General features: G+C 45.3%; 2 protein-coding genes across 3 annotated transcripts; one reads left to right on the top strand and one right to left on the bottom strand.

Annotated features, from left to right (window-relative positions):
- The first annotated feature begins 35244 nt into the window (after nucleotides 1-35244).
- TIPE3 (TNF alpha induced protein 8 like 3) lies at nucleotides 35245-81223 on the top strand. Its single transcript, XM_035132144.3, has 2 exons — nucleotides 35245-35758; nucleotides 80019-81223. Exons 1-2 carry the CDS (start codon nucleotides 35707-35709, stop codon nucleotides 80579-80581), a joined length of 615 nt encoding a protein of 204 aa, XP_034988035.1. The 5' UTR covers nucleotides 35245-35706; the 3' UTR covers nucleotides 80582-81223.
- Nucleotides 81224-87912: 6689 nt separating this feature from the next.
- Nucleotides 87913-115646, bottom strand: AP4E1 (adaptor related protein complex 4 subunit epsilon 1). Of its 2 annotated transcripts, none has more exons than XM_035131428.3 (21): nucleotides 114022-115646; nucleotides 112255-112326; nucleotides 111200-111323; nucleotides 109731-109804; nucleotides 107770-107891; nucleotides 107471-107630; nucleotides 105656-105822; nucleotides 105286-105359; nucleotides 104622-104744; nucleotides 104424-104533; nucleotides 103267-103406; nucleotides 101804-101916; nucleotides 101554-101672; nucleotides 99668-99967; nucleotides 99171-99285; nucleotides 98090-98225; nucleotides 96912-97170; nucleotides 94507-95082; nucleotides 94144-94328; nucleotides 93389-93546; nucleotides 87913-93009 (listed from the first exon to the last, which is right to left on the bottom strand). In XM_035131428.3, exons 1-21 carry the CDS (start codon nucleotides 114181-114183, stop codon nucleotides 92849-92851), a joined length of 3450 nt encoding a protein of 1149 aa, XP_034987319.3. In that variant the 5' UTR covers nucleotides 114184-115646; the 3' UTR covers nucleotides 87913-92848. The 2 variants fall into 2 exon arrangements, with proteins under 2 accessions (XP_034987319.3, XP_088512913.1); XM_088656787.1 differs by lacking the exon at nucleotides 114022-115646 and adding an exon at nucleotides 113749-113916.
- Nucleotides 115647-122170: the final 6524 nt, after the last annotated feature.

Below are 122170 nucleotides of genomic sequence, written 5' to 3'. Positions count from 1 at the left end.
TACAAGTAGATTCAGAGCTGATGAAGCGGCTGGGCCAAAGCCGAAAGGACGCTCAGTTGCGGATATGCCTGGAAGCGAAAGGAAAGTCCGATGCTGTAAAGAAAAATATTGCATAGGAACCTGGAATGTAAGAACCATGAATGGCGGTAAGCTGGATGTGGTCAAAAATGAGATGACAAGAATAAATATCGACATCCTGGGCATCAGTGAACTAAAATGGAAGGGAATGGGCGAATTCAGTTCGGATGACTATCATATCTACTACTGTGGGCAAGAATCCTGTAGCAGAAATGGAGTGGCCCTCATAGTCAACAAAAGAGTGGCAAAAGCTGTAATGGGATGCAATCTCAAAAATGACAGAATGATCTCGATATGAATCCAAGGCAGACCTTTTAACATCACAGTAATCCAAGTTTATGCACCAACTACCGGTGCTGAAGAAAATGAAATTGACCAATTCTATGAAGACCTACAACACCTTCTAGAAATGACACCAAAGAAGGATGTTCTTCTCATTACAGGGGACTGGAATGCTAAAGTAGGGAATCAAGAGATAAAAGGAACAACTGGCAAGTTTGGCCTTGGAGTTCAAAATGAAGCAGGGCAAAGGCTAATAGAGTTCTGTCAAGAGAACAAGCTGGTCATCACAAACACTCTATTCCAACAACACAAGAGACGACTCTACACATGGATATCACCAAATGGACAGCATCGAAATCAGATTGATTATATTCTCTGCAGCCAAAGATGGAGAAGCTCTATACAGTCAGCAAAAACAAGACCTGGAGCTGACTGTAACTCAGATCATCAGCTTCTTATAGCAAAATTCCAGCTTAAACTGAAGAAAGTAGGAAAAACCACTGGGCCAGTAAGATACAATCTGAATCAAATCCCTTATGAATACACAGTGGAAGTGAGGAACAGGTTTAAGGATTTAGATTTGGTGGACAGAGTGCCTGAAGAACTATGGATGGAGGCTCGTAACATTATACAGGAGGCAGCAATGAAAACCATCCCAAGGAAAAGGAAATGCAAGAAAGCAAAATGGCTGTCCAACGAGGCCTTACAAATAGCGGAGGAGAGGAGGCAAGCAAAATGCAAGGGAGATAGGGAAAGATACAGGAAACTGAATGCAGATTTCCAAAAAACAGCAAGGAGAGACAAGAGGGTCTTCTTAAATGAGCAATGCAAAGAAATAGAGGAAAACAATAGAATGGGGAAAACCAGAGATCTGTTCAAGAAAATTGGAGATATGAAAGGAACATTTCGTACAAAGATTACCATAATCAAGGACAAAAGTGGTAAGGACCTAACAGAAGCAGAAGACATCAAGAAGAGGTGGCAAGAATACACAGAGGAATTATACCAGAAAGATATGGAGGTCTCGTACACCTCAGGTAGTGTGGTTGCTGGCCTTGAGCCAGACATCTTGGAGAGTGAAGTCAAATGGGCCTTAGAAAGCATTGCTAATAACAAGGCCAGTGGAAGTGATGATATTCCAGCTGAACTGTTTAAAAATTTAAAAGATGATGCTGTTAAGGTGCTACACCCAATATGCCAGCAAGTTTGGAAAACTCAGCAATGGCCAGAGGATTGGAGAAGATCAGTCTACATCCCGATTCCAAAGAAGGGCAGTGCCAAAGAATGCTCCAACTACCGCACAATTGCGCTCATTTCACACGCTAGCAAGGTTATGCTTAAAATTCTACAAGGCAGGCTTAGGCAGTATGTGGACCGAGAACTCCCAGAAGTGCAAGCTGGATTTCGAAGGGGCAGAGGAACCAGAGACCAAATAGCAAACATGCGCTGGATTATGGAGAAAGCTAGAGAGTTCCAGAAAAACGTCTACTTCTGCTTCATTGACTATGCAAAAGCCTTTGACTGTGTCGACCACAGCAAACTATGGCAAGTTCTTAAAGAAATGGGAGTGCCTGATCACCTCATCTGTCTCCTGAGAAATCTCTATGTGGGACAAGAAGCTACAGTTAGAACTGGATATGGAACAACTGATTGGTTCAAAATTGGGAAAGGAGTACGACAAGGTTGTATATTGTCTCCCTGCTTATTTAACTTATATGCAGAATTCATCATGCGAAAGGCTGGACTAGATGAATCCCAAGCCGGAATTAAGATTGCTGGAAGAAATATCAACAACCTCAGATATGCAGATGACACAACCTTGATGGCAGAAAGCGAGGAGGAATTAAAGAACCTTTTAATGAGGGTGAAAGAGGAGAGCGCAAAATATGGTCTGAAGCTCAACATCAAAAAAACCAAGATCATGGCCACTGGTCCCATCACCTCCTGGCAAATAGAAGGGGAAGAAATGGAGGCAGTGAGAGATTTTACTTTCTTGGGCTCCTTGATCACTGCAGATGGTGACAGCAGTCACGAAATTAAAAGACGCCTGCTTCTTGGGAGAAAAGCAATGACAAACCTAGACAGCATCTTAAAAAGCAGAGACATCACCTTGCCGACAAAGGTCCGTATAGTTAAAGCTATGGTTTTCCCAGTAGTGATGTATGGAAGTGAGAGTTGGACCATAAAGAAGGCTGATCGCCGAAGAATTGATGCTTTTGAATTATGGTGCTGGAGGAGACTCTTGAGAGTCCCATGGACTGCAAGAAGATCAAACCTATCCATTCTTAAGGAAATCAGCCCTGAGTGCTCCCTGGAAGGACAGATCGTGAAGCTGAGGCTCCAATACTTTGGCCACCTCATGAGAAGAGAAGAATCCTTGGAAAAGACCCTGATGTTGGGAAAGATTGAGGGCACTAGGAGAAGGGGACGACAGAGGACAAGATGGTTGGACAGTGTTCTCGAAGCTACGAACATGAGTTTGACCAAACTGCGGGAGGCAGTGCGAGACAGGAGTGCCTGGCGTGCTATGGTCCATGGGGTCACGAAGAGTCGGACACGAATAAATGACTAAACAACAACAAAGGACTTTTCCTTGTTTTATCTGTTCCTGGCAACCTGCCATGGGGGTTAGTTCCTCTGCTGCCTGACATTGAGGCTAGTAGGAAGGGCAAAAGAAAAATGCCTCCATATTAGAAGATGAGGGTCTGTTGTTGGCGCAATGAGCCATCTGTAGCCCTGAGATCAAAGCAATATTGCTGCCCTCAAAATAGGCTGTTCATTCTGTAGGTGTTTCTGTAAGTCATCCAGAATCATAGAGGCTCTCTTATTACTCTTATACTGCACATCAATCCTCTCCATTGTGACCCAATGACATCTCTAAAGGCAAATCCCAGGCGTGAGCCTTCAAATCAACTTGATATCCCATTTGAGTTTTCTGTTTGTTTTGGTTTAGGATTCTTGTCAAAGATCTCTAATGTGTCCAGTTTAGACACACTTTGACTTTTGATTTATTAAAGGCTTCCAGCTACACTGCGTCTCATTTATACCGAGTCACCGTTTTTCAAAGAATACGAAAGTTTCTTCCGTCCCTTTTAGGCTTTGGGTTAAGGACACAGACACACACAACGCCTTATCAAACAGGACGTTCTCCCAGATGCGTCGTTCAAAGACAGGCCTCTGGGCGACTGTTGCTCCTGTTTTGGACAGGGAGCAATGACGAAATCAAAGATAGAAAACCACTTTTTGTGATAAAAATGATTGTGTTGAATATAAAATTGTAAAACTTAATAAAAAATTTTTTTAAAAAAAAAGACAGAAAACCAAAAAGGGGGAAAGATACATACGTGTGTGTGCGTGTTTGTGTGGGTCTGTGTGTAAAGTTGTCAGTTATAATGAAATAAAGTGATACAAAGAAAAAGAAAAGAGAAATAAAAAGGCACAAAAATGTGTAGAGGAAATAAACCAATCTATGAATATATACAAAAAATACCTTCACCCATACATTCGTTTATAAATTTGATATTATTATCCTAATACAGGTGTAAATATTAATAGCCTGCTACATTTTGTATAAACTCATTCGAAATGTTGTCATATTTATCCAAGCAAAGTCATGGTAAGCAGTCCATTCATAAGCTGCAAGTGTTATTATATTGTCGATCCATTTATTAAAGAGGACCGTATCTTTATTCAAGAGGAAAGTAATGTAAAGGAAAGCAATGCACCAAGATCATATACAGTAATGTGTTTCAAAGGGAGAAGATGTGGTACTCTCTGCGTATTGTTGGACTTCCATCAACTCCCATCAGTCCCAGCCAGTGATCAAGAATGTAATGTCTACATTTTCAGCGTCTGAGCATGCGCAGATGCAATTTCCAGCCCCGCGGAAACAAGTCCCCGCAGGTCACAGCAGATCCTGGGCCACTTTTTTTCTTGAGAAGGCGCCATTTTGGGGTTTTCGTTGGGCTTCCACCACCAGGAATCCCACCAGTGGCCCTTCTGCCTCCCCAGTCAGCTGGCAGAAGTGGGACTTTTGCTCTAGCAGAATGAAGCTGGCGTTACTTCTTGGGTGAAGGTGGGTAGGATTGGGGCACCCAGATGAAGGAAGTTTGGATTGCATCCTAAACAAAACCAATTAGAATACCTTTATAAACCCCCAAAGTGACTTTTCTTCACCCATCTAACAGAAAGATGGGTCAGCAACCCAGTATAATTATTTCTGGTCAGGCTGTTTACATATGTGAGAGATGCAACTGGTGTCTAAATCCAGCAACCCTTCTGTTTTTATCTCCCCCCTCAGAGAGAGAGGGGGGGGAAGAGTTCCACAAGGGAATCATTTCTGATTTCTGCTCTTCCTTTAATATTAGTAAAGGTAAAGGGACCCCTGACCATTAGGTCCAGTCGTGACCGACTCTGGGGTTGCGGCGCTCATCTCGCATTATTGGCCGAGGGAGCCGGCGTATAGCTTCCAGGTCATGTGGCCAGCATGACAAAGCCGTTTCTGGCAAACCAGAGCAGCACATGAAAACGCCGTTTATCTTCCTGCTATAGCGGTTCCTATTTATCTACTTGCATTTTGATGTGCTTTCGAACTGCTAGGTTGGCAGGAGCTGGGACCAAGCAATGGGAGCTCACCCCATCACAGGGATTCGAACCGCCGACCTTCTGATCAGCAAGCCCTAGGCTCAGTGGTTTAGCCCACAGCGCCACCTGGGTCCCTTCTTTAATATTAAGCAGGCTTCAAATGCAAGGTAACTCTAGGAGCTGCAACTTGTTTTTATGGGTGAGGCATTTTTATACACACACACACACACACACACACACACACACACACACACAATTCCGTTTGGGACAATAACAGAAGTACAGTAATAAAAAGGAGATAGATTTATAGAAAGGTCTTACCTAGCTTTTATTTCCCCAGTAGAATTAGATCTAATGGGATTCTTAAGAGCTATCTGATACAGTGGCTTTTCGTCATCTGAGAGGCCCTGTGATTCATTGCAATAGGGAGACTGGTTACTCATGAGGATTTCAGCGCAATAATCTGCACCCTATGCTCTGTTTTTGGAACAACGAAAATCTTCCAAGCAGCTAAAAGGGCAATTTCATTTCTCACTTGTGTTATAAGAAAAAAAAACCTGCTCCTTTTCCCTTATGTGGTATCCAAGAGCCTGTATAGAGTACTTAAGTGGATTCCCTATTGGTAGGAGAAAATAACAGAGGCCAACCAGAGAATATTGAGAAGGAAAGCAGCTAGTAAGCCAGATCTTTATTAAACTGTTGCAACAGGGTCCCCCATTCACCCCACGCATGGAGAGAGGAGAGGCACCTAGAACAATGGTGTGCAAGCCCTTATATAGATTTTGAAATTGCCCATCCTGTAGCCCAAGGCCACCCCCCTAAAACATCATACAGACATCACAGAAAGAGGTGGTCTACAGCAGAAATCCTGTCTGCCAGGATACCTGATAATGGTCATTGATTGCATTACCACTCTTTGGGACAAACCCAGATGCCAACTTTGCTGCCACATACACCCGGACAACACCATTACTGGCCCCAACAACGTCCAACATACCATCTCAGGACTATTTAATTGCTCATCTTCTAACACTGTGTATGCTATCAAATGCCAAGAGTGCCCTTCAGCTCTCTATATTGGACAAACAGGCCAAACCCTACGCCAAAGGATAAATGGACATAAATCTGACATCAGGAATCACAAAACAGAGAAACCGGTAGGAGAACACTTCAATCTCCCAGGACATTCTATACAAGATCTCAAAGTAGCTGTCTTATTACAGAAAAATTTCAGAAACAGACTGGTAACAGAAGTTGCTGAATTGCAACTCATTACCAAGCTTAAAACCATGGAACCACCTGGAATGAACAGAGACATAGGATTCTTATCTCATTATACATGATCAAGCTTTCCTTAGCACCTCAGCCCTTGCTTCCCCCCCTCAAGACCAATTGCAGTCATTAACAGTCGTTAACAGTCATCTACAGGTTTACCACTCCTATCAGCCCATCACCCATTCCCATCACCCCCACCCTCTGAATATACATAAGGGTTTGGTGACTTCTGTTTCAGTGTATCTGATGAAGTGTGCATGCACACGAAAGCTCATACCAAAATAAAAACTTAGTTGGTCTTTAAGGTGCTACTGAAGGAAATTTTTTATTTTGTTTCGACTCAGACCAACATGGCTACCGACCTGTAACTATTACCACTCTTGTCATTCTTTTGTGATGGTTAATACTTTAGTTCCTGAATCCAGGTCACAGGCTCACCCTATTCATACACAAATATGCTCTTAAGACAGGATTTGTAAGCGAAAAGACAATGGGAAGGCTTTCTCATTTCCTTCCTCTTTGCAGAGAAATATTTGAGGTCAATTTGGGAGAGTCAAAATGGCTTCAGGATTGCTCTCCTGTACTATTTCAGACACCTGGTTTATATACTTATGTATGTGTTTGCCTTGTACATTTACGGACATTTAATTTGAGACCTTAGAATTCTTATAATACTTGGGAGGATGTCATTGCATTAAGGGTGTGTATTCTATATAATGAAGGTTTCATGGTAGATAAGGAATGTCTCTTGAACTCTAACAAGAGGTGGTGATGGTCCCCAACTAGGAAACGGGACAGACGCCTCCGGTTTCATCCCTAGGGCATTAACAGAAACATTGCTCAAAGATGTCTCCATTATATTATCCTTCTGAAAATGGAGTGGGTGGGCATTGTTGGAAACCACAGAGCCACAAATGGAAATCCCTTATTACCGTATGACAATGGTGGAGAACCTGTGGCCGTACCATGTTGCTGGACTACAGCTCCCATCATCCTTGGCTGGGGTTGATGGGAGTTGGAGTTCAACAACATCAGGAGGGCCACAGATTCTCCATGCCTGTTTTACGCTACCGAGACTGCTCTGCTCCGACAGGTTGAGAGCAAACGCTTCAAAACTTGAGGCCCCTTGAAGAAAAGGCCTCCGGAAGAAAAGTCTGCATAGCGTCTTGCTAAGTTCTTTGGCTCAGTTTGAGTTCTGTGAATATTTATCATTCAGCATCACTTGCGGTCGTTTTTTAGATCCGCAGCTGGCCAAGTCTTTGTAATGCGATTATCTTTTCTTTCTTTCTTTACCCATTGTGGTGGAGACGGACAGATTGCAGTCTTGCTCCTTGGCATTTGCTCATGGCCATGCAGCTGGGTGCCTTTAAGGTTGCTGGGTGGTGAGACGTGGCTGAGCTGGGGTCAGGTTGAAGGCATTTCATGCATATAAACCCATTGCATTCTCACAATGACAGAGAAAGACCTGTACTATGCTTTGGTTTGAGTACTTTCAGTTTAAGTACTCCGCGGACCGTCTGAAATGGATTACTCCACTTTCCATTACTTTCAATGGGAAAGTTCGCTTCAGGTTAAGTACAGGCTTCCGGAACCAATTGTGTACTTAAACCGAGGTGCCACTGTCATAGCTGCCAAGTCTCCTGTTTTCCCCGGGAAAACCCCTTTTTTACTTACCTTTTCCCGGTGGTCCCCCGTATCACTTCATCTCCCGTTTTTCTCCATTATTTTCTCCTGCCGGCGGCCATTTTTTTCTTTCCGATTTGCCCTTCTATGGGCACAAAAAATGGCCGCCGCCAGCTTCAAAAGTCGCATCTACACATGTCCGGAAGTGCATAGACGTGACTTCCAGTGTTGGCAGCGGCCATTTTTGGTGCCCATAGATGGGCAGAGTGACACCGGAAGTTGCGTCGGTGGACTTCCTGACATGCGTACAAGCAACTTTTGAAGCTGGCGGCGGCCATTTTGGGTGCCCATAGAAGGGCAAAGCGACACCGGAAGTTACGTCAACGCAATTTCCTGTGTCACACGGCTGCTGGTCCCGGATTCTGCAGTCCGGGACTTGGAAGGTAAGTGCCACTGTACATTGTGGCTCTCACTTATATGGTGCTTGGGACTCTCTGCAGGCCATACCTCTCCCCAGCGCATGTCTCACCCCACACTTTTTTTTTAGACAAGGATTGTAGCTAAGTGGAAGAGCATCCATTTTTCAGGCAGAATGTCCCAGGTTCAATCCCTGGCATCTCTAGGTAGGGCTTGTAGAGAAGCCTATCTGAAGCTCCGGAAAGCTGCTGTCAATCAGTGTAGACCAGAGGTAGGCAACCTAAGGCCCATGGGCCACAAGCGGCACACGAGGGTCATTTAACCGGCCCACGAGCCGCCCCTGAACTGAGCTGCCTGCTCGGCAAGGCCCTGTATCGGTTTATTCTTCATCAGCTCTAGTTTCATAGTTTCAAGGTCAAATAAACCATTCATGTTTTTCAGGGCCTTGTCCTGGATTTATAAAAACTGGATTGCTACTGGAATTTGTCTCATTATTCTCAACTTAAAACTTTCTAAAAATTATTCCATTACCTGGCCAGAGCTCTTGGATTCATTTCATCTGGTGGTTATGAATGGCAGGGCTTCAGATGTCCCCAGGTGGGGTGGAGTTGATAGGCTGGTTGGGGTGTACCCTGAATTACGAGGCAAATGGGGATCTTTCAGGGAAGATTCTCACAGTTCTAAGTTGGACTACACCATTAACAACAAGGCACCTCAAGGCAAGTCAGGGATGCCCCAGATTTCCAATTTTGGATGTCAAAAAACCATGTGGTCATCTCCAGGGTTAGGGGAGAATTTGAATTCAGGAACTAATTCACACTTTCCAAAACAATATGCAACTCAGACCATAGTGATCCTTTCAAAGGTGCGCTTCTCCAAATTTTGCAATGCTGTCTTCCAGCCACAAAAAAATAAAATAAAAACGCACATGCAAGGGTGAAGTGTGCATAAAAAGGATTAGTGGGAAATGGCATATACAGTGGAACCTCGGTTTATGAACACCTCGGTTTATGAATTTTCGGTTTATGAACGCTGCAGACCCATCTGGAACGGATTAATTCATTTTCCATTGCTTTCAATGGGAAAGTTCGCTTCAGTTTATGAACGCTTCAGTTTATGAACAGACTTCCGGAACCAATTACACCCATGCTTCAGTTTATGAACATTTCAGTTTAAGTACTCCGCGGACCCATCTGGAACGGATTAATCCACTTTCCATTACTTTCAATGGGAAAGTTTGCTTCAGTTTATGAACGCTTCAGTTTAAGTACTCCACGGACCGTCTGGAACGGATTAATCCACTTTCCATTACTTTCAATGGGAAAGTTCGCTTCAGTTTATGAACGCTTCAGTTTATGAACAGACTTCCGGAACCAATTGTGTTCATAAACCGAGGTACCACTGTAGAAGGATTACATAAAGGACGATTGCTCTGCAAAAATGTGTATATTGGGCAGAATTGCAAGCAAATAGGTGCAAACTGCACTAAAATACTGATGAATTTTCATGAGGACTTTTTTCTTTAAAAAAAATTAATCACAAACTGATGTGGAAATATAGAAAAGTGAACTTAAGAGGGGGAAAATGAGAAAGCAAAACTGATAGATTCATCCATACCTACCGTACTCAAAAGTGACTTTGCTCTGACTTGATCAATGTTCTTGTCAGATCTACTTGCTAAGTACCACCCCCACAACAAACAAATCCAAGCTGTGAGGGTGCAGAGGTGAGGAGATATTTCATTTCGACAGACAGGTCTAGTTTTGCATCACAGTGCTTTATTTTCCCAGGGTACCCCAATCACAGCAATTTAGAGGACGAGTTAAAAACTGTGTTTGCTTTTCCTGTTCATCTGTGGCTGGTGGTGGGAAGAAGTTCATTCTCCAGTGACTCTTCCTTGCTGGAAGAGTAACATTTGCCCTGCCACAGTCATTCCTGGGAATCCATGGTCTCTTCCCCCCCCTCCACCCCTGCAAACCCCCTGTTCCTCTATGAATCCTATTATACCCTATTGAAATAGGAACATCTGCCTTTGCTACAGAAACAGCACAATTGTCAGGCTGAGATGAGGCAGGTTTCATCGCCTCAGAAGGGGCTGATCCTACACCTGCAAATGGCATCTAATTCTGCCAGAAATTGGAAAAATTGTAGGCTTTTCCTTTGTTGAAAAAATGAAAAACTCTGGATGCATTGGCCTACGATTTGGCAGGCTGAATTCCCTCAGGAGGCGCTCCTTTGCCTGCAAACTTCATTCAATTTGTCCAAAAGGAGGGAAATCTATAGTCATTTTTTTAGACTCCCCATTAGAGTAAACAGGGAAGTCACAGAGCTTCATTTTGTACAGAGCGGCTCAATACCCTAATTACAATTTGAAGCAAAGGGACCATAGAGGAGCTCAGGAACAGATTGGATTTTTAAAATGGGCACTCATACTTTACATCCCGTTTGCGGGATCGCACATGGTGCTACAGTTCCCAGGGAGCTTACTGGCAAATAGGGGCTGGCTTGCCTCTCAGTGTTTATTTTGGGGGTTCACACCCAGCCTCAGTAATCAAGTTTCTTGCTGGGAGGTGGGACCAGCCCCATTTATAAATAGGGGGTGGAGCCGACAATAGCCAGGCAGTCGGCTCTGGAGATTCACCCTCCCTTTGTATAATGTTTCTTGTTTGCAGGTTAACTTTTTCTTTCTGTTTAGCGGGCACTTCTACAGACTTTGACTGGTTGCTGTTGAAGGATCGGGAAGAAATTTCCTGCAGTGGCAAGTTTTGTCTTCCCTGTAGCAATTCGTCACAACTTTGGCAGTTATGGCCTTGGGTGGAATCCTTTAGTCTTTTCTTCCCTATATGGGGGCATGGGGGTGAAGTGGTGACTCACCCCCTTGCAGCGGCGATTCCTGGGTCCCCCTCTTAAAGGGATTATATATATGGGTGTCACTGGCCATACACTGAAAGGTCGTCAGTGAACTACCCTGCGTGCAGGGATATGGGCTGGGCTGCCTGCTACACGTACGTCTCACAGAGCACCCCCCCCATATCCCATTTACCCTGATGAGCCCCAGTTCCCCCCCGGCTGGGGGGCTGGGAGGGATACACGCCCAAGGCCTAAGCTAAGGTCTTCCTACATTCGGAAGTTTAATAAAGTTGTGGCCTAATTTTAATTCCATATAACAATGTCAGCATCTTTATTCCTTCCTTATGATCCCTGGGGGCTGAGGCTGTTGCAGCCTGGCCACACGAATGTATTGAGACAAGGTGATTCTAAGGGAGTCATGCTTACCCCTATTAGTTAATATATTTATATACCGTAGCAACTTTTCCTTCAATGGGTTGCATATGATAAATGAAAGAAAGAAAGAAAAGTTCGATCGAAATTTAACGTTGAGGAGGAACCTATTCTATAGTGTCTGTTACAGTTTTTCATTGAAGGAAGTAGATAGCCTTCGGCTATAGATAAGATAATCACATACCTACCCCCGCAAGAACAGCTCCCAAACAGGTTGAGCAGCGGGCAAAGCATAGTCATGCTTGCAGGGACAACATTCCTTACAAAGTAAAGTGCGCGTGTGTGTTAAGTTTGTCTTAAGCAAGAACTGAATCTCATTTCTCCCCACTTCATGTAGTTCAAATTCAGGCAAAATATTTTCTCATATTAAAGAAAGGAGTTGGGTTGGAGGAGACCATGGGGGGGCATCTAATTAAACCTGCCAAGCAGGAAACACCATCAGAGCATTCTTGACGTGGCTGTTAAGCCTCTGCTTGGAGACCTTTACTTGCTGGCAAATTCTACTGCCAAACAGCTCTCATTGTAATGCTCTCACCTGATGCAGCTCTCATTGTAATGCTCTCACCTGATGCTCGGGTGGAATATTCTTTTAGTTTGAATCCATTAATTTGTGTCTCCTTCTTTGGAGTAGCAGAAAGCAACCCTTCACCCTCCTCTATATGGCATCCCCTCAACATACCCAGCCCCCTGAGCTGTTCCTCAAAAGGCATTCCTTAAAGATAGGAAATGAATGCTTGTCAGGCTACATTTCTGGGGGCCCGAAAGCCACGTCTCTTACATGGACAATATATGAGCTTGTAAAATAATATAAGAAGGAAATACTTTGCCCCATCATCTTGCTTAATGGGAACTTGCAAGACCCCTGCTGTGGGGCTAGGAGGGACCTCGCTTGCCCAACGCAGCCAAGGCTGGAATGTTTCAACGTGGCAGTCCAAGGCTGGAATATTTCAACGTGGCACTCCAAAATGGAGGGGTTGGACTGCCCCACCCCACAGGAACAAGGGTATATAATGTAGCTACAAATTCTGCACAGTGTGCTGCTGTGAATGATCACGCAGCACCTTTTTGCTCTGCTTGCATTGCAAAAATAAAAAGCTCTTTTCTCTGAAAAAAACCTGGTGTCATTTGACTCCTTTCCTCCTCTACGGTGGCCATGCTGAACTAGACTCTGGCTGGCAGCCTACATCATAACTGGATGTAAACAGGATGTTTTGCCCAATTTCAATTCGCATGATGACTGACCCCATTCTGCAACTTTTTCCTTAGCTGAATGGCAGCATTGGTGGGGCGGGTGCAATTTCCATAAGATTCATGGGAGGAAAGGTTTAACATTCCTCTTCCTGCAAACCTCCCTCCTTGTGGTGCTCCTCTCATGCAGTGTGTTTAAAAGGAAAAGGTAAAGGTAAAGGACCCCTGGGCAATATGCACATTCTCCGGTCAGTATGCATTTTGGCATCTGTCGTGAGAGATAATGGAGTGCACTTCTGGGGGGTAAAGTCAAACCTCTGTGGGGTTGCTCCAGTGTCAGTGAAGTTATTCAAAGAAACCCAGTTGTGCTCTTTCTATTTTCATGATGTTTTATACATCCCCTTGAGATATATACACGATCATCATCATCAAAATACTTTAACTGTCAGAGGCCAGGGATAAAGATGTGCATCTTCAGCATATAGTGGTACCTCGGTTTATGAACACAATTGGTTCTGGAAGTCTGTTCATAAACTGAAGCGTTCATAAACTGAAGCGAACTTTCCCATTGAAAGTAATGGAAAGTGAATTAATCCGTTCCAGACGGGTCCGTGTCGTTCGTAAACCGAAAATTCGTAAACCGAGGTGTTCATAAACCGAGGTTCCACTGTACAGTGAAAGTTGTACAGTGAAGATACTAGACACCACCACCGCTTAGCTACTGTTAACAGATTGATGATAATCTCATCAACAGTTCCATCCTTCCAAGTCCCTTAAGCATACTAACTAGCTCATTTGGGATGCTATATCATGCAATCATGTGATTCTTGGCTCAGGAAGGTCCCTTCTGCCATCTTTGGTAAGTTGTGACCCACCACAATCTGTGCTGTTGGAACAGTTTCTAAGGCTCAGTGAATCATCACCATGATGCATGTCAAAGGCTTTGCGAGGCAAGTTCAATTGTGCCACATGGAGAAGGAGGAGAGAGAAAAAGCATTGCGTATGCAGATCTCCGTCTTCTGTGTAACACCCTAACCCCTTCCTCCTTTCTGCTCCTAGAAGGGATCCAAGAATAACTTTTTGCAAAGGCGTGTCCAGGAAGGAAGCAACGGTTCTCGTGTGCGATGGTGATTCTCTGAGCACATCGCTGCCTGGTCAGTGATGCATCGCTAGAAAAAGAGGACAAAAGGCGAAGGCAATTTGCATAAAATGAGGGAGGAGGTTAAACAATTTGCATACGTTGCAAATTCAGAAATGATGTCTATAGAAAAACTATAGACGTGATTTTTCTTTAAACTGGACTCTCAATGCAGACCCTCCAAGTGTCCGTTTTAGAAGACATGGGAAGGCAGCCCTGTTTAGGGAAGCTTTTAATGTTTGACAGACTATCGTATTTTAATATTTTGTTGGAAGCCGTCCAGAGTGGCTTGGGAAACCCAGCCAGATGGGCGGGGTATAAATAATAAATATATTATTATTATTATTATTATTATTATTATTATTATTATTATTATTATTTCCAGAGAAAGTCCAAGATTTACAGAAGCCCTCCTGGTTTATTTTTCTCTTTTTTTAAAAAAAATGTATTTTTAATTAAAGATTTCTTGGTTTACAAAATTATGTGCAATGTCTCTTTTTTCAAATTACATTTTCTACCAGTCAGTTTCATTTGTTGAGGCATTAGTGTTACATTAGGAAGAAAAGGGGGGAAGAGGTGGAGGGGGACATGGTGGGTGGGGGTGGGGTCTGGTGGCAATGTTTCTATTTTACTTAATGTATGCCCCTCCTGGTTTCTGATTTGATCCCATAAGGTCCCGCTTTTCCTTTGGCTGTCCCTATTTTTATCAGAGAAATGTTGGAGGGTATGGTAGGACGTCCCTATTTTCATTGGGGAGATGTTGGAGGGTCTGGAGTTATCCGACCCCTGAAGGCAACCTTTTATAGGGAAGTTTTTTTAATGTTTAACATTTAATTATGCTTTTATATATGTTAGAAACTGCCCAGAGTGCCTGGGGCGACCCAGTCAGATGGGTGGGGTATATATATATATATATATATATATATATATATATATATATATATATATATATATATTATTATGGAATAGGATGGCCCTATTTTTATCCAAGAAAGATTAGAAGGTATGGGAATAAAAGTACCGGTAGCTCACTCTTCATTTTAGGGTTGTGGGTTTGAGTCCCTCGTTGGGCAAAAGATTCCTGGCTGGACTAAATGACTCTTCCAACTCTACAATTCTGCGATTCGGTGATTTTATGGGCAGCCTTTCAAACAGAGGACCACCTTCAAATAGAGGACCATCCTTCATCAAGGAGGGCCCAGGGCCGCCGCTTTTCACCCTCTGCAGTCCTGGTCAAAACCTCCACCCCCTGCAAATCAAGAGTGTTCCTTCCATGCTAGCTCCCAAACAATCTGGGTAAAAGCTGGATCTCCAGAAGAATTCATTTGAGCTTTCAAAGGCACATAGAGCTGAAAGAGGAAGTGGGGAAGAGTGCCTCTCTTTCCACTTCCTCTTTCAGCTCTATGTGCTTTTCAAGGGAGAAAACAGCAACCACCCTCTCCACCTCGTGACCGAGGAGACAGGTGCCTTGTTGGAGATGTGTGTGCCTTTTGTGGGGATCTGCATACCTGCTGAGTCCCGAACTGCAGAATCCGGGACCGGCAGCCGCATGACACCAGAAGTTGCGTGGATGCAACTTCCGGTGTCGCTTTGCCTATCAATGGGCACAAAAAATGGCCACCGCTGGCTTCGAAAGTCGCATCTACGCATGTCCGGAAGTGCATAGACGCAACTTCTGGTGTCGCTCTGCCCATCTATGGGCACCAAAAATGGCCACCGCCGACACTGTAAGTCGCATCTACGCACTTCTGGACATGCGTAGACGTGACTTTCGAAGCCGGCACCGGCCATTTTCAGTGCCCATAGATAGGCAAGTCGGGGGGGGGGGAGAGGCCGCTGGCAGGAGAATATAAGGGAGAATAACGGGAGACAAAGTGATACGGGGGACCGCCGGGAACAGGTAAGAAAAAACGGGGGTTTCCCGGGGGAAACGGGGTACTTGGCAGCTATGGATCTGTGTGCCTCTCCCCTTGTCACCTGCAGGAATTAAAATGCCAACCTAGGTGGCAACTGGCTGAAGGCTACTTTGGAACCCTGGCAGCCAACTGCAGGGTTCAGAAGCACCACAGCAGTAAAAAACAGAATCGCATTGGAATAAAATCAAGCATTTGCTCTGGTGAGCAAGATCTCTGCATACCTCTTGGGTATTGTGGGCTGCCGCCAGATTTATGCATTGCTCAAGGTTCTCTGACTCATTTTGGTGAGGGCAGTGTTAGGTCTCATCAGTATTCCCATGGAAGGGAAATATTGAGAAGGTACAGGAAGTAAGAGGAACTTGACAGAGGGGTGTTCCTTGTTCATACAGTATATGGAACAAGCTAGCATTGCCTGAAGCTCTTGCCAGCAGTGATTTTTGTCAAAGAAGCAGAGAGGTTACTGTGCTGATGGCTGTACCTGAACCATGATTAAAGAATTCCCTGCTGCACTCGTTCCTAGGCTGAATGGAAAATGCCTCTCAAAATTCTCCACTTAATTGGTAGGTGGCATTAACAGGTAGAAGCAGAATTCTCTTAACAGTCTGCTCTTTGTTAAATGGAGATTCTGAGAGAATACAAATGGGGCGAGCAATTTCTGAACAAAACATAAAATAAAATTACTGTACTTCATTATTATTTTTTAGTATAACAAATTCTGCTTAGATACCTGTAGGTTGCATCTCTGTCCATTTTTTTATTGCCTCCAAACAGAAAGTCTTTGTCCAGCTACCTGAAATTTTGCAAGCCTGAGCCATTGAAGGGGTAGCAGAATGCCTAAAAATATGCTGATGTAAACGTAGAAGCTACAAGCAGGAGAAATAAAGCTGGGTCTTTGAGTGAAAGCAATGGGAATATTATTGTATGCTTGCTTTTTAAAAAAAAATCACTGCTACAAAAGGGATGCCTTTTCCAATCTGTTTGAAAATTGGTCGGTCTGGAGGAACCCCTGAAAATGTCATGTCACTTGGATGGAAAACACCAATGTTGGAGATAGTGGCACACCATTTGTTGTTGCCTTCCAACAGTTTGACTTCATCCCCAAAACCACATTCCTCCATTGTCTCCCAAGACAGAGGGATGCCAACCAACCAGAGGTATTGGAAGACCCGGAGAGCAAATGAAAAACCCCAACCCAGTTTCTTTATGCAACCACATCAGCTTAAATGGTATAGGCCCAGAAATGGAGGGAGGGAACAGTATCAACGACGGAAGAATGGCAGACGAAATTGATGGAATATGCAGAAAGGGCAAGTTTAACCAGCAGAATAAGAGATCAGGAAGAAAGAGTGTTTAAAGAAGAGTGGGAAATATTTGCAGAGTATCTGAAGAATCATTGTGAGCTAATTAAAATGCCAGCAGGATTAGAGTAAATTAATTAAGTTGGGATAAAGTGAGAAAAAAAACTAATATGGAGTAATTAAAATATGTAGCAGCAGAGGATAATTAGAATGAACCGTGGAAGGTGGGGAGGGAAGTTGATGAATAAATGGTTTTTCTTTTCTTTTTGATCAGGGGTTACCAAACTAAGGCCCAGGGGCCGGATGCGGCCCAATCGTCTTCTAAATCCGGCTCACAGACAGTTCGGAAATCAGCATGTTTTCATGGGCGTAGGCAGGGGGGCAGGAGGGGGCAATTGCCCCCCCTAGAAGCAGGGCCACTGGCCAGCCTGCCCCACTGCCCGCCCGGTGCCGTCTCCCTTCTCCCTGGCTGGCTGTGGGGCAGGCGGCGGGAAAGCACCAGAGCCGCGCAAAGCGTTTGGCTGGCTTTCCCCCCCTCCGCCCCACAGCCAGCAAGGGAGAAGGGAGACGTCCCTTCTAGCCGGCTGGCTGTGGGGCGGGCAGAGGGAAAGCCAGGCAACCGCTTTGCGCGGCTCTGGGGCTTTCCCTCCACCTGCCCCAGCGATTGCAGAGGGGGAGGAGGGGATCGGAGCAGCCCGATATCGGGCTGATCCTGGCTCCCCCTCGTCCCTTCCGATCGTGGAGGGGCAGGAGGGAGTCGGAGCAGCCCGATTTCGGGCTGATCCTGGCTCCCCCTCGTCCCTTCCTATCGCGGAGGGGGAGGAGGGAGTCGGAGCAGCCTGATTTCGGGCTGATCCTGGCTCCCACTCGTCCGTTCCTATCGCGGAGGGGGAGGAGGGAGTCGGAGCAGCCCGATTTCGGGCTGATCCTGGCTCCCCCTCGTCCCTTCCTATCGCGGAGGGGGAGGAGGGAGTCGGAGCAGCCCGATTTCGGGCTGATCCTGGCTCCCCCTCGTCCCTTCCTATCGCAGAGGGGGAGGAGGGAGTCGGAGCAGCCCGATTTCGGGCTGATCCTGGCTCCCCCTTGTCCGTTCCTATCGCGGAGGGGGAGGAGGGAGTCGGAGCAGCCCGATTTCGGGCTGATCCTGGCTCCCCCTCGTCCCTTCCTATCGCGGAGGGGGAGGAGGGAGTCGGAGCAGCCCGATTTCGGGCTGCTCCGATGTGGCCCCGCCCCCGCCCCTTGGCCCCGCCCCTTGCTCCCCGCCCCTTGCCCCCCCTGATTTTCATCTTGGCTACGCCCCTGCATGTTTTTACATGAGTAGAATGTGTCCTTTTATTTAAAATGCATCTCTGGGTTAATTGTGGGGCATAGGAATTCGTTCATATCTTTTTTTCAAAATATAGTCCGGCCCCCCACAAGGTCTGAGGGACAGTGGACCGGCCCCCTGCTGAAAAAGTTTGCTGACCCCTGTTTTTGATGAATGTAAATGTGAAATTTGTAAAAGTGAAAATTATAAATAATTTTTCTTTAAAAAGAGAAAGGTCCCCCACTGAAATAAATGGGGGGGGGATGAATGAACTAGTTACATTTTTGGGGTGTGTGTGTGAAAGAAACGTGAATAAAGTTTAAGAATGAAAATGAATAGAGAAATGAAAGAAAGGTCCTTACACATCCTTAAAGTGTTAAATGGACCTTAATTGGACCTCAGTCCTGAAGGGCAAACTGTGCCCAAATTAGCCACATCAGGGCAACAGTTCCGTTTGCTAAGTAATAGAGACCAGTGGCGTAGTGCAGGGAGGGCTGGGGGAAGTTGCCCAGTGGTGCAAAATTTGTTGGGGTGCAAAATTTCAACTCCTGGTGCTGCCTCAATACAGCTACATGCTTCAGTCGCTGGGCTCCATTGAAAACAGCTTCTCCGTGTGAGCCAGGAAATGACCTCTCCAGACAACGGAGTGACTCTTCTTTGCTTATTTCTGCAGCTGCTATCTCCTGGGTGATGCGGACACCTTAGGCAGTTGAATGTGCATGCGTACTCTGTCCATTTCCCTCCCACCCACCCATCTGCTCCGCTCTGCGCAGCAGTGGGAGCTGGCAACCCATGCTATGCCACTGATAGAGACAGAGTTTTTGAAATCCATCTCTTCTTCCCATTACCTTTCCAGGGATTGGGGTGTGTGCCATAGGCATAATTCAGCTGGCAAGGACCCAGACAGCAAATTTCTGTGTAATTTTATTTTCTATACTCGGAAGGTAGTAGAGGTACACATAATTTGATTCGCTTACGTTGCATGTTCCCAAGACTGCACATCAAACAGCTTTATGTCTGGCATGGTGGCACATTATTTATGAGAGAAAGACTTACTTGATTTCTGTCTCGAGTATGCATCACAGTAAATCTGTACCTTTCTAGCCAACAATATATTTAATTCAGTTCGGAGACATTTTTGATGAATTGTGAGGCTTTTATGTATTTACTTCTTATCTTAACACATTGTGGCTATCAGGTTTTCATCATCAGTAAGTTTATTGTGCTAGCCAAAGGCCACGGCAAAAAAGATAAAAGCACAATTTAAAATACAAAATATCGATACATTTTAAACTCACCCTTCCTCTAAAAAGTTCAGGATAGAGTACATGGTCCTCTGCCTTATCCTCAAAACAATCTGGTAAGGTAAAAGGTAAAAAAGTAAAAGTAAAGGACCCCTGGACAGTTAAGTCCAGTCAAAGGCGATTATGGGGTTGTGGCGCTCATCTCGCTTCAGGCCAAGGGAGCCACTGTTTGTCCACAGACAGCTTTCCACGTCATGTGGCCAGCATGACTAAACCACTTCTGGCGCAACAGGACATGGTGACAGAAACCAGAACACACGGAAACACTGTTTACCTTCCCACCACAATGGTACCTATTTATCTACTTGAACTGGCATGCTTTCGAACTGCTAGGTTGGCAGGAGCTGGGACAGAGCAACAGGAGCTCACCCCGTCGCAGGGATTCAAACTGCCGACCAGGTATATTAGGGAGGGAGAGAGGAGTGGCAAAACACTTTTGGGTGTGCTACCTCCAGTTTACCTGGTAGAGATGGCGGCGGCAACAGCAGCAGAAAGCAGAGCCTCTTTTAGGGCTACACGACTGGTTCCCCCGCACTGGGCGCCGAGCCAAGTGGGGTGCCACAGGGTGCCACAACTATGACTTAGTGAATTGAGCTGAACAGAAGGTGAGAGACAGGGGTGTGTGCTGAACTTTGGCCTTGCCCAGGGCACCTCACAAATTTAAAAGACTGAAGAAGCCGTTTGTGGGAACTGCCATTTCCCCACCTGCCTTGCCCCACTTTCCAGCCTTAGGTGTCTTCATACGGGAGCTGTTTCTAGAGGAAGAACTATGAGGAGAGAGAGACTTTGCTGGCCATCAGGCAACGGCTTTCCCCGCCTGCCTTGCCGCACTCTCCAGCCCTAGAAGCCTTTCCCAGACCTTAGGAACAGAAGAAGCAGCTGGGAAGCGAGAAGAGGAGTTCAGGGATATTTTCCAAAAATAATAATTTAATAAGTTGTGTGTCTTTGCTTCTCAGTTTGTATTGTGTTATTTTATGCACTGTACCTTGCAGTTACAGTGTTACCTCGGTTTTTGAGTGTCTCAGAAGCTGAACATTTCTGTTTTAGAACACTGAAAACCCGGAACTTATTGCTTCCGTTTTCGAACGTGCCTTGGAAGTCGAACAGCTTCCACTGTGTGTTTTTCAATTTTCTCCATTGACTTTGGAGACTGTCCTTTGCGCCTTGGTTGTCGAATGTTTCAGAAGTCAAACAGTCTTCTGGAATGGATTAAGTTTACAACTGAGGTACTACTGTATTTTTATTGATTATAGTTCAGAAATCATTTATTGTAATTGTTAGAGTGAATTTCCACTTAATTATTTACTGACATTTAATTTTATTGTGTACTATTATATTCTAATGAATTATTGAACATTATTTGATATAAGTTGTTTACTTTAAAGTTATGTTTTTATTATCACATTGTTGTATTGGATCAGGTTGTTATAAGGTGGGTGGTCTATGTTCTTCCTTCGGCTTGTAATCCGCCTTGCGTACAGTGATATAGAAATGAAATTTTAATTTCTCACACTGGCCTAGGAGGACCTTACATTGGAGAATGAAAACAGCAAGGCCAGCCCCTTCTTTAAAGAAATGTCCAGGGCAGGAACCAGCAAACACACACTGCCGGGACATTGGAGTAGGGCCGTGCAATAAATCCTCATATTGTTGAATACAGGTACAGTGGAACCTCAGTTTATGAACACCTCGGTTTACAAATTTTCGGTTCACGAACGCCGCGGACCCATCTGGAACGGATTAATTCACTTTCCATTACTTTTAATGGGAAAGTTCGCTTCAGTTTATGAATGCTTCAGTTTATGAACAGACTTCCGGAACCAATTACACCCATGCTTCGGGTTAAGTACGCTTCAGGTTGAGTACTCCACGGACCCGTCTGGAACGGATTAATCCACTTTCCATTACTTTCATCGGGAAAGTTCGCTTCAGTTTATGAACACTTCAGTTTAAGTACTCCGCGGACCGTCTGAAACAGATTAATCCACTTTCCATTACTTTCAATGGGAAGGTTCGCTTCAGTTTATGAACGCTTCAGTTTATGAACAGACTTCCGGAACCAATTGTGTTCATAAACCAAGGTACCACTGTATTGAAATAACATTGCGATATATAGGCAATATTACAGTGAACAAAAGGAGACTTGACAGCTTCCCAACCTGATGATAATTTGTAGGCACCGTGTCTCCAGCTTCGTTTAATATTCATTTAATATTTTTAATTATATCTACTACTTCCTTACATTTTAAGGCCCTCAGCTGCTGCGGGGAAGTGTAGTGCACCCTCTGCCACTGTGGGGACATACGGCGGGACCCTCTGCCACCCCAGGGAGGCGTGGTAAGGCCCTCTGCCACCGCAGATACATATCGTGATATATCATGATATTTAGCTGGTGATATATCGTGATGTTGAGAACCAGATATCGGCCAGCCCTGCATTGGAACCCTGGCAGCTTCTCGAAGGTGTCGTGTGCTGGTGCTGAGAGGAGTGGAAGAACGGAAACAGCCCTGACTCCACGAAGCAAAGCATGAAAGCCAAGAAACTGTTCTTAAGAGAAAGTGAGGAACAGTACCACCCCCATCTCCTAGCAACCAGCATTCCTCTGCCTTTTGGAGAGAAGCCTTCCTTCCCTCCCATAGACATCCTGATCTGAGGGCTGGCCACAAGGATGACCTGTACCAAGACTGTGCACGGAAATTGGTTTCAGAGCCCAGTAAAAAATTGCAAAGTGTCAAGCAGCATCTGCTGAGGGCTTAATGGGATTTTTATTTGTACTTGGTGGTTAACTCTTTGCCGTTCTCTAGGGTTTTCTTTATTTCATTTCATTTCAATCAAACTTTAAGAGATGAAAAAAGAGAGTGAACGAGGGAAATAATTCGCCCTCTCATTCTTTCTCTGGAAACGCAAACGCATTTGCTGAAACAGGTAACAAGTCACATATAAGCAGCGCCATTTTTCTAGAAAAAGAGGTGCTGAAACTCACAATGAACACCTCTTATAATGGCAATTGCGCCCACCTGAAAGGTGCCGGAACTGAGTTCTGAAGAGTTCCAGCTGGAAAAAAGCCCCTGCATATTATAGACCATGGATGGGAAAACTTTTCCAGACTGAGGGCCTCATTCCCTTCTCAGCAACCTTCCCAGGACCACATGCCAGTGGCTGGCAGGGCCAAAAGCAAAGGTGGATGGAACAACTGGTCTACATTTCACCTTTGAAGAGTAGGCCGGTTTCTGCACACTGTGGTCCAGCAGTTAGAGTGTTGGACTCCGACCTGGGAGACCAGGGTTATAATCCGCACATGAGCAGGAAACTCACTGGGTGACCTTGGCATAGCTGCCAAGTACCCAGTTTTCCCCGGAAAACCCCCGTATTTTCTTACTGTTTCCCGCAGGTGTCCCGAATGCCATGTTCTCCTGCCATGTTCTTCTGGTGCCGCGCCGGCACTGGAAGTCGCTTCTACGCACTTCCAGACATGCGTAGAAGTGACTTCCAATGCCACTGTGCCCATTTCCAAAATGTCCACAGAGCCAGAAGTCGCTTCTACGCATGGCCGGAAGTGCGTAGAAGCGACTTCCAGTGCGGCAGCGCTGCTGATCCTGGATTTTTCAATCCGGAACTTGTCACCTATGGACCTTGGACCAGTCACTGCCTCTCAGCCTAAGCTACCTCTGACTTTTACATCGCTTACATGTAACTTACTGTACAGAGGTAAGAATTGCCCACATTTATATCTGGCCCTGCTTAGAAGTTGCTTAATGTTTCATGACTGTGAGGACTTGGAAGTATATTTGTCAGAATGTCAAATATAAGCACTAAAGCACAATATATAAATATTAGGTAAAGTTAAAGGACCCCTGGGTGGTTAAGTCCTGTCAAATTCAACTATAGGGTGTTGCGCTCATCCCCATTTTCAAGCTGATTCCCCCTTTTCTATCCTGCTTAACAAAGAATCAGACAACAGACTGAGAAGTAAGTTTAAAATATGCTTTACTTACTCATAGTCTTGTATTAGTTCTTAGCAACAGTAGCAGTAAAAACTATGCAGGTAAAGTACTTATATTTACAATATAAAGTAAAGGTAAAAGGTAATTGACCTCTGGACAGTTAAGTCCAGTCAAAGGCAACTATGGGGTGTGGCATTCATCTTGCTTCAGACAGAGGGAGCCGGCATTTGTCCACAGACAGCTTTCCGGGTCATATGGCCAGCATGACTAAACCGCTTCTGGTGCAACGGGACACCGTGACGCAAACCAGAGTGCACGGAAACGCTGTTTACCTTCCCACCACAGTGGTACCTATTTATTTACTCACGCTGGTGTGCTTTAGAACTGCTAGGTTGGCAGGAGCTGGGGCAGAGCAACAGGAGCTCACTCCGTGGCAGGGATTCGACCCGTCGACCTTCCAATCGGCAAGCCCATGAGGCTCAGTGGTTTAGACCACAGCTCCACCCATGTCCCTATATAAATATTATAAACACTGAAACCAATTACAAGAAACACAATCATTAAAAACTTTGAAAAAGAAGACAGGCTTGCAGATCCTGCCCAACTAAAAGAGGCCACAAGCACTTAAAAACCCCTCAAATCAAGGGTCAAAAAGGGAAGGGTTGCCCAGTGACAAATGTAGATCACAATGGTGCCCGGTGAGCCTAGATGGGAAGAGCATTCCACAAGCAGCTGTGCAGAGCCCACCTGACTCGTGGTTGAACCACAAGGCCTGCCTACCTCATTTCTCTGGCTTCCTCTCAGGGGAGAAGAGACTTCTTTTCCTTTCAGACGAAATAAATAAAATAAAATTGGGCTACTGACCCGGATGCTTTTTAAAAAAACAACAGCGAGAAAACTGCTATGTTTGTATTTTCTGGTTGATTGGTTGGAAACTCTACAGAGAAAGAGAGAGAGAGAGAGAGAGAGAGAGAGAGAGAGAGAGAGAGAGAGAGAGAGAGAGAGAGAGAGAGAGAGAGAGAGAGAGAGGCAGATGATTGTGATATATTTATATATCTGTCTGGGAAAAGATTAAAGCAATTCCACCAAATTTCATGACTTTCCACTTCAACAAATCCATAATTATAGTAATTTCCCCCCTGAATGTGGGAACAGAAGGAAGGCAAGGAGATGGTAGACTGCAGATGAAAGGAATTTAATGCTAGGTGCCCCTCGAGAGCAGAGCAAAGGGGATGGTGCTCGTGGTCAAGCTCTGCAAAACCTCAATGGAGGCTCGTCATTTATCTGCTTTCCAGGGGCGTCGCAATGGGGGGCGATGGGGGCGGTCCGCCCCGGGTTCCACTCTGTGGGGGGGGTGCCAGTTGGCGCCCCCATACCTGCGACTCTCAAGCTGAGCCTCCAGCCTCCTGGTAAAAGTCTGCTTGGCGCACCACACCGAGCGGACTTTTTACCGGGAGGCTGGAGGCTCGGCTTGAGAGTCGCGGGGGTGCCAAGTGGCACACACCCCCGCTGCGCTGAACAGGCTTTCTACCTGGATTTTGTAGCTGGAGGCGCACGGATTGGAGTCGCCGGGGCGGGCAGCGATACCCTGCTATGTAACACACATGCGCAGTGGGATGCTGCGCATGCACCGTTATGTAGCGGGGTATCCCCGTGCCTCCAACGCCGCACGCCTCCAGCTACAAACTCCAGGTAGAAAGCCCACTCAGTGTGGCGGGCGCGCCGCGCTGAGTGAGCTTTCTACCTAGAGTTTTTAGCTGGAGGCGCGTGGTTTTGGAGGCACGAGGGGGCGGCGGTACCCTGCCACATAATGACGCATGCGTCATTACGTAGCAATGCCATGCCCCCCCCAGGTGCATGGCAATTTGCTGCCCCGGGTGTCACGGCGGTTCGCTACGCCCCTGCCGCTTTCAATTCGAGGAATTATTCCCATTTCTCCCAAGCATGCTGCTGTTCACTTAAGACAAGATCAGAGCCCAGCTGAAACCCACCATGCCAACATGATAGCACAGAAATGGGGGGGGGGGGTATCAAATGGAACAGCTCGATGTGGGTGCATTATCAAACATTGGCATAACAGAACGTGACACATAAGCAAATTTGTCAATAGTGCTCCCAGGCAGAAGCTATCCTTACATTTTTGGAGAGGTAACAGGAATTGCAGGTGGGAGGTGTGCTTAAGAACCCGCCCCTAACTAGCAAACACAACTGCAAGTACCAGTATTTTAGTCGAACTCATGGCCATCCAAATGTGAACACAGTCCACACCATATAGAGATGTGATCTATATTATCCCAAAAATGTTGAACTTCCTCCCTGTAGAAATGCATAGGGATCATGAATCGGTTCACTTCAGTTTATATGTTTCTCTTTTTTCCGAGCTTAACTTCAGTTCTCTGCACTTCCATAAGAATAAGAATAATTTATTATTTGTACCCGGCCCATCTGGCTTGGTTTCCCCAGCCACTCTGGGCGGCTTCCAAAAAAGATTTAAAATACGTTAAAATGTCACACATTAAAAACTTCCCTAAACAGGGCTGCCTTCAGGTGTTTTCTAAATGTCAGGTAGTTGTTTATCTCTTTGACATCTGATGGGAGGGCATTCCCACAGGGCGGGCGCCACTACCAAGAAGGCCCTCTGCCTGGTTTCCTGGTTCCATATTCATTTGCATTTCACTAATATTCGCATTTTAATGCACCTTTTACCTTAATATATGCATTTTTGTACACATTTCATGACAGGAGAACCACATTCCAAAATTTGTAGAAGAGCAAATTCCGAGGGTGGTTGAGTTTCGGTTTGTGTATTGTTTGGAAAAGTGCAAATTAGATACCGTAGCTTTGCCTTTCAATGTGACCTGGATCGAATTCCCCCTGTATCCCCTATATCCAGTGGCAGGGCCACTGAAAGGTGGGTAAAGGGGGTACAAATGTACAGGACCCCTTAACTAGCAGGAGCTCCATACTGCCAGCTCTCATTTTTTAAAAAACAGTGTATCTCAACTCTACCTAAGAAGAAATCTATGAACTAAAATATGAGTTCCACCCACCTACGGCTCTTCACCAGAACAAACGCTCAGTACAGACTGGGTGCAATCTAACCTCTGTGTAAGCAAATCAGGATATCTTCTCATTAAATAGGTCATCTGGAGTCACCCCTAGTCACTCTGCAGCCCTGATCCTCGGCTTGTTCTTCAGTCCTACCTCTGGACTCCCAGCTGGTCCTTCATCTCAACTCCTGGCTTCTTCGTCAGTCTTACTTTCTGCTTCATTTTGACTTCTTGTCCACTTGAGCCTTCTGGCTTCCAGCTCCAGGCTAACTCTAGTCTGCTTGCATGGTCTATCCTTAATACCCAGCTAGGGATCAGATTCTGCCCTTTGAAGCCCCATGCCATCACTATACCCTGACCCATGTTATTGTTATAATATACCGTTACTGACACTTGTGTGCATGAAAGGGTTAACCTGACCCCGGAGCTCAAGTGTCCAGTGAGTGTGACTTAGCAGGCTCCCATTAGCCTTTTCTTCCCCTCTTTCTCTCCCTGCCTCTCCTGCTTCCTGGAATGAGTAAGAAGCCATGTGGAATGGCTCCCAGCTCATGTAAAAAAAACCAAGTGAAATACCTCTCTAAAAGAATATTTTTTTACAGCCCGCAGATGGCATGATTCTTCTGTAAGGAAACCAAGTTATTTCTTTAAAAAAGGTTGCTTGGAACCTTTTCTTCTTCTTTAATTTTTGGACTTCCGGTCTGCCGCGCCGGAGAAAGAAGACGCAGGGACTGTGAGCTCCGCAGTCCCCGGCATCACGGAGGGGGGGAATTCCGCGGGGCGCGCGGATTCCCCACGAGAACCTCGGGTAGAGCGTCCCGAGGGCTTAAAGTCCGGCAGGCTCCGTTTTTGGCGATTCCTCTGCTGCCCGGAGACCCAGTAGAGTCTCCGAGAGCCAGCGGAGTGGAGTCGCGGGAGCCATTTTGGACGACATCGTTGCCTCCGTAATTGCGAAGCCCCGAGTCTTCTACCGGGCAGCGGCAGATTCTCCCAAGAAAAGAAAGGATTTCTACAAATTAAGTTAAATCTTCATTTGGACTTGTGGATTCTAAAATTAATCAATTGGAAAAAATAGGAGAGATCCAAAAACGGGAGTCGATCTCTTCCTAATGGTCAATTAAGAGGCGCATTAAACATGCCAAAGCCGAAAAAGACATTTTGTTCTTAGTACCTGAAAGAAACAAAGACTTTGTATCCCTTTACAAATCCCGGTGCCGCTACCGCCCGAGGAACAGTAACTGTATAAAGGGAAGAATTCATTTGACAGCTGTCAAAGCTGTCAAAATTGCGAAAAGACAAGGAAATCTATAAAAATTCGTTGAAAGTTTAATCGGCTGCAAGATTATATTAAAGAGAAGTATTTGGAATTAAGAGATGACCTATTGTTGAAAATTAAAGACAATGGAAAAAGAACAGGCAAGATGGAGGAAAGCGTGAGTAAATGGAAATTTCCAGTGTGCTCTGCCTCCTAATCTTCTGCCAGTCTGTGGTTAGAAGGAATGAAAACAATGTATTCGCCAAGCTTCCAAGAGACAGTTCTGAACTATTTAGAGATTTTGAAGGACATTCACAGGACACTGCAACACTCCAGCTTAACATGTTCAGAGACTTTGGTTCAAGATCAGGACTCAGAGGACAATGTGGAAAGTTTACCTGAGAGTAATGAACAAGAAGTGGACTTTGCAAAAACTGAGGTGGATTGTAAAAAATGTGACCTGGAGGAAGAACAACAAGGACTTGAAAAGGAAAAAGACAGCTGCCAAAAACAACAAAATGATTTAAAGACTGAAGAAAAGAAGGCTCTTGGAGGGGCTAAAAATTGGGCATGGGTGATTGAGGGAAAGGAAAGGCAGGGGGAGGGGGGAAAGAATGGGTGTGGGGTGAAAAAATTTAGTTAAAAAGTATTTTGGTGATTGATTAACGGTTTCTGAAATCTTGGCTTGATAAAGGACTGCTGATTCAAGGGGGGGAAAGGACAGCGGGAGGAGAAAGGAGAGTGAATAGATATAAAAATTTAGTTTCTGGAGGGGGGTAGAAGAATGGCTTTGGAAATAATTTTTGGGTTTGTATTAACATGTTTGTGTTCAGATAAGTGTCTGGATGGAGGGCCGCCTTCCCCCCTCTCTTTGCTCAGAAGCACCTGGTGGCAGAGGGTGCTCTGGGGGAGAGAGGGGGGGTGGAGGGAAGCCCAGACACCAAAATGGAACCTTTGAAGTGCTGCGCCTCGCAGGTTCCTCTTGTGGCAGGAGGGGACTTGTGGGGGGGCAGCATGAAGAAGGAGGAGGAATAAGTCAATATTATAAGGATAAGATTTGGAACTGGAATAGAAAACCCGCCATAATTAATTAGAGAAGTTAGGAAAACCAGGAAGATGAGATCTGAGGAAGTCATAATTATAATGTGAAGAAAATAAGAATGGGGAATTTTTAAATTTTTAAATTTTTATTTCTTTTTTCTTTTTCTTTTTGTTTGTATTTTTTATGTGTATTGTGTTTAAAGGAGCAGCTGAGGGGAAACCAACCCACAGAACCCCTCCATCCTTGTCCTCTCAGTGGCAGGGGGGGGATGAGGGGGGAGGGGGGAGGGGAGGTCAAACCCAGCCTTATAATGGACCCCTTTGATTCTCAACACCGGCGGGTGCCACTGGTGGCAGAGGTGGACTCATGGGTGGGGGGTATTTGAAGGGACAGAATTTATATTGTATGTCTTGTTTGTCTTGTTTGTTTAAAAATTCAATAAAAATTATTTTTTAAAAAAAAGAAGAAGAAGATTTTTTACAGCCCGCAGATGGCATGATTCTTCTGTAAGGAAACCAAGTTATTTCTTTTAAAAAGGTTGCTTGGAACCTTTTCTTCTTCTTTAATTTTACTGTCAATGGATGGAGACTTGTCTGCTGTAACTCATGAAAAAAGTAACTTGTAAAAGTTACTGTCTGTGATTTATTCTAGCCTTGGTATTTTTGTGGGGAACATTTGTTTAAAGATGGGTGAGGACAGATGTAAATCTAACTAAGTTTTAATGTGCTTGCAGCAATCACCATTGGGAGAGTAAGGAAGCTGCCTTCCAAACCTCTCTAACAGAGATCACTACTTCCCATTTAGGCATTGGGGTATTGGAGAGCTGGCAAATCAACACCACACTGGCCTGATTATATTGCCAGACTTACTTTTGTAAGGATTAGGGTCTACAACATGCTGCATTCTTAGGGGCAGCAGAACCCTGAGGATAAATTTCAGGGCTCTCTGTGATTTCCTGTATCATCCAAGATGTGCAGTGTATTTCTAGATCTGAGTCTTCAGGCAGCTGATGTAGAACCCCATCTCCAGCTAAAGCTGGCCAGTCTCAGATATTTGGAACAGGCAAGGAGGAAGTCTGTGTGGGCTGCCTCATTTGCATTTAGCAACAGCTCCATCTCTTGCAGTAGAGCAAGCCCACCCAACCTTTTAATGAATGATGGATCACAAACAAATCACACCATACGCACAGAAGGAATTTTAAGAACCGGAGGGAGGTGTTCAGCACAAAGAGACTGATTTATATGAATAAATAACAGCACAACATGCCAGGCTGTGATTCCTAGTTTGGAAAGTTGGGGGGTTTAAAAATACAGGCACAATATCGTTACATCTAAATATATCTCCTTTTACATACTACAGTCTGGAACAAGAAAGCATTGCACAAAGGCAATAAATCTGTCAGTAAGGAGCATTCCACTAGAAATGTATTTTGTAAAGGTTTTTTTAAAAGATGAGAGAAACAGTGAAACATATCAGCAGGTGCTTGTTTTTGGTTGTAGTAAAAATGGGGGGTTGGGGTGGAACACTAAATATAACTCAATTAAATTATTTTTCTCATTTTGATTCCCAACCCTCAATTGTCATTACTGTATCATGATCTGCTTCCCTTAAAATTATATACATTTTTATAACTGGGCTTTCTGTTGCTTAAATAGTAGCATTTTCCTGAATGGCCTAAGACCCCTGTTGAAATCAAAATAGCTTTTTAAAATATAATTTCTTAATTGTAAATCTTGATAAAATGAGAAACTGGTGCCACCATCTTCTCTACTATTTGGTCATGTGACTTAAATACGACTTCAAACAAGTAAGATTATTTAAACTTTACCACATCACTTTCTTATGAGCTGAAGTACGGTAGTTTGCCATGGGTCTCCCTTCTGTAAATACAAAACGATTAATTTCCTGAACCAGCAGGGATACCCCTGGCATAGCTGTCAACTTTCGGATTTGAAAATAAGGGATCAGCAGCAGCCTCACCTGTCCCGGGGACAGTCTCTACGGTATATCTAACAATCCAGGATAGCAGCGGGAAACGGCGCTGGAATAAGGGAATTTCCAGCAAAAAAAAGGGAGGGTTGACAGCTATGCCCCCTGGTGATTTCCCCTTCTCCTCGTGCCCTCAATCTTTGCCAACATCAGGGTCTTTTCCAGAGAGTCTTCTCTTCTCATGGGGTGGCCAAAGTATTGGAGCCTCAAGCTTCATGATCTGTCCTTCCAGTGAGCACTCAGGGCTGATTTCCTTAAGAATGGATAGGGCCCCACCTGTTAAGAATGGATAGGACCCCTGGATGGTTAAGTGCAGTCAAAGGGGTTATGGCGCTCATCTCGCTTTCAGGCCTAGGGAGCTGGCATTTGTCCACAGACAGCTTTCCGGGTCATGTGGCCAGCATGACCAAACTGATTCTGGTGCAACGGAACACCATGATGGAAACCAGAGCGCACAGAAATGCTGTTTACCTTCCTGCTACCTACTTGCACTGGTGTGCTTTTGAACTGCTAGGTTGGCAGGAACTGGGACAGAGCAACGGGCGTTCACCCCGTTGCAGGGATTTGAACCTCCGACCTTCTGATCGGCAAGCCCAAGAGGCTCAGTGGATTAGATCACAGTGCCACCTGCGTCCCACGACGCATGGAGAGTGGTGATCAAGGGTGACCCTGTGTTTTGCTTTAGAGCCCATGATCTTTCATAGAATCATAGAATTGTAGAGTCAGAATGGATCACACAGGTCGTCTAGTCCAACCCCCTGTAATTCAGGAATATTTTAGCCCAACATGGGGCTCAAACCCATGACCTGCGATTAAGAGTCTCCTGCCGAAGGTGTCTTCTTATATTCATGGTTGTGTAGCCCCAGGTTTCGTTTAGAGACAACCATGCGGGGAGAGAAAAAGAGCTCTGAAGTTGCCCAGCAACCGTTTGCAACACCTAGGCAGCAGACTGAGGAGACAGACTGGTTACCTGGTTGCATTCTCCCCCATGATGGCGAGATGGATTAGTGTAGGCTTCCTCAACCTCGGCCCTCCAGATGTTTTGCGACTACAATTCCCATCATCCCTGACCACTGGTCCTGCTAGCTAGGGATCCTGGGAGTTGTAGGCCAAAAACATCTGGAGGGCCGAGGTTGAGGAAGCCTGGATTAGTGAGTGGATTGGTTAGAAAGATCCAAACACCAGAACAACTAACTCTTCAGAGGCTTGCTGTGATACATTGGGAGAGCAACTTTATCTTCAAATAAAGATGAAAGCACTATACACTGAAAGCAATATCAGGCCACTTTAAACAGCCATGGCTTCCCCCCAAAGAATCCTGGGAACTAGTTTGTTAAGGCTGCTGAGAGTTGTTAGGAAATCCCCTCAAAGGCATACCATCCCCAGTGTTCCCTGTGTAGAGAGATGTGGATCATGAAACCACTCTGGGAATTGTAGCCTCGGAAGGGGAAGAGGGGTCTCCTAGCAACTCTCAGCACCCTTTATCCTCAGTTGTTGCAACCTGGTGATGTGGACAGGGCACCTACAAAAGTGTAGCCAATTGTTACTCTATTGACCTTTGCCCATCTTGACTTACAAGAGCAAGCCATCCTATGTCTGGGCAAAGTGATGGCGAAGCTGGTTGCCAGGCAACTTCAGGGATACCTGGATGAAGCTGATTATCTATCCAGACCCATTTCAGTCTGGCATAAGGCCCCGTTTTGGCATTGACTGCCCTGATTGCCATGTCCTTTAACAGGACAGGAGTAGGAAGGAGAACACCTCCTCCTGGTTCTCCTGGATCTTTGAGCAGCTTCTGAGGTCACCAGCTGTGGCATCCTTCTGGATCACAGCAGTGAGCAAGACTGTGTAGGACGGTGGTTCTACTCCTGCCTGACCAAACAACCCTCTCCCCTGTACTGTTCTTGGGCCTTCCATAGCAACTCAGGTTTGTATAAATCAACAAGGGAAAATTTTTCGCAGCGTGGCAGTGGTGTAGTGTGTGGCACAGGGGTGGTTGCCTCAGGTGCAAAATTATTAGGGGCACAAAATTTCAAAATAAAAAATAGCATGCACTCCCCCTCAGACAGTCAGTGCCTCTCTCAAGAGGCAGGGAACGCCGTGGTCTCACAAATGAGCTCCCGTGTTTATTTCCTTTGCTTCTTCCATCAGGTGAAAGGCACTTATTGGGGGGGGCAGTTGCTGTCTTCTGCATTTAACAGAAGGTGAAAAGGGAGAAATGGGTGGGGAGGTGATCCAGGAGGTGGGTGGGCTGCAATTGCCACACCAGTGCTGTCAAAGGTTAGGGGGCACAATACTTGTCTTCCCCCGGGTGCTTGCAACCCATGTTACGCCACTGCGGCATGGAGGTAAGTATCTCCCATCACCACCAGCTAAGGTCTGCAAATTAAGCTCCTGTTAAAAGTCCCAACACAGGAGCTGGGTTTCTTAAAAAAAACATTGGCCACTCGCCTTGAATTGTTTAAGTCACTCTGGTTAAAAAGCAGAGAGAGAGAGAGAGAGAGAGAGAGAGAGAGAGAGAGAGAGAGAGAGAGAGAGAGAGAGAATAATTATCATTATCATAATGAAGTTAAATCAGTGGTGTTAATTGCCATTAGCAGCTGTTAACACTTGCTATGGTTCATGTGGAGAGCTTGGTCTGGACCAGAAATCTCAGTGCACCAACATCAGGACATCAAATCAAAAGCACTTATGGAACCAGCAAGTCCTAATTATTAGCATTGGGCTTACAGTGTGTTTTCCCCTTTAGCCCCAGCGCAGTCATTAAAGTCTTAACAAATTGAGATCAGCACTTTGCTCCCTGCAAATCATTTAAATGCTGTGGTGACTAATATCCTGCTCTGCTCAGTTGCCTTTGGACATACGGAGCTATGCTCTGAAAAGAAGGAAGAAGAACTATGGTTTCCCTGGCAGCGGCAGGTGACCAGTGAGACTGGAAGGCTAAGATGCCAACAGCAGGTTGAGCCGAAGCCAACAACAGGCAGAACCAACTGATTCTAATTTGCGCGCGCACACACACACACCATTCTCCTCCTTCTTGGCTGCCCCTCACTGTTGAGTGTGCGGGTGGTACCATTTTGGCTGCTTAAGAGACCGACACAAAGCGGAGCATCAGAAAGAGAGGGAAGGAAAAGTGCTCCTACACACAGCACATACTGGTAGTTGAACTCTGGAACCCGCTCAGCACTCGGCAGGGCCAGCTACCATCCTTGATAGCTTGGAAAGAGGATTAGAGAAATTCCTGGAGGAGAGGGCTATCTTCTCTATGCTCTACTTGGAAGCAGCAATGCCTCTGATTACCAGTTGCTGGAAACCACAGGAGGAGAGAGTGCTTTTGTGCTCAGACCCTCCAAGTGTCCCTATTTTCCAGGGACAGCCCCAGATTTACAGAAGCTGTCCCAGTTTCTGATTTGACCCCAGAAACAGGGCTGGCTCTAGGTAGAACCCCGGTGGTGCGGTGTGCCAGGGCGCCGGGCCGGTAGGCTGGGCGCTGCGCGGCAAAGCTGCGCGGAAACCATGCTGCACCCTGCGAGGGCGCCGAAGCAATCTCTGCCCCTCAGCCCCAGGGCGCCCGACCTGCTCGAGACTGCCCTGCCCAGCAATGCTCCGCTTTTCCTTAGGATGTCCCTATTTTCATCAGAGAAATGTGGGAGGGTACGTATGGAGTTATGCAACCTCCGAACCAAGGAGTTAAGTAACTATACAACCTTTGGAAGACATCTGAAGGCAGCCTTGTATAGGGAAGGTTTTAAAAAAGTTTTATTATGTTTTTATATATGTTGGAAGCCACCCAGAGTGGCGGGGGAAACCCAGTCTCCCTGTTTTCACTGGAGAAATGTTGGAGGGTGCTTGTGCTTGAATCGTGCTTGTGGGTTTCCCAGTGAGGCATCTGCTTGGCCACTGTGAGAAAAAGGCTGCTGGACTAGATGGGCCAAGGGCCTGATCCTGCAAGCTCTTCTTGACTCCTTACTTGCACCATTGACCCCAACCCACACACCCCACTGGTCTTCGCTCTGCGCTCTCAAGTTCCCTACAGGGCTGATTCTGCTTCTTACTCGCTGGCCTGCCTTTTAAGTTCTGTCCGGCAAGAAAATGCCCTCCCTTGCACACCTATGGCCCCCTCCATCCACGCACTGGCATCTCTCTTCTCTCCCCCCCCTCCCGCCCCACAAAGGTTGCCCACGAGGGAGCGCGATCCTCGGGTCCTCCCAATCCTTTGAGTTACGCGCTCGGTATAAGGGAATGCACAAGGAAGTAATGTGGAGATGCTCAGAGAGAGGAGGAGGGAGTTGCTGGAAAGCGATCCAGCTGGATCTCACATCAAGGGGCAGCGAGGAGAACCAGGGAGAAAATACTGTTCCTGCTTCTTGAGCTCTTCCCCAACCCCAACCTCTCTTCCTTCTGCCCTCCCCAGGCTGCCCCTCAAAAAAAGAAAGAAAAAAAGAGCCAGCGCCGCCGGCCGGCCAGCCTCTTGGCTCCGCCTGTGCCAGCAGCTCGACGCGTTTCGCTGCTAGGAAAAGGAGGAGGTGGCGGCGGTTTGCTACTGCATGTGGCGGAGCTGACCCGGCACTGGGCTAGGAGGAGGAGGAGGAGGCGGACCGGACCGGACCGGACCGCCCTCCTTGTCCCTCCCTCCTTCTCCAAGTAACTTGGGCGCCCGACTTCTCGCAAGCGGCCGAGGCGAGGCGTTTGCGCTCTTGGAGACGCGGAACCCGGGCAGCTGCTCCGCCGCGCCACCATGGATTCGGATTCCGGAGAGCTGAGCGAGGGGGAGCTGGTTTCTTCAGCAGGTAAAAAAAAGAGAGAGAAAGAGGCCGGCACTTTTTTGGGAAGGGGGGGGGGGAGGCTCTTGCCTAGCCCGGGCTGCTGCCACGAGGGAGGACCAGGGAGGAAAAGGACAGGCAGCTGATTCGGCGCTGGGGGGGGGCTGGGGTGCGCGCGTTTCCTTGCCCGCTTCCAAGCCACCGCAAACTGGGAAGATCTAGGGAGGGGGGTCGGGTTATTGCTAGAAAGACGAGGAGCTTGGAAGCGGCATTCGTACCTTTACCCCCGGCTCTTTTGCACCCTGAATGAATCATATCCATCACCACTGCTTTCAGTTGGACGTGGGCGGGTCTTCTGTGGAAGGTTGCATCTCTTCAGAGTTCCTGCATGGTCTTTGGCGGCTGGGTTGGGAGGAGGAACGTACTCTGTGCATGCTCAGAGACCGCGCGGTGTTGTTATTAGTGGCGTGGTGACAGAGGGTTTTGAAAGGATGGGGTGGAGGCTGTGCTAACAGGAGGATATATTCTGATATGTGAGCCTCCAGAATGAATTTCTGCCGGATATGCAATTAGTTGTCTCTGCTGGAACAGCAGCAATGGGGTTCGCGTCGCTGCTGGATCAGGCCAGAGACCCCTCCAGTCCAGCATCCTGTTCTCACAGTGGCCAACCAGATGCCTGTGGCCAACTCAAGCAGGACCTGAGTTCAAAAAGCTGTTTCCTCACTTGTGCTCCCCAGCGGTTGGTATCCAGAGGCACTGCGCTTCCAACAATGGAGGGAGAACATAGCCTTCATGACCGTAGCAGCCATTGAAAGCCTCCTTTTCCATGACTGTCTGTTCCCCTTTTAAAGCCATTCAGGTCGGTGACCATCACTGCATCACAGTCTCATAGAATTGCACAATTGTAGAGTTGGAAGGGACCCTGAGGATCCTCTAGTCCAACCCCTCGCAATGCAGGAATGTGCAGCTGCCCCATCCAGCTTGGCGCGATCAGCACCATGCTGTAACCAGCTGAGCTATCTGGACTGAGCTAACTGCTTTGTACCTAATAGGGAACCCTGGATTCAAATCCTGACTCAGTTATGAAGCTTAGTGGGTGAGCCTCGGCTTGTCACAATGTCTCGGCCTGGCCTACTTTGCAGGGCTGTTGTGATGTGGAAAATGTGTGCTGCCCTGGACTCTTTGGAAGAAAGATGGGTGGTAGTGGGTTTTTTTAAAAAAACAAACCAAACCAAACACCACAAATATTTTCCCTGGCTGGAAGTTGCTGGTTTGTGTTGTACCTCACAACTTAGCACAAGCAACAAAGGGAGAAGAAGCCGTAACTGACTCAGACCATTGTTCCATCTAGCTGACTATTGTCTTGCACTGACCGGCATCAGGCAAGGAGACATCCAAACCATCTGCTCTATCCCTGAGCAGTGTCACCGTTTGTTTGAGAGCTTCCTGGAAGTCCCGCTTCCTGTGCCAAAGTTTTTACCTGTGCTTCCTGCGTTGCAGGGGTTGGACTAGATGAGCCGTGGGGTCCCGTCCAACTCTACAATTCTATGATTCCAGCTGTGGGGGAGGTTGGCGGTTACTTAGCAGTTTGAGAGAGACTCCCTACAACCGCCTGCTTTCATGTAACCTGTTCTGAATCTGACCACTTAAGGCCATAGCTGCCAAGTTCTCCTTTTTTTAAGGGAAATTCCATTATGCTGAATAGGCTTCCTTGCGAGAAAAGGGAAAACTTGGCAGCTATGCTTAAGGCAGGTGGGGAACCTACAGTCCTTCAGATCTCACTGGGCTGCAGCTTCCCTCATGCCTTTGGAGTCCTGCAACACCTGGAGAGCTGCAGATTAGCCATCCTTGCCCTCCAAACCTCTCCATGCTTCCTCCATGACTTGGGTGCCTTGCAGCCTGACTTAGGTCGTCTTCCCCCACTCCCAATTGGTCATGTGGATCATCCAGGTGCCAGTGTGGTGTAATGGTTAGAGCAGGGGTCAGCAACCTTTTTCAGCCATGGGCCAGTCCACTGTCCCGCAGACCATGTGGTGGGCTGGAATATATTTTGAAATTTAAAAAAATGAATGAATTCCTATGCCCCACAAATAACCCAGAGATGCATTTTAAATAAAAGCACACATTCTAGTCATGTAAAACACCAGGCAGGCCCCACAAATAACCCAGAGATGCATGTTAAATAAAAGGACACATTCTACTCATGTAAAAACACACTGATTCCCAGACCGTCTGTGGGCCAGATTGAGAATGTGATTGGGCCGCATCCGGCCCACGGGCCTTAGGTTGCCTACCCCTGGGTTAGAGGGCTGGACTAGGACCTGGCAGACTAGGGTTCGTATCCCCTCTCTGCCACAAAGCTCAGTCAGTGACCTACCTCGCAGGGTTGTTGTGGGGATTAAATGAGAGGGGCGAGATAACTATGTACACCACCTCGAACTCCTTGGAGAAAAGGGGCAGGATAGAAATGTAATAATAAACATGTGAGATTTAGAAAGCTGCCTTTCTAGAGAGTCAGACCATTGGTCCATCTAGCTCAGTGCTGCTTGCACTGGCTGGCAGTGGCTCATCGTGGTTTCGGATGCAGGTCTGTCCCAGGGCTACCTGGAGATGCCAGGAATGGAACCTGGGACCTTATGTATGCAAAGCTGATGTTGCCACTCAGCTATGGCCCTTCCCAGGGGCCTTAGTGGCAGTGCTAGAAACTCAGATATACAAGCTAGGTGTCAAATGGCTCCTTAAACCAGGGTTGCAGGCGCCAACATGGAATGTCTAGTTGCCATTTGGGGGGCCAGACGGCCCAAAAGCCGTATTTTCCCAAACAACTTTTTTTTTGTTTCTGAAATTCAGTCTGATTGGGCAGATAAAATATAGCAGATAGAATTCTACAGGGTGTGTTGCTAGTGTGTGAGAACATTCAGGGTTCCATGCACCATCCCGGCAATCGGGCATCTTCACTTGGTTGCAAGCGGGGGCGAAATGCGCCTGGCACCTGGTGAATTTTGACCGCTGAGGACGATGCTATAATAAAGGAATAAAGCAAGGTGCAAGTCAGCCGAGAGTTTGAAACGAGCAGTTCTAGGGCAGACGCTAAAGGAAGGTTGCCTACTACATAGAATCCTAGAACTGTAAAGTTGGAAGGGAACAGGACACTCATCTCGCCCAACCCCCTGCAATTCAGGAATCTTTTGCCCCACGTGGGGCTTGAACCCGCAACCCTGAGATCAAGATTCTCTTGCTGTACAAACGGAGCTATAATGTTGGGGGTTTGGCTCATTGGCACTGAAAGTGTGTCTCGCAGTTTGGTGCGATGGGCAAGTGTCCTCAGATATGTTGTGAAGGTGGCCTGGCGAAGGTTCGTATTTAACAAGAGCATCGCTAATGTGCCGCGGTTTTGTCTTCTACGAGGCTTCAACCAGCCCAAGTGTTGGTCCATGTCACTACAGTGGTACCTTGGGTTCTGAATGCTTCGGATTACAAACGCTTTGGGTTACGAACTCCACAAACCTGGAAGTCGGTGTCCCGGGTTGCGAACTTTGCCCCAGGATACGAGTGCAATTCCTCTTCCGGGGCCCTGGGAGGCCTATGTAGCAAATGTGTGTCTCGGGTTAAGAATGCTTCGGGTTAAGAACGGACTTCCGGAACAAATTAAATTTGTAACCCGAGGTACCACTGTATAATGCTGGTGTAAAACTGGGTGCCCCGCTAAGCACTTTAGCACAGTGTTTTTCAACCTTTTTTGGGCAAAGGCACACTTGTTTCATGAAAAAAAATCACAAGGCACACCACCATTAGAAAATGTTAAAAAAATTAACTCTGTGCCTATATTATTGAGGTTATTACCGTGTTTCCCACATTTTAAGACACCGTCTTATATTTATTTTACCCAAGAAAATAAGCCTATGGCTTATTTTCGGGGGGTGTCTTTTAAAAAATTTTTTTACTGTAATTACCGCAGCCAGCATTGCTGCTGCTGGGTCCCGGAGGCGGCCTGCTGGGTCAGTGACCAGGAGCGCTGCAGGGAGCGCCGGATTGAGGAGGCGGCCTGCCAGGTCGGCGCCCAGCTGCGCCGGTGCGGGACACGGGAGAGAGCAGGAGACTGAGCAGCCACTGCAGCATCGCGCTGCCAGAGACCCGCAGCCACTGAGGAGCTCGCGGTGCCGGGGCTTGCGGGCGGCTCTCGCCTTGCCGCCCTTTTTCCTGCTCCCGGGGGAGACGCGGCTTCCATCCCCCATTGCCAAGGAAACAGCCCGGGGGAGAGACGCCAGACCTGAGGCGCCCCCCGCCCACGGATCCCGCACGCCGCCCACCTGTTGCCGCCGCCGAAAACGTCAATGCTTAGGGCCCCCCACTCCTCGCGCGAGGTGGAGTAAGCCCCCCCCCCGGAGCGGTCCAGGGCTCGCTTCCAAATGCGCAGGGACAGGGCTGCGCTGTTAAACTGTTTGCAAACTCCTTGCCCAAAAGAAAGCTGTCCTGCAGAGTGCCGGATTGAGGAGCCGGTCTGCAGAGTCAGCGCCCAGCAGCGCGGCGCTGGATTGAGGGGGCGGTGCTTCGTGCGGAGCTGCTGGGCGCCGACCCTGCAGGCCGCTTCCTCAATCCGGTGCTCCGCGCAGCGCTGCTGGGCGCCGACCCAGTAGGCCGCCGGATCAAGGAAGCGGTCTGCCGGGTCGGCACCCAGCAGCTCCGCACGAAGCACCACCTCCTCAATCCAGCGCCGCGCTGCTGGGCGCTGACTCTGCCTGCTTTCCCCGCAGAAGCGCTTCCCCGTGCTGGCGCCTGCCAGGCTCCTCTGGGAAGGAACCACACGCGCTCAGCCAGCCAGCCAGTCAGCCAGGGATCCTGCAGGCGCAACGCAGCGGCTCGCCGCCGCACCGCTGTCTTTTCCCCACGGCACACCAGGCAACATCTCGCGGCACACTAGTGTGCCGCGGAACAGTGGTTGAAAAACACTGCATTAATTTAAACATTGTATACAACTCCATGGCTACAAGTCTAACCCCACTTGCCTGGGAGTAAATCCCATTGAATTCAATAGTGGAGATAGTAGGGATCACACTAATTGTACGCTTCCCTAAGCTAGAATGGGATATAGCTCCCTTTGTTCAGTCTTGTGGTAAACATCCCCAAGGAAGAACAAATTCCACTGGCGCTAAATCCTTTGCCATGGGTGGTATTCTGACTCTTCCAGCTAATTTGGAACAGATGAAAAGTGGGCATGGGCTTTTTGGTGCGACCGGAACTCCGTTTCACAGAGAGGCTATAAGCCAGCTGTTTTCCATGGATGGAAAACAGATAAGGTTGGGAAAAAAGCCAGCGGATGGAAAAATGTGTTTTCCCTCCCAGGTCAGTTCCCTGTGTAGTGAACAAATCAAATGAGTCACTGTTAACACATTGGCAGTGGGATAGAATTCCTCATAAAATCTCCCTGTTGGGTCTGTCATGGTACCTCTGCATGCGTAGCAGGCTTTCTGACATTTCAAAGATGAAAATAGGTACTCATGACACTACAATTTCCATAGCAAGCATTCAAACACACAGACGTACACACACTGCTGTTGTACTTTAGTGTTGGCTCTGTCCCACAGTTGGGCCTTCCCTCTGCCATTACCGTCGACCCACCGGCTGCATAACCAGAAGCGAATGTGTTCTTCCAGTTAAAGATATACTTTATGTGAACTGCCCTGAGACCTTTGGGTATAGGGCAGAATAAAAATAAAATTAATAATAATACTAGAGGGGAAAATATATTCATCCTGTCACACAGTCTTATTGTGTGAACCACACAATGAAGATTTAGAGAGCTTTGGGGCTGGAGCCTGGAGCTGTAAAGCCCCATCGACACTATAGATTTAACTCAGTAGCATCCCACTTTAAACAGTTGTGGCTTATTGCAAAGGATCCTGGGAACTGTGATTGGATAAGGGTGCTGAGGGTTGTTAGTAGACCACTTGTTCCCCTCAGAACTACAATTCCTAGGGTTTCCTGGGAAAGACGACTGAAGAAGGAAGGAAGAGGTAGCTCTTTCTGAAGGGCTGAACTCCTCACTCGCAGAGAACTTTTCTCCCCTTCCTCCTCTCCAGATTTCGGTCTGTCCCACACTCACTCCATTTTCCCCTCCCATTTTTGCCACCCACCAGCATGATGCCAATGGGAGATTGTCTCCCAATAATAATAATAATAATAATAATAATAATAATAATAATTTATTATTTATACCCCGCCCATCTGGCCGGGTCTCCCCAGCCACTCTGGACGGCTTCCAACAGAAAAATAAAACACAATAATCTATTAAACATTAAAAGCCTCCCTGAACAGGGCTGCCTTCAGATGTCTTCTAAAAGTATGGTAGTTGTTTTCCTCTTTGACATCTGTTGGGAGGGCGTTCCACAGAGCAGGCGCTACCACCGAGAAGGCCCTCTGCCTAGTTCCCTGCAATTTGGCTTCTCGCAACGAGGGAACCGCCAGAAGGCCCTTGGTGCTGGACCTCAGTGTCTGGGCAGAATGATGGAGATGGAGACGCTCCTTCAGGTATACTGGACTGAGGCCATTTAGGGCTTTAAAGGTCAGTACCAACACTTTGAATTGTGCTCGGAAACGTACTGGGAGCCAATGTAGATCTTTCAAGACCGGTGTTATGTGGTCTCGGCAGCCGCTCCAAATCACCAGTCTAGCTGCCGCATTCTGGATTAGTTGTAGTTTCCGAGTCACCTTCAAAGTCACCTACAACTACCAGGCACAGTTTTCCTTAGGACGTCAGCAGGACCTCTCTGTCTGCTACAATCCCATTTAATAATTGATCAACACCCCCCCCAAAAGATATTTGCATATCTTAAATCTTGCATGTTAAATGCTTGAGGATGTGGACAAGGTGCTCAGATCAGTCTGAGCAACCACTTGCACTTTAAACCCTTGCTCCTCTTGGCTGATAAAACCAGCCAGGGAGGGAACAGCTGGCTGGGTCAGGGAAGTGTTCAATGCCTCTTTACGAGAGGGGGTGGTCCCTGCCTGTTTGACGGAGGCAGTGGTAAAACCACTCCTTAAGAAACCCCCTCTGCATTTGGAAAAACCTAACTAACTACCAGCCAGTTGCTAATCTCCCTTTCCTGAGCAAGGTTCTGGAGCGTGTGGTCGCAGACCAGATCCAGGGGCCTTTGGAAGAAACACTGGATTTTCTGGATCCATTTCAGTCGGGGTTTAGGCCCGGTTTTGGCACAGAAACTGCTTTGCTCGCCCTGTCGAGAGAGAGAGAAGGGGAACATGTCCCTGTTAATTCTCCTCGACATCTCAGCGGCTTTCAATACTGTCAACCATGGTATCCTTCTGAAGCGACAATCAGAACTAGGGGTGGGTGACACCGCTCTGCGGTGGTTCCAGTCCTACTTGGATGGTGGTTCCCAGGGGGTGTTGCTTGGGGAATTCTTTTCAGCCCCGTCGAACCTTCAATGTGGGGTTCCACAGGGCTCAATCCTCTCCCCTATGTTGCTTAACATCTACATGAAGTTTGGAGTATAGTGGTGCCTCGCAAGATGAATTTAATTCGTTCTGTGAGTCAATTCGTTTTGTGAAAAATTCGTCTTGTGAATCCCATAGGAATGCATTGGATTTATTTTATTTTATTTTTTGCCCATAGGAACGCATTAATTGAATTTCAATGCATTCCTATGGGAAACCGCAATTCGCTAGACGAATTTTTCACAAAATGAATTCGTCTTGCGAGGCAACCTCCGATTGCAAAACCCATTCATCTAGCGAAAAATTCGTCTAGCAGGGCATTCGTCTAGCGAGGTACCACTGTACATTGTCAGCAGTATGCTGAGGACTCCCAGCTCTATTTCTTCTTTAGATCTGCAGGTGAGGCAGTGTTTTGCCTCGGTAATGGACTGGATGAGAGCCAACAGACTGAACCTCAACCCAGATAAGACTGAGGCAGTTAGTGGGTGGTTCCCTAGACCAGATGGGTGGGAGGTCGCCTCCTTTTGATAGGGTTACAGTTCCTCTGAAGGAGCCGGTTCGTAGCTTGGGGGTACTCCTGGATCCTAGCGATGGCTCCCAACTCGGATGGCTTTAAAAGAGTTTTAGGCAAATTTGTGGAGGTTAATGCTATCAATGGTTGCTAACTGTTGCGCTGTCAGAATGCCTCTGAATACCAGTTGCTGGGAATTCCTGTTGCTTCACGTCCTGTTTGTGAGCTTCCATGAATCACCAGGTTGGCTACTGTGTGAATAGGATGCTGGACTAGATGGGCTGGATCCAGCGGGGCTTTTCTGACCCATTAATGCCCAGAGTGGGCAAATTTTAAGGACCTCTGGTTTTTGGACGGCCTCTAAAAAGGACTTTTCTTCTTTTCCTTTAACGAAAAGCCTTGCCACCGCTTCATGATGGGTAAGCCGCATTGCGTTCCTGGCACAGGATGCCCCTGGGAACAGGGCAGTATCATGACCCAGCATTGTTTTCAAGGGCATCCTTGAGGAAAATGTGACTATCCGTATTGTGGCTCTTTAGCAGCTTCCCAGGCACGTGCTCTCTCTCTCTCTCTCTCTCTCTCTCTCTCTCTCTCTCTCTCTCTCTCTCTCTCTCTCTCTCTCTCTCTCATATTTCTTTTCAACAACAACAAACCACCCTTTCCCCTAAGCACTCCATGGCACAAACCTGGCTGAGCCCACCTGCCATTTGACTCTTCCTGCCCTAGAATTGACTCCCAGCGATGAACGTTACTCCTGACCATGACATGCCTTTCTTATGTAAGCGCAGGAAAGATGTTTCACCCGCCTTTCACTTAATTTCCTCTTCTCTTCCCGTTCCTTCCCAGCCACCCACACTTTTACATCGTGTCTCTCAAACTAGAAGCCATTATCTGAAATTGCGCTCGGCCTTGAGTGCTTTGGCAGAAAGGCAGCATGGATTGCATTTTGTTCATTTACAGAGGAATCCAAAGCAGATCCGCCCGTGCAAAACCCACAGCATCCCAAGGAGCTACAAGTGCCGCAGAACTCGAACCCACCTCCAGCAATTCTGCTGCACCACACAATCCACACGCACAGCTCCCGGGGCAGGCCCACTGGCCCCGCCCACCTCAGGGCAGCCAATCAGGGACCCATGCACGCAGCACATGCTCCAGGACGACAGCAGGAACAAACACATGTGCCAGCAACACCCAACCACACAGATATTGAAACCCCTCACCCCCATCATGCGTCAATCTGTGGCCCAGAGCAAGGAGTGTGAGTTGGCCCACCCTCGGAAGCCATGATGCTGCTGCAGGGTTGTCCGCCAAGGTGGCAGCATGTGAAACACAAGCAGCGTAGCATGGGTTGCTGGAGCCCGGGGCAGGCAAGCCGCTGATGCCACCTAAACACCCCTGCACCCGAGCCAAGAGGGACTGCACTGCACTGCACTGCACTGCACTGCACTGCACTGCACTGCACTGCACCGCCTGCCTGCCTGCCTGCCCATGGGCGGGAGGGGGGAGCCTGGCTGGCTGACCTGGCCCTTGGTAGGCAAATCTCCCCGACACCTGTGGAGAGAAAAGTGGGCCAGGCCACGCTGGGGTTGGTCCTCGCTTGCCTCCCTCTGTCTGCACCCTCTCACCGTGGGCCCAAGCTGCTCTGCCGCCTTTGCCAGGGCAGGGCGAGGATACTCATGGAAGCCGGCACCTGCGTGGGGGCAGCTGGTTGTGCCCCATCTGAAGCTTGCACCCTGGGCCACGGCCCCCATGCCCCCCCACTATGCCACTACAAAACACCACTACCACAGCAGCGAATGCAGAGGCGGCAGCTAGACAGTCTCCCAGCTAGATGCCTTGGCAGGTAGTTTCACCAACTGATGGAGTGGCTTGGAGACCTCGAGCTCAAAAGCTCACCTTGGCTGGTGGAGTTTGCTTGCCCTGAGCCTAAGGAAGCTGTTGCCCCATATCAAACCTTTGGAAAGGCACCCACCACGTAAAACTGCGTCACCACATCCCCAATACTTTCACAGGAGTGCCAGCTTCAAGGCGGCGGCTGTCTTCTGCCAGAAACACCTGGGCTCCTGCTTCTCCAAGCTCACCTGCGTCACCTGCAATATTCCTTGCCAGCAGCTATTGGGGGATGGATGACTTTGTATGGGGGGGCTGCATTCCAGCCATGCAAAAGACAGCTTTTTACACACACACCCCTCCCCATTCTTCTAGGCAAGCAAGAAGCATTATTTCTGTCCCAGAACAGTTTGTGGAGCAGGATCAATGAGGGGTTCTGACCTGGCGGGAATGGGCTGAGGAGAGTGCCAGGGAACAAATCGAGAATCCCATACCATCCAACATTTCTCCGATAAAAATAGAGACATCCTCTTTAATAATAATAATTCTATTATTTATACCCGACCCATCTGTCTGAGTTGCCCCAGCCACTCTGGGCAGCTTCCAACATATATAAAAACATGTTGTTGTTGTTGTTGTTGTTGTTGTTGTTGTTGTTGTTGTTGTTTAGTCGTGTCCAACTCTTCATGACCCCATGGACCGTAGCACACCAGGCACTCCTGTCTTGCACTGCCTCCCGCAGTTTGGTCAAACTCATGTTCGTAGCTTCGAGAACACTGTCCAACCTTCTCGTCCTCTGTCGTCCCCTTATGCAATATTTTTCTTTACAGCATCGGACTTTCCTTTCGCTTCCAGGCATATCCACAACTGAGCGACCTTTCGGCTTTGGCCCAGCCACTTCATCAGCTCTGAATCTACTTGTACTTGTCCTCCGCTCTTCCTCAGTAGCATGTTGGACGCCTTCCGACCTGAGGGGCTCATCTTCCAGCGTCATAACTTTTATATGCCTGTTGTCTTTGTCCATGGAGTTTTCTTGGCAGGGATACTGGAGTGGCTTGCCAGTTCCTTCTCCAGGTGGATCACGTTTAGTCAAAACTCTCCACTATGACCTGTCCATCTTGGGTGGCCCTGCATGGCATAGCTCATAGCTTCTTGGAGTTATTCAAGCCCCTTCGCTATGACAAGGCATTGATTCATGAAGGGGATATAAAAACATAATAAAACATTAAACTTTTTTTTTAAAAAAAACAACCCTTCCCTATACAAGGCTGCCTTCTGACGTCTTCCAAAGGACGTATAGCTACTTAACTCCTTGGCTTGGGGGGTCACATAACTCCATACCTTCCAACATTTCTCCAGTGAAGATAGGGACGTCCTAAGGAAAAGCGGGACATTCCGGGATCAAATCAGAAACCAGGGCAGATTCTGTAAATCTGGGACTGTCCCTGGAAAATAGGGACATTTGGAGAGTCTGCTATCCCATATAGCTACTTTTCCTAGGGGAAGGGTCCCTGTAAGCACCCTTTTAAAAGCAAGCATCTGCTGTGTTGCTTGGCTCTCCCTAATGCAGATTTTGCATGTGGGGGTTCTTGATTGCCACCCAGGAAAATGACAGCAAATTGTTTCAAGGGTGGAGAGCCAGGCCTGACCCCGTCCAGCTCTCCTTTCGATTGGCATGCGCCTCTTGTTTTAAAATTGCCTCTTGCCTCTGCTAAAGCATGGCTAAGAGATGCTTGGGCAGCCGTTGCATCTATCATGATACGCTTTGCGTATTTGCTAACCCGGGAACACCCACGCTGTCCCTGCAAAGTGTGAAGTGTGGTATCTGAAAAGAGCTTACGGTTTGTGTGCGTGTGTGTTTGTGTGTGTGCGTACCGTACACGCACAAGAGAGGGAGGAGAAGCCCCTTATGTCATGGCGCTTCTCCTGCCCTTACGAAACCCAGTGCTCAGATTACAAAATTGCTGTGTAAGTCAGGGAGAGCTTGCATGTAATTAGTTTCGGCTGCATTGCATCTCGGAGCTGGAATGGCTTCATCCTGGCCCTGTGCCCTGCCACCCACCGCCTTACCCCCCCCCCCCGACAAACACACACCCGGGTTTGGGAGCACTTCAGCCAAAGTCAGTGGGCATGAAGCCTGTGACAGGCTGGCAGCTGGAAGCCCAGACAGAGTCTGCACACGGCAGCAGAGTTGTCTCAAATCATTATCTGCCTCGTCCCGGGATTCTGTCCATTGCCAGCCTCAGCCTTCCGAGCAATTTTTGTCTCTTCTCTTCTGGCACAAAAACAGTGGTGATGATGATGGTGGCGGTGATTAAATTACATGATGGATCATCTCCTCTTGATCAGAGAGCGGGGAGGGGGAAAGGGAAGTAAAATGTTGCCAGTAAACACAGTATCGGATTTATACGTTATTTATTACCATAACCAAGGCTCTAAAGCCATGGCATAAATTATTTGTTTTGTCCAGTGCTTTTTATTATCTAATTTGCAATGCCTAAGAAATCATTTTTCTTTAAACTGTTTAACATGCTTTATGACCAGCATTCTCATCGTCTGGGGGGGGACGGGACGTTGTAACTGAAACCAGTTTCAAATTACTGTATGTCTTTCTCTTACGCAGAACAGACATTGGCGGCTTTTCTTTACCCAATTTCCCTCCCCATATGTAAGAATTTCCTTTCCTGGGATGGCGTGTCCCTCTAGAGCTATGTTTAAGTTATTAGGATGAATTTAAAAAGTGCTTAGGTACATTCCACTCCACTTTGGCATCTTGGTTGCCAGCTGCAAAGGTTTTTTTGGGGGGGGGAACAATCCAGTTGGGGGTAGCTCAGTTGGTAGAGCTCTCCACTCTTTAACTCAGGGTTGTGGGTTCGAGCCCCACATTGGGCAAAAGATTCCGACATTGCAGGGGGTTGGACTAGATGACGCTCGGGATCCCTTCCAACTCTACAATTCTGTGATTCTGTGAATCCAGCAATTCTAGAAGAGGGGTGGTGAACCTCTGTTCTTCCAACACCCATCCTGGCTGAAAACTGGCCATGCTGTCTGGGTCTTAATGGGAGCTGTTGTTCAGGAACAGCAACAGGGCCAGTGGTTTATCACCCTCTTCTGTAGAATCATAGAATTGTAGAGCTGGAAGGGACCCCCAAGGGTCATCTAGTCCAACCCCCTGCAATACAGAATTCCTGCCCACAACCACCCCTGGGCGGGCTTGAAGCACCAACCTTCTGGTTAACAGCCAGACGCACTGACCTGATCACTTCAGTCTGCAGATGTGGCATTTTTTACAGGTGCCACAGAATACCCGTCCTGTATTTTTGTATGTTATTCTCCCCAAAATACCTTTCCCCCCTATACCTTTCCCCCTCCCAACACACATATATGCACATTACCTGGCTGGAGAACAGCACTGTAAAATTCAGAGAAGTGCACCTTGGAAAGGCCGAGTTCAAGTTCGTGTCTTCTTCTTGGAAAGTGCACATTAGGTTGGTTCTCCTTTAAAAATACAACCTGAATTTGACCTCTGCCCCCCGCCACCCATCCCTGCATATCTGTGGTCCTAGCAATGTTTGCCATTGTTCTCCCAGACATTTCTGGAGAAATGTGTTGCTCAGCCCACAGTAGGCTGTTTTGAAGATCTTAACCCCCACAGAGTATTTTCCTCACCAGAGTTTCTTTTGTATGGATACCTTTCTCTTGTATGTGAGAAATATAGGGGGTGACGTGTATATTTGTACAGTGGTACCTCGCAAGGCGAATGCCCTGCAAGATGAATTTTCCGCAAGACGAATGCATTTTGCGATCTGATGGTGATCTGATGGTGACTCGCAAGACGAATTCATTTTGTTTGAGCCTATTATACCGATCCTTGTCTGACTGCACTGGCTACTGATTAGTTTCTGGGCCTAATTCAAAGCACTAGTTTTGACCTATAAAGCCTTAAATGGCTCAGGACAGCAATACCTCAAGGACCGCCTCTTTCCATATGAACCTCCCCAGACCCTGAGATCATCTTCTGAGGCCCTCCTTCGTATGACTCCTCTTTCAGTGGTCCAGAGGATGGCAACACGAGAACGGGCATTCTCTGCAGTAGCTCCCCTTCTGTGGAATGCTCTCCTCAGGGAAGTTCACCTGGCGCCTTCATTATACACCTTTAGGTGCCAGGCAAAAACGTTCCTTTTTAACCAAGCCTTTTGTTGATCCTATTTACATCCTATGCCCTTTCAAAATGTGTTTTTTTGGGGGGGGGTACTATTGGATTGTTGTTTTTATTTTTATTAGATATTTTGTGGATTTGTATTTTGGGACCCAGGTGGCGCTGTGGGTTAAACCACAGAGCCTAGGACTTGCTGATCAGAAGGTCGGCGGTTTGAATCCCTGTAACGGGGTGAGCTCCCATTGCTCGGTCCCAGTTCCTGCCCACCTAGCAGTTCGAAAGCACATCAAGTGCAAGTAGATAAATAGGGACCGCTCTGGCGGGAAGGTAAATGGTGTTTCCGTGCGCTGCTCTGGTTCGCCAGAAGCAGCTTTGTCATGCTGGCCACATGACCCGGAAGCTGTCTGCGGACAAACGCCGGCTCCCTCGGCCTATAGAGCGAGATGAGCACCGCAACCCGAGAGTCGGACACAACTGGACCTGATGGTCAGGGGCCCCTTTACCTTTACCTTTATCTTGATTTTATTCTGTGAACTACCCTGAGACCCCTGGGTATAGGGTGGTATATAAATTCAATTAATAATAATAATAATAATGATAATATTTGTTACTAGGGCATTTAATCAGGACTGCAGCCTGCAGAGGAGGGGGGGGAGGTTAATGCTCTCCCTCTAAACCCCATCACACAAACTGTGTTGCTGTTGGAAATCTCTCTGGAGTCAATTGTTAGTCCTGGGAGGGAAGAGCATTAGAAGAACGACATTAGAAGAGCCCCTTTTAGGGAAGCTTTTAATGTTTAACAGACCATTGTATTTTAATATTTTTGTTGGAAGCTGCCCAGAGTGGCTGGGGAAACCCAGCCAGATGGGCGGGGTATAAATAAATTATTATTATTATTATTATTATTATTATTATTATTATTATTATTAGACCAAGTCAAAGGCTCATCAGCCCAGCATCTATTCTCACAGGGTGCAACCTAGCCTATGGGAAGCCTGCAAGCAGGATCCCAGTGCAACAGTATTCTCCCCACATGGGATACTTGCCTTTTCTCTAAACAAACAAACAAAAAGCCTCAAATTTGTAACCTTTCTTCAAAAGGGAGTCGCTCCAAGCTTTATGGGAGGTTTACGGTTGTTTATTCACGTTTCATGGTGGCAATTTAAAAAGGGGGGGGGTGTCTCCGCAAATTTGCATTTTGATCACTCTCTTATTTATTTTTCTACACTTATTTTGTGTTAACATTCAGCCATTATGAGTCAGCAGAGCAGTTAGGAGGGAGGGGAAGCCGGGCTGAAAGGAATTGACTTAGCGCCGCACAACAATTCAAAAGTGTTTTGTAAAATATGTGGGCAGCATGTTGAGAAAAAGTTTCATAAGCCACCGCAGGCTGTTCTCGAGCAAATAGATTCTGCCGAGCAATTGAATAACCGCAGGAGACCCTTTTGCTCTCGGAGGTTCGTAATCCTCACATTCCATTTTAAAGACACAAATGCATTCCTGGGGGTAGTTTGCCTCTCTGTGCTGTCTTAGCATTAAGGGATCCTCCAGATGACCAGAGCACTCATCCAGATTTGCTTGTACAACGCTTTCAGGGCAATTGGAGCCCATCTGGTCTTTCTTGAACATTCCAATCTGTTTATAGGCAAATTATATGACAAGGAGCATCCATCCTGATTTGCCTTCAGTGGATTTCCCCATCACTTTCCTAACTGCAAACATCCCATTTTGTTCTATAAAAGTGGATTTGTTGGACAAGGGTGACAGAGTGCTTTCATCTGCTATTTTACGTTAGTATTTTATTGTGGAAGTTCTAGGTTCCTCCTCCTCCCAACTTTTGATCCTTTCTCCTTTTTGCCTGTCCATTCACTGTCTTTTCTTCTACTGTAATCCCAGTTTAAGATTCCTTTTCCGCCTTCTCCCACATTTTCTCCACATGTCCACATATCTCTTAAAGGTCTGCAATTCCTGAAGACTACAAGTGCAGGGAACCTCAGACCCAGGGACCAAATGTGGCCCCCAAGACTCTCTGTCTGGCCCTGGAATTCTCCCCAGCCACACCCCTTCATTGCCCCCCCAAGTGCTTTTGCCTGGCTGGGATGTGCATTTGAACTCTGAGAATGCTTCTATCCTTGTGGCCCTCAGGCTGAAACATTCCCTATCCCTGTTTTACCGTGTAGGATTCATATTCCTGCATTTTCCCATCTTTTTTCCTTCTGGTTAGGACCCAACTTCCATAATCTGTTTATGGGGGACCAAAATGCGTTTAAGTTTTTTGCGTGCATTTCCTTTAAGAGAACTTAGTTCTGCTCACTCATTTAAAGGGGATTGAAACAAAACTGTAATTTAAATAGTTAACTACGGTAAGTACTTGATACTTATAAACTAATATACTGTAGGAGCATAAGATTAATCATCACACCACCATCTGCAAGTAAGGACATTCATCAGCCACCTGACAGTGACAATTCATTAGCACATTAGAGAATAAAGAGTCATTAGCAAGAGCAGGACAAAAAATGTTTATTTTATTATTTACATAGTTCTCCCTCCCTCCTCATTTTGATTTCCACAACTAGCCTGTGAGGTAGGCTAGGCTTAGAGGCAATGACTAGTCACTCCATGTGCTTCGTGGCTAAGTGGGGATTTGAACCCAGGTCCCAATCCAAAACCCTCAACATTATAAGGTGCTGCTGGAAGGAATTTTTTTATTTTGTTTGAACATTATACCACACCAGCTGTTATTGTTATATTGGTCCAAATAGTCTTATTAAGTTAGGAAAAGGTCCAGTTAATTCTGTTACCACCTATAATACTGCAAATTTAAGGTCTCTCCTTTAACCAGTACAGTGGTACCTCGGGTTACAAACGCTTCAGGTTACAAACGCTTCAGGTTACAGACTCCGCTAACCCAGAAATAGTACCTCAGGTGAAGAACTTTGCTTCAGGATGAGAACAGAAATCATGCACTGGCGGCGCAGCGGCAGTGAGAGGCCCCATTAGCTAAAGTGGTACCTCAGGTTAAGAACAGTTTCAGGTTAAGAATGGACCTCCAGAACGAATTAAGTTCTTAACCAGAGGTACCACTTGTTCATTTTGGTGGTGCCTGTAACAACAACAAAAAGGACAGAAGATTATCTTCTCGAAGAGAAAGTTATAAATAGATGTCAGTGACACAATTCTTTTCCTTCTCCCTGTTAGTACTTGGTAGGGCAAGAGGTGATCATCCACAGACCAGATTTTGCCCAGTCGCTGATCACAGGCAGTACAGTCATTCCTCGATTTGCGACCACCTCCGTTTGCAACCATCAGTTTGCGACCGCCGCGGACCCGGAAGTGTTTACATCCGGGTTCCGCGGCTCGCGGATGCACAGAAGCGGTCTGCGCAGCGCGCGCACGCACAGAAGAGCCCCTTGGTTTACGACGAACTCGGGGAGCGACCGACTCCCTGGAACGAATTGCGGTCTCAAACCGAGGTATGACTGTACCCAACAAAGTCGACCCATTGAAGTTAATGGGGCTAAGTGAGTCGTGCCCATGCATTTCAATGGGTCTACTCTGAGCAAAAGTTGCTTGTTCATTTAATAGATGTGTAAGCCGCTGCACAGCTTGGGGCAACATATGAGATGAAAAAAAGAAAGAAGGTAATCTCTTTAAAAAGAGCAGAACCATTTCTAAAGATGTACTGCTAATGTCTCATAAATGGAGGGGCCAAACTGCGGAGGGATGGTGGTGCCAATGTGGTACCCCTCCCCAGAGATGAGTGCACAAGCCCCATGGATTGCTAGCCACAACCCCCCCCCCCGGCGCCGTAGGTATTTGATACTAGCAAAACCCCTTTGAGAAGGAGATTGCATGATTAAAAGCTAGGTTACCTTAATCACTGTTGACATCTTTTCGCGAACTGTGCTAAAGACAATTTAGATGAGTTCTGACACCGTGAATCGTCGGATGGGGAGTGGCGAAAGGAACGAGAAGGAATTCCTGTTTCCCCTTTGAACAATGCAGCTAAAGAGGAATGAGTAATGTTTTTCCAACCCTCAAATTTGCTTCTGATTCAGGCTGTTTAGCTCTTTGGCACCAACTGCAACACCGGCATAAAAATAGAAGCCATAATTCAAAACTTCAACAATCCCCCCCCTTTTTTTAAAAAAGAAGAAGTGCCCATTTGTCTATTGTAAAGAGAGTTTTTTTTTTTGCTCCGCAGTAAGCATCCCAGAAACAGATATTAAACAATTTGCTCGTGATTGTTTAATAACACGCAGCATTTATAGATCCTCTTTTCTTCTTTTACTCTTTGAAGCGCTTTATGTACATCGTTACAATTGTCCTTTCCAGTTCCCTGGGAATTGCTTCTCTGGGGCTATGGACTGGGTGCTTAACCACTCAGGGAATTGTAGCTCCAAGAGGGGAATGGGGGTCTCCTAACAACTCTCAATTCTCTGAGCAAATTATAGCTCCCAGAATGTTTTGCTGGGAGCCATCATTCTTCAAAGTGTTGTGTTAATGTTTTAGATGTAGGTGCAGATGTGGCCTTGATAGCGCTTGGCAGCTGCAGTTTTTCTATGTTTTAGCAATATGGGGGACAGTTGCTGCCCTCTTCCTTGGCAGCCCCTCTTTATTCCAACACATACACATGCAGAATTGAATCTGCGGTGGTACTGTTATTGCAGAAGCCATGGGGAATGAGACAAGGCGTCCCCCCAGGGCCGTCTGAAGCACCCCTGGCGCCGTGGTACGCCGGATCTCTCCGGCGCCCTCCCGCCCCGTTTCCCAGCGCGGTGGGCGGGTGGGCATCGCACGCAGCTGCGCGGCGGACCGGCCGGCCAGCGGGTGGGCGCAGCTCGTGGCGCCCTCCTGGCGGGCCGGCGCCGTGGTGCCCTGCGACACCAGGGGTCTACCTAGAGCCGGCCCTGCGTCCCCCAAACAGACTTGTTCACCACTTTTTGAAGTAACTTATGCACTGTTACCTTCTAAAGGAGGTAAAGACAGTAAGACCATTGAGTGCAATGCGAAGAGTAGTGGTTTTCACAGGGTGTTGCCCAACACACTGGTGTGGCAGGAGAGGATGGCAACTGTGGCAGGAAGATTCAAGGACAATCAAAGAAACATTTAAACATTTCAGTATAGCACAGTACAGTACAGTATAGGGCTGTGTATAAATACATTGTCCAAAGCTAGTTTGATGTCCGTATCATAATATCAGTTTCATAACTTTTTGACCTGGCAATAGATCGCCAATCATTATGTGTGTGTTTGTGTGCTATGCAAAAATCACACTGGGGGGGGGGGATAGTGAAGCCAGCCCATGCCTCTACAGAACTCCATCCTTCTTTCAGACATCGTGATATATCAGTTTGTTGTGATGTTTAGCTGGTGATACAGCGTGATGCTGAAAACCAAATATTGCCCAGCCCTAGTATCGTATTGTATAATATGTGGCGCTGTGGTCTAAACCACTGAGCCTCTTGGCTTGCCGATCAGAAGGTCGGCGGTTCAAATCCGCGCAGCGGGGTGAGCTCTTGCTGCTCTGTCCCAGCTCCTGCCAACCTAGCAGTTCAAAAGCACACCAGTGCAAGTAGATAAATAGGTAGCTCTGTGGCGGGGAGGTAAATGACGTTTCCATGCGCTCTGGTTTCCGTCACAGTGTCCCATTGCACCATATGTGGTTTAGTCATGCTGGCCACATGACCCGGAAAGCTTTCTGTGGACAAACACAGGCTCCCTCGGCCTGAAAGCGAGATGAGTGCTGCAACCCCACTGTCTTCTTTGACTGGACTTAACCATCCAGGGGTCCTTTACCTTTATCATATATATATATGTTTGTGTGTGTGTGTGTGTGTGTGCAGAATATGGATAGATATCTTTTCAAAATGAAAGCAAGAGCATGGCTTCTTTGCATTGATGAGATGAGAGTTCATTTGTCTCAAATTAAACTGAATATAACCTTTCATTGAGTTTGTACACATAAGGTACATCTGTAAGAGGCTCATTTATAATTATTATAAAATAGTTGTGTTCTGTGTTAAAATAAGTTGTTTCTTTTTGTTTTCCAATGCATTTCTTAGCAACAAAATATTTGGTGTGACACGAGCAAATTTTTATTCTGAAAGTGTGACCCAGAGAAAAAAGTTTGAGAACCACTGGTCTTAGAGCAGGCATAGGCAACCTTGGCCCTCCAGATGTTTTGGGACTACAATTTCCATCATCCCTGACCACTGGTCCTCTTAGCTAGGGATCATGGGGGTTGTAGTACCAAAACATCTGGAGGGCCAAGATTGCCTGTGCCTGCCTTAGAGATTCCCTAACTGCACAACTGTTAACTGATTCATCTGACTTAATTAGTCAACTAAACCTTGCAGGCTTAATAATAACTATTTGTGGATTTCACCCCAAAGTCAGCTTCAGCAGAGGGATTCAGGACTTTTGCAGGGGAAGGGAGGGTTAAATCCCCCCTCCACTCCAACTCATGCCTATTCTGATCCCATTTAATATCAGCCCCTTCCAACCTTGAGCTGACAGAATTTGCATTTTAAAAGTACAGCTCTCTGAACATTTGATGCAGATACACATTCAAAGTCAGGTGCACTTTCGCCCTGACATCGGAGACGGTTGTGCAGGAAGAGCTTTTGATGGAGCACATACCCAGTCAACACATTTCTTCCCTGCGTAGGTGGACTGAAATAATTTAGATCGAAAGTGGGAAGGGAGAATGATGGCAGCAAAGAAAAAGGCCGCAGATCGGGCGTGCGGTGCAGTGGGGAGAGGCAATGTATGAAAAAAGCATTTCATCTTCTTCCGTTATACTGAGTAGTTAAGCCTTAGACTGAGTCAGATCTAGTTCTAGGTCCATCTAGTTCGGTGCTGTTTCCGCCGACTTGGCAGATCAGGAAAGGTGACTGTAAATTCTGGGTTCTCTCTGTTTCTCATTTTTCCAGTTTCAAGTTCAGTTTTCCATGTTTCCACATCAGTGTGCTTTAAAAAGTCTTCATGAAAATTCACCAGCATTTTAGTATGAATTTCTTCTACTGTGCACATGTTTGAGTGCAATTGGGCCTTTGTCACGTGAACATTGCAGAAGACCAATTTGCAGTGCTATGCATTCTGCCAGGCGTCGAAGGCGGGTCTGATCCATGGACACCTGCCGAAGCAGATACCCATTTTTGAAATGCAATTCCCTCTCATTTAATGTTTGGTTTTTTGCTTGTTGTTGCACGCATTGGTCTGCACGCTTTAACCCAGGAAGTGCCTCTTTGTACACATTACTTGACCAGAGAACTGCATTGCAAAATTCGAGGAACCACAGATTTTGCAGGATGCCTGTGTTTCCGTTATCACTCTGTTTCTGAAACTGTGGCTTTGGTAGATCTGCCTTTAAATGCAGTGAATCTGCTTTCTCTCCCTCCCCTGTGGTCAAAGTGTCCCTCCAGGATTTCTAACAGGGGACAGCAGGGGTTGAACCTGTGACGTTCTGCATGCCAAGCAATTGGTCTGCCACTGAGCCGGGGTCATTTCATGTGTTACTGTTCCCACAATGCACGTTTACCTGGCGAAAGCGAATTGGTATATTTCTAGTCAGAGAATAAAATACAGCCAGATTGATTCGCCCAAGGGAATCTCTGTAGTTTGATTTGTGCGCATGAGAGTGTGGGCAGAGAAGCATCGAGAGCAAGAAGATTGGGTGTTTCGTTTGATTGCCAAGTGTGTGGGGGAAGCCTGATACTCTGTTTGCCAGGGGAATGGAATTGAATCTACTTCAAAAGCTTCACATTTTATGACTGACATTATTAGTGTTCGTCAATATCTTTCCAGAAGGTCCTTTGAAAGAGCCATTAAGTAGGTTCAAGTGGGCCTGTTAATATTTTTCCTGCTTTTTTGTTTTTTAACACAGCCTGTTCTGTAGGGAAAGGAACAATTGGCAATTGCACGGCGTTTTTTTGCAAACTTGTCGTTTTGAAAAAGCTTCTTCTGCAAATGAGGGTGACAATTATTATTATTATTATTATTATTATTATTATTATTATTATTATCTATTAAATTTGTCTATAGCTTTTTATCCAAAGCTCTCGGGGTGGTTCGAAGCATGAAATACAGAATAAAACCACAAAGTACATCATACAAACAAGAACAAAAACGAACCAATAACTCTCTCCCTCCCCCCCCCAACACATTTAAAAGGACTACTTTCTTTTCTTTCTCTTTCAAAAAAAGAAAAGAAAAGAACAGAGCCAAAAGGCCAAACAGGTTCAGATAGCAGCAGTCCCCACTGTTCATAACATGAAAACCAGAATCCATCGCATCTGGTGACTTTTTCAGATGAGGCTATTGAATGCGCAGAACTGCACAAGGCAGGAAGGGAATCATGGGTGGTAGCCAGCTCACATGTCCCAACAGTCTAAGAATTTCCATGGAACTTCCCTCCCAGCTTTCCTGCCTGTGCCTCTCCTCCTCGCCAATTCTGCTCCAGGGGTTTTTTGGGGGTCCCCCTAGAAAATCTTGCAGGGGGTTGGCTAGGAGAGAGGGAGAAGGCCCATTGCACAAGCTGGAAATGGGGGTGTTACATTTGGGGCTACTTTGCACATAACCCTGTGCCTTTCTGCCTTGTCCATTGGCTGCAGCTGGCATAGTCAGGTGGCACAGCATCTGTGTTGCATGGAGAAGGTCTCAGGTTCAATCCTCACAATCTCCAAGTGTCAGGATGCCGTCGTTGGCTCCTGGCTGGTTGCCCAGGAAAGTATAAAGACAAGGAAAAGTTTCCTACCATCCTTTTTTTATTTCAGACTTTACAGAGAGAGGCTATAGAACACAGCCTCTTGGATAATGGTGCTGTCCCAAGTGAATCTCCACATACACACACACACACGTCTCTCCCACTTCCTCATTCTTCTTCATCATCTCCTCTACGGGTGCTGCTATGTGCCCTCTGTCTTCAAGCTCTTTGCTCTCCTACTTCTAAGGCTCGCCGGGTTCTGGGAGATGGTGGGTCTGGAATGCTTTCGAGTGACATGTCAGCCGGATGTTGTTCCGGCTCTCCCATTATTTCCCAACTTTCCCCCTCATCTGCCTCTGAGCAGCAACCTCCCACAAGCCCCTGTTGTAAATCTATGCTTTCTTCCTCTTCTTCCTCCTCTCCGCCTCCTCTGCCCAGCCCCTGACACCAAGTAGGCTTGGGAATATCACCTGTTCTCACGGACTGGTTGGACTCAGAGGAATGGTGGGAGGAACCAGCTCGAGAACCCCCAGGGAAGAAGACTAAGAGCCCTTTGAGTGGTGGTGGGACAAAAGGTAAAAGGTAAAGGCTCCCTGGATGGTTAACTCCAGGGGTCCCCAGACTACAGCCCCCGGGCCGGATGCGGCCCAATTGGCCTCCCAATCCGGCCCGCGACGACCCCCGCCGCCCGCTGCCGCCGCCCGCTCTTACAGCGCGCAGCGTGGCGGCGATCTTCCAAATCGGAAAAAAATCGCCGAAAATCCTTTGTGCGCATGCGTATGGGCCTCTCCCGACCCAGAAGAGGTCATTTCCAGTGCACTTCCGGGTCGGGGGAGGCCCATACGCATGCGCACAAGCGATTTTTGGCTATTTTTTCTGACCGGGAAGTGCGCCAGTGCGCCAGTAAGTGTGTGTGCGCATGCGCATGGGCGCACACTCCCCCGCCCTCCAGCCCGCTGCGCGCGCACTCCCCTGCCCTCCGGCCCAAAGCCCGGTAAGTCTGGGGACCCCTGGTTAACTCCACTCAAAGGTGACTATGGGGTTGCGGCGCTCATCTCGCTTTCAGGCCGAGGGAGCTGGCATTTGCCCACAGACAGCTTTCCAGGTCATGTGGCCAGCAGGACTAAACCGGTTCTGGTGCAACAGAGCACCGCGATGTGGTCAGAGGGAAATAGGAAGAGGATGTCTCGGAAGCTGAAAGGGCAACAGGGGGCTAGTCGAACATACGCAAGCTCAGTGGTCAGAGGGAAATAGGAAGAGGATGTCTCGGAAGCTGAAAGGGCAACAGGGGGCTAGTCGAACATACGCAAGCTGTAATTGCATGGACATTTTGCCCAGTTTATGCTTCAGAGTTGCACGGGGAAATTCAAGCTACAGTTGTGTCTTCCCCCTGTTCTGCATTCTTCTCCAGAGCCTTAAGGACAACAACTTTCCACTTTCTTGTTGCCTGTAGGAAGCTGTCTCATATCAGGTCAGCTCACTGGTCCATCTGGCTTAGTACCATGTATGCTGGTTGCAGGAAACCCTTGCTGCTGCCACCAAGCTAAACTATAACTCCCATCATCCCCGGCCATTGGCCATGCTGACTGGGGCTGTTGGGAGTTGTAGTTCAGCCATATCTGAAGGTCCAAAGGTCCCCCACCCCTGTTCTATGCTGACTGGTATTGACTCTCTAGTGTTTCAGAAGTGAATCTTTCCCAATGCTACTATAGGGGATCGAACTTGGGTGCTTCTGCATGCCCAACATGTGCTCTGACAGCTGCCCCAGGAGGTTACTTATCTGCTTCTAATATTTCTTGCGAACTCTTCCTTTTTGGGCTATAGCCAATGAAAACGACTTCGGGTGGCTTCATTGCACAGCACCTAAAAGCTATTTGACATTATAATAAGAGGCAGAATGGAATAGTCATTGATTTTCTTTAAGATTCGCCTGCTTTTACATCATTAAGCGGAGGAAGGAAAACAGACCTGATGGGGAATCAAAACCGTAACGTGGAAATCTATTAATACCCTTTCAATAAACGCTGTGTCCTGCTTCTTGCTCTCATCAGCCTCTGACCTCAAACCCTCGGCAGTTGTTAGCAAACTGGCTGCGAGTGAGAGAGAGAGAATGATTTTGCTCATCCAAGATAGTTTCTTCGTTGTCTCCTGTGACACCAGGAGTGGGCCTGTCTGGGCCTCCCTGTGTGGCCATGGAGACTCTCCCCAGGCCACCCTGATTGACACCCTCTTAGAGCGTTCAGTCTGGGAGGAATGTATCCTTGGATCGGGACCATGCCTCTTCATTGCCTAGATAGAAAAGAGTGTGTGTTTGTATAGGACTGAATTTTGGGTGGTTGAAATGTAATCTAGGATAAGAGAGACATGAATTTATCCCCCTCACTTTAAGCCTCCTTAATTGTACATGCCTAAATTTGTGGTGTATGCATCAATCATTCCTGCAAAATGCTGGCCTTAAAGGTGTCCCACCAACATTTATCCAATGAAAATAGGTACGTCCTATTCTATTATTGGGACGCAGGTAGCGCTGTGGGTTAAACCACAGAGTCTAGGGCTTGCCGATCAAAAGGTCGGCAGTTTGAATCCCTGCGATGGGGTGAGCTCCCGTTGCTCGGTCCCAGCTCCTGCCAACCTAGCAGTTCGAAAGCACGTCAAAGTGCAAGTAGATAAATAGGGATGCTAATTGAAAATTGATATATTGTTCTAAAATATTGATTCAATTAATATGTATTTTATTTCATGAAGTTTATAATGCGAATGTTTTATTCATAATTTTGTTCTGAAGCTTCTGATTTTGTCATGCCTAATAAAGGTTATTGATTTGATTTGAAAATAGGGACCGCTACAGCGGGAAGGTAAACGGCGTTTCCATGTGCTGCTCTGGTTTGCCAGAAGCGGCTTTGTCATGCTGGCCACATGACCTGGAAGCTGTACGCCAGCTCCCTCGGCCAATAATGCGAGATGAGCGCGCAACCCCAGAGTCGGTCACGACTGGACCTAATGGTCAGGGGTCCCTTTACCTTTACCTTATTCTATTATTATTATTATTATTATTACCATGCCCATCTGACTGGGTTGCCCCAGCCACTCTGGGAAGCTTCCAACATATATAAAAACATAATAAAACATTAAACACATTTAAAAAAAACCTTCCCTATACAAGGCTGCCTTCTGACGTCTTTCAAAGGACGTATAGTTAACTTATCTCGTTGTATCGGGGGTCACATAACTCCATACCCTCCAACATTATCCAATGAAGATAGAAACATCCTAAGGAGAAGCGGGGCATTCTGGGATCAAATCAGAAACTGGCGTGGCCTCTGTAAATCTGGGACTGTCCCTGGAAAATAGGACTCTCAAGACTCTCAAAATGGGACTCTCAAGAGTCTCCTCCAGCACCATAATTCAAAAGCATAAATTCTTCAGCGATCAGCCTTCTTGATGGTCCAGCTCTCACTTCCATGCATCACTACTGGGAAAACCATAGCTTTAACTATACGGACCTTTGTTGGCAAGTTGATGCCTCTGATTTTTAAGATGCTGTCTAGGTTTGTCATTGCTTTTCTCCCAAGAAGCAGGCGTCTTCATGGATCATTGCCCCCTTCATGGATCACTGCCTTGTCGTGGCGAAGGCACTTGAATAACTCAGAGAAGCTATGAGCTATGCCATGCAGGGCCACCCAAGATGGACAGGTCATAGTGGAGAGTTTTGACTAAACGTGATCCACCTGGAGAAGGAACTGGCAAGCCACTCCAGTATCCCTGCCAAGAAAACTCCATGGACAAAGACAGCAGGCCTTCAGCATAAACACTTTAAAATGTGCAGCAGCTTTTGATTGCATCTGTTTACCCTCATTTTCTGCTTTGGCTTCTCTGCCTGGTCATCCAGTAGGGAACCACCACTTCTCTGAAACAGATGCTGCTTCTTAAACACAAGCAAACAGCCCACCATGCAGGAAACCAACAGATGCAGATTTGCCCCATCGCTGGGCCGGGGAAGCTGGGCCTGTTGGATTTCTGCCTGGTAGGCAGCTGCTACAAGCAAAGAGCCTCTGCCGGCCAAAAAGGTGCCTATACTGCAGTGCAATGGGCTGGCAGGTTGCCTCCAAGAACAATCCAAGTCTTATTCCAACGCACATGCCCAGAGTCACTAAGAAAACCCGAAACCTGATCTATCTTGGGGGGTCTAGGGAGCAACTTAGCAACTGCCTGTGCCTTTGTAGGAAAGGCTGCTTCTCTCTTTAGAACCGTGGGTCAGGATTTTTGTTTTCTCTTGGTATTTGGGTAGTCCTGCAAGAGAGATGAGGGTGAAATAGATCCACTGGCTTCGAGAAGATGGAAACAGCTTTTTGGTCATCGTTATGCAGCGACCGAGCCGAGGCCCTATTCTGCCCTCTGCTTCCCCTGCCAAATCTTCTGAATGGCGGGGCAAGTTCATGAATGAACCAATGAATAACCATTTCTTTTTTTCAAACGCCAGTTCCCCATACAACGCTTTCAAAGCGCCCACCCCATTCCTCTCCCCCTCCCCACCGCTTTCTCTCCTTCGGCTAGCTGGCAAGCCAGAGCACTCCCAGTTCTGGACGTCTCTCGCCTCTCCCCCCCCCCCAGCCGACATTTATTTGTATCCTACCTCTGAATTGCCAGAAGCTAATCAGAAAGCGTTTGTGGAGCAATGATTCACAGGAGGAAGGGTGCTGAGCCAAGCTCTGTTTTTTGCTAGCCTGCTTCTATCATGGGAAATCAGAGGTGGTGGAGAACTAGATTTGACCTGCCTCTTCCCACCCACCCACGGCAAACTGTTGTTGTCATTAATATTTCATTAGAATAATTTCATTTATAAAAAGATAGTGATAAAATAAGAAAATAAAAAAGGGAGTGAGGATGGGGGGGGAATAAAATAAAATGCAGGTGTTTATGTTCTTATTATCCTAATCTTCTTCTTTGGCGATCACTCGTAGCCAAGTAAGATTGTCTTCCATAAACACAGTTTTAAAAGTAAGTCCGTAAGTGACTGTGGAGACCAATTCTGGATCCGCACGTCCTTCCACAGTGGGGACATTGGTTTCCAGGCGGGAGTTGATCACGGTGTGGATTTGCCAAGCGTGCCTTCCTCTTAGCATGTTTCTCCCTTTCGTCCTGAGTCTGAGCTTCTTCAAACCCATGATATCTTTGGTAAAGGATGTTCTCAGACTGGAGCGCTTGCAGGCCAGTGTTTCCCAGTTGTCGGTGTTTATACCCTGTTTCCCCTATTTTAAGACGTAGTCATAAAATAAGCCATAGAAGGATTTTTGTACTACGTTTTTTTAAAGATTTGCCTTGAGAGAGTCTTTAAACCTCTTTTGTTGACCACCAGCATTGCCCTTTCCATTTTTTTAAGTTTGGAATAGAGTAGTTGCTTTGGAAGACGATAATCAGGCATCTGCACAACATGACCAGTCCAACGAAGTTCATAGAATCATAGAATCATAGAATTCAAACTTCAAGAAAGAAGATTCCACCTAAACATTAGGAAGAACTTCCTGACAGCAAGAGCTGTTTGGCAGTGGAATTTGCTGCCATGGAGTGTGGTGGAGTCTCCTTCTTTGGAGGTCTTTAAGCAGAGGCTTGACAGGCATATGTCAAGAAGGCTTTGGTGGTGTTTCCTGCTTGTCAGGGGGTTGGACTGGATGGCCCTTGTGGTCTCTTCCAACTCCATGATTCTATGACCAGTCCAACGAAGTTGATGTTGAAGAATCATTGCTTCGACACTGGGGATCTTTGCTTCTTCCAGTACACTGGCATTAGTTCTCCTGTCTTCCCAGGTATTATCCTAATACACAAGTTTGGCAAGTGGATAGGGTCACCCACCTGCCAATCACCTGACATCACTATGTCATCAAGTGACACATTTAACTATGGAACTCCCTCCCAGCTTGTTCTCACATTGGCCAGGCAGATGTCTTTGAGAAACCTGCAAGCAGGACTGGAGCGCAAGAGCACTTTCTCCCCTCCTGTGGTTTCCAGCAACTTGCATTGAGAAGCATTGCTGCCTCTGGCTGTGGAGGCAGATCATAGCCATTCTGGTAGTCTTGTCTAAATGATTGTGTCTCAACCCCTTTCAAATCCATCCAAGTTTATAGTGGCCGTCACTACAATTTCTGGGGGGGATCCCAGAGTTCCACCATGAACCGTGTCAAGAAATGCTTCCTGTTGTCTGTACTGAATCCTGCAAAATCCAACTTCATTGAATATCCCCAAAGGAGAGTAACTTCTCCCGATCCACTTTCTCTGCCCCATTCATAATTTTAGACACCTCTATCATGACTCACCTTTTGTGTTTTTTCATGGCAGCCAACAGGAAGTCTTCCCCCCCGCCTCGACCCCCAGCCATGATCATTCCGGTTTTCACCATCATAAAGATGCCGGTGTGAGATCACTGCAACCTTTAGAGTCACGACTGTCAGAAACATCACCTCCATTTGTAATATGGCAATATTACTTGCTCGGCCTGGCTGGGGGCGGGAGGGGCGCACAGGGCGGGGGAGGCGAGGGGAGGGGGAGGCGGGGGAGAGAGAAGCACAACCCTCCCCCGCACCTACTAAACACCCACACACAGCGGCAGCTGTGCTTGTCATTCACAATGGCACCAAAGCAGGGCTAAACGAAATTTGGGGGCACTGGGCAGATCTTTGCATCCCAGCAGCGCATATGCTAAAGATGGCCCTGTGAGTGGGCGGCAGCGGGGGGGGGCATAATAAAATTTACTGGGGCATGATCTCCTGCTCCCCCCCCCCCCCCGGTAAGTGAGGATCTGCAGAGACCTCAGTCCCTTTTGCATCTCGCCTCCCTTTGAGTAGGCCTTCCTGCGTCTGTTCACAATGCTTGAATTGTCCTTGTGGTTTAGGTTTGTGTTTCTCAACTTCCAGTGTTCCTCATTATCTTTTATGGTACTATAATTTCTGCCCCCATCGCTTGGGGCTTTTCCTCCTCCTCCTCCTCATCTTGCGATCTTTAACATTAAATAGAATTTGTTTTTCCCTGTCCTGTTTTGCAAATTGGCTCTGCACCATATCTCGCCTTATAGCAGGCGCATCCTGCACAGAAACAAAAGGGGAAAGAAAAGCCAATAAAACTTTCAATTAGATCGTAAAGATGTAACGGGCGCAAATCTGAGCGCACCTCACGAGCCCAAAGCCTGCCGGTTTCTGCTCCGAGATCTTGCACAAGGGCCAATCCGCAGGTGGGTTAAGGTGGAAATCATTCCCAGAAGGTGGACAATCACCAAAATATTATGATTATTTTATGATTATTTATTGCCTTCCACAGACCTGCCTCGATCAACTAAAACAGCATTAAAAAGAACATGAGATACATTTAAAAACAATACAGGGAATGGCAGAGACCCATTCATTCATCTGGAAAAGCTTGTTGTCTTCAGTAATGTCTTCAGTTGTTTACAGACGATGCAAATAGAGGGATATGTTAGCATCAAAACTTTGAACTTGGCCATAGCTCTTTTTAATGGGGTGGGTTTTTTTGCTCTGCTCCCTTTCAGATGTCTCCCCCCACCTCCCAGTCTCTGTTTAGCTTCTTGATCACAGAAACAAGACATAGATTGAGGCACATGAACAGGGCACGGCGTCTTCTAGAGGGTGTTTGGTGTAAACATGGCCTAATAAGGTTCGGTTTTGGGGAAAACCAAGCGTAGCTGTTTAGTCAAATATGTACAATTATCATCGAGACTTAATGAAATAAAAGAGACTGCTAATGTCAGCGCAACAGGTGAATAATGTCATAAGACATGGAAACTGTTCTGAGGAAAAGCTTTCTGTGTAGGAATTGGGGGGGAGGGGGTTTCCTGAAAGTTGGGTTCTGGATTTGAACTTTCCTGTGCTCTTTTTTTATTATTATTACCTTTTTTAAGCGTTTGCAGTGTTTTGCGTATACTATCCCTACAATCTGGGGATCTGTTGAAAAGGGATCAAAGATAAAACCTGAGCGAGTTTGGATTTTAGAATCCCCATGGTGCCCCTCCAAAACTGGTGTTTTGCAGGTGTATTTGTTAAAAAAAACAATCAAACATTGATAGAAGTCGAACTACATACTTATATAAAATCTATTAAAACCATATTGTTGGCACCCAAATGCCTCGAGAGACAATGGAGTGCACCCCCTGGGTTCAAGCCTGGATGGTGTGGATGGAGGTCCTGGGCTGCCCGGACAATAAGCCCCCCCCCCCAGCCTCACTGATGTGGTCCAAAGGAAAGCAGAGAAATATGTTTGACACCAGCTTGGCTGCAGGAATTGCCGGAAGGAGGCATACCAGGTGTAACGAAATAACCCTAGGATGATATGTTTGGTCACAGCCTGGATGTATAAGGGTTAGTGCATCTCCTACCCTGAGTTACATCACCATAGCTGCCAAGTTTTTGCTTTTCTCGCGAGGAAGCCTATTCAGCATAAGGGAAAATCCCTGTAAAAAAGGGATAACTTGGCAGCTATGTACATCACATGCTTGTGGGGGCGGAGGACATTCTAGGAGGAGAAAACGGCAGTTAGTGACAGTTGGGGGTCGGGGGTCGGCAGTGGGGAGAGTAGTATGTTAGAGAGGGATGCAGGAGCTGTACTAACAAGTCTGGGTTATGTGAAAAGAAGATGATGAACTAAGAGTTTAAACAAATGAAACCATAAAGAAATATACATGTTCTCCAGTTAAATAAAGCTTCCATCTATGTTGTGTCAAATCGGATGTTCCTCCTTATTCCAGCAACGTACCTAAACTCAAAAGGGTGGTGACTGAAGAGGGGAGGTAAAACTGAGCCTGAGGAGCAGGTGGATAGTTTGCGTCTCAAAGTCACGCACAGAGGAGGCAAGTGAAGGGAAAGAGTGCCTTGCAGTGGCTAAAGTACTGAGGCAACAGCTGCTGAGGTGAACCTGAGTTGAGAGGGAAACCTTACTGAGGGCACAAGATTGTTCCTGTAATATTTGCCTGGAGTTTTTAAGGATACAGAGCCACGTTATTTGGAAAGCTGGAACTGTACTCTATGTACTGTACTAGCAAACCCATATAAAAACAGGGAGTTTATTTGGGAGAAAGAAGGAATAGTGGGTTGTTTGAACAATAACTGAATTCCTTCAGCACACTGTTAGTAATAGACATAGCTGCCAAGTTATCCCTTATTTTAAGGGATTTTCCCTTATGCTGAATAGGCTTCCTCGTGAGAAAAGGGAAAACTTGGCAGCTATGGTACCGGTAATAGAGAAGGGAGGATCGTCACACCAGGCGCCCTCCACCATCTTAGGGACTCCACTCCAGATTTGTGTAGGGTTTATTCCTTAGCCTTTTCCTCTCCCGAAGATCTCCCACAAGGCAGCGGGAGTTTAGGAGGATCGGATAATTACAATTATCCAGCCCTTTCGCATTAAAAGCAATCCGTTTCCCAAAGCCTGATGGAACAGGCAGATTCAGCGGGAAAGGACAGGGGCAAGCACTGATAGAAGCAAAGCAGCGCAACTGCCGGCAAACCTTTGCAGGCTAAGCAAAAAAGTGAGGTTGCGTCTAACCCAATACTACCTATCATGAAGGCACAACTGAAAGGATGCCCAGAGGCCTTTTCAGTGGGAGCCTCGAGCAAGGGAAGCATTGGGAAGGACTTGTTACCGAGTTGCTCTGGTCTTCCTTTCCCCCTCGCCTTGCCAAACTCTGGGAGCTGTTTGCTCCTTGGTTTTTGCTGCCCTATTCAGTGAGTTGCCTTTGAAGCCGATCCTGTAAAGATCCTGGTGACTTCTATTTGGTGGGGGGGGAGGCTGAGCCTCTCTCTGGCTTGCAGGGTGGAAAACTGAAGCTCAGCTTTGTTGCCCAGGCTTGACAGCATCAGAGCCGCCCTTTTTTCAATGCCTGCTCCTTTCAAAGTTTGTTTTGGAAGCGATGTGCTGCCACCTCCTTTTCTGTCAGCTTGCCTGTCGCTGCTTTGTTGAAGCTCCAGGCCTAAGGAAAATTCGCTATTTTTGCTACTTTTCAAATTTTCCTTCCAAGCTCCAAATAGGATAGAACAGCTCCCCTAAAAGTGGGGGGGGAGAAAAGCCCAAGAGCATCGCAGTCTGCCTAAATTTCCTAATGTGCTTTGCACTTCCACTTGTCCTCACTGCTAAACACTTGTAAAACCGTCTCTGAGCACTGTTCGTATATTAAAAGATAAGCAGTTCTCGGCTGCCTACAGGCAAGCAGTTTAATAGACATGATGCAATGGATGGGGTCATGCAGTGATTAAAAAATAAAAAGCAGCTTCTTAGGGTAACCTGACACAGTGCATGTTCTTCTCTAATTTGTTACTTGTGTGTTTATTTAAGGCATTTTGCAAAAGGTTCCACGGTCCCCGGATAATCCAGTTAAAACAAGGAAGAGGGGCTGGTGACAGGAGTGGAGACGTTCTTGTAGGTATACAGGGCCGAGGGCTTGCACCATCACTTTGAATTGTGCTTGGAAACATACTGGGAGCCAAAGGAGGTCTTTCAGGACTGGTGTTATATGGTCTCGGCGGCCGCTCCCAGTCACCAGTCCAGCAGCCGCATTCTGGATTACTTGTAGTTGTAGCTGTATGAACTTCTGCCCATTAAGCCTTGTTAAAAACTGAGGGTCTTTGCCCACAGAACGCGGCAGTTTTACTGCCTGCAAAGCCTTAAAAAACCTGCCGTCTGCTGACTTATTACCGTACTTGGCTGAAATGTATTTAAATTAGATTTGTAAAAGGTTTATTGCTTATATTAAGGAGGGGATGTTGTAATACTTTTGTAGCTCCAGATTTATTTTCTGAGCCTTTTGAGAAATATTCCACTTTCCAACATTAGTAAGAATGTCTCGAGATTCTTCCCGGGGTCTGGATTCCAACTGATAAATGATACCCTCGCTGGTGCCATTGCAAGACCATATTTTTCTCTTAAAAAAGAGTTCGTTTCCATTCCTTAAAAGGCAACAGAACTTTTAAGAGCACTTACAGTATGTGTGGGCAGAAACCAGTGTCTGTTCTTGCCCATTCTGCAGGAGAGGGCTGAGATCTGAGCTTCTGAAATAGCAGAAAGAGAACGGCAGGTGTGTTGGGATCCACATATCTAGCATGCTGACAGGTACAGGTAAAAGACTATAAGGCCAGACTGAAATCCTTACACTTAAGCATCTAAGAAGAACCTGCTGGATCAGGCCAATGGCCCATCCAGTCCAGCATCCTGTTCTCACAGTGGCCAACCAGTTGCCATTGGGAAGCCAGCAAGCAGGATCTGAGCACAAGAGCCCTATCCTGTCCTGCGGTTTATAGCCACTTGTGTTCAGAAACATTACTGCCCCCCAACTAGGGAGTAATAATGACTTGGAGCCATTGATAGCCTTTTCATCGCCGAATCCAATCCTTTTTTTTAAAGCCATCCAACTGAGTGGCTATCCCCAACTCCTTTGGGAGTGAATTCTGTAGTTTAACAACAGTGGTACCTTGGTTCTCAAACGCCTTGGTACTCAAAACAACTTGGAACCCAAACACTGCAAACCCGGAAGTGGTCTGGTTTGTGAACTTTTTTCGGAAGCCGAACATGCTCCTTTTTGAGTGTTACGCTTCCGATTTGAGTGCCACACTTCCGTTTTGAGTGTTACTCTGAGGTCTGTCTGTTTTTGCTATTTATGTGTTTTTGTGGCTCGTTTTTGTGACTGTGTGGAACCCAATTCAGCTACTTACTGATTGATTGATTGATTGATTGGTTGATTGGTTGATTGTGTGACTGCAGTACATTGTTTATTGCTTCCATTTTATGAATTTCATAGTGAAATTCATGCTAGATTGCTGTTTTAGGGGTTGTTTTTAAAAGCCTGGGACAGATTAATCCGTTTTGCATTACTTTCTATGGGAAACCGTGCCTTGGTTTTGGAACGGATTTCTGGAATGGATTAAGTTTGAGAACCAGGGCACCACTGTATATTATTTTCTTGATCTTCCAAGATTCCGTTTTGTTGGGTATCCACAAGTTCTAGGGTTATGAGAGAGAGGGAGGAAAACCATTGTCTATCTGCTTTCTCCATGCCCTGCATCATTTTAGAAATGTCTGCAATGTTGCCTCTTGATCCCCTTTTCGCCAAACTAAAAAGACCCAAACGCTGCATCCTTTCCTCATAGGTTTGTATAACCATAGATTCGTACAATGACACGTTTCCGAGCACAATTCAAAATGTTGGTGCTGACCTTTAAGGCGGCCTCCGCCCAGTGTACCTGAAGGAGCGTCTCCACCCCCATCGTTCAGCCCGGACACTGAGGTCCAGTGCCGGGGGCCTTCTGGCAGTTCCCTCACTGTGAAAAGCCAAGTTACAGGGAACCAGGCAGAGGGCCTTCTCGGTAGTGGCGCCCGCCCTGTGGAACGCCCTCCCATCAGAGGTCAGAGAGATAAACAACTACCTGACATTTAGAAAATACCTCAAGGCAGCCCTGTTTAGGGAAGTTTTTAATCTGTGATATTTTAATGTATTTTAATGTGTGTTGGAAGCCGCCCAGAGTGGCGGGGGGGGGGGACCCGGCCAGATGGGTGGGGTATAAATAAATTATTATTATTATTATTATTATTATTATTATTATTATTATTATTATTATTATTATCATCATCTTGGCAGTTTTGTTTTACAATTCTTTTCCTAACGATTCCTAGCCACACATTTGGCCGACATCTTCACAGAGCTGTCCAAGGTCTTGTTCCTGCCCAGGCACTTCCATTTTAGACCCTTATGAGCGTATATGTGAAATTAAGTTGTTTTTGTCCTGACATGCCTCACTTTTCACCTGTTTACATTGAATTGCATTTGATACTTTATCTCCCTTTCTCACCATTTGGAAAGATCCTTTCAGAGCTCTTCACAATCACTAAAAAGACACGTTTTTCTCTGTGGTTTTGACTAGGGCGTGCATTTTTGCAAGTGGCTTCTAATATAATGCATTTCTTGTATGTTAAAATCAGTTAAGTGTAAGTTTTGAAGTATCTTGGGTGTCATATTGTTCATATTGGGGTTTTTAAAAATAAATTTATTTATTTGGTTTTTGAGATTAAAATCTTACAGCCACACATACAACATAGAAACAAGATTCCAAAGAATCTCTTGGACTTCCCTTCTCCCATTTGTGGGTCCTATTGTTAATCATTTCCTCCTGCATCTTTTTTAATAACCCAATAATAATCATTTCCTCCTGCATCTTTTATAATAATCCAAATCTTTTACCTCTCCATTGTGTCCAAAATGCACCATTAAACTACAAGCGCCATTCCAATCCTGCTAACAATTTCAACTGTTTACAATGGTTTTTAAGAAAAGTTATGAATTTTCCCCATTCCTTATTGAAAATTGGGTCTTCCTGATTTCTGATTCTTCTGGTCATTTTAGCCCAGGCATAGGCAAACTCGGCCCTCCAGATGTTTTGAGACTACAATTCCCATCATCCCTGACCACTGGTCCTTTTAGCTAGGGATGATGGGAGTTGTAGTCCCAAAACATCTGGAGGGCCGAGTTTGCCTATGCCTGTTTTAGCCATTTCGGCATAATCCATCAACTTGATCTGCCGTTCTTTTCTGGCAGGGACTTTATCTTCTTTCCATCTTCATATTGCGTTTCAGTGCTTATGTTGTTTTGGATATTGTGAATCTTAGAAATTACACTGCTTTAAATGGGAACTGAACTGAACGTCTCCCCCATCCCTAGGTGTAAGTCGGGCTATCAGGGACCATAATGCATTGTTACTGCATTGCATGGAAAAGGTTCCAAGCCCAGTCTCCAGCATCTCCAGGTAGGGGCAGGAAACATCCCGTCTGAAAACCAATCATTGTGGCAACACTGAGCAATGGCCTGACTCACTATATGACAGCTTTTTATATCCTACAAAAAATACACCACCAGCATAGCAACATAATGTTGGCAGATGCTGCTGCTCCATTTTGATGTCCTGCCAGTACGTATCACCCTAGACACTGACGTCAAACACATATTTTAATCCCGTGCTTGGGAATTTGGGGGGAGAAGGGTTAAGGCTTTCCTCCTGCACCGTTTTCCCCCCTGAAGGGACAGTAAATATCAACTTCAGAGGTACAGTTTTCAGCCAGAAAACAAGGCCGGGGGTTATTTAACTCCTCTGCAGACCCACCCCCTGAATGGGGTGGGTTGAAGTCGGTGGAGGCTCCATGGATGATAATAATAACAATTATTATTATTATTATTATTATTATTATTATTATTATTATTTATACCCCACTCATCTCGCTGGGTTTCCCCAGCCACTCTGGGGTGCTCCCAACAGATTATTAAAAACACCATAAAACATCAAACATTAAAAACTTCCCTAAACAGGGAAAATTGCTGGCTCGCGTAACACCCAGCTTGGGATTTAGAAAGGTCAAATAACCAAGGAGGATCTTTAAAAACTGGGCATGTGGTGGGGGAAATGAATCTTCAGGATGTCTCCCCTCTTTCCCATGACTTTACCTTCTGCGCAACCAGCGGCACATTGTTCCATGGGAGTAGAAAACCGAAGATGTCCAGAAAGTCAGTCGATCCATCTGAACAGCTTTCAAGACAAGAACAGAAGAGGCGATCTGAATGGCTGCTAACTGCTCCAACTGACTGGGCTTTCAGCTCAACCAGGGATCCTTTTAAACAACTCACCTGGTCTCCTAGGAAACAAAACATTCCCCAGGATTCCACAGCTGGTTGTGAGCTCAGAGCCTGGCCAAGGACTGGAGCCAATGGGCTCTGGGCTCCAGGAACACTCTCTCTGCCAGGCCCATGGCACCACTGGGCAACGTCAGGCAGGTGCCAAGCGTCTGACCCACCTTCTTTCCCTCAGAGAATCCTGGGCACTGAAGATTACCTCTCATAGAGTTACAATTCCCAGCAGCTAAGCAGGAGCAGAAACAGAAACATTAATAAGAATAGTTTATTTATACCCTGTCCATCGGGCTGGGTTTCCCCAGCCACTCTGGGCAGCTCCTAACAGAATATTAAAACAGAATAAAACATCAAACATTAAAAACTTCCCTAAACAGGGCTGCCTTCAGATGTCTTCTAAAAGTCAGATAGTTGTTTGTTTCCTCTAGTCATAAGTTCCATTTTGTCATTAATCTAAATTGAGAGGAAAATCAGCATGAAAAAAATGTATTTAAATAGATATATAAATGCCAGGTTTTTTTTCCCATGTATGTATGTATTTATACATGTGTTTCACCCTTAATGCATCTTGGTATGTTCCTTGAGCCAAGAACTGTATCAGAAAATTTGGGGATGTATGACATCTGAAGGATAATTACATTAGCCTGGAAAGTGCAGATCAAGTCAGTTCACACCAGGAATTGCAGGAATTACATTTCTAACTCCACACCAAAGTCCTGATCTGGATCAGAGCACACACACACACCCCTGCATCTGAAATATACTTTTTCAAAGCCAACTGCGCAGTTGGTCACAGGCATCTCATGCAGTTTGGCTCTGAGATGGAGGAGAATTCGGTTCAGCACTTATCAAAACAATATGCAAATCAAACTGCAGCCATCCTTTGAAATTAGCCCTTCTTTGAATTTTGTGATGCGGTTCCAAATAGACGTCTACAAAAATCCACACAGCAGAGAAAAGCGTGCAAGAAAAAGCATTTATCAATGAAGTTAACATGCAAATAATGCCTTTCATTAAGAAAATCTGTTTGCCAAAATGCATTAGAGAGAATTGCATACAAAAAGGTGCATATAGGGAGAAATTTTTGCTAAAATGCTGACCTAGCTTCATGAGGGTGTTTGTTTGTTTGTTTTGCAAACTGATGCAGAAATGTGGAGAACTGGACATAAGACTGGAAAAATCAGAAATTGAAATAAACCAAAATGGGCAAATCTGTATATCTCTAGACAGGCCCAAGAGCACCAATTGAGCTACATGACAGTCATTTGAACCCTGTTTTTTCCCTACAGGTCACAGCCCAAATTTCTAGTGACAGAACCCTGCTCCCAGTTTGCACAAAGGCATGTGGGTGGTGTGTTTAGTCTACTGCAAGCCATTTCCTGGCCCTTTCCTCCCAGTGCACTGAGAAAGGTTTCATCAACATTATTTACTCTAGTTAAAATTATTCCACTCTGTTCTTTTGAGGGGCATATTTCTTCCGGACGTTTGTTTGCACTCCAAATCAACATCGAGTTACAGCAATGTTAAAAGCATTTAAATATTTTCACAAAGAGCAGGATTCAGCTATTAAAACAGGTTATTTTCAGCCAAGGGTGGATTGTTTTAGTCAACTAACAGACTAGGCGGCAATCGCCAATTGTCGCCATGACAATAATTGTATATTTTCAGCCAAATAGGCGAGCGTAAAACATCTCTGTTTATCTTATGTGTTCTCTGTAAATACCCAATGACGGGTAAAGGCCAAGAATGAGCTGGGTGTAACATTTGGGCAGTTCTAGGCTGTTGCTGATGTCTGGTGATGTGATGGTGATGATGGTGATGATGGTGATGGTGATGATGGCAAGGTGATCATCATCTTGCCTACAAAGGTCCATATAGTTAAAGCTATGGTTTTCCCAGTGGTGATGTATGGAAGTGAGAGCTGGACCATAAAGAAGGCTGATTGCCAAAGAATTGATGCTTTTGAATTATGGTGCTGGAGGAGACTCTTGAGAGTCCCATAAGACTGCAAGAAGATCAAACCTATCCATTCTGAAGGGAATCAGCCCTGAGTGCTCACTGAAAGGACAGATCCTGAAGCTGAGGCTCCAATACTTTGGCCACCTCATGAGAAGAGAAGAATCCTTGGAAAAGACCCTGATGTTGGGAAAGATTAAGGGCACTAGGAGAAGGGGACGACAGAGGACGAGATGGTTGGACAGTGTTTTTGAAGCTACGAACATGAGTTTGCCTGGCGTGCTATGGTCCATGGGGTCACGAAGAGTCGGACACGACTAAACACCAACAACAGGCTGTTGCTATTTTCAGGTGGGGTTCAACTACATAACAGCAAAATCAGGTTGGACACAGTTAGGGTGGATTTAGCAGTCTTGTGCAACGTAACCATTTCCCTCCAAGATCAGACAAGGAACGTGATGGGGAAACGCTTTGGAAGTTGTGAGATAATATTTTCTCGGCTCAGTGTTGTCTAACCTCCCTGCAACCAAATCAGGATGAATATTCAATAAACGGATCAGGCAGAAGTGGTCGGAATCCGCCACACATACCACCTTTTGCATTTTTCCATTTAATGCAAAGGAAAGCATGGTCAAAACAGCAAGGATCTGGAATGCAGAGAAATGATCCCTTATTAATATAAAACAGCCATGCTCACTTCTCATAAACGCATTCAACAGCCAAGACACTGAGGTCCAGCTCCAAGGGTGAGAAGTGAGGATACAGGGAATAGAGGGCCTTCTCATTAGTGGCACCCGCCTTGTGGAAGGCCCTCCCATCAGTTGCCAGAGAGATTATTATTATTATTATTATTATTATTATTATTATTATTATTATACCCCGCCCATCTGGCTGGGGTTCCTCAGCCACACTGGGCGGCTCCCAACAGAAAATTAAAAACATGATAAAACATCAAACTTTAAAAACTTCCCTAAACAGGTCTGCCAGAATGGAGGTGCGGGGACAGAACCACTCATATAGGCCTGTTGACTATTACACAAGTACCATCTTGCTTGTCTTGTCAGCCTCTGCTGAAGACTTTCCTCTTTCACCAAGCCTTCTGAGATCTTTCTTAGTTGGCATCACTATTGTTGTCACTAGAATTGTTGCTAATCCCTAGAATTGTTGGTAAAATGTTTTAATTTTTTTAATCACTCCAATGAGATGAGCAGGATATACATAAATAAGCACATGCAGGCAGTTTAGCACAATCAGCTGGCAATTGTGGACAGGCACCATTTTCTATTGGTAAACAACTAACACAACTTTCCGAAGGCAGCCCTGTATTGGGAAGTTTTTAATGTCTGATACTTCATTATGTTTCTGTATATTATCTTGGAAGCTGCCCAGAGTGGCTTGGGCAACCCAGTCAGATGGGTGAGGTATAAGTAATAACATTATTATTATTATTATTATTATTATTATTATTATTATTATTATTATTATTATTCCCATTTATGAATTTAACTTCTCTGCAAAGCCCCAAGTGTTGGACATTTTGTGGTTATTGAATGAATGCAAGGAGGTGATCCAGAGCTCATCTTGCATTCTCCTCTCTTCTATAAGCAATTTACATCTGCCAATAGCTTATGCCTAGCATCCAAAATATGCGAGAAAACCACTAGCCTAACAGATGTTCCAAATGCACACAGCTCACAGTACAAGGGTTCAAGTCTTCTTTTCATATCTAGGAATAGAAACCCAGGACTTGCTTTGTGCATCGCATTTTTCTGCATACGTGCAGGATCTGCATTTATTAAAAGCATATTTGCATGCAGATACTATAGTTGAGCCCCACTCGCCCCTCCCCAGATCGGCAACAATTTGGTACGTTCTCTTCTCGCCATCTGGAAGTAAATATTTTGAGAATCTTGCAGATGCTCACAGAGTTTGCATTTACAATCTGAGGTGGGGGAGAGGAGGAAGACATTTTAAGAAGATTCCATTTCAAGATGAGAATTTTAAGACGACTGCGTATTATTTCTGGTCTTTCTATAATTATGCAGGCACGGTAGCGCCTGTGTCAATGATAATTCTGAGCGTATGCACTTTCTGAGCTTTTGGGCTTCGTCGCAGCTGGTGAAAGTCCAGGCCAAAATGTACACAGATTGTAAGGACGGGAGTATAGGAAAATATGCCTGTAGCCCTGGGATGAGGAGTCTGTGGTCCTCCAGGTGGTGTAATAATAATAATAATAATAATAATAATAATAATAATAATAATAATAATAATAATTTATTATTTATACCCCGCCCATCTGGCTGGGTTTCCCCAGCCACTCTGTGCAGCTTCCAATAAAATATTAAAATACAATGGTCTGTTAAACATTAAAAGCTTCCCTAAACAGGGCTGCCTTCAGATGTCTTCTAAAAGTCTGGTAGATGTTTTTCTCTTTGACATCTGGTGGGAGGGCGTTCCACAGGGCGGGTGCCACTTCCGAGAAGGCCCTCTCCTTGGTTCCCTGTAACTTGGCTTCATGCAGCGAGGGAAGTGCCAGAAGGCCCTCGGCACTGGACCTCAGTGTCCGGGCAGAACGATGGGGGCGGAGACGCTCCTTTAGGTATACTGTTAGGCCACACCCAGTCACCAGTCTAGCTACTGCACTCTGGGTTAATTGTAGTTTCCGGGTCACCTTCAAAGGTAGCCCCACGTAGAGCACATTGCATGACTAACTTAGGCCCATTAATTTCAGTTAAGTTTACTCTTGGGTGCGATTTTTTTTTGTAGTCGTCTTTGTCGTGTTCGACTCTCCGTGATTGCATGAACCAGAGCATGCCTTGGAAACTCTCACTTTCTTCTCAAAACTTCTCCTTTTTATGTCCATGGAGTTTTCTTGGCAAAATACTGGAGTGGTTTGCCAGTTCCTTCTCCAGATGGATCACATTTAGTCTAAAACTCTCGGCTTTGACCTGTCCGTCTTGGGTGGCATAGCTCACAGCTTCTTGGAGTTATTTAAGCCCCTTTGCCACGACAAGGCAGTGATCCATGAAGGGGCTGAGTGCAATTAGCATTGGATAAAAACCATTAGCCATAGCCCTACCTTGACCCAACCCAATTGCCGTTGCTAGTGCAGTGCTGAGAACATGACAAAAAGTTGTAAGGTTAGGATTGTCTGATTGAAACTAATTAGCATTCATGGTTGGAGCACACCATTTATTAATGAGAGCAGTTGTTTCTTTAAAAATAAGAAAAGAATTTCCCTCATTGTTTTAAGATTGTCAAAGATGTGCTGAAGATGAATCAATTCAACAATAGCTGGGCTATTTTAGAATTAGCAGGCAGTAAACACAAAATTGGCCTCTCCATTTGAATTCTCCAGGCAGAACTTTGCAGCTGCGTTGGAGAAGCAAAGAACAGCCGGTGTCTGAAGCTTATCAGCTTTCTTAAAGAAGTTGCAAGGGCACTTCTGTGCATACTATTCTCAAGAGGGATTTGCAAGGCAAGGGGGTGAGCTCTCCATCCCTAAGGGGCATTGAAGCAGGGTCTGCACAGCCGTCGGACTGGGAGACTCGAATTGCATCCTGCATTGCAGCTCCCACATTCCCAGCTGTTTTTAACATCTGATTTGATCAGTGCTCTATTAATAATTGTTTTGAGGGAATTCGGGAACTCACTCCTGGCTTGGAAACATTTTAGGTGCTTCTGACAGAAGCAGTGTGCCGTGTTGCGACTTCTTGGATAGCCTCACAAACACACCCCACCAGGCTGCTTCCCAGACCCAACTCCTCCTAGCAGACCCAACGCAGCTACCTGCCATTCAACAGTGACTCCCTGTGACCAAAACAGACTTCTCCTCTCAACAAGCAGGGTCAACATGCTGTCTGTGACAGGCTTTTGGCCCGTTCTGCTGCTTCAGAGCCAATTCTCACCGCCTACTGCAGCTTTTTTATTTTTACTTCTCCAGAAGCTTTCGCTGCTCTTTGAAGAGGAGGGAGAACATATGGCTCGAAGAGCCAATGTATTCGCCCCCCCCCCCCTTATCCTTCTGCAACACTAGCATAGTTCAAACTAGGGGTGGATGGATCTGTGAATTTCAGTTATCTCTCAATTTCTCAGTTTTCCACATTTCCAGATCAGTTTTTTTGAAAGTAGTAGAGCAAAGGGCTCAGAAGCAAAAGGACCTCAGCGCCACCCGTAGGAGAGAAGCTGACAAATGAGGAAATGTGGAGAAAAGGGGGCGGAGATTCACTCAGGGCAATGCCACAATTCCAAGAGGCTGCATTTCCAAGCCTCTCTCTGTAAATAATGAATAAAAAGCATTTGGTAAGAACTTTTCCTTGTCTTATCCATTCCTGGCAACCAGGCCTGGATCTTCTGCCACCTGACAAAATCTGTTCTAATAATAATTATAAAATACAAAACAATGTGGATATAGATTTGTTGTTGTTTAGTCGTTTAGTCGTGTCCAACTCTTCGTGACCCCATGGACCACAGCATGCCAGGCACTCCTGTCTTCCACTGCCTCCCGCAGTTTGGTCAGACTCATGTTCGTAGCTTCGAGAACACTGTCCAACCATCTCGTCCTCTGACATCCCCTTCTCCTTGTGCCCTCCATCTTTCCCAACATCAGGGGCTTTTCCAGCAAGGTGGCCAAAGTATTGGAGCCTCAGCTTCAGGTGATGTCTCTGCTTTTTAAGATGCTGTCTAGGTTTGTCATTGCTTTTCTCCCAAGAAGCAGATATCTTTTAATTTCGTGACTGCTGTGACCATGTGCAGTGATCATGAAGCCCAAGAAAGTAAACTCTATCACTGCCTCCATTTCTTCCCCTTCTATTTGCCAGGAGGTGATAGATATAGATATAGATTAGATATAGATATATAGATATAGATAGATTTAGTAAATGGTACTTTGAACTGTGAAATGTTCATTGCAAATTATTCAAAGATAACTTCCCTCCTTTCTCTCTTTTCTTCTCTCCCCCTTTCCCATCCCCCCCACTCACCCACCCCGCCCACTACCCTTAGGTCCCGAAAGCTTCAGTTCAAAGAGCCTTGCGCTGCAAGCCCAGAAAAAGATATTGAGTAAAATGGCCACCAAGACCATGGCTAACATGCTGATTGATGATACCAGCAGCGAAATCTTCGACGAGTTATACAAAGTGACCACGGAGCACATGAAGAACAAGAAAGAATCCCACAAAATCATGAGGGACTTGATTAAAGTGGCCATCAAAATTGGGATCCTCTACCGAAACAATCAGTTCAATTCCGAAGAGCTGGAGATTGTCGAGAAGTTCCGCAAGAAGCTGAACCAAGCAGCCATGACGATTGTTAGCTTTTACGAGGTGGAGTACACTTTCGATAAAAATGTCCTCTCGGAACTCCTGAACGAGTGCAAAGACCTTGTGCATGAACTCGTGGAACGGCACCTGACAGCCAGGTCTCATGCGCGAATCAATCACGTCTTCGACCATTTCGCAAATGTGGAGTTCCTCACTGCCCTCTATAGCCTTGATGGGGAATGCCGACCACACCTCAAAAAGATCTGTGATGGAATCAACAAACTGCTAGATGAGAAAGTCCTTTGAAACTTTGCCCTTTCTTAAAAACAAAACAGCAACTACACAAGTTTCAGTTAAGAAATGTAACCAGAGAATTGGGACCAACTATTAGCTTCCTGGGCATAATCCCAAAAGAGAATAGCCTGGTTTGCACACTAAACCATGGTTTATTAAACTACAGTTTCTTTAACCATGGCTTAGTATTATGCATGACCCCAGCAGCTTAACTATGGTTTATTAACTATGGTTAAAAGTTGCTTGTTAATCAAGGTTTGTAGTTGGCTTATAAACCATGGTTACTGTAAACCATAGCTCAGTGTTACATGTGAACCCAGCTCAACACCTCCTCCTTAATGCTGCTTATGGAGTCATCACCGCTCAAAAGGCACAGAGCTGTAACTAAATAGCAGCTCTTCTGGGCTTGTGTCTCTTTGATAGAGGGATGTAATAAACTAAGGCTTAAGCGGCCATCTGCCAGATGTTTCCACTTTAATTATGGTTTTATTAATGACGGTTAGTGTTAACCGTGGTTTAACATTTAGCATTAACCATGGTTTAGTGTTATGTGTGAACCAGGCCATTCCAGAGCATTTGCATTCATTTTGTAATGGAAAGCAAAGCAAGCCCAACACTTCAGACCACAAATAAACTGAGCATTTTCTGATGAAAGGCCATTTGTGATGGGGAAGGAAATGATTACATACCATGATCTCAATATTGCTGTGTTGTGGATACAGTTTGATGTGCCAAAAATGAAACCTGAAGTTCCATGCCATTGAGCAAACATGCCCACATTTATATTGTAGAAGAACGAAACCCATAAGGTGAAGTGGAAAGAATGGGCTCTGAATATCATTTTAAAAAAAAAAACCCCGAAAATCTCCTCTTTTTAGCACATGATCCAAACAGAGAATAGTTCCATATGCCAGGAATGAGGGCAAAGCACAACAAAAGCAGGAAAATTGCTTCTCTTATGGTGAAGCAATACCAAGAAAGGGATGAAAAAGTTTTGCCAATCTCTTAAAGACTCTTAAAGGGGGTGCTGCAGAAAGATTGTGCAGATTCTGCGCTGTCAAAGCTATTATTCATAAGGGTATGCATTGGCTGGGTGTGTGTGTGTGTGAAGAAGATGGTGAACTGGGGTGATTTTGGGGCTCGTCCCTCCACTCCTGAATTTAAGCATTATGCCAGTAACACACACATCCCGGCAGTTGAATCAGAGTCCCCACAATGCCTGTTGTTTCTGTTCAATCAGTGGTGGAGCTTCATGCTCCAGCACCGGGGGGGGGGGAGAGCAGGGGGGGCGTTGCTGGCACGCATCCTGGGGGCGTCGCCCGCTGTCCGCGGGGGCATGATGCAGCACCTGCGGGGGCATGGCGCCCAGCGTGGGCAGGGGAACAGCTGTGATGGCACCCCACCGGGACCACGCTGCCATGGGCGGCACACTCCCCCCTGCCCCCCTCTTCCTCCGCCAGTGTGTACCATATACATCTCTGAATTTTCCCATATATATATATATATATATATCTATGTTTCTCTAGGTCCTTGGGCTTTGCAAGAAATGAGGCTGTCCAAAATGTTGCCCGAAGAGCTCATGATTGTTGCTTGTCAAAGCATAGAAATGGATACTCATTTTTAAAAGCTTCATTAAAAAAAAAAACTTTTTAAAAAATCCTTCAATCCTCTGCCTTAAACTGGATGGCAACCAATATCATTGAAGGCCTGTATCCACTAGCAATGGATGGATCCATCTCTTTCTGATCCTTGGTCGGTTTGCACGGTTTGGCTTATCTGTTCCATCCCATTTCCATATTAATCTGCAAAAGGTATAAGTGCCCTGGTGGATCAGGCCCAAGGCCCATCTGCTCCAGCATCCTTTTCTCATGGCCACCAACCAAACGCTTATGGAAAGAAAGCCCACTAGCAACAGCACCCTCCCCACTGCTCCCCCAGCAACTGCCATTCAGAGCCATGCTGCCTCTCACTGTGGTGAGTGAACATAGCCGTTGTGGCCAATAGCCAAATTCCTCCATGAATTTGTCCAGTCCTCTCTGCAAGCGGTCTGAGCTGGTGGCCTTCGCTACATCTTGTGGAAACAAATTTCGTAATTTTAACTATGCAGTCGCTTTCTTTTGTCAGTCCCAAGTCTTCCAAAAATTGTTGGATGGCCCCGAGATCTAGTATCCACTTTCTATATGCATAATCTTCTGTCCCACTATCTTGACTTCCCTTTTACTCGTCATTTTCTCTAAGCTAGAAAGTCCCTAACATTACTCTCTGTCCTCATAGCGGAGCTGCTTCAACCCATTTTGGGTTGCTCCTTTCTAGCTCTCTAATATCCTTTTTGAGGCGTAGACAGCAGCCAGAGCTGTATACATCAAGCCATATATTTGACAATGTGTATTTTGATATCATATTGACCATTTGATCTACAACCCTAATGATTCCCCAACACGGAATTCACCTTTGTCATAGCAGCATCTTTGTCAAGCAATCCACTGTTGTCTTGTTCCTGATCATTGGGACATCTGCCTGAAAACAACTCCAGGGGTGGCTTCTCCCATTCCCACCTTCTTACAGCCATCTCCTTGCTTGCTTGGAGAGCTGGCAGGTGAACAAGAGAGGCGGCAACACCAGTGAGAGGAGCAACAGTGTATGCCTGGTGTGATAACAGAGGAGCTTCTGAGGGGATGGGATCTCAATAGCTGCCTACCAAAGCCAACAAAACACTTTCCACCCTTGACATAATCATAGCTAGCTACGTCATTCATCTGTGGCCCTAGTTCAGGGGTGGGGAATCATGGGACTCTCCCCAAGCCCCACCCGCATGTGAGCCACACCTCATTTCCACAGGCCGCAACCCCTTGCCAGCCTTCTTTGCATCACTATCGAGTGGTTTTTGCTCGTGCCCTTGAGCTCTGATGATGATCACACTTGCTTGTCTGACTGGATGATAGAAAGTGGTGTGTAGATGCGGGTGACGCTGTGGTCTAAACCACTGAGCCTCTTGGGCTTGCCGATCAGAAGGTTGGCGGTTCGAATCTCTGCAAGGGGGTGAGCTCCCGTTGCTCTGTCCTAGCTTCTGCCAACCTATAATAATAATAATAAATTTTATTTATACCCTGCCCTCCCCAGCCGAGACCAGGCTCAGGGCAGCTAACACCTAGCAGTTTGAAAGCACATCAGTGCAAGTAAATGGTGGCAGGAAGGTAAACGGTGTTTCTGTGCACCAGAAGCGGTTTAGTCCTGCTGGCCACATGACCCGGAAAGCTGTCAGTTGACGAACGCCGTCTCCCTTAGCCTGAAAGTGAGATGAGCACTGCAACCCCAGCCTTTGACTGGACCTACCGTAATCGTCCAAGGGTCTTTAACCTTTTACCTAAAAGCTAATCTAACGTAAGAAACAAATAAATTGTTACTTCACCCATTTTTGCCTCTGGTCCCAGCCCACCACTGGCATATGGCTGCCTCCCTCCCAGAAGATTACTTGGGAGGGTTCGGAAAGGTTCCCTGCCCCAGCCCAAGAATGAGAGACTGAGGAAAAAAAGAGGGGGGGGAGAAATGAAAGGAAGCAACAGCACCAGGAGCTACCGTAGCTTTCCTGGCTCCAGCCCTGCTAATCTGTTAGACCCTTCAGGCCTGTGTACTGCTTAAATCTTTAGTCTGATAGGACATGGCCTCGTGGTGCTGTTCTTTCCTTTCAGGAAATCACTGTAAGGTCACAATGAACACTGATCCAAGTGTTGATCATGTATTACTGAAAAGATACTTAAAAATTGTGTTCCCTCCTAGAAATTCCAGTACATGAGAGTATATAGGAGAACGGAAAACACCTTACTGCACAAACCTCAGGAGGGGTGCAAGAAGGAATCCTGATTTCTTCTGCCTTCTGCTCTGCTGCAATTTGTCATCCACCTGGCAAAATTGCGTAAGTTAGGTAATTGTGTAAGTTACGTTGCCCTTACATTATTCCACCCCATTCATTGCAGTGTAAAGCAGGGAGGGGCACAATCAGTTATGCACGGTTCACAAGCAGAAAGCGAAAACAGCAGCAAAGGTCAATGGCATTCACTGGATTGTTTCCAATTTTGGATAGGGAGCGAAAAGCGAGCGTTGGCGATTTCTGCTCCCATTTTTGTTTTCGTCGGAATTCTCCGACATCCCTACTCAAATATGAGTTTCACTGGGTTCAGCTGGGCTTACTCCCAGGTAAGTGGGTGTAGAATGGCTGCTTAAGAAACTACAAAGGAGTACTGCCGCATAGCAGCAGAAACATAACAATTGTTTTCTAAGACTAAACCCAGTTTCTATTCTGTAAAATCCACAATGACGTACCCTCCTGCTGGCTTTGATGAGATTGTCCATGACTCACTTGTCTCTGGTAGCTTCATTGGGCAGTTTCCATTTTGCATCCGTGTCCATTCATTGGATAATGTAATTTGGGGAAGAAGAGCAGCTCTTTGCCAAGTCAGAGAAATACAAAGAGGAATTTGCTTGTTTTGCACGTAACACTAAACCATGGTTTAACATTAGGGGAATGAGCAGGTGTGAGCCTCAGGCTCCCACTTCTGTACACCTGCCAAGAGATTCGAAACCTCTGGTTTCTGTTGTTCACTGATCATAATTAACATTACATCTAAACAGGACAAATTCTGGTTAGTTGAGAGTATGTTTATTTTAATTTTCAAAAGATTTTTATTAAACCCGGACAGAAATTATACATCCAAGGTAATCACATACCAAAATAATTTTTAAAAGAAAAGGCAGGATAAAATATCACTTTGAAAACTGTTGTTTCACAGATGTGTCAAAATAAATTTGGCTCAGTGACTCACTGCAAAACTGTCCCAAAATCTAGAGTGCCAGTTGGCCTGTTGTCTCCATACCAAAACATAGCATGCAGGACCATAACCCATTTTAAGAAACCATAGCTTAAACCAGGCATCCCCAAACTGCGGCCCTCCAGATGTTTTGGCCTACAACTCCCATGATCCCTAGCTAACAGGACCAGTGGTCGGGGAAGATGGGAATTGTAGTCCAAAACATCTGGAGGGCCGAAGTTTGAGGATGCCTGGCTTAAACTAAGCAGAGTTCTCCCTTTTTGAAGGCAACAGGAAACTGGGCTTAGTGAAAAATAGAAGCGGACGCTGCTTCTCGTAGCTACGCTGGAGGAAGAAGAGGGGTGTGAAAGACTTAGGCATGTTTGTGTAACACAACTATGGTTTGGTGCTGTGTGCAAAATGGGTCATTATCCGTTACTCAATCCTGCCATCCTATACACTGTGATCAGCAACCTGCGCCCCTCCACATGGTGACAGTGGTGAACAGTGCCGCTTGGCTGCCGAGGGCGGCACCCCCTGGGGGCGGGGCGTCGCTCTGCAGTGCACATGCATCGTGACGCGCTACGGAGTGGTTTGCCGGTGCCACCGCCCGGCAACCCGCTCTGCTTCTTCCTGCTCAGGCGGAGGAGGCGAGGGGCGGGCCGGGGGCCAGGGGTGCTGCCCCTGCGCTGCCCCCGCCAGAGTGGAGCTAGTATGGAGCTAGGCGCCTGCATGGTGATGGACTTTCATTATCCCAGACCATTGGTCAAGATGGCTGGAGCTGATGGAAATGGGCTCCAACAATAGGTAGGGAGCCGATTTCCCCAGCAGTGACGCAAGGAGGCTGCTCTAGGGAGGAAGCACAAAAAGGAGATATGTTTCTATTTTGCACACATTGAGCTTCAAATCTGGTGGTTTGTTTTTTTTAAGGAAACAGCCAAATGTCTTGTTATTTATATGTATGAAAGACTTGAGTAGCCTTTGAAAGGGAGGTGAAAATATTACACGTGTCTCATGCTGGCATATGCTATGTATTCATCGTTTACTTTTATATTGGTGGGTTAACATGCAAAACAATCATTTCAGTAGTGTTTTGAGTCAGACTCAAAAAGTGTGCCATGTGTTTATCAGAAATTATCATTAAATGATTTGTGATTAAACTATTTGTCCTTTGGATATTTTTTAATATGCTGCAGTTATTGCCTTTAACCTTCTTTGCAGGGTTATTTATTTTTTAAGTACAGTGGTACCTAAGGTTACAAATGCTTCAGGTTACAAACGCTTCAGGTTACAGACTCCGCTAACCCAGAAATATTACCTCGGGTTAAGAACTTTGCTTCAGGATGAGAACAGAAATCGTGCGGCGCGGCAGGGACAGGAGGCCCCATTAACTAAAGCGGTGCTTCAGGTTAAGAACAGTTTCAGGTTAAGAACGGACCTCCAGAACGAATTAAGTTCTTAACCAGAGGTACCACTGTACTGTGGTACCTTAGTTCTTGAACTTAATCCATTCCGGGAGTCCATTTGAGCTTCCAAAATACGTTCACAAACCACAACACTTACTTCCGGGTTTGCAGCGTTCAGGAGCCGGTCTGTCTGACAACTAAGCCATTCGAGAACCAAGGTATAGTTAAAATCAGAACTGTAAGCAATATCTCCCTTTCTCTAAAAGCTCGTTTCTATCCAAAGAACCATCTTCTCCAACATGAGCTGCCAAAAACTTAACCACTGCACACATAGATCCTGTTAAAATCCTTCTACTGGCTGAAGCTCAACTGGCCATGACTACAAACAGGGCCTTTTCAACTGTGACTCCCCATCTGTGCAATGTCTCTTCCAGGGAGGGTCAGCTGGTGCCAACCATGATGTCATCTTGTCACCTGGTGAATTCCTTTTTTTCTTTTTTGCCAGACCTTCCAGCATGGTTTTATTATTTCACCCATTCTTACGGGGCTTATTGCTATGTTGCATTGCACTGCCTTAAGGAAGCTGCCTTCTAATGAGTCAGACCACTGATCTATTTCGCTCCATTATTGTCTATACCAGGCATCCCCAAACTGCGGCCCTCCAGATGTTTTGGCCTACAACTCCCATGATCCCTTGCTAACAGGACCAGTGGCCGGGGAAGATGGGAACTGTAGTCCAAAACATCTGGAGGGTCGAAGTTTGGGGATGCCTGGTCTATACCAACCAGCAGTGGATCACCAAGGTTTTAGACTGAAGCCTTTTCACTTTTTCATCCCTAGCTGGAGATGCCATGGAGTGAGCCTGGGGCTACCTGTATCCAATTGTGCATTGGCTCAAAGCTTCAGACACCCCTGATTCTTAAGTAAGTGGTATTGCAACTATTAAAGGAGCCCTCCCCTGGCACATTGCTTATGGCAATTATCACCTGGTCTCAATCACCCTCTTTTGGGGAAAGTATTTAAGAGGGTCATGGCCACCCAACTGCTGCTTTCTATGAAGAATATTGGTTAACCAGAACAAAAATAAACCACTTCTGAAGGGAACCTAAAAATAAAGAGATCACACCACAGGTAAAAATAAGCAAATCCATTTATTTTCAACCAAGTTTGATTGTTCTCTTAAATTCTGCATACTGACAGATAAATAGTAAAAGAGTTTAACATTTCAAACAAAACGTCTAAAAAAATGAACTCGGCACATGTACATGTGTGAAAGCCATAGCCATTATTTAACAACATGCCAACACCTCCTGATGGACACGGTAGAAAACTGCATAGGAGAGAAATGGTAGCTTTGCTAGCTCAGCATCCTTGGTTTTGCTGTTATTTATTCATTTCTCCAAAATATAGCTTCCATTTACATCCATGAGGCATAAAGTAAACATGAGTATACATTGACATCTGAATATTGTTTTTAAGTGTTATATTTTAGTGCATTTTAGTAAACCCCTCCATTCAGACATCATTGGAAGAAAGAGGAGAAACAGCTGTACTTAATACCTGTCTCCCTGCTTTTGCTAACTGGTCGCTCTGCGCTTCTGCATCCTGTATCCTCATGTCCTCCAGAAAGTGCATATTGCAGCTTTGCTTCATGCAAGGGATAGGCAACCTGTGGCCCTCCAGATGTTGCTGGACTAAGTCACATTATCCTTGATCATTGGCCCTGCTGGATAGGGTTGACGGGAGTTGGGAGTTCAATAAAATCTGAAGGTGTTGGAGGCTGGTGGCAATCTGGATTGGTAGGGCAGAAGGCAGGAAGATCAGCAATAGGTGAAGCTAGAACCAGTGACAGGCAAAGCCACCCTAGATATAAGAAGGCCGACTGATGGGGTGAAGGGGGAGGCTGAGGTTGGTGGGGCAGTGCCCCACTCACCCTAGTGGACCAGCCCCTTCAATGTGAAGAGGGCCTCAAAGTGCCCACCCCTGCTGTACACCATAGAAGTGAATGGAGAGGGGCTGTAGTTTGACACTGCTGAGACAGCTGACAAAATTGGCCCTCCCCTTTTCCACTGTCCCCCAGTCACTGGTTGGGATCTCATGGGCTATGTGATGCTGTACTTGCTTAACAATACTTACGGACCACCTATCAGCAGAAAACTCACAAGGCACATTACAAGTGAAAAGAATCCATACAAAATAGAAAAACAGTGCAACAGAACTTACGTTAACAAACATTTAAGACAACCTAAGGGCAGTGAGAGTCTCTAATGATCCTCTAATGACAGATGGGGGGGGGGTGTTTTCAAGTTTATGTGTCTACAAAATGGGACCATGTAATAACATTGCAGGAGAGCATTCCACAATCTGGAGGAGGCTGCAGAAAACCTCTCCTCTCCCCCAGCTGTCTCCTGCAACCCACAGAGCAACAGTCTTCTCCTACTGTTTTACATTTCATACAATACAGAGCTCATTTACAAAGTCTCCAAAACACAGTGCAACTGGCTATCCCCTTTGCATTTCCTCTGATGTGACAAAAGTCACACTATTCGTGTGCATTCAACATTTTCCCCAAACATGGCCCTCGCATGGTACACTTTCCTACATTACGCAGAACAGTCAATTTTCCCAAGGTTCTGGAAGGAACGAGTCTTATCATTCCAAGAGGGAGCTTTTAACTAGTCAAAGGTGACTTTTATCATGGATGTTTGGGGGTTATTTGTTGAGTTATCCTATCGTATTTTTAATCTAACCTTAACTTTTGTAAATCACACATTTTAAAAGCATAAATTGAAGGGCAGTATAAAAATTGAATTATTTAATTAAAACTGTTGTGCGCCAAGGCTTGTGGCGGCCAACTGCTCACCACTGTTATATTGATAACAGCAGCACAGTGCACTATTATAGAATCTACCTTTCAACAGATATAGAGAAGCCAGTAGAGTCAGTAGAGTGTCAAGCCTTGCTCTCAGTGTCATGCTCACGGTGATGGGTACCATTTTGCAGGTTTCTTACTCATTATACCAGCCCAGGCATCCCCAAACTTCGGCCCTCCAGATGTTTTGGACTACAATTCCCATCTTCCCCGACCACTGGGCCTGTTAGCTAGGGATCATGGGAGTTGTAGGCCAAAACATCTGGAGGGCCGCAGTTTGGGGATGCCTGTACCAGCCGAACAAGAACTGTGACCTTAACTTAGCACTACAGTGGATACAAGCCATTACCTATTAATTATTGAGTGATTTTTAAACCAGCTGAGAGCAACTCTGAGCAGCATTTTAAGATGGGAGATAGAATATTTAAATGCATATAATAAAAACAGCAACCTAATCAATAATTATCGTATCAGAAAGCAGATGGGGTACGCCCATGAGTTCAATGCAAATCACACACCAGGGTTTCATTGGGTTGAAGAGGCATTACATGGGCACTGCAGACAAGTGAAAATGTTGAATGTTAATGTTTTCCTTAACTACATATCTGAAAATATACATGGATTTGAAATTCTTCCCTAACATTTTCCTGTACCCATTTCCTTCTACTGGAATCATTCCAAAGGATTTCTATGAAACAAGACACTAAAAGAGAGTGTCAAAGCACTCGTGCTTATGGAATCTCAGCCTTTGGAAAATCAAAAACTGTAATTTTACAACTCAGAAAGTCCAAATCATGCCTGCTTATCACTGATTATAAAAATAGCTGTGATCTAAATCAGGCAAGCTTTTTTTGAAGAGAAAAAAATCACTTTTTCACTTTACAGATTACTGGCAGTGTGGGGGAATATCAGTGATTATTTAAAACTTACCAATTTAATATGAAGAACAACACTTTGACACTACTAGGACTGTGATTAATCTTTTCTTAATAAGACTATCAAAATTTTGGTTTCCTGGTTGAATTTTCTGATGGAAATTACTCTCCTTCAAAAATCTTATACTCCACCCAGGATCAAACATACTGAAATCCTGGTTCAACTATGTCAATCCCACACTCAGCTATAAGAGCTAGAAACTTGGGTTACAAGTGAAAAAAGCTTCATAACTATTATCACTTTTTTTTAAAGAAACTTGTGCTGCACCTTTGAAAAGTTCTATTTCTCTCATTCACTTAACAGCAAAAAGTATCACAACAAAAGAATGGGAAAATGTCAGTCACTTGCAATGTTTTGGTTCTGCTGCAACAGCAACTAGTATTTAAAATACAGCAGAGATAAGTAGCCGGGAGATGCTACATATGTCTAAACCAGGCACCCCCAAACTTGGCCCTCCAGCTGTTTTGGGACTACAATTCCCACGATCCCTGACCACTGGTCCTGTTAGCTAGGGATGATGGGAATTGTAGTTCCAAAACATCTGGAGGGCTGGGTTTGACCATTACTGCCCCTAAGTAGTAGCAGCTGCCAGGACATTAACCTGTTTGCCTCTACATAGTTGCAACTTTATTCCAGGCATCGTAATATATTGGGGGTGCCTGGTCTAAATTGCTGTATACATGTGCCAGATTCACTCTGGTGGGTCCAGTGCTAGTCCTACTCTAGACTTTGGAGCCACCATAAACAGCAGGCAGGTATCTAGTGGTACTTGGAGTTCAACAGACAACGGCTGCCGTTCATGCCTATGGATAAAAACGAAGTGCTATTCAAACATAATCCTTCAGTGGTACAAAACCTCCGTAACAAATCTGCCCCTGACCATTTTTTCTGTTCTGGTTTCGATTTTGTCTTTTTGCTGCTGTTCTAATCTAGCTTTAATAATTGGATTTGATGGCACAGCATTATGTTTTATATGTGCTGCTTTGACAATTCGTCAGAATTGAAAAGCAGTATATCGATTTCATAGAATGAATAAATAAATAAATACATAAAGTGTGCCCACTGAAATCAAGGAACTTAAGCTAGTCACACCCATTCACTTCAGTGAGCCGAGTAAGGCTATCAATGGATAAAATCCACCATCTTTTGTAAAAAAGCTGCTGCAAATATACAAAAGGTGGCTGTGCCAAGTTATTCTTAAAGTGGGAGGATATTCAAAAGCAGAATTAGCTTGTTACATAGCACAAGAAGCTGCTCTTTAAGGAACACAAGCTCAGTGTCTTTGGCCATGTGGAATATGCTGTGTAGTTCTTTTGATTCCAGCTTGTATTATAATGCAAAAGTACAAGCGTTAGATCTATGCGCCATGTTATCACCATGGGCAATAGTCAGTACAATTAAGGGATGCTACTGATGCAGTATGAGGAAGGGCAGGTCAAAACTTCTGATGGGTTCATGCGTGAGCCTCTAGAGAAGGTCTCTGGAGCCTAGTGATTTTAAAACACTGAAAACTGAAATTCTTGGTACACAGGTGGCACTAATTGCAGTCGTGCTAAACTATAGTCCTGCTCACAGCCTGGAGCTGCATTCTTAAGAAACCAGTATCCTATCCTCAGGATAAGACCCAGTCCTCCTATTAAAGGCAGGTATCCGACATGACATCACATAAAACAGCAGCCCCCAGCGCTGTTGCGAGGTGCAGTGATATGACTTGTGCTTCCAAAGCTTGGCATCTACACGCTGGTTATTGCGGAGTCATAGGATGGCTCAGCCTACAACTATGGGACAATTGTGGAGATTTATCTTATAAGTGTCTGCTTTTGCAATACTGGTGCAAAACTGGTATAAAAGATGCCAAAAAAAACCTTATGAATGGCAGGAACAGTAGGCAAGGCTTAAGAAGTTCCTTTACACCATAAGCCACGTTAATGAAAGAATTCAAGTACTAGCTGATCTTATGAATAAACTGCCGTGACCTGTACAAGTACATAACAGAAAATAAATACCTTGCATAACACCTTGCATAAAAGTACCTATACTTTTACTTAGTCCCTTGTCAGTAACTGACTGACCCTGAGCATTTGAGGCAGGCACCTAGCAGAATTGCCGTCATCCCTCCAGGGTGCATGCTTACGCAACTTCACTCCTGACAAGCAGGATAAGAGTTGCCTTTCTTTTGGTAACTCCCTGGCACAACCACACACGTCCTTCTTTCCACTAGGTTAGAAGAGGAGGGTTTTGCTTCTTTTCTCCACGATGCTCAGGATTCTTCCATCACCTTTTGACACTGATAAAGTAAACAGTCTGGAAGAGCCGAACAATGGGATCTGAACCACAGCGACAACATCCCAGCATGGACACGACAATGTAGTAAACAGGGGACGGATGGAAGCAGTCGGCATGATGCTATTCCCTCACTACCTAAAGGGAGGGAAAATGGGGTTTTTTCCCCTATTAATGTCATCGTAATTTCATCCACAATACATTCCTACAGTTCTGTACAAAGTAGGTTATCAATAAAATAAAAAATCAGTCTGGCTTTGGCACAAGACAATGTGATCAATTTAAGAACCACAATTTTTGTTGGCACGCAGTTGGTGTCATCAAGTCCACTTTCCAAGAACCAAGTATCCTGCAGATCATCAAAATACACTGTGCAAAGATAATGAGGTCATCAGCTTGCAAATGTGAACTGGCTTCTGATGAACAAGGGTTGACCCTGGCTATAATTGGTCTGTTTCACTGCCTGCCTAGGATCATCACCTTTGCTACAAATCTAAAAAAATCCCAAGCTACTTACCTATGATATCAACTATATGTAGGTTCAGCTTTTGCTGCAAAATGCTTAGGACGGCTGACAAAGATCCCTGAGATGATGTCATCTTTAGGTTTTGTTTGACATCATTCGAAATGGAGAGCCACAGTTTCCCAAATTCATCAGTGCTCATTTTCATTGGCCTGAAAATGCAATATGAAATAGAAGCAGATTTTGCAATGTGTACTTATGAGAGAAAGCTGTTCCCAAGAAGACAATGAAAACAAAACTTTCTGCCCCACCGTGAAGTACTTTAACACTATCCTGCAGCCTGAAATTGTAAACCTAAACAAGATTCCATTAAAATTGTCACCTGGACTGTTCCTTAAATGTACTGGACTGGCATCCTCTAGCACAGGTATGGGATCTAGTTGAGACAGCAAAAAAAATGCAGAAAGGCAGTCTACAAGTTGTCTTTTTACACTCCGAGGACATGCATATGGAGATGAGAAGGACCAGAGAAAAAGACATGGTTTCCCTTCCACTTTTAGAGTGGGGAAGACCCTTAAATGGTTTTTTCCCCCATGCTCTCTCCTCTCTACACTCATGTTTCAAATTACCTAGGAAGCACCACAGCTTTTCAATAATGAAGAGTGAGAAACAGAAGAGCCTCTGTGTGTGTGTGTAAGCTTGAGATATGACAAGATATGATTAGAAATAAGACAAAGCATAGCAAGCGAATTCCAATCAATATTTGCTTTAAAACACTTCATTTGTTCCCAGCTATTTCGTGTAGGTACCTGATAAAATCCAACAGTTCTAAAGTTACAGAAAATCTGAGGAGTGCATCAGACTCTAGAAAGTAACTAATGGACCCAGAGAGCATCTCTGAAGAGCACAGCCCCTCCATCTCGACACACGTCTGGAAGCTTTCTATGCTCTGAGCTTCTACTGCAGCGAAGTGGCAACCCAGGCTTTCTGAAATCTACAATAAAACAGGAGGGGAGAAAAAAGAATCAAGAGGTTTACAAGCATTTTAATATCACCACCAATATTCCTTTTAAAGGAAATGCAGTGGTAAGCTTAATAGAATCACAGAACTGTAGAGTCGGAAGGGACCCAAAGGGTTATGTGGTCCAACTTGTAGCTACTGCTCATGTTACCTTAAAATGTTCTGCGTCCTCAAATTCCAGATTCACAGCTTTAAGTACGCAAGTGCTTTTGTTGGCAAGAAATATGAAGAGTAGGAGAGAGTCATCTTTCCAGATTTTACAAAAGGACAAAACCAGTGTTTCGTTGTCGCAAAGCTCTAAGATCTCCGAATGAGGGTGTTTGGCTGCTTCTTCTGGTAAGTAAGGCATCAAAGAGAGTTGCTGGGGGGCCGTAGCCTGAGCACTTGGAGAAGGCTGAAAAACTTCCATATTGCCATCCGCAAACAGAGAAGACAACGAAAGTCTGTGACCCAAAAGCTTCTCATTCAGTTCAGCTTCTGGCAGAGAATGAGACCTATCAAGTACCACCTTTGATTCAGAAGTTCCAGCGGAACTCAGGGAAGATTTCCTTAATCTTAGGTGTCCATTGTTTTGGAAGAGGTCCTTGTTCCTGGATATCACATCAGGAAAAGGGCAGAGGGAAGGGTCAGCAACACTTTCGATACTGGGTGATTCCTCACTATTTTGGGTTTTGCTTGTTTTTGATTTCCTTCGGAGCTTCTGAGCAGTGGAGTCTCGCTTGCCCATCTTAGTTTTAAAAAGAGACACAGAAAATATATGTTAATTCAGGGAAGGGGCGGAATGCAAATTTGGGTACAGCCTACTGTTTAAGGCAGTACATTGCAACTTTTTCAGACTCCAGAGCCACCTTTATTATGCACAGGGGGAATAAGTTGCATCTTAGGGCTTCAGATTATGAGGGGCTTCTAAATACACGTACCTCCCCCCCCAAAAATTTTTTTTTTCAATTTTTACATAATTGGTTAAAAAAAATAAGTGGGACAGGTTAAAACAGACTGAATTAAACATTTTCACATATGCTAAGTAGGAAATCATAAAGTATTGCCATGTGAAGGTATTTCATATGCAAACTGTCTTATTGCAAAAAGACAGGCTGTTAGTTGCTGCCTCGCCTATGGACCTGTATGAATGGAAATATAAAACTTTACTATTCCTATTGTCATTGTCCTTTCTGTTAGAATACACACCAGATATGGTGAAGAGGTACTGCTACAGGGCCTCTTAAACCTAGCATAGCTCAGCATGTCTTAATTTGACCATGCATGTTTTTTCTCCTTCATCTTCTTGTGTGTACTCTCTCTCTTTCCACTCTGTTATTCCCCTCTCACTCCCCTTCTCTTTGGAACTTTTTTTTTATAAAAAAATGGTAGTGGTACCACACACACACCCCACTTTGATAGGGGCACAAGCCAATTAACTGAAAGACCAGTCTTACAGAAATAAGAAAATACAGTCGTACCTTCGTATCCATTCAACTTCCAAAACATTTGGGAACCAAAGTGCGGCTTCTGATTGGCTGCAGGAAGCTCCTGCAGCCAATTGGAAGCCACGGAAGCCCCGTTGGATGTTCGGCTTCCAAAAATAGTTCACAAACCAGAACACTCACTTCCAGGTTTGCAGTGTTCGGGAGCCAGAACGTTTGAGAACTAAGCTGTTCAAAAATCAGGTGTTGCTTTCATAGTTTTTGTAGGGTTTGCTGAGGACTCATGTCAGGGCAGGTCAAGTCAACTTACTCAGCAAAGGGGATGTCAACTCACATGTCATTTGCTTGGCACTGAGGGTCACTGGTTGTGCTGACAAGGCGTGAAGGCAACATGGCAACAAGGCAATACAATCTTGCCCCTTTGGGATGCTAATCCTGCCTGTTAATATCCATGCTGTGGATGTTAAACTGGTGGAGGATATAAAAGGCCATAGGGAAAAGGGAAACAGTAAGGCATGTACTTGACTAATGTTTCCCTTCTGTGGAAAAAAGGGGTTTCCAAACTGTAGGGAAGAAAAGGCCAAGAGATTCAAATCATGGGGCTTGCATGAACACACTTAGTGGGAGGGACTTCCAGGTATTCAGCCAGAATCCAAGCAGAATCTTTGAGGTATGCCTAGGAGGTTGCACGAACCCAACGGACTGCCTGGCCTTTTTCCTATTAAACAGCTGGATCCTGCAGCAGATTGCTACTTTCGCAACTCCCCTCAACTTCAAAATAATTTTGCAATGCAGGCCGGGGGACAGATTTCAAGAAGAACGCACTATTGGACACAGCAATGAAAAATAATGGCTCTTCCAAACTTGGATGCTGTTCATGTGTCACAAAATGTGTACTAAGCAGGGTGAGAGCTCAGAACACATGCTTGGAAGTTTTGGGACATATCCTTTAAAGCAGTGTTTCTCAACCAGTGTGCCTCCAGATGTTTTGGGACTACAACTCCCATCATCCCTAGCTAGCAAGACCAGTGGTTCTGGTTCTAAAGCAAGACCAATCTGGCACACTGGTTGAGAAACACTGCTTTAAAGGGTGGGCCAGCCACTCCAATGAAGCTGCAATTAGCTGCCGTACCAGACTGATGTTGCTTTGAGACCCTAAGCCAACAAAGAGTGTTGATGCCAGTTGACGCTTCTCTTCCTCTCCCTCCAAGGGACTAGTAATTTCTTGCTGAGGCTGGAATGGAAAGTTGCCAACAATATGCTCTGCAAACGCACTGCCTTCCGGAACAGACTTGGCGTTGTCTTCTTTTTCTGCTTGGCTTTCCTTCTTGGGGAGGTAGCCTTCTTTCCCCCATAGTTTCTTCACACCATCTAGCTTCAGACTGTTGGCCCTAAAGAATTTGCAACCAGGAAAAGTCAACACAGTGATCAGAAGGAATCTCTCAAAGGGCTTCTGAAGAGCCAGTCTATTCTTGTAAAGTCTTTCAGAAGCCCAAGTTTCCTATGTTGAACAAATTGAAGATGTAACCTAATCCAGGCTTTGCCAACCTGGTGCCCTCCAGGGTCTTTTGGACAACTCCCATCATCCAGTGCTGGCTGGGGATGATGGGAGTTGTAGTCCAAAACATTTGGAAGGCACCAGGTTGGCAAAGCCTGACGTAATTGGTTGCCCCTTGTGATATCTGTGGGTTGCAGCCAAAGTTAATCCTGCCCAGAGTAGAGCCGTCAAAATTAATAGGCATGACTAACTTAGGTATATTAATTTCAGTGCTCCTACTCTGAGTAGAACTCAGTTGGGTACAACCCTGTATTTTTCCCATTGGGGTGAACAACAATAATGGCATGAGGAGAATATTCAGCTCCCAGCTCTATTAGCACGGCAGGTGCAATACAACTGAGAGCCAACACAGCTACCTTTAAATAAAAAGTGTTGGGGGACCAAATCATAGACTTCCTATGAAGTCTGTATCTTACAGAACTAAAATTCTAAATGCAGTTTATAGTTCAGGTGTTAAACCCCAAGATTTTATGCATTTCATTTCAATATTAAATAAAATGCAGATGTGATGTGAATTAATACAATCTGGCTAATGTAGTATGGGGAGAAAAGATGGAGGCCAACCTAGCAATGAATTATTGTTGGTGAAATGGCATTTTTGCTTACTACAGAAATGGCATTTTTGCTTACTACAGAAAGGCAATTGTTTTTTTCCGCAAAGCCAGCATTTCCCTATACAAATAGCAAGATAAGAACAGACAGGGAACTCAACTACATATTAAGTCGTTGCTGAAGCGATAAGAGATACTCACTCCTTCTGTCCAGTCTCAGCACTATTAACAGAGATGTCAGATCCCAGAGAAAGTCCAGTTGGAGATTGTCTGCCAGTAAAACCAGATGCTGAGAAGCTCTGGGAAAGTGATAGCCCATAAGGTTCAAAATTCAGAGCTGAGAAGATGGAGAATTACTCATCAAAACAGATTTAAAAATATTAGAGAACAGTCTGCCTCTCCTGTAATCTGCGTCACTGATGATAATGTTCTGACAAGAATATTCCACATTCAGCATCTTACCAATATTAAATACCAGTAATTATTGAAACCCTTGTGCTTTTCAGAAACACAGCACATTTCAAATTCAAGACAGAATCTATTCTGAAAAGAGGGCTACAAAAGCAACAGTTCTAAAATACCAGTTTTAACAAAAAGCATCTTTCTTAAATAAATGTGCATATCAAATATAGCAATAGACTATACAATATAATCAAGCTACTCTTCACATTTAAAAGCACTTGACTAAACATTAAAGAGCAACCAGCATTTGATGGGGAAGGCAAACTCCAATAGCTGCTCGTCATGGAGCAATTCATATGGGCAGCTTTTCAAACATGGGTAAACAAAGGTCTGTATGAAGTGGAGAGTGGCTTGGCCACTGTGAGAACAGGACTGTGAGAACAGGTCACTGGCATGACCCAGCAGGCTGTTCTTATGAGTGCCTGCATTTTGCAATACTTGAGGTCTGGTAAAAGCCTGTTTCATTGCAGGATCATAGGTTGGCTCCTATGGAAATCTCACTACCAACACCATAGGCCCTGAAAAGCTTGGGGCCAGCTTACTTGAAAGACCACCTATCCCTGTCTAGATCTGTAACTTAACATATTTGACAGACCCCATCCCAGTCCTAAAATGTTGGCCATGCATGCTGATAATTGCAAGAGAAAAAGGTACCTCCCCCCCCCAAAAAAGGCATTGTCTCTCTGATGCATACTCATCATGGAACAAGCTGCAAAACCACTAGGGGAGTTTCCCCCCTAAACCTTTCATGCAGTCGCATTAAACATATGCTTATCCTAGGACTATACTGGCTAGCATTTGCAAGAAAACACGCAGTTACCTTTTTCCTGAGACAGCTTCTCCTCTTGTCTTTGGTGATGAGGTTTATATGGCGCTGCACCACGATCCAGTCCTTCTGCTACAAATCCATCTAAGAAAGATAAGGAAGCATCTACCTGCGATGAATCAGGAGGAGAGGTCAAAAGGTGATGATTATCCAGTTATCAGCCTCTTAACTACTAGAACAGTTAAATACTCAAAGTGAGTGTTTTTATCACCCCAACCTCACTGGTGCAGTTAAGAAATCAGAGGGGAGCAATCCTAGCATGTTGTCTGACCTAAAAGCCAAACATGATCCATTAGCTTCTACTCAAAGAGGCTATGAAGTCTTGCTACTCGCGGTGGAAGTGAGATGCCTCTATATAGGTTCAAACTGTCTGTATCTTCTGCACAAGATTTAGAGACAGGTTACTCTCCTCTCCATTGTGTTCTGAATAAACATTCAGCTCCCAAGGACGAAGCAACAACACACACAGAGATGTGATGTCATTAACTCACCACCAAGTCCTTGCAACTAGCATCAACGGGGAACAGTTGCTTCATCAATTCTTTGTTTTCATATATATGCTTTAATTCAAAGGCATACTGCCTCATGCAGGTATCCAAGGAAGTACTGAATTCCATGATAAGTTTTTCAACTGTTTTTGAGCAGGTGGTATGAGAAGCTATTTTAGTGGCTGCAGCCACAATCCAGGCTTTGGTTTCAGGAGTGGCGTTGTTCCTAAGTATCCTATGCAAACTCGCCAAGACAACTTCTGGATCCACGTTCCTCATTAGGTACGCATATTCCCCCAACACCTGTCGGAGGACAGTTATAAACACCGTGATCAGCATATGAAAGCTATGAGCAATGAGGAAATGACAATTTGTCTCCGTGTCTTGCATTTGTGCAAGAGCACAGAAAAAGTCAAAGGGCATAGAAAAAGCCACTGAGGTGTGCAGAGGGAAATCTGAATTTGAGAACAAAATAAAAACAAAAAAAACTAGAGTTTGCAGATAAATTAATAAGATGTGCAATAAGCAGACACCTGAGCTGAAACACAAACTTTTATCCTCAAAACTTTCTTAAGCAACCCAGAATGACAGAAGGAAATTTTACTGGACCCAGAGGAGGAAACGAGCAGGTTTCAATGTCAAAGTCCTGGGTCTGCAGAATTTAACACAGCTCAAAGTACATGATTGTAGTCCCACTGAGAACATTCAGCAGCAAATATTTTCAAAACAAGGTTAAAAACAAGACACAGTGTAGTTACAAAAGGCATAATGATTTCACACAATCCCTCTCTGAAGCCCTGCAGGGATGCTGCCAGTCGGTGTTGACAATACTGAGCTAGATGGACCAATGAACTGATAAGGCAACTTCTTGTTTCTAATTGGTCATACAAGCTGACTTCAGAAATGTAGTTGTCTAGTAAAAACAAGGCAATCTACTGAAAAACCACAGGTTGCCAACCATACTGAAAACTGATCGTGGAACAGGGAACTAAAAATGATGCATTTTATTGGGTGTATAGAAGAAGAAGAAGAAGAAGAAGAAGAAGAAGAAGAAGAAGAAGAAGAAGAAGAAGAAGAAGAAGAAGAAGAAGAAGGAGGAGGAGGAGGAGGAGGAGGAGGAGGAGGAGGAGGAGGAGGAGGAGGAGGAGGAGGAGGAGGAGGAGGAGGAGGAGGAGGAGGAGGAGGAGGGAGGAAGGAGGAAGGAAGGAAGGAAGGAAGGAAGGAAGGAAGGAAGGAAGGAAGGAAGGAAGGAAGGAAGGAAGGAAGGAAGGAAGGAAGGAAGGAAGGAAGGAAGGAAGGAAGGAAGGAAGGAAGAAGAATGCAGATGCCAAAGACAGAAACACTTGTCCCTAGGTGTGAAAGAACCGTCTCAGCCCTTGAAAAATCATGATCTATGAAAGAAAGGATATAAAAAAGTTGGGGGGGGGGGTTTCTCACAAATCTTCTTGTTCCTGTTCCTTAAAAAATAAAAACCACACAAATTTAATCTTATCAGTGCAAAACAGAAGGACTTCCTTTTTTGGAAACCCAAGATTCTTAGAAAAGCATGAAGACCACTTCTCTAGAAAGGCAGCTGCAGTTCAGTTTCAGTTTATCACTTTTCAGCCACACTAAAAATTGGGCAATTTAATGCTGGAGGTGGGAGAAGCGGAAACACATGCTTAAGTCTCACAGTGAAATCAGTGGAATTGTGAAGTGCTTAACCTTGGTCCAATGATGCTCCCTGCCAACAGCTAAATAGAAGAACAGCATCCTATCACTCTAAGAAAAACTCTGTGTGAAACAAATGACCATTTACACATAGACAACCATGTCTCAACTCAAATTTCAGTTGCCTCTGCTGTACCTAGAATTCCCGTATTTCTTTTCTAATCTGTGTCCTTCCTTACCCAACTCATGACTTGAAGGAATTTCTGTGGATAAACCGCATTCTCATCCTCTAGCAGCGCAAGATAGGACTGGACAGCATGAAGTCGCAGCTGGCTATCTTCCTTTGTATCTTCAAAACCTGGAAAGGACATCACGATATATTTCTCTTTCCCAATGTGTGTGTGTGTGTGTGTGTGTGTTTGTTTCCCCATAAAAGACAAATGACACTAATCCCTACTTTCGCTACTGAATTTTGTATATTATGCTCACCTTCAGCAAGGAGCTGCAAGAAGCTGTTTGGGATGTCAGGGTGCATTTTATCTCCTCCTACGGAAAATACTGCATTCATCGTCTGGATGAACCATTCATTGTCAGGAGCATATGTGCCAGGAAACATTAAGGAAAACTGAACTGTAGTATCAACACACAAACTCTTATCTTTCAGCTTGGAGTGATCCATTCCAACACGCAAGGCATTTTCTAACTAAGAAGGGAAATGATTACTGAAATCCTTTCCAAAACAGAGAAATGGGTCAGGGCATCCAGCCGGTGGTTCAAGCCCACCCAGGGGCGGCTGTCGACAGGGCTCCTGCGTTGCAGGGGGCTGGACTAAATGACCCTGGGTGTCCCTTCCAAATGCATTCAAGCACATTCTGCAGTTGATATGGACCTTTTAGTCCTTACACTAGTTGGAGCTAGTTTAGGACCTGATGCAGCCTCATCCTTCTCTCCTCCCAGGTGTTAAGAATCATCTACCAGCACAAGGCTTATTCGTGCATGATCCCCACAACCTGCCTGCCCTAACAGAACATGCCAAAGAAAGAGATTGGGGAGACCGTGCATAGATAAACCCAGTAGGCTGCATCTACCATTGGTCACCGGCCTCCATATACACTACACATTTAAAGAAGTATCATATTACTTTAATCCAGTGATGGTCCTGGATTAAACTTGGCCCTCCAGCTGTTTGGGGACTACAACTCCCATCATCCCTAGCTAACAGGACCAGTGGTCAGGGATGGTGGGAACTGTAGTCCCAAAACAGCTGGGCGGCCAAGTTTGGCCATCACTGCTTTAAACCATAACTTGTTAAGGGTGCTGAGAGTTGCCAGGAAACCTCTATTCCCTTCTCAGTTCCCTGGGAAGAGGGATCGATTGTTGAACCACTCTGGGAATTGCAGCTGGTGTTTGTGTGTCATATTTATTATTACTACCACGGAGTTTCAGCCACAGAAATGGAAACAGTCAGGAGATATCAAATAATTCTCAAGATGCAGTAATTAAAAGGTTCATAGCAGCTACTCACATGGGCTTCTGATACTAAGGATTTAGGATCTGATATGGATCTGGCCCACAGAGCCAATAAGGTTCCCCAGCGCTGTTATATAACATACAACTGGAGCAATGAACACCAAGTTCATAATCCACAATCTGTCTCATAGTTAGATCTGACCAACTTCCTCCATCCATAACAATTTTCTTTAGCAAGAGAAAATAATTTCTGTACGTTTGCACAAGCACACACCCACACACTGCTACCAACTTTACAAAACGTGCCAGAAGAACTAGACGTTTTTTTAAAAGAACACAACAGAATGCACTTCCACAACCATACAGCAATTCTCTGCAGTGTTTTCTTAAAGCTTACAAATGCACATTTAATAACTGGGAGGAGAAGCAATGCACTCATGACGTACCCATTCCAGAGGCATTCAAACCAAGTAAAAGGATATTTTTCAGCTAATTCTGCTATTTTGCCAACTATGTTGATGATGGTATACTCCTCCTTACTTTGAGTTAGGTAGTCAAGCATCTTCTGTACTATGACAGTGACATTCTGCCCGTTGGTGATTCTATACAGTAGTTCCAATGTCTGAAGAAATAAAAACGTTAACCATGCCAATCATAGTTCTAGTTACAGGTTGGTCTGCCGTAGTAGCACCTTAGAGACAAACTAAGTTGGTATGAGCTTTCGTGTGAATATGAAGAAGTGTGCTCATGCAAATAACAAACTTAGTTGGTCTCTAAGGTGCTACTGGAAGGAATTTTTCTATTTTGTTTCAACCATGCCAATGTTTAGCTGTCCCCAAACAGAACAGCAGCATAATAAGCAACATGCTGCAGGGTTGTGAGTATGACCAAAGCCATGCTCTAAATAAACAAGTACCGTGAATCTTAACAGTTACAGAGCTTTAAGAATGGGCTAACATGAACCATAAAGGAAATGCATAAGAATGAACGTTTCCTGCATGAACAGAAATGGTTCCCGTTAGAGCTGTGGTTGAGGAAACACAGGGAAGTAAGCATATTGAAAAATGCATACTCATCAGCAAGGGAACTTCAGAAATCAGGCTGCTGAGCCGTTTGCATACTCCTAAGTTGCATATACAAATTTGCAACTGCAGGTGCTTGTGTCCACACAACACACATTGAATACTGGACTGCAGGCGACAACCTCACCCAGAAATTTGCATGCACTCTGGTTCACGAGGGTTTCTCCTTTTCAGCTAGAAACCCAATCTATACTAACTATTTCATTTCATTTTTATTTTGCATTCATGGATTGGCTACTCCTAATGGAAAGAACAGACCAGTACACTCCCAGATACAAAAGTAGTCATTAGTTCCAGGTGGGTATTTTGCTATGCCGCCACTAGATCAGTCTAAAAGTAACATTTTTCATTTCTCTCAATATCTTTATGTCAGAGGTTAAAGAGGAATGATAACTTCTTTCAAAACCATCTAATGTGCACACTATATCCCGCACAAACATGGGAAGCTGTCATTCTTACAGTAATTATCACAAATCCTCACAATGGGGGAGCAATATTAAGAGAATACCAATTTGAAATTTATTGCTAAAGGTTGTGCTTGTTAAAATTCAACTTACCTCTCTTTTAATAATGGGATCAGGATGATCCAAGCACTCAATTATTGTCATTTGGTGCTGCAGTGCTAGGGCAGGATCCTGCTGGACAACATATGTTAGGGCCTTTAATCCTAGAAAGAAAAGTTACTGCAAAGAATGCAAGCTGAAAACACGGGCATTCGGCATCAAACACAGGGTTGTGACAATCGGAGAACTTACCCAAATATTTCAAATTAATTTTAGGCGACAGGACAAATTTTCCAATGCATTTGGCGGCCTTCTCAAGTAGATCAGATTTAGGGTAAATTGTGTAAATTGTCTGGACACATTCAAACAAGATTGCTGGAGGAAGATGAATGAAAAAGAAAAAGAAAATGATAGTTTCTGTAAAAACAAATAGGCACGTGAATATTAAACAAGTCCTATTAGTTTATAGAGACATCAGAACTTTGGTGTTGTGGCCTTTGTTGAAAGCACTCCTGAGCATGTGGATTTTTATATTTCTAGCATTCCATGTTCCATTTCTACTGGATGCATTTGAAGGAATGCATTTCTTACATTCTGAAACACCCTTACCTTCCGATCTATGTATGGCCACCTTTAAAGGACCACATTAATACATGTGTTAAGACCTTCTGAGGCTCTTCTCTGACTTCCCCTGCCTGCTAATGCTCAGCCGGTGATAATCACCCAGAAAGTCTGCTTATGGAATGATCTCTCCTGGACGGCTCAGGTATTCTCATGTCTTTTGATGCCAAGCCTAGCATTTCATCTCTTGTCACCACTATCTGCTTAGTTCCCCAGACTCGCTTCCTCCAAAGGTTAAGTTCAGGCCCTGAAATCTGCCCTATATCCTTTGTTTAGAAAATGTGCTGCAACCTACCATATGTAATGTTATGGTTTATCTCCGCTCTCCTTAAAGATTCATCCAGAACATCATACATTAATTCGCTGGTCCTGTTACAAAGAGAAAAGGAACGATGTTTTTTTAAAAAACAAAATGAGTCTCATGATCTCAGTCCTAAGTAACTTTTCATGTAGTCCAACAACCCCTTATGATGGTTTTAAGGGGGCACTTTCATATAATTACTGGACCAATGCAAAGAATGAGCCGCGTCAACTGTTGAGCAACAGGTGGCAAACCTGCCCCTTGCAAAACTTGTTTTATTTTTTGTTTCATGGGAGTATGGTAACAAAGTGAGAGAGCTCAACGTGAACTGTTGAGAAGCTCAAGCCAAGAACAGAAAGTCTACCTTGGATCATCCTTTCCAAGCAGCCCCAATATTCTGAGAAGCTGGATTTGTAACCAAGGTGCTGGCACGCTGTGATAATTGAAGTCTACAGGGAGTTTTCCTCCCACCACCTGCTTTAGAATAGCGACAAAGCTGCCTGTCAAGTCTTTGTATCCAGCGGAGTTTTCCTAGACAAAGAGACAAAACACATATTAATGTTTCACTGGCTCATTTGTCTCTCCTCACCTTTTTGTGTAAATGTTTTCTCCACCAATTTTCAAAATAAAAATCATATACAGCCGAGAAGCACAAAAATGTGCAAAAGAAACTCATTGTGCCCATCAAAAGGTCCCAGGTTCAAACTCCGGCATCTCCTGCTAGGGTTGGGAGAGACCCTGGCCAAAACGCTAGAAAGCTGCTGCAAGTCAGTGCTAGCAATACTGAATGAGATGGGCCAATGGTCTGACTCAGTATAAGGCAGCTTTTCCTATGTCAGAAATGTCATATATGTCAGTTATATGTATATGTATGCATGCATGCATGTATGTATGTATATGTATACAGTATGCTATACATTATATCTATAAGGCAGCTTTTCCTATGTCATGTCAGAAATGTCATATATGTCACTTATATGTCAGAAATACACAAAGACTGGCCTGAGCAGAGAGAAATGCTGCTTTACTGATGTACAGTTAAGATTTCTACTCTTTTTGTCACTTCACTGAAGGCATAAGCCCAAGTCACATTATGCAGTGTCCAGCGTTCTGTGTCTGCTAGCAAATTATCTTGTGCACTAGTGCACTGGGGAGTTGCAATGATGTCCACAAGTGGAACCCGAGTCAACATTTGCACTAGTGCAGGGGTGGTAAACCTCTGGCCAGGAGATCAGTCTTGGCCCATCAAGATGTCCTATTTGGCCAGTAATGCCATTTCCCCAAAACCACATCCACTTGCCCATCAGGCTGGTGGGAGGACAGGGTTTAATACTGCATTGGCTCTACACTGTCCCCAACAGGGAACAGGATTTAATCCCCATTCATGAGCTGAATGGTGAGAGTTAAAGCCCTTTGAAACAGCTCAAAGCTTCTCCTTTAAGCAGGCAGGTGGGCAAGAGGACCAAGGATCCCCCCCCCCGCCCGACTTGAATAAATGCAGAGCAACTTCAAATAGTACTTTTTGTAAACTTCTTTAAAACAGCCACAATGCTGCTGTTCCAGCCGCAAGAGGCTCAAACAGGAGCAGTGGGGGAGCTGCCTGAAAGCCCTTTGCAAAAAGCACTTTTTGAAGCTGCTGCACCTCTTTTCCTTTAAACATCAACGTTCAAAGTAGGGGGACAGGTGTTTCAAAGAGCAATTTTGCAAAGGGCTTAAGGCCATTGAGCCTGTAGAGGCTGAAACAGGAGCAAAGGGGACTGTCAGAAAGCACTTTGCAAACAGCAACAAGGATTTGAAGCTGCTCCATGTTCCCAGCTGGCTGCCGGGCACTTGGAAATCCTGTGTGAGGGATTTTAAGAGGCAGGCGGGGTCATCCATGTGTCAATCGTGTGACATCATGTAATTGGCAGGTAGGCTGTCCTGTCCATCTGTAAAATTTGGCCCACGAGGCTGATCCTGAGCCAAATGGAATTAAAAGCTCCCCACACACACCCTGTGCTAGCGGAAACTTGTTGCACAGCACTTGCACAATAAAATTTGCAGTAGCTGTGTATACACTCTCTTGTGCAAATAAATTCCACTGGTGCAAAAAAAAATTCCCAGTGGAACAAGTGTGCTGCTAGGTGTTTTTGGATGCAGCACATGGTTGTCCTGTGCTGTTGCTGTTTAAGATCCCCACCTTCACCATTTGGAGATAGATGTGCAACGAAGCAGCCATAACTCCCACATCCCTGTCGCAAAGTGCCTTCCGGAACTTGTCGTGGATGTGCTGGACTTGGTTGGGAGCAATAAGGTAGAACTTGTACAAAGCTTGGACTGCTTTTCTTCTGATAATTTCCCTAGAAGAAACAAATCAGTGCACCTTATTGGCAGCCAACTATACTGTTGTTTCATCCAGATATATCTTAAGATCCATGCTTATATCACAGTTCTGGAATTGAACTCAGGTTTCCTAGAATTTTGTAAGCAAAGACATACTTTGAATGCTGAAGCTTATCTTCTATTAGTGGAAGGACAGCTGGAATCATTTCCCTCGGAAAGATTTGGCTTGCCACAGTCAGAGCCATACACACTTCCAGGAGGTTAGTACTCTGCAAATCCTGTCAGACACATGAAAACAAAGCTGTTAATTACCCCCTCAAGTTAAAAGATCTCTCATAATGTACTTTCAAAACAAACAGAACCTGTTTACAATTTTTACTTCCATAAGCAACACTCTGTTAGGCCTCAAATTTGCCAGGCTTGAATCCAAGCGACAGCTTCACACTACAAAAGGTGGGGAGAGGCCCTTCTGCTTGGGTATAGGACGGTGAACCAACCATCAACCAATATTATGGCTCCTGTGTGGGGCGATTAGCCTTTTTTGACTCACATTCCTCTTTAGTAACCCATGTGACCATCTCTTTTTGCTGCTATTTGGAGGGCATGTCCAGGACCTGAAGGGATACAGGATTTGGAAAGTCTGCTCCTCCTCCAACCAACTCACATCCCTGGTCCAGGCCTCTGTCCCATCTTGGCTGTTGTGCCATTACACCTGCACATCCCATAGGCCAAGGTGAGAACAGGATGCTGCACTACACAGGCCTGATTCAGCAGACCTGTCTGACATCGTGTCGGCATATCTCATGTGGCAATGGCATTGGGGCAGGGGGCATTGCTATATATCCCATAGCCTCTCAGCAAGTGGATCAGGAATAGGATTGTTCCCTGGAACTGCAATTTCAAGTGGAAGATGAATGTGGCTAGAAAGGGAAACCACCACTGACAACAGGGGACAACACCGTTGAGTCTCCTCCTGAGAGGACTCAACCATCAAGTCTGCTGCTTGATGGCAAGAACTGCCCTGTCCTCTTGGCCTGGACATTGCCACCTGTCCTCCTCCTGAACTTGGGGGACGACGGAGAAGAGTGCTTCCAACAAGAGACCACTCTTTATCAAGACAAAACCACCACTAACGTCAGCGAAAAGCTGCTGCGCTTCCAGACAGCCAGAAACCCCACTGACAAAACTATGTAACTACTTTGTGAAAACTGTAACTTGATTAGCTTGCTTTTCCCTCCTCCTGCCCAATTCCTTTTTCCTTGGATGCCGTGTCTGTTTAGATTACGAGCTAGAGCAAGGACTGTCTCAGTACTGATTTTTGTAAGCCACTCCCAGAGTCATTTTGGCTGAAGGGTGGAGCATTAATAAATGTCTTAAATGAATAATTACTAAACCTTTCTCTTTTTGGATTTTTTTTTTGCACACACAAAAAGTCCCACAGCACTGGTTTGATTGTCACTGGTCTTAGAACAATTTTTTTGAATGGGGAGGGGTTGCAGGAACCAACACAAAGATTCTGTGTCTTCCACTTTAAGCTGCTGTCTCAACAGCTGCATTGTACTAAAAAGAAAAGTCCCACAGCCCCAACAAATCTACCTGAAGATGATGAGGAAAGGAGGCAGAAAACATTTTGGTTTTTGTTTAACAATCACAAAAGAGCAATCAGAAGACAGACACACACACACACATGTTCATACAGAGAAGAATGAAGAATGGGGTGGAGGTAACCTATTTTATTCTCCAATGACAGCCTCTCTTACTATGCAGAATGCCGCTATGGAGAGCCGTTGGGACTCTCAGCAAGGAATTTCACCAATGTTCTTAAGGCCTTCCAGAATGGGGAAACTGAAAAAGCCTAAGAACAAGCAGAAACAACCTTTCACATTGCCCTTGTGTTCTTGTTAAGATCCTAGCTGGGAAATGTGTCTTTTTTTTACCACATTTTATTGATTTTCAGATGAAATGAAAATCTTCCGAGTGAAGAAAAGAGTTTATTAATAAATACATCATATGAGGATTTTGAATTAAAGTTTGTCTTTTTTTTTTAAAAAAAGGAGAGCAACTCAGGCCTGAGGTCAGTGTGATGTTTACCTCCAAACCTCCCACAAAACTGTTACCTTCACAACTGTATTCACAAGCAGAAGCAGCAGTTCGTGGTTTTCATGAAGAAATAGAGAAACTGCCAGATAACCTAAAAGGAAAGAAAGATTAACCTATATCAGGTGTTCCAACTTATTTGTATTCCATTTCTGTCATGCTTTGACTTGCAAGCTCAAAGCAGCTTATGGTTTTCCCAAAACACAAAATGCTTGTTTCCAAGGAAAACGTAAATAACAAGTGGTCTGAGAAACAAAGAGGCAAAAATTATTTTTAAAAAACGTTTTATTATTGTACTATTCAATATTGATGACAACAACAACAACTATAATTATGATTATTATTATTATTTATACCCCAGCCACACCGGGTGGCTTCCAACACATATAAAAATATAATAAAGCATCAAACATTTTAAAATTCCTGATACAAGGCTGCCTTCAGATGTCTTCTAAATGTTGCATAGTTATTTATCGGCTTGACATCTCATGGGAGGGCGTTCCACAGGGCAGGTGCCACTGCCAAGAAGGCCCTCTGCCTGGTTTCCCTGTAACTTCACCTCTCACAGTGAGGGAATTGCCAGGCGGCCCTCAGAGCTAGACCTCAGTGTCTGGGCTGAATGATGGGGGGTGGAGATGCTCCTTCAGGAATACAGGGCCAAGGCCAAGATAAATATTAGTTATTAGTCACTTGGCTATCTGCAATTTCACAACAGTATGCCACAAGGGTAGCTATTGGAGAGTAACAGTGAAAAGCAAAACCTAGTCCATTAGAGCAGTGTTTTCCAAACTTGGGTCTCCAGCTGTTGTTGGACTACAACTCCTATCATCCCTAGCTAGCAGGACCAGTGGTCAGGAATAATGGGAATTGTAGTCCAAAAATAGCTGGAGACTTAAGTTTGGGAAACACTGCATTAGAGCAAAGGAAATTTGCAGATTTGCAAGCTGTTTCAGCATTTTATACTATCATAAAACTGACTACTTAAAATTTGGCCCGTGGGGATGTGGGGGAGGTGCCTGCTTCTCCAGCTACCTGGACAAGATTGATAGGCCAAGGAGTGGTTCATATTTCTCTGCAGGAAGAAACTACCCATAAATAGGTGGTGGTGCTCCACCCTCTGCTTAAGAAGCCCTCACTGAACCTGGAGGTACTGCCTAGTCCAGGCATAGGCAACCTTGGCTCTCCAGATGTTTTGGAACTACCAACTCCTATGATCCCTGACCACTGGGCCCTGTTAGCTAGGGATCATGGGAGTTGTAGTTCCAAAACATCTGGAGAGCCAAGGTTGCCTATGCCTGGCCTAGTCCTTAAGATCTACCAAGCTGGGCTCCATCATCCATAATTAAATCATGGATAGTAAAGGACTTATTATGGACCAACCTGCTCGGTTCTTGCTTTCCAGTGAAACTGCCACAGTCCTAAGACAACCAGAGCTATACATGAGTTTTGTTGAGCAGCATACTGTCACGTGATGCTTTGGAATACGTACCGACTCTTTTCTCAAAAAGGTTTCCTTGCTGTGCCAACTTGATGGCATGGATGTATCCGAAAGAGGCCTCATAGCCCAGCATCTCACAATAGATCAGCCTCACCATGCATTCCTTCATCAACCTCTGAAACGCAAGAAGCAAATCACAAACTGAAATAAGTGGCCTTCTCAAGTGCTAGTTCTACAAAGAGATGTACAGCACCAACATTAACAACGCTAATGAATTCTAGCAAACAATTAGCAAGCTGTATACAGCACCCCCCAAAAAAAGCAAATTTTTGCTACAATCTGAATGGGGCATGGGAGCTATTACCCACAGATGGCAAAGACCACTTCTTGTATCATGTTTTCAAAATTATGGGAGCACTTTCACTATTCAATCCTGCTCTGGTTAAGGCTGTGATTCCATTAAGCTTCCCCCCTCCCTCATTTTCAAGCTTTTCTTTAACATTACAGTGAGTGCAATCCTATTCTGAAGATTCACCAACTGGAGAGCTATAGGATTCAAGGGAGGTCCCACTACACCACTATGATAAATAGTTCAGGGTAGGTCTAACTAGATCTCAACTTAAACCTCTGGTCCTAAACTCTGATCCTAAACCTCTGCTGCCTCTTTACTTGCGGGAGAAGTAAAGGCTAAGGAGTAAGTCCTACACAAATTCGGAGTGTAGTCCCTAAAATGGGTGGATGGAGCCTTCCGGCAACTCCTGCCACCAAGCTGGAGCCAAACATATTGCTCTGCTTTCCGTCAGCGAGGCCAAGGTGAGAGCCCAGGACTTCACCCCCAGAGGCGCACTCCATTGTCTCTCAAGAAAGACGGATGGCAGCAACAACAGGCATGGGGAACCATTGGCCCTCCAGATGTTGCTGGATTTCAACTCCCTGCCAGCCCCAAACCACCAGAGTCTATTGTCGTAGCATCAGATGATGGCAGGTGCAGTCCAGCAACATCAAGAGATGCTCTAGTGGAGTATCTCATGGAGCATATATGCCAGTAGCAAAAATCGTTCAAACACTAGAACAAGCAGAATTGGCATTTCTCTTTTACAACTTACCAGTGTAGTAGTGGGTGCAGAAACTGTTGCTTTTAAATTATTTAATTCCTGTTGGATTAGTTTTTCTTCCTCCTAGTAAAGAAATTTTTTAAAGCATTTTGTAAATACTTATTACTTTACTAGACATAAAACTATAATACAAAAGGCACTTGGTCACATATGTCAGTCAAAAAATATTCCAATTTTCTTGACATCTAAACATCAATAGTCTATACAATTACATTAGACTTCCGCATTCAATTGGGTCTGTTTTTTAAGCACACCATCTAGATGTCAAAAAGTTGTTCACAATGCAACACAATATTTCATTTTTTTAAAAATCATAATACTCTTATTGCATATCTATTGATGCATGCTACCATAATGCCCTTAACAATTTTCTGCTGTCAATGGGAAGTTAAAGACATGCCTAGATCCAGTGCTTTTTTCCTACAAAAATGTTTAGGGGTCACACTCTCATTTTCCTACTCATATTGAAATACTGCCCCTCAATGAGGCCAAACTTAGATTCATCAAATGCCCCCCCCCGAAAAAAGCACTGCTTAAATCTCCCGCTGAAATCAAGGTGCATGAAATAATGCCTAACTTTGCCTGAATCACGGCTAAACTTTGAGGAACCAAACTTTTTAATATTACCAGTTTTGATGGTATGAAATGCTGAAACACAGCATCCTGGTCACACGTGCAAATTTGTAATGTTCATTCCAACCTTGTTAGGCTTTTTAAGAAACTTGCTTTTCTGGGAGCTATCTAACAGGGGTCATATTCTTCCTTCTTAGGCCCCAAACCTGCAACCCTTCCAGGAACTTAAGTGCCCCACATCTGATCAACCCGACAACTTGCCCTTGCTGCCCTGCTAAATTAGGGATTCCTTTTTCAGATTCCTCCTAACCTAAAATCAGATTCTCCACCTGCACACCCCCTGGGTGCCTCCCCTCCCCCTTCATTTTTGTTTTTGTTGTCTGTTTGTTTTCTTGGTCTCAAATTCTATATTTTGTGCCAGTTAGGAGCAGAAAGAAGCACTTCCTAAAACAAAACAAAAAATACCGCCCCTCTATTGATAACAGTGGGTAAGATGTGCTTGTTTCACTGCACTAAACTCTTTTTCTAATCCACATAACACAAAACCTAATTGAACAGTTCCCCGCCTCAAAAGTTGCCAGCATCTTATTTTTTAAAAAAAAATCCCCAAGATTGGCAAATTACTCCATAAACTTCCACAATATTGGCTGATACGTAAACAATGGGGGAAAAAAGTTTGACATCCTGTATACCCTTTTAAAATGTGGCTCTTTTCTGGGGAGGGGGGCTGTTATTGGTTTGTTGTTTTTATTCTGATTATATATGCTGTGATCTTTTCTGTGAACCGCCCTGAGACCTCCGGGTATAGAGCGGTATATAAAATCAATAATTAATTAATTAATTAACAAAAATGGAAAAGCCACATATTGCCACACAAACGCTGCCAGAACCAAGCTGTTTCATATACAGTACCATACAAACTTCGAGGACGCTGCTGAAGGAATCTCGCCCTCGGCCGCGTCCCCAGAGGCAAGGAGCACCGTGAGGCACTCTGTGAATGCCCAGGGGCACTCTCGCCGCACCCTACCCATTTCCCAGATCTCCTATGCGCTGACAAGGGACCAGGGCCCGGCTGCGGGTGGGAGCCGAGCAAAGGCCTCGCCCACTCGGAAGCAAAGCCCCGCCGGTTTCCAAAGAGGCAGACCCGGCCCCATGGCACCAAACCCCTCCGCCCGCCCCACGTACATGTTTGGAGGCGAGCGCGGTGATGCTCCGGATGAGGCCGCCGAGGCGAGAGGTGGCCGAGCTCCGGCCGGGTCCCCCGCCGCCGCCCAGCCCAGCCCCCGGCTCGTGCTGCCCCAACAAGCCGGGCAAGGCGCTCAGCGTCCGCTCCACCACGTCGCTCATGCCCGGGCCGACGCCACGGCTGCCCGGCGCCGCTGCCGCATCCCGGAAGAGGAGGCCCCAAGCCTGACGCCCCGGCGGAGGGAGAAGGGAGAGCGGCCTGTCAGCCGCCTCTGCCTCTGCCGCCTCAGCGCTCACTTCCGGGCCGCCTCTGTCGGCGGAGAAGGCCGCTCGCCGCCCTCAGGAGGGCTTCCTCTCCAGGAGGAAGGCGCCGGGCAGGGAGGAGGAGGAGGAGGCCGGGCTGGGATCTAGAAGGAGAGCCAGGCGCTGCGAGGAGAAGCTATTGTTATTATTTTCATTTTAATTCTTACATTATCATCATCATTATTATTTATTCGGTTTCTCCTCCATCCCAAAAACGGAACTCAGAGCGGCTTACAAAACCCGGGCATTAAGGAGGAGGATAGAACAGCCTAAAACACATAAGTGCTATTTTTATTTTATTTTATTTATTTATTTATTTGGTTTTTCCCCCATCCCAAAAACGGAAATCAGAGCGGCTTACAAAAACGGGCATTAAGGAGGAGGATAAAAGGTAAAGGGACCCCTGACTATTAGGTCCAGTCGTGACCAACTCTGGGGAGGAGGTTAGAACAGCCTAAAACACAAAAGTGCTATTATTATTTTATTTTATTTTATTTATTTATTTATTAGGTTTTTTCCCCATCCCAAAAACAGCACTCAGAGCAGCTTACAAAAACCGGGCATTGAGAAGGATAGAACTGCCTAAAATACATAAGTGCTATTTTTATTTTTTATTTGTTGTTGTTGTTGTTGTTGTTGTTGTAGTTGTTTATTAGGTTTTTCCGCATCCCGGAAAAGAAACTCAGAGCGGCTTACAAAAACTGGGCATTGAAGAGGAGGAAAGAACAGCCTGAAATACATAAGCACTAGGATATAGACAACTACACAAATGATAAGATAGGAGAGCCATCTTCAAATATCTCAAGGGCTGCCCCACGGAAGAGGGAACAAGCTTGTTTTTCTCCTGCTCCTGAGGGTGGTCAAGCAAGATGACCAAGAGTCTGGAAACCAAGCCTTATGAGAAATTGGTTGAAGGGGTTGGGTGTGTTCAGCCTGGGAAAGAGGAGACTGAGAGGAGATAGGATAGCCATCTTCAAATATCTCAAGGAGGCATGGGCATAGCCAAGGGGTGGGGGGCAGGGGAGCATTGAAAGTACTCTATACACACACCCCACAGCAGATGCCTGCCCCTCAACAGCTTTTGGCGGGGAGGGGGTGTGATCTCCTAAAAAAGCTCAACAACTTTGACTACACCCATGTCTGTAGGGTAGGACTCGAACCAATGGCTTCAAGTTACGAGAAAGAAGTTACTAAACATTAGGAAATACTTCCAGACACTAAGAGCTGTTCGACCGTCTCCCTCGGGAGGTTGTGGGCTCTCCTTCCTTGAAGGTTTTTAAGCAGAGGTTGAATGGCCATCTGTCATAGATGCTTTAGCTGAGATTCCTGCATTGCAGGGGGTTGGACTAAATGACCCTTGGGGTCCTTTCCAACTCTACAATTCTATGATTCTAGCCATACGGTATATAAAAACAGACCCAGCCCATTAAAAGGCAATAAAATCATCAAGAACTAAACCCTGTATAGGATCAGTGTCATCTAATACAGACGTCTGGTATGTAAGTAATTAGAAGGAGTTCTAAAGGGTAGTGCCACCACACTATAATTCCTATTGTTTTTATTGCTGTCTTTGTGGAAATTGTTCGAAACAAACCAGACTTAGCACCAGGGATGGAAAGCCCTGTTGCTTTCTGTGGGGTTTGTTGTTTTTGAGTGAACATATGCTGGGCTGGGCTGCTAGACAAATTGTTTATTGAACATTCATCCATATCTGTTTGCACAAAGTTTGTGGAGATGTTAGAAGACCTCTACTGTTTGTTAAGCAGGTGATTGGATAACCTTGTGTCAAAGCAAGTGTTATCTATACTTTTCAGTGCATTTTCTGGTCACTTTCCTTATTGCAATAAGATCTTTTGGAGAAGAGCCTCCCCATCAGCTGTAACTGCACCACAAAGTCATCACATTTTAAGTTGGATGGGACCCCGAGTCATCTAGCCCAACCCCCTGAAATGCAGGAAACTTTGGGCCAATGTGGGGCTCAAACCCATGACCTTCAGTTTAAGAATCTCACACTCTACTGACTGATTACAGGTAGGTAGCCGTGTTGGTCTGACGCAGTCAAAATAAAAAAAAAAATCCTTCCAGTAGCACCTTAGAGACCAACTAAGTTTGTCATAGGTATGAGCTTTCGTGTGCATGCACACTTCTTCAGATACACTGAAACTACTGAGTTATCCCAGCACTTGATTTAATCCCATCTGAAAACAGCAAAAGTCTGGAAGCACCTCATATGACCCATGTCCCTCCCCAGTCTACGGTCCAGATGCTAACTGAAGATGACCAACTTATAGGTGCTGTCACGGTCAATCCCCAACCAAAGGAATGCACACAGCAGATAGTTAACTCTATTGTCTGAATATCCATGTACCCTAGTCTAACGTCCAGGCAGCTATTCCCCAATTTGTGCTCTATAGAGCAGTTGCAGCAACAGGGGAGACTATGCCTGTGTGAAAGCTTCCTTTTATTTTCCCTCTTCAATCCCGTCATAGTTCTGGGAGACAGTGATGCAGGAGAGATGGGGAAGCACCCAGCCCTTCACTTGCCTGACTCTTCCTCCTCTTCTTCCATCCCATTCTGTGCTCCAGAGCTGGAGAGTCCTCTCCTGATTCCCACCTCCTGGCTGGTACAGTTCCCCACAAATCATTGCCCCAGCCCCGGTTAGACTCCAGCCCCCCTTCCCCCGGTGCATACTCAACTGCCAGTTCCTGGCAGGTGCCTCTCTCCTCTTATGGATCTTTAAACCAGACTTGGACCAAAATACCGTATCGGAAGATCAAGCAATAAAGTATGTAAACCTGTACGAGTACATTTGGGTGGCATGGAATCATTGTCCAGGGGAGCCTTTATATCAAGCATAAAGAATCCATGTCTCCAGATGTTGACTCAAACTCCCATCAGCCCCAAACAGCATAGCCAGTGATCAGAGATTATGGGAGCTGGAGTCCGAAAACATTTGGAGGACCACAGCTTTCCTGTCCCCACTCCATGTTTCCCAGTCTGTTAAACGGCTAGGAGAACATTTAAATCGCCCAACCACAGGAAGAGGTCACCTAGAATTTGCACTGTGACCGAAAACAGCCCTTTGCCTCAGAGATACATGAATTGTTGTCTTGTGATTTTGGTAGCATTTGGAACTGAGATTACAGCAGCGCATCATGTTAATATTGCTGACAATCCTCATGAATAAGATCCCAAGGAGCCAGAAGGTGGCACCACAACACAACTTTTAATATAAGACTTTAAGAGTATGCACACAGTAGCCAACCAAATGTCTCTGAGAAACCAGCAAGCAGTATTCAAGCGCAAGAACATTCTCCCCTCCTGTGGCTTCTAGCAACTTGTATTCAGAAACATTGCTGCCTCCCAACTGGGGAGGCAGAACACAGCTGTCATCTCAGTTCCATTAATTCAGTGTTTCCCAACCTTGTGCCTCCAGCTCTTTTCGGACTACAATTCCCATCATTCCTGACCACTGGTCTTGCTAGCTAGGGATGATGGGAGTTGTAGTCCAAAAACAGCTGGAGGCACAAGGTTGGGAAACACTGCATTAATTGGTCTAATACTCTTTAAAAGCCAGTCAAATGGGTGGCCATCAACGACTGTTGTGGGAATGAGTTCCATAGTATAACTATGCACTGAATGAAGAAGTAGGAACTTTCTTCCACGATCAGTGATTTCACTCAGTATAAGCCCGGATTCTGGATACAGTGAGTGAGGTTGTTCCTCAAGCAGAATCTAACAAAAGATTGGTCAGCAACTTACTACTCCTGGACTAAAATCAGCCCACGTGGGCAACCAGCAACTGGCCCATCATTTCCTGCTAGAAAGTGTCCAAGGGTGGCTGGCACCCATTGAGACTGGTAGGGTAGAAAGTGGGGAGGGGCCACAGCCGATGATAGGCAGAGCCAACTAATTCTGATTTTGTCCCCATCCTACCTCCCTGCTGCATTCTTGACGGGGAAGGCTTAAGCTGGCATGAAGTCCTATCCCCTGGTATAGTTTTAACAAAGAAGGCAGGCAAGCCATCTTGCATGGATGCTTCAGATGCGATTCCTGCATTGCAGGAGGCTGGTCTTCCACTGGAATGCAGTCTTCTCGCCACTGAATGAATCAATTTATTACGCTCACAGACCAGAAATACGGACATATACAGTGATAGAGAACATGTAAATATACATAGGTTAAAATTAAGCTAGAGCACGGTAAATAATACAGATATAAAACAATTAAAATATGTAGGTTAAGACCTTAAGCGCTAATGTAAAATAGGCATGTTAAGACATCCGATTGTTTTGGGACAGGAGAGAAGAGGAGCTCATGGAAAATCTCATTCTGTTCCAAGGCAGAACGGTGTGTGTATGATGCTTTCAGCTGTGAGTACACCTCAAGTGGCAAGCGTGTGTGGTGTGGCAGAGAAATGGCTTGGCCTTCTGCACTGAGCTTTGCTTTAAATTGGCCCCTCTGGGAAATCAGAGGCTGCCACAAAATCTTGAAGCTCTGCTACAATTTCCCATTATTGTGATTCAGCTGCTTTGCTTGGCTGCTGTTTCAGCTGCATCTTCCAGCACTCAAAAGCTGGCTGCGAGGTCAGTGCGATATTACGGTACTTTCCCTGTCATCCTTGCAGGTCCTCTGCTTGCTCTTCCCCTTTAAGCAATTCTTGGGTAAGAGAAAATGATGTGAAAGGTGATCTTTTGCATTCCCACAGCACTTCCCAGCACAGTGACTACTGAGAGCTATCTAGCAAATACGCAAGGTTTCAGAACCACGAAAAGTACGGTACGATAAATGAAAACAACCTCATCCATGAACATAATGGATAGATCAGGAGTTGAAAGGGCAAAGTAGTAAAATGGATTCTATCTATAATGAACAGGTATGCTAACTGTTTTGTGGAATTTAAGTGTACATAAATTGTTTGATGTCCCTTTTTTCAAATAATAATAAATATTACTATTTCAATTTAATATCTGCTGTTCACCATATGTTCCTAGGGCAACAGCTTCAAATACAACAATAAAAACAGTTTAAAACAAATTGCAGCCACAAGAATAGGGTGATTCCTAAATATATGCATCTCCAGTGTCACATTATCAAGGTCTCTTCAGCATATGATGGAAACACTATAATGAAGGTGTCAGACACACCTCTTGGGAGTTCCACAACTTAGGAGCTGCCACAAAGTGTGCCCTCTCCCAGGCCACCACTACCACCACCAAGCTTCTGAGGGCAGTGGAACTATTTTTTCAGCTTGAAGGACACATCTCCCCATGAGCAACTTCCAGGGTGGGAGGAACATCTCATAGGTGGGTATCACCAAAGGCAAAAATAGATTGGGCCAGAGGCAAAGTTGCCATGCAAAAGTCAAAGATTTCTACAACCATAGCTTTCCTCTTGAGTCAAAGAGCTGTGTCTCATAATACCTACAGGCAGGTCAAACAGTTACTGACATAGCTGCCAAGTTATCCCTTTTTTACAGGGATTTCCCCTTATGCTGAATAGGCTTCCTCACGAGAAAAGGGAAAACTTGGCAGCTATGGTTACTGAGGATCAAGCAAGAACACATGACATCATTGCAGCTTACAAAAAAAAATCTGTCTGGACAGGGTTTTCTTGTGGATTTAGCCTAGAGACATACAATAGTAGTTGCTTTTTAAAGAGAGTTGAAAATGGTCTGAGGGATGTTTCCAATTTTTTTTGGTCACAGTATCATCGCTGGTCAAGCAGATATTGCAGGTCTTGGAAAAGGCCACAGAACCATGCAGCCCCTGTTTATTAGAGGGAAACATAGGCTGAGTGTAGACCATCATTAATAACCATCTCCCTTTCAAACTACCTTCATCTCTGTGTGACAACTATCCATTCTCAGCCTGTCATTCATAGGCTTCCTAAGAGTTCCTTTCCTAATGGAGGGGGGGTCTCTTTGTGTGCACATTCCTTTGGATGGATGTCACTGTTTACTCCGTTGAGATGAATACAGAAGCCTTTGCAAACAGAGGAGCTCAGTGTATGCCAACAAATCTGCACCTATCACAATCAGAAAATGGATTGCAATAACCTCCCCCAAATGTATCTCCACAGCCGCCAGTGCTGGAAACTTGTATTGTGTGTGTGTGTGTGTGCTTTCTTAAATGAGAGCTGCAGTTCTGAGGAACCTAAATTTCACTGTCCAGTTCAGTGCCATCCCAAATGCTCTATATAACACTTTTAAAATGTATTTTTGGTCGAAAGGCAGCATTCCACATTGACCCTCAGGCTTATTACATGCCCCCTATTTCAATGTTACGCATCTCATTTTCCTGATTTTGTTATTCTAAATGCCCAAGAATCATAGCAGCAGCACAAGCAGATCCTTGGCAATTCATTAATTTGCCTTCGGCTGCTCATAATTGACTGAATTTGGAAGGTTTATTGCTCAGCATTGGGCTAGGAATAACGAGTTGTCAAAAGAGCATAGAGTAATTACAGCGGAAGAAGGAAAGGCAGCTGTGGGAGAGAAATTTCTTTTTGATTGTGTTAGCAAATTTGGGAACCTAATTTAAAGCTACATGATCATTAGCCTAGAAGCACAATGATGGGAAGGAAAACCATGCCACATGGGGCCTGGAAATTGATCTGCCTGGTTTTCTGTCTCAATATTATACAGTATCTTTGGTTTAGACTGATTTCTAGTGATACCTTACTAAAGGGGGCCATGCCAAGGAAGCTTTGGGATCTTTCAGTTATCAGCATAATTGTGCGGATTTTCTAGGGCTTAAAACAGAACCCAGATTCCACAACGTACTATTCTTGCTTTGTAATCTGTAATAGTAAGAAGGCCAGAATACACCATCACTAGCTTCAGTGATGAATATGAAGCTGTAACAAGTTCACTATTTGAGCATGTACGAAGTATCCTTCTGAGTAAACCCAGGCATATGTTCAAAGACAGCTTCTATGTGCAAAGTGTCTTAACTTTTTCTTCAAAACTAAATAAGAGTGAAAGCATTTGTGCGCACACGCATGAACACACACACACACACAATATGTTTGTAGCAAAATAAAAAAATTCCTTCAGTAGCACCTTAAAGACCAACTAAGTTTTTATTTTGGTATGAGCTTTCGTGTGCATGCACACTTCTTCAGATACACTGGAAACGGAAGTGTCAGACCCTTATATATATACAGGGGGTGGTGGGGGTGGGTGGGAATGGGTGATGGGCTGATGGGAGTGGTAAACCTGTTTGTAGATAAGGTTTCAGGCTGATTAATACCAAGACGGCCCCATGATTTATGTTACAATATTCACCACGTAAAATATATCATTATTATTATTTATTTATTACCCACCCTTCAACCTAAGGTCTCAGGACAGGTTTCAACAATTAAAACACAATGTTAAAAGCAGTTTAAAACAACTTACAGCTACAGAATAAGTTGATTCTTTACAAGAGGTGGGTTTGGTATTTACTAAAAGCTGTATAATGAAGATGCCAGATGCAGCTCTGTGGGGAGAGAGTTTCACAACTTGGAGCTGCCACAGAGAAGGCCCCAAGCTTCTGAGGGCAGGGGAATAACCAATAAGAACCCCTCTGCCACTATTAACATTCAAGAAGGGCATTAAGCACTAATGTGAGCACCTTGAATTGGGCCCAGAAGCAAAGCGGCAACCAATTAATACTGTCTGCATTTATATGTGTTTCTTTTCCCTGTAATCCCACTGTTTGTCATTCCACACACACACCCCAAAAATGTGCCTGTCTACCTGTAGTGTAACACTTCATGTGCCAGATGAAGTGAACTGCAGTCCACAAATGCTTGTGCCACAATAAATTTGTTGACCTTGAATGTGCCACAAGACTCCCTG

This window comes from Zootoca vivipara, chromosome 13 (assembly GCF_965207765.1).
Source record: "Zootoca vivipara chromosome 13, rZooViv2.hap1.1, whole genome shotgun sequence".
In the NCBI taxonomy this organism is placed as follows: domain Eukaryota; kingdom Metazoa; phylum Chordata; class Lepidosauria; order Squamata; family Lacertidae; genus Zootoca; species Zootoca vivipara.
The sequence above is the reverse complement of the archived record's forward strand: the minus strand, read 5'-3'. Positions and strand labels throughout refer to the sequence as shown.

Coding starts and splice junctions, on each gene's coding strand:
- AP4E1 (XM_035131428.3), bottom strand. CDS start 114,183: ATGAGCGACGTGGTGGAGCGGACGCTGAGCGCCTTGCCCGGCTTGTTG. Junction 107,892..109,730: donor TTGTGAATACAGTTGTGAAG/GTAACAGTTTTG, acceptor TGTGTCTGACAG/GATTTGCAGAGTACTAACCT. Junction 103,407..104,423: donor ATCCCATTATTAAAAGAGAG/GTAAGTTGAATT, acceptor TTATTTCTTCAG/ACATTGGAACTACTGTATAG.
- TIPE3 (XM_035132144.3), top strand. CDS start 35,707: ATGGATTCGGATTCCGGAGAGCTGAGCGAGGGGGAGCTGGTTTCTTCA. Junction 35,759..80,018: donor GGAGCTGGTTTCTTCAGCAG/GTAAAAAAAAGA, acceptor CACTACCCTTAG/GTCCCGAAAGCTTCAGTTCA.